Source organism: Phoca vitulina, unplaced genomic scaffold (assembly GCF_004348235.1).
Source record: "Phoca vitulina isolate PV1807 unplaced genomic scaffold, GSC_HSeal_1.0 scaffold4, whole genome shotgun sequence".
Classification (NCBI taxonomy): domain Eukaryota; kingdom Metazoa; phylum Chordata; class Mammalia; order Carnivora; family Phocidae; genus Phoca; species Phoca vitulina.
The window spans coordinates 25,498,344-25,642,522 of record NW_022589707.1 but is presented as its reverse complement, the minus strand read 5'-3'; the positions used below and the strand labels follow the sequence as shown (position 1 = coordinate 25,642,522).

The window sequence follows — 144,179 nt, the reverse complement described above, 5'->3', positions numbered from 1 at the left end:
GAATATATCAGTGGAGGAATGAGAAGTATTTATTCTGGAAAAGATTAGGTTTAGAGGAGATATTGTAACCATTTTAATATTTGAAAGGCTGATGAGAAATAATCATGTTGTTTTGTTATGGAAGGCAAAACCAGTAAGTAATTTTTAGATAAGGATTCATAGAAGAGGGGACAGAATGATAAAAGGCAACTGAAATGTTATAGAAGTTAGACTGAAGAGAAGACAGCTTCAGGTAGCACAGGATTATAGGTTTGTGTTTTTAAAATCTTTTTAATTGAGTTATAAATTACCTATAGTAACATGCACAAATCTGAAGTATAGAGCGGGATGACTTTTTTAAATACACATGTGTTATCACTACCCAGGATCATATAACTTCCCATCATCTCAGAAGGCTGCCTCATGCCCCCTTTTGGCCAATAACTGCCTTCTAACCCAGAAGTAACCATTTTTCTGACCTTTATCATCATATATTACTTTCTGCAAACTTCCTACAACCACTTTGGAGCACTGTTTACCAGTTTAAACATGTATCTACTTTCTGACTCAGCAACTTCATTTCCAATTACATATCTAAGAGAATGGTCACAACAGCTTTATTCATAATAGCCCAAAACTGGGAAACAACCCAAATAGCCATTAGCAAGAGAACAAACATATTGTGGTATATCCACAAAATGAAATACTACTCAGCAATAAAAAAGAATAAAGGCCTCATACATGCTACAGCATGGGATGAATCTCAGAAACATCATGCTGAGTGAAAGAAGCCAGACATGGAAGAGTACATACTCTGTGATACCAATTACATGAAATTCAAGATTGTAGATTTTAATGAAAGATTTTTATGACAATCTGATTTTGAATACCTAAGACAGTTGGAGAAAGTTCTTTCCCTTTCAGAAAAGGAACCTGTATGAAACAAAAGATGGCCGAGAAGTGGAAGGAAATTTAAACTAAAGCCAGGAGTTCAGCTTTGCTAGTGAGAAATACTTATTTAGCATTCCTTGTTTTTGGAATTCTGTGCTATGTCATTATTTCCTTTCTTTTTCTTTCTTTTTTATATTTGAATTATTTGTTTGGTTGTTTGGATTTGTTTTATTCTTCCTGAAGCTTCTTTTTATTTTTCCCCTTAATTCTTTTATAACAGCAAATATCTGTGTCATTATCTAAGAATATTTTTTCTCTTAATCATACTATATATTACATGGCATCTACTTTCTTTTTTAAATCACTCTTCCTGGAGCACTCTAACCTTCAGCTCAAATATGATCCATTTGATCTCTAGGCAAGTTTCACAGCTGTTTTTATAATGACTTCCCTGAACATACTCCTTTGCTAATAACATTATTTTTTGTAGCTAACATTTTTCTCATTCTTGGATTCTTTTTCTTAATTAAAAAAAAATTTAATTCCAGTATAGTTAACATACTGTGTTATATTAGTTTCAGGTATACAGTATAGTGATTCAGTAATTTTTACATTACCCGGTGCTCATCATGATAACTGTACTCCTAATCTCCTTTACCTATTTCATCCATTCCCCCCACCTACCACCCCTGTGGTAACCATCAGTTTGTTCTCTATAGTTAGGAGTCTGTAATTTGGTTTGTCTCTTTTTTTCCTTTGTTTCTTTGTTTTCTAAGTTCCACATGAATGAAACCATATATTTGTCTTTCTTTGACTGACTTATTTCACTTAGCATTATACTCTCTAGATCCATCCATGTTGTTGCAAATGTCAAGATTTTATTCTTTTTTTTATGGCTGAGTAATATTCCATTGTATGTATATACCACATCTTCTTTATCTATTCATCTATCAGTGGACCCTTGGGTTGCTTCCATAATTTGGCTATTGCAAATAGTACTGCAATAAACATAAGGGTGCATCTGTCTTTTCAAATTAGTGTTTTCATATTCTTTGGGTAAATACTCAGTAGGGGATTTACTGAATCATGTGATTATTGTATTTTTAATTTTTTAAGGAACCACCATACTGTTTTTCACAGGGGCTGCATTGTTTTTTTTTTTTTTTTTTTTTTAAAGATTTTATTTATTTATTTGAGAGAGAGAGAATGAGAGAGAGCACATGAGAGGGGGGAGGGTCAGAGGGAGAAGCAGACTCCCTGCCGAGCAGGGAGCCCGATGCGGGACTCGATCCCGGGACTCCAGGATCATGACCTGAGCCGAAGGCAGTCGCTTAACCAACTGAGCCACCCAGGCGCCCCGGGGCTGCATTGTTTTGCGTTCCCACCAACAGTGCATGAAGGTTCGTTTTTCTCCACATGCTTGCCAACACTTGTTTCTTGTGTTTTTGATTTTAGCCATTCTGACAGGTATGGTTTGCATTTCCCTGATGATTAGAATGTTGAGCATCATTTCATGTATCTGTTGGCCATCTGGGTATCTTATTTAGAGAATTGTCTGTTCGTGTATTCTGCCCATTTTTGATTGGATTATTTGGGGCTTTTTGTGTTGTGTAAGTTCTTTATGTATTTTGGATATTAACCCTTTATCTGATATTGTTATTTGCAGATATATCTCCCATTCAGGAAGTTGTCTTTGAGTTTTGTTGATTGTTTCCTTTGCTGTACAGAAGCTTTTTATTCTGATGTAGCCCCAATAGTTTATTTTTGCTTTTTGCTTCCTTTGCCTGAAGAGGCATATCTAGAAGAGTGTTGCTATGGCCAGTGTCCGAGAAATTACTGCCTGTGCTCTCTGTTAGGATTTTTATGGTTTCAGGTCTCATATTTAAGTCCTTAACCCATTTTGAGTTTATATTCATGTATGATGCAAGAAAGTGGTCCATTTTTATTCTTTTGCATGTAGCTGTCCAGTTTTCCCAACACCATTTGTTGAAGAGACTGTCTGGATTCTAATTCTTAGAAGGACTTTTTGGTAATGTAGCTACATGGCATTTACAAAAGACAGGGATTGCATAGTTAGAGCATGTTCATACAAAATTGGACAGAGAATGATTATGAAGTTCCTTCCTCAAAATAAAATTTCTGAATAAATAATAAGCAGTATCAGAAAACAGCTGATATTTTTGTTTTTTCCCTGCTCAAAACCTCTGATACTACTTGTTTTCATCACTACGGTTAGCCACTCTGTTTCCCTTACCATTTTATCCATTTCCCTAGTGGTAAAAGCATAAAATCATGACAGGCAGACAAAACTACGGAGACAGAGAACAGATTAGTGATCACCAGGTGACAGGTATGGGTGGGAAGGGTACAAATAAAGGGGTAACACAAGAGAGTTCCTTTGGAACAGTTGTGTATTTTTTTATTATTATTTAAAGATTTTATTTGAGAGGGGGAGAGAGAGAGCATGAGCAGGGATAGGCGCAGAGGGAGAGGGAAGGGAAAGAATCTCAAACAGACTCTGCACTGAGCATAGAGCCTGACGTGGGGCTCCATCCCAGGACCCTGAGATCACGACCTGAACCAAAACTTGAGTCGGACGCTCAACCAACTGAGCCACCCAGGTGTCCCAGAACAGTTGTGTATTTTAATGGTGGTGGTGGTTGATTGAATCTAGCCATGGGATAAAATTGAATAGAACTAAACACACACATGAAGGCATGTAAAAGAAAGGTGAAACCGGAACAAGGTCTGTAATTTCCTTAATAGTACTTTACCAATGTCAGTTTTTTGGTTTTTGATATACTACAGTTATGTAAGATGTCAGCATTGGGGGAAGCTGAGGGAAGCATTCACAGAACTGTGTACTATTTTCACATCTTTCTGTGAACCTATAATTATTTCAAAATAATAAGTTTCAAACTTATAATAGACAACAACAACCAAGTCAAAGTATTTTTTTTAAAGAAATGAAAGAGGTAGTCTTACGAGCAAGCAGCCCATCATAACGAGCTTTCCCCTAAAGGTAGTATATATGCTATTTCTTAAAAGTGAGCTAAAACATGCAGTTCTTGCCTCTGATTTAAATGTTAGGCAGTTAAAAAAAAATGGTAGCCAGCTACTAGATTAAAATGTGGTTAATGAATGCACACTGCAAAAGGAACACACTAACTTTCATAAGGGTGTGTAAGTATAGGCAGTAGATCTCTGGTCAGACTTCATTTCATGTACGTTCTACCTTTGTCTGTCTGTGCTCTGTCTGGTTCACCAGTGTATTTGCTCATGAACTTGCTTCAAACAGTTTGTAGAACAGAATTCTTCTAGATAGCATCATTGTTATCTTTTAAAAAATCACTTATTACATGTACATCATAGGAAGCTTTGGAAATACAGATAAACAGTAGAAAAAAATTACCTCTAATCCCACCACCCAAAAATACTGTTGATATTTTGTATATATAATTCCAGTCTTATTATTTCTGTGCATATAAATGCTTTTTAAAAAATATATGAGATCATAATTTTGTAAACTTGTTTTACTTACTATGTAGGTACGGCAATGCACCATTTTCCCAGATCATTAAATAACTTTTCGCCCATGTGATTTAATGACTACATAGAATTGTACCCTGTGGATGTACAGCATCTTAACTAAACTTTTGTGATTGGACATTTAGGCTGTTTCCAGTTTTCCACCATTAGAAACAATATTGTCATCAACATCCTTAAGACTAAATCCTCATACACAGTTGTGATTATTTCTCTTAGGAAAAAGTCTCAGAAGTGGAATTGCTGGGGTAGGCAAAATGTCAATGCTTTTGCTTTTATTGTCAAAGATAAGCATCATTTAAAAAAATTTGTTGTAAACAAAAACTTTATGTGAACAACAAGAAGCTTTACCTACAGGGAAACTGAGGATCGATTTCTTTAGAGTGATTCATCACTTCTTAGAGGCAACTGCCATTACCAGATAGATTAATTGTTTTGACAGAATTAAAAGGAAAACATTGAAACTATCTAAATAAACAAATTATGCAAGAATTTTTTTTGCTATTTTTTATTTTTGTTAAACAGTGAGAGCAAAATAATTTACTCGAGTAAAAGAAAACAAATGGAATCAACATGCCACTAGTGGGGAATGAAGTATTTACATTTCTCCCACTTCCCATTTGATATTGATTAAAGTATATTTTTGGTTATTTAGTTTTTAAGCATTACAACTATGCACATATACCACCTTCTTTACATACAGTGAAGCAGTAGGGTTAAAAAAATTTTATGGGAAAAACGCACTACAGTAGTTGTAATGTTGCAGAATTCTGTTGCATTTTTCTAGTTGTGAATATCCTGTTCATGGGCAAGAGGGGGCCTGGTTCTGGATTAAAGATCACTTTTGATTGGACATCTGTAGTATTTTGCAGAACACCTCAGTTGTATGTTTTTCTGCATTTCCAACTGAGTGAATATGTCACTTTGCTTGTTTAGGTAACCATCAAAACACAATCTGATCTTTCTCATTGAGAAGCCAAATCCTTAACAACAGGTTTTCTTTAATTTATCAAGTGAGGCTCCGTCTTGTGTGTTGCCAGCTTCAGATAATTATGTTCATTGTCTTCAGCCTCAACTCCTTTCTTGGACTTTTCATTGGTCCCTACTTTATGGAAAGCTGCTAGGTTGACACAGAAGGAACACAGATCACACCAAGAAGAGTGGAAACAAGCCTTGGATACTTTTTAAATAAAAAGTCTGAACTTTAAAAGAAGGTCTGAACTTTTAAGTAGAATGGTATTATCTGCAGTTTTTATTACCTTCCAATAACAATCAATGAGTGGAACCTAGTAAAGAAGATATTTGATTCTTGGATTAATTTCCCACACCGGGAAGCAGTTAAATGTTTAGATGTTGGAAAAGCAGCAAGACAAATCCATGAGTATTTGACATTCTTTTTTTCTTCTTAGTCATAAGCACATCATTTTACACTATGCATATGGTGGTGAAATTTTGTTTGAATATAATTTATGAGATGAGGGTTACAAAGACCTCTTTCCCTTTCAGTTCTGTGTTGGTATTTTCTATGATTATTTATTTTTTATCAATGGCATTGAAATTTCCTTCAAAGAGAAATTCCTCTTGCTGGGATTGGTGATAAATACTTATTACTGGATTAGGGATTGTTTTTCTTTTATGACCTTATTTTCCTCTGTGGCTGTCTGTTGGCTAGTTATGGGACTTTCCTTTTCATTCTTACTGTAATGTAATTCTTTTTTTTAAGTTTTAATTTAAATTCCAGTTAGTTAACATACAGTGTTATATTAGTTTCAGGTGAACAATATAGTGATTGAACATTTCCATACAACACCCGGTCTCATCATAACAAGTGCACTCCTTAATGCCCATCACCTATTTCCCCAATCCCCCCACCCACCTCCCCTCTGGTAACCATCAGTTGGTTCTCCATAGTTTAGAGTCTGTTTCTTGGTTTGTCTCTCTCTCCTTTTTGCTCCTTTGTTTTGTTTCTTAAATTCCACCGTAATGTAATTCTTTTGAAGTTGAAAATAGCCCTGTGAAGAAACTGGCAGAGCATTCCAGGTGGTAAGAGTTTCTCCAGCCTAGAGTGGATTTTGCTGCCCTGGGAATGGTCTGAATTAAGATGGCATTTCTCTGTCATAGTATATTTGGTTCAGTGTTAAAGAAATACTATCCAGTAGGAAATAGGGTTATAATTTAAACACAAATTTTTCTCCAAAAGAGACTACCCTCTTTGAATTTATCTATTCTCAGTTGTACCCTGTAGTTTTATTTCCCTTTAAACTAATTATCTGAATCTGTTACCCACTCCCACCTCTCCGTGTGAAATTTTCTGTACAGACCGAGAGGAACTGTTTCTCGGAGAAACAAATTAGGCTTTATATGAATGAACAAAAATTGTATAGATTTCTAAAGATTTCACATATATATCCTTATATATAAAGATTTTTCATATATGTTATATATAATAAATGTGTTACCTTTTCAACAAAAAACTGAATATGAACTTATTGAAATTTAATGCAAAGGAAATCTTGTTTAAATCTGACCATTAAAAAATAATTTATTTAGGTGTGGTTTTTTTTTTTTAAAAAAGATCCAGGTAATATTTTTTCTTCACATTAGCATTTCATACGCCTGTTGAGAACTTTTTATGAGAGACATAGAGGTCCTAATCTGCCTTTTATGATATCAAGGGCATTCCTGTAATATTTAAATTTATAGCTATTGTCTGATTAATTAAGCTCAATACATGAAAATCCATGTCTTAAATAGAAGATGATTGCTCAAGAGTCAGGCTGGTGGATTTTAAACGTGAATTATTTACAAAAATATGAATTACCCTTAGTTTCACATACTACCCAGCTACATAAGAAGCAGCTGTGTATTGTATGCATTAAAATATTCTTAATTTATGCTTTGTTAGACTTACATGATTAAAATGCTAGTGGATTAAAAATAATTGCTCTTTATTTCTGCAAACTTCTAAGAGTTTCTACTTTCTTTTTCTCTGACAGATATAAGCTTACCAAAGTCGGCAACAATATGCTATACAGCTGCCTTGCTCAAAGCAAGGGCTGTCTCTGACAAGTAAGTGGAGAATGGCTTGGGCGGTACTAAATGTCTGACCCGACTGAAGGAGGTGTGTTGCCTCTGAGGGCTTTCTCTGGAAGTTTCTCTTAGTCTTTGAGACCCCTGCTTATGAGCATGCATTTTCTAAAACCTGCTGATCTTTTCTTTCACTACTAGAAGGAGGGAATATATATCCCCAGGTTTTGTAAGGGTGTGTGGGTCCCTAAAGAGGGATTTATGTGAAATTCCATACCTCTGAGGTGACTTTTTTTTTTTTTTTTTTTTTGCCAGACAGTAGATACCGAAAGGCCTGCTTGGGACTTACACAAAATGCCTTCCTTTTATTCATTTTTTTGCGTATTCCTCTTCCTTCGGCAGTCCAAGACTGGGTAGTAGTCCTAACAAACACGTGAGATGCAGAGGGGTTGATCATCTCCCATTCTTTGACTCCTCAGTTCCCAATTAACCCCCCACCCAGGGTCCGTTTGCTTTGAGTTGTCATCTCAGCGGGACATTTGCCCCTTTTATTCAGGCAGGTGACTTTGGCATAGAGAATTTCCATACACATCCGAGATGACTGGCAGGTGAAAGAGAACAGTTGGCTTCACTGTTCTTGAGTTCACAAATGCTTACGTTTCCCCGATACAATCCCTCTGAAGCACCGAAAAGCAGATAACAGGAAAAGAAAACAGCCTCTGCTCTGTCAGACAGGTTTGCTGTTAAGTGTGTGTGCACTTCAAGACCGAAGTAATTTTCTTTCATTCTTTTTTATCCTGTAGATCGCCAGTACCTACTGCAACATCTTTTCTCCCTACACAGCGACTCCAGCTTGGGAGGGCAGGGCCAGGGTTGTCACAGCTTCCCCTGTGGTGTCTGCCTGCCAAGCACAGCTCTGGAGTTAGCCCTGGGTGTGAGGTGAGAAAGAGATTGCATGGTCTGGTTTTTTTCATTCACTTGGGCAGGTGTCCCGCCCGCAGTTTGGGCACGCACACCCCCCTGCCGGAACGGCCCCAAGCAGGCTGGCCTGTGGTGGAAGCTGCATCGCAGCACTGACATTGGGTTGGGAGCCTCCTTTAAAATTCTCCCCAGTTCTGTTTTTAACCACGTACGCTCTTCTGTAACCTAGTTTTCTCTTTTTCCTACACTGTCTGCCCTCGTCAGTCCTACCCCCTCCCCTGACCTAAGCAGGTACCTCATAGAAAATTTAGACTAGCTATTTAGACAGAGAGACTTGACAGCTGAATTTAATTCCTGCCAAGATTAGATGCAAGCACGCTTTCTGCTTCTGCTGGGGTTTTTGTTGGCCTCGGTCTGAGGGGTCGCTCAGAGGTTCCGTGTAGTGGAGGTTTGGAGAGCTCATGCCATTGGCTCGCTGTGGTTTTATGGGCCCTTGACGTGTAGACGCCTTTCCGGGTTGATGCCCAAGCAGTGGTCCCAACTGGATGGTGTTTGTCTTTCTGCTTTTCAGATTCTCTCCCGAGGCTGCATCTCGGCGGGGGCTGAGCACAGCAGAGATGAATGCAGTAGAGGCCATTCATAGAGCTGTGGAATTCAATCCTCACGTGCCAAAAGTGAGTCTGTGGAATCCCCACAGGAACTCGTTATGATAGCAGAGAGTTCGGTGACCACAATGTCATGTCTCGAATACACCCAGTATAAAAAAGTGAATTGCAGCCGATGAACATTGAGGCCCTATATAGTCCATGGTTAGCTTCATTTTTAAGCAAAAGCTACATTCAAGAGGCTTTGTGCCGATTTGGGGGCTTTCTGTAATTGGGGTAAATTGATAGACCTGGCTTAGGCAGGTCAGGCCAGGAAGCCTGAAATTGGCAAAATACAGAGATCCCAAGAGTATTGATGCATTTGATAGGAATTTCACACCAGTTACAATCTTACTTAGACCCAACTCGGGAAGTGAACCTAGTTTTGAATATAAATGGTAAAAAAAAAAATACTGATTTAAGACATTCTGAGTGCTTTGTGAGTGCCATTTTAGGAGGAATATGTAGTAGGAAATGTTTGTCTTAATTGTTAACCACATGATTGACCGATTTATAAATACCCAGTATTTCCCATATATTTATTTTCCTGAATTTGATTTTAAAAAGGAGTCAAATCACGATAGAGGATGTTTCTATAATCTTTTATTTAGGAGATGGATGTGTATTTATGATTTACCTATATTTGAGTACCTGCTATGTGATAGGCACCTTGCTGAGTGCTATTTTCAGTTTCTCAGTGTTATAAAGCACATTGTGACCTTTGGGAAACTATTCATACAGGGTACCACAGGCATAGATTGCTTTCAGATTTCTGAGGAAGACTTTCACTGGTGAAAAATGACAAAGGAAGGCTATTTTGTTTTCTTGCAGTACTGTGTAGCAAGAGGGTGGTGCATGTGTGCATGTATGTGTGTATGGGAGGATTTGTGGAGTTACCTACTTTAATTTATTTTGTTGATATTCACAGTGACAGAGGTAGGTGACCTAACATCATTTCTGAGCTTTGACTCGGGTCGTGCTCATTTTCTCACAAAACAGAAATCTGAAGAATGGTGCCCAGTGCCACAGTCAGTGAAGGATATAGTTATCCACTCTAGTTCCAGTGGATAATGACCAACATAGTACTTGTAGACTTAGGTATCATAGATGGGGTGGTATAACATCTCTTTATTTAATGTATTTCTGGCTAAGTTAAAAATGTTCATTCAAATTCGATTAAAATTTAAAGCTAATCATGAAAATATTGTCCTGAATTACAGTCAACTTAGGTCATCAATTAATATTTATTGAATGCTATATTCAATACAGAGTTATTCTATGAGTATAAATAAGCTCTTCTAGAAGTAGCATTGAGCAGTAGAGTCCTAGAAAAAACTTGGGTTCAAGTTCTGGCTCTGTCATTTATTAGCCATGGGAGCTGGGGGCTTAGCATCTCTGAACTCAAAGTTTTCCCTCATTTTTTCAAATGAAGATAAAAATATAAACCTTACCTTCTGTGATAAAGACCAAGTGAGATAATACAGTCAAAGTTCTTTGAAAAATTGAACATCATATGTTCATAAAATATTAAAATTGTTATTGGACTTGTTGGCGGCCCCTCAAATCTGGAAACTGGGTCCTAACTCTTCCAGTTTTAGCAGAGCTTTGTATTCTTAGTGCATGAGATAGGAAACTGGTACTTGCTGGTTAGATATTTTAGTTGAAGCTGTAGTATAATTCTATGATAAGGGTCTTAAATGGTTGACTGAACTTCTAGAAGAGTATTAAAAGCCCTAAGAAATAGTTTAAGGCTACCTAGGAAGAATTTGACTCAGTCAGCTAGCACTCTACCTGCAAAATAGAATTCGTTTTAAAAGTGGGAACATTTGAAATATTTGATTTCACTCTACTCTTTAATTGTTGACTGGAGAAAAGATAGGGTACATAGGTAAACCGATTCTCTACACTTTGCTTTGTTGGTGATTGTGCTGAGGGAAAACTTGTTTCTAGATCGTCTTCATCTATTGACATTTCCATGGGGAAAAGGCCCTGTGAATCACTGTTCAGAATTATGTCCAGAATTAACCACAAACCTCTGGTACGTACGTATACTATTTGCAGGCTGTTATAAACATCCTTTATACATGACCTATTTATTGGGCTGCTTGCTAATACTTTAGTAAACACACACACACACACTGGTGCCTTTTCAGGCAGAAGGTAGGCTTAATTCTAATGAGACATCAGTGAAAGATATAAACTCTTAGACTCTTGGTGTAAGAAGGGACCTCAGAGATCATCTAGGACACCTTCCCATCCTCAGCTTGAATCTCTCCTCATAATGATATCGTGATGATTATTTTTAATATTGGTTTTTATTGCATGTTTACTGTGTGCCAAGCACAGTACTAAGTGAACTACATATGCCTCTCATTTATTTTGCATAACAACACTGTGAGGTGTATCAGACTATTAGCCCTGCTACACAGATGAGGGCACTGCAGGTCTGGAGAGGTGAAGTGACCTGCTCACGGTCACACAGCTAGTAAATGACAGAGCCTGAACTGGTTCTGGGTTCTCAAACCCTTCAATATCACCCTCCACAGCCCCCCCACCATCCCACCAAGTTGCGGACCAGCCTAGACTTGAAGCCTTCAAATGATGGCGGGCACGTGACTTCCCAAGGCACTCGTGGACAATTCATATTTCGTCAAGATACTCTCCTATTTTAAACACTTCCTTGCCTTCTTTTTCTCTATCACAGGAAGTCGTCAGTGGCCTACCACAGGAATTTTCAGCAACTACGTGCCGTTTTACCCAATTATAGTCTGTTAGAAGGAGAAAAAATACCAGATAAAATAGCTGAGAACTGCCTTCCATGAATGTCCAGCTTAGGTCTGTCTGGTATTCTATTAAGCAGAGGTACATAGTTAATATTTCAACATCCAGTGGAAAAATACCAATTATTTACTCCAGAAGGGTTACTCTTAGGAACACTTTTCACCTGCAAATGTGCAGAGTAGGGAGTCTTGCTCCTAAACACACCTCAGGACCAGGAAGTAAATAAAAACTAGTAAAAAGCCATGGGCCTCTATTCTGAAGGGAGCCTTTTAAGTAGTCAGGTATATCTAAAACACAAGGATTTCTGAGGCTTTCGATTGCAGCAGATTATAAGGAGGAAGCAGCCCGTAGGCTCATTATTATAAACTGAATTGTGTGACTCCCCTCCTGAGGAACTGCAGCTGTGTCCCCAACCCTACAAAGGAGGATATAAACTACTTGAAAGGTTCTTCAACATCCTTTAAAATATGACCCAACTTGTTTTTCAGTTTTTCTAGCTACTTCCAACAGTCTGTTTATTGTTCCAGAAATGTTCTCCTCCTCTTCCCTCTTTGCTTCCTCTGAGGATATCCTACTCATCCTTCACCCCCACCATTAAAAGTCACCACCGGGAAACCTGTTCATTCCTCATCCCAGAATCAGTCTCTCCCCTCTGTGATCTCTCACTACCGTGAATTGATTACAGAATTACTCTTTTCCCCTTTTTGAGGATGACTAGTGGTTTTAGGATCTTAATGATGCTGCTGTTTTCTAAGAACTGGGTACATGGTTCAAAAGGATGAAATCTCTAAACCATTAGAGGATGTTTTCCATTTAATGATATTAAAATAAAATTTCACTTAAGTTGCTGGACAAATGAAGGCCATGCTCATCTCTGTTCTATATCTTCATCTGTATATTGTTATAGTTTATTGGATTTTTTTGTTTTAGCTTTTCCTTCTGCTTTCCCTGCAAATATGCTTCCCCACCTACCCTGATCTATTTTGTTTCCTTTGCAGCACAGGAGCCTTTTATTTTGATGTAGTCCCACTTGTTTTTTTTTGCTTTTGGTGTCTATGCTTTTGGTGTCCTAGCCAAGAAATCATTAGCAATGTCGAGATTTACATGGGAGGATGGTGTTTTTCTCTCAGTGATTCATCACTCTGCAAGGATCACTAATGCTACATACTCTTAGTATGCTGTATCTACACTCAAGTCTTTCCCTGTGAAGAGACCCCTTTTTGGTTTAGAGGATGTTTCATTAACTCCTTCAGGGTGCTAAAGATAAATTTCATTTTCTGACACCTTTCCAAAACAAGACTAACTTACTGGTTTGTTACAGACAGTATTAGATTTTGTTTTTTCCCTCTGTAGTGGTGGTATAAAAATAAATTTCTTTCTATATTAGAAGAAAGTATAAAGAAATTTTTCATAGTCCTATCATCTAATCCGATTTAAGACTCTTTCTAGCCTTATTTTCCCATGCATTTTTAATACTTAGGAATCATAGTCACACAGCATATACATTTTTTAAAAATTAACCTGGGGCTCTAAACTTGAATTTTGTGGTTGGGTATTGGGGGGTATATTTATTTTTTTTGGAGGAGGATCATCAGATTTTCATGGTTCTTTGACCTTAAAAAGGCTATCTTCTAGGGCGCCTGGGTGGCTCAGTCGTTAAGCGTCTGCCTTCGGCTCAGGTCATGATCCCGGGGTCCTGGGATCGAGGCCCGCATCAGGCTCCCTGCTCCGCGGGAAGCCTGCTTCTCCCTCTCCCACTCCCCCGGCTTGTGTTCCCTCTCTCGCTATCTCTCTCTCTGTTAAATAAATAAATTTTAAAAATCTTTAAAAAAAAAAAAGGCTATCTTCTAACTTAACATTAAAGTCCAAGTCTTTTAGCCCTGTGCCTTCAAACACTCTAAAATATTCTCAGTAACTGTTTTCTGGATGATTTACTTCCTTATTTTTTATCATAAATAATACATATCATGAAATCTACCTTCTTAATAAATTTTTAAGTATGAAGTATAGTATTGTTAACTGTATGCACGTGGTTGTTAGAACTTTTTCATCTTGCATGTCTGAAACCCCATACTCATTGAACCAGGACCTCTCCATTTCTCCCTCCTCCTCCCAGCCCCGGGTAACCACTGTTCTACTTTCTGCTTCTATGAGTTTGAACACTTTAGATATGTCACACTGGTGGAATCATGCAGTATTTGTCCTGTGACTGGCTTATCTCACCTAGCATAATGTCCTCCAGGTTCATCCGTGTCACAGCACAGGACAGGATTCCTTTCTTTAAGGCTGAATAATATTCCATTTTGTGTGTATATCACATTTTCTTTATCCATTCATCTGTTGATGTAAATTTAGGTTGTTTCTACTTTTTTGGCTATTGTGAATAATGCTGCAATAAACATCAGAGAGCAAATACCTCTTCAAGATCCTGTTTTCAGTTCTTTTGGCTGAATACCCACAGTGGCATTGCTGGATCATGTGGCAGTATTATGTTAATTAATTAATTAATTTTTTTAGACTTTACTTATTTATTTGACAGAGAGTGCGCACAAGCATGGGGAGTGGCAGGCAGAGGGAGAGGGAGAAGCAGGCTCCCCACTGAGCAGAGAGCCCGACATGGGGCTCAATCCCAGGACCCTGGGATCATGACCTGAGCCGAAGGCAGCCACCCAACTAACTGAGCCACCCAGGGACCCCACTATTTTAATTTTTTGAGGAACCTCCATACTGTTTTGTACAGTGGCTGCACCAGTTTGCATTCCCACTAACAGTGCACAGGGGTTCCAATTTCTCCACTTTCTCACTAACACTTGTTATAGTCTTTTTTTTTTTTCTTTTTTTGACAATGGCCTCACACATCCTAACTTGTATGAGATGATATCTATTGTGGTTTTGATTTATACTTCCCTGATAATTTGTGATGTTGAGCATCTTTTTTTTTTTTTTTTGAGAGAGTGAGTGTCAGTGAGTTGGGGGAGGGGCGGGGGGGGGGAGAGAATCTTAAGTAGGCTCCACGCCTAGTGGGGAACCTGATGTGTGGGGCTCCATCTCACAACCCTGAGATCATGATGTGAGCTGAAATCAAGAGTCAGATGCTTAACTGACTGAGCCACCCAGGCACCCCTGAGCATCTTTTCATGTACCTGTTGGCCATCTGTATGTCTTCTTTGGAGAAATGGCTGTTCATGTCTTTTGCCCATTTATTGTTCAAGTTATTTTGTTTTGTTTTGTTTGTTTGCTATTTAAATTGTAGGAGTTTCCTGTATATCTTGGATGTTAACCCCTTATCAAATGTATAGTCTGCAAATATTTTCTCCCATTCCATAGGTTACTTTTCCACTCTGTTGTTTTCTATGCTGCACAGAGGCTCTTTATTTTGATATAGTCCCACTTATCTATTTTTCCTTCTGTTGTCTATGCGATTGGTGTCCTATCCAAGAAATTGTTGCCAAGACCAGTGTTATGAAGCTTCTCCCTATATTTACTTCTAGGGGTTTTATAGTTTCAGGTCTTACATTTAAATCTTTAATGCATTTTGAGTTGGTTTTTGTGTATTGTTTAAGATAAAGGTCCATTTTCATTCTTGTGCATGTGGAATCCAGTTTTCCTCACATTATTTATTGAAGAGAATGATTTAATTCTTGTGTCCTCTGTTGTAGACATCAGGTGGTCAACTATAATAGCAAACCTTTTGGTCATAAAGGTATTTTGCTGTTTACGTTATCTATTTAGGATAGATATACAGAATGAGAATTACTGAGTAACATATAGAAGCACTTCAGGGCTCTTAATGTTTATTGCCAGATGCTTACCAAAAAAAGATTGTAGTAGTTTACACCTCCATCAGCAGGTAATGCCTTCTTTACCATTTTCTCGCACCCTCACCAGCATTGAGCAATCTGTTTAAAACAGAAAAAAGAAAGAAGGAAAACAAAAAAATAATTATGATTTCATTGGGTACAAATGGAATTCTGTTCTTTAGTTGGCGTTTCTTTGCCACTACTAGTAAGGTGGAACATTGTTAGCCATGTGTGTTTATTCTTGTCTGAATTGTCAGGCCCATTATGTAGACGTCCTGTTCTTACCGGGAAAACATATTAACGTAATGATAGAGCAAGAGGTAGCAACATCAGGTAGGCAGACCTGTGAAGTGTCATTAACAGGGTCCAGAAGTATTTGAAACAAGGACTCTCACTACTTCTTGTCCATGGGCCAAAGGGAACCATGGGAAGGGGGAGTTGATTAGCTCCCTGCCTGTTTCCTTTTTGATAAAATGGGGATAAAAATAAAAGCTTCATAGGTCTGAGGAAATGTAAATGGAATTACATTGTGTAACTCATCCAGTACATAGTAGGCACTTGGACATGTGTTGGGCCTTCGTCATCTTTTCCCTGGTACTTTCAGCTCTATTTCTGCTATTGCTGGCTGGGCTACAATAGACCCTGCCTAGAAAAATGCATTAATAAGTACTTTTGAAACATCCTAGTGTAAGAAGGACAACTAGAGAGTTTAACGGTGGCACTGCATTGCCCCTGACCTTGAGTACCCACAGCGTCCCTTTAAGCCTACAGATTTGAGGGGAGGCTCTAGCATGCTCTGGCTTACAGCTGTTGTCTGCCGGAATTCCCAGTTTGTAACTGTCGGTAAGTCCGTTGCTTATGGTTGATTAAAAGTTACCCGTTTCCGACCTCTGTCTCCTATTTTTTTTTTTCTGGAATGCCACCAAAACAACAATGACAAGTAACTAATAATGATTTTTTAGAGCAGTAAACATTTTTTTCCCTCCTAATACAATCTTATATGAAGCCTTAATGAACAAAGCAAGTAGACGTAGAACTGCTATGGTTGAAACTGGGATGAGAAAGCAGGTAGCCCAGCAACCCCAAGGCACCTGTACATACAGTTTAGAAAAGAACAGAAGCCTATGACCAGTCACTATCACCACAGGAAAATCCCAAGCATGTGAGGTCCCACCCATAGAACTGGAGGCTCAACACCCATTCTGATGAGCAGCAGAGGGCTGAGGGAGCCCCAAGGGCTTGAGATGCCTGAGTGTTGTCGGTGGAGACATTGAGGGGGAAAAAATCACCAGCACCAATGCAGGGAAAGCTTTCATCTTCATCTTGCCTAAAATACCAGCACTAGGAAGCCATGGGCTCTTCCTACTGGCCCCACATCGGGGTGCAGTGGGCAGTCCCTGAGTGTGCTGGGGGGAGGGAGCTTGCTGTGTTCCTGAAGCTCCTTTTACCAGCCGGACAGCCCAGGCTTGACATGGTATTGACAGGAGGATCCAGCCAATAGATACATAGTTTTTAAATTCTCAGTCTCAGAGTGTGGAAAGTCATGAGAAAATAGGAAAGAATGAAAAATGTTATGACAGAAATACATTCCCAATAAAAATTTACATTTTTTAAAAAAAGCTCATCTAATGTTAATCTAGAAACTCTTATTTCATGGGGATTTTAAGAGGCTTGTGGGGGAAAACATCCTGGTCATTGTATATGCTAATGGAGTATCCACAGGACCTTGTTAGAGTGATGGAAATTCTATTTCATGCAGACACTAATGCAGTCCTCCCCTTATGTCTTGGTAGAGCTGATTGACAGAGTATAAAATTGCTTTTTAATCCAATTTAGGAAACAAAACGTGTAGTGGGTTTTAGCATTTAAAAATGCTTGAAGCTTGGAAGCAGAAACTCAAAATACTCTGGCAGATTGTCTGTGATATTGTATATCAATGGTACATTTCAGAAATATTATTTCAATATAAGTTTCTTTGAATTGAGTCATATTTTGTTCCAAAGCTTTTTTGGATTAGAGTAAGGAGAATGTATTGTGGAAATATGACCCAGAGGAAAGTGAGCAGAAACCAGTTTTTAGCCACATTTCTCAGGAATAGACAGTTTCTAAAAGATCTCTTTCTTTAACAAAAAGCAGTATAGCTGCTCCCACCAACGCCACTGCCATCATGGCCGGCCTACCTAGGTCATCCGATCCTTTGGCCTCTTGTCAAAGCCCATCCGGTTTCATCTCTCCTCAGTGTTCTGTCCCACTGACCACTTTTTCTACCTCAGGGCCATCTTGGCTCTGTACTGCGTGCTCTCTGGGTCACTCCTGCATTTCGGGGCACTCTCCTCCTACATCGTTTCCTCCCCTGCCCATCCCTGTGATTGGTCCTCTGGGAACATCATTCACTACCCACCGTTTTCTTGCTTGAAGCTCTCCTGGGAGATCTCCTGTGCTCCTGCTGCTTCAGCTTCCGCCTCTCCCTGAACAAACAAATCCCTGTGTCCAGCTTCTCTTCCGGGCTCCAGACCTGCACCCCAGCTGCCTTCAGGCTATCCCTCCAAGCACTTCCGCTGTCCTCTGGTGTCTTATATCAGCTAACTATCTCACATTACTCTAGTTTCCTAAACTAGAAATTTCACAGTCCCCCTTAATGCCTTTTCTTGCCGTCAGATTCTGCCAGGCGCCAAGTCCTGGGGAAGCCCTCCTCGGTTTAGTCACCGCTCACCCAGACCATGACAGAAGCTTTTTAAGACTTTTCTAATTTCAGTCTCTTGTCCACTTGACTTGTCCCTTTCTTTCAAAACCACAGGTGGTACCAGCTCACTTCCTAATTGCCTGCTACAGCAGATTTCAAACCGTCTTCCTAGGAGCCATAAGGATTCCTCGGACCTCTATTAGCTCCCTCCCCCAGGATCCCCCCCCACTTTGTTTTATATCCATTTCACATATTCTGTTTTAAGTTGCTCTTTTTCTTTTGAACATTTTTTTTTCTGTTTCTCAGTTTGAAAACTATGGAATAACTCAGACCGGAGGTCAGACTCTGGAGCACAGGACGGAAGACCTTTTACAGTCTACTTTTCCTGCTTCCCTTGGAGAGTAGCATAAAACCGGAGTTCCAGTGCGGTTTCTGGTACATACCATTTGTGCGACCCTGGTCAAGCTACTTAACTTCCCAAAGCCTTCATTTTTCCATCTGTAAAATAAGAATCCTAATCCCTCACAGAGTTGTTGTAAGGAGTATCTGAGCGAATACTTGACACCTGTTAGTGCTTGGTCAGTGTTGGGACTGCCTATCATGTTAGGACTTAAGCACCTTAAGATTATAAGCACAATATGCCCTTTGATGCTTTGCTGCCACTGCCCAGCCTTGCAGTGGCTTCTGCCTCTCCTCATCTTTGTAGGTGAACTAATTTAATTAATAATAAGACTGACTCATACTTTCCTTTTTCTGTGAAACCTTCTCAGAGAGAGTACCCCTCATTTGCTTCCTCAGTACTTAGTCAAGTTGACCCTTGAACAATGCAGGGGTTAAGCATGCCAACCCCCCCACATAGTTGAAAATCCCATTATAACTTTTGACTCCCTAAAAACTTAACTACTGATAGCCTACTGCTACTAACTGGAAGCCTTACTGATAACATAAAGTTGAATAATAATATATTTTGTATGTTATATATATTATATACTATATTCTTACAATGAAGTAAGCTAGAGAAAAGAATGTTAAGAAAATCGTAAGAGAAGATATGTTTATAGTATTGTACTGCATTTATTGAAAAAAAAAAAAATCCACCGGGCACTTGGGTGGTGCAGTCATTTAAGCATCCGACTCTTGGTTTCAGATCAGGTGCTGATCTCAGGGTCGTGGGATCGAGCCCTGTGTTGGGCTCTGTGCTCAGCGCGGAGTCTGCTTGATATTCATTCTCCCTCTCCGTCTGCGCCTCCTGCTCGCATTCCTCTCTTTCTCTCAAATAAATAAATAAATCTTTTAAAAAATCTGCGTATAAGTGGACCCACACAGTTCATTTCCACATTGTTCAAGGGTCAACTGTATATACCTCTTACTAAGGCAGTCATCATGTTGGATTTTATTGTTTCTTTGTCTCCACATGCACGCTCACACACACACACACGCACGCGCTTCTACAAAGATTAGCGATCATCAGGATAGGGACCTGACCAATTCATGTCCATGCCCTTGGCGTGTCCTTAAGGTAAACTGTGGGTACTGCCATGGTGTGTCATTATACTACACCATGATCTCTCCTAAATCTTTGCTTGGGATGCACTGTGGACACTCCTGTGGTTTTTGAATGAAGCACAGTAACTGACGAATAGAGAAGTGAGCCAGCAAGCAGTGGTTATCTTGTACGGAGGCCCCCTGAGTGGTACCACAGATCACCAGGTGTAACTTGGCAGTTCAGCTTTGCATTGTGCTTGTTTCCAGATTGGTTAGTGACCCCCCAGTAGCCAGTTCTTTTTAGCTGATCTGCCACTATTGTAAAATTGCTGAAGTATTTTACCTAAAAACAGATTCAATTATTTGTGGGACATACATACACAAAAAATATAACTTATCTCCATAGTAATATAAACATTTCATTTTTTTGTTAGTAAAAATAGCTACATTTCATGAACACGTATGTGCTAGGTACTGTGTGAATGCTTTACGTATATTATCCTACATAATCTTCAACAGTTAAAATTGGCAAGATGTGTATTTTTATTATTCTAACAGATGAGCAGGCTGAGGTTGAAGGAAATTAATTTATCCAGGGTCTCAGAGTGGAACAGTAGGGCTGGGATTCAAACAGTGGGTCAAAATGGCCGAGGGTGTATGAGAGCAGGGGAGGCAGGGAACCGTGATACTATGTATTTCAGTCCCATCCCAGCATGCCTCAAGAGAGCCATGGTTACTTGTGGTATTTTTGTCCTATTCCAGCGTGTGTCTTATTGAGTCCAGGGAGTCGGCAACATTGAGACTCAAAATATATAGCTTGTCTTCCAAATAGGACTAATTTTATTCTCTGAACTCTTTACTGATAGATATTTTTAAAGTATCCATTCTGGGCTTTCAGCCTCTTTCATACCCAGTTGTACCAAAGCACTGTAAACATATAAAAATTGCTGTCTCTGGTTATCTTTTTTTTCATTTGTGTGGCTTGTTTTTTTATGTTTTTGTTGCAAGTCTAGAAAATATGTTTGTATTACATGTACACATACACATGCACATATATACATATATATATAGAGAAATAAAAATGACTTATTATAGAAACCTTGGAAAACACCAAAAAAGCACAAAAGAAATTAATCTCCTGTAAAATCAAATATTTAACCACCATTAACATTGTCTGTGACTTTACAGTGTTTTAATGCGCATATCTATTTTTTTTAGTTACCAAAATCATAATCTGTATGGTACCCTTACTTTTTCTTCATTTACTAATTGATCATGAACATTTTCTCATGCTAATATTCTTCCACTACCTGATTTTTGGGAGGAACCTGATAGCCATCATCCAAATGTGCTAAAATTTACCTAAATGTGTTGAATTTACCTAAATTTAGCTAAGTGTGCTAAAATTAACCTGTATTTGCTTATTTTGTTTGTTCCCATTTTTTTCCCTAATGATTTCATATGACTTCTATTGTTGGTATTGTAAAAATCCAAAAAAAGTGGTATGAATTAATTCCTGGACATTAATGTCTATGTGAAGGTTAACTTTGGGATTATTTTCACTCAAATTATTAGAGAATTTTAAGACCTTAACAGAAGAGCATTGAACAGTCACCTGGGGTAGCCTCCTGACAGGTGAGCCAGCCTCTCTTAAATACGTCCATACTACTCAGCTCCTCTTTCTATGTTCTGACTTTGTATGTTCCTATGGACATAAGGAACTAGATTCTGACAAATAGATTTTGAAAGTTGCTTCCGAAACCTTTAGAAGCTGTACTTTAAGATCAATGTGATTTGAGAATCTGGAAGGAAGTTAGAGGCAGGGTAGCAGGCAAGATAGCATGGAATGCTGGCCTAGCTAATAGAAGCCAAATAATTATTACAGACAGGCAGAGAGTGTTCTCTGATTTGCAAGCTACAGTTATTCTAATTGATTTCTGCATACTTGTGGATAGGGATCTGCCCTCTTCCATTTATTTTTCTCTTGACAAGTAAGATGTGAAATGTTGTTCCATGCCTTTCTAATTTAAACATTGCACATGTTGAGAACTGATCTTGCCAGCCATTTTTAAGCCTGGCCCAAAAACATAACAGATTGTTGTTATTAGCCTTCGTCATCTGGTTAGAGCCAACATTTTGTTTGGAACTATACCGGAGTATAAATCTCCTTTATAGGCATAACCTATTTCTGCCATCAAGCAAATTCAATGAGAAGGTAACTGAGTGTCCTTGGTGAGTTGCTCTGGTTAGCATCATGAGGCTGATTAGAGCAAGGATGCTCATTTTGAGAGACTTCTTAGGAAGCGAGATTCATGTTCTTGAGGATCTTATGATTCAGCTGAGGGAAAAGACGCACAAATAACTAATACAAGGCAATGTATGAAAAGTACACGTACACAAAGATCAGAGGCTGCTTAGAGGAAAAACAAAGCATTACCTCACGGCCTGATTTTAGGGCTGTGGACGATGATGTCCTTGAGGCCATATGCAGCACATTGAGCCTGCAAGCTGAGTAAACCATCTGTCTCACACACATGTGTACTATTTTCCAAGTATATTTAGATGCCCTGGTGGCCAGTGATGCTTTTAAATGAATTCCTGTTTTATTACATTTATTGTAGCTTTTTGCCATATTATGTATTTTCAGTCAATACTATAATAATAATTCCTACCATAGGTGTCTATAAAATTTTTTCATGTTAAAAATTATTTTAGTTACTTGAAGATTGGAAACTTCCATTGTCTACAGCAGTGCTTTCCCATAGAACTTTCTGTGCTAACAGAAATGTCTCTGCGTTGTCCAGTATAGTGGTCATTAACTACATGCCTCACTTGAGGACTTGAAATATGGCTGGTGGGACTGAGAAACTGAATTTTTTATTTTATTTGATTTTAATTGATTTAAATTCAGATAGTCACATGTGGTAGAGGTTACCATATTGGATAATGCAGATCTATTATATCTATTCTATTATAATTATAAAATTATATAGGTAATTTTCTACGCCCCATACACACAAGTTTTCTCTGCCCTGCCCCCTCTGTTTCAAGTCTACCCACAAATGTGGGCCTACCCACTTCTTCTCAGAGGCCCCTATTTCTGAAGGTTCCTTAGGCCAAGAGAAGAGTTCTCTTATAGATGCTTAATGAAATGACTTTGAAAGACTTTCCTAATCATAGAAATAAAAGGAATGGTAGTTTATACTTTTCTTTCAGCCACCATCTTATTCTCAGGGACTTGAAGAGGTTTCTGTATACCTGGGACACATGCACTAATGGTTTTCATATTTAGTTGTTTCAGAGTTCATACGGCATGTTCTTTCTTTAAAAATTGACTATTTGGTAGGCAGGGTAGCTATAAATAATTATTAGAAACTCAAAAATAAAGTCTTACTCTAGGGCTCTTATTAGGCAAGAAAATTTCCCTTTCCTTTGTTCTCCTGATGATTATTAAGAGTAACTGAATGATCTTTCTTCTCTTACTCTGAAACAATTAATACAGTTTATAGCACTTAACAGGTTATATGTCTTTCCCATGACTCATTGCCTTGGAGTCTTTTAAGATCATCATGGGTGGTCGGGCGCCTGGGTGGCTCAGTTGGTTAAGCGACTGCCTTCGGCTCAGGTCATGATCCTGGAGTCCCTGGATCGAGTCCCGCATCGGGCTCCCTGCTCGGCAGGGAGCCTGCTTCTCCCTATGACCCTCACCCCTCTCATGTGCTGTCTCTCTCTCTGTCTCAAATAAATAAATAAAATCTTTAAAAAAAAAAAAAAAAAAAAGATCATCATGGGTGGTGGCAACATAGAGTATAATCGCTTCGATTAAGGTAACAAGATCACGAGAGGATAGTCAAATATCTCTGAACGTAAAATTCACCCTTATATTTATATTATGGTTGCTATTCATTATAAATGTAGTGCCGGTTGGATTACTAGGTAACTCAAAATTGTAATTTTTCCCAAAAGGTTTTTGTTCTGCACTGTTTTAAAACAAGATGAAGGAGGAAGGCAGTGACTTGTAGAATTCAAAAAGGGATCTGACCAAAAAGTTCTTTTGGAACTCATCCTTGAGGAGTTCCCATTAGAGTAATCACCACCTTCATGGAATGGTCTGGGAAGAGGCCTTCCCATGGAGGTCTTTCTGTCGACGGAGGGCCCTCTATTCCCACGCTCCCCACCCCCTCACCACCAAGTGTGATGGCTATATCACTCTTCTCTGCTGCACTCTCGATAGGCTCTCTCACTTTTTTGAGGCCTGAGGCTTAGAGATTTTTTTCAGATACCAGACCCAGAGTGAGGAAAGTTTCATTTGCTGAACCAAGAGGCCAGAGTGTGTCCTCCTGGTTCCTGCTAAGCAAGTGCATCCCGATAGCGGATATGCCAACAGGAGAGGAAACTTAAAGGCACCTGCACGCAGTGTGCAAAGCACATAAAGCCACATGAGATAACAGAACACGGAGAGGTGTACCATGATCTCCATTCTGTGTAGCAGGATTCTTCCATTCTTCACCCTCTCATAAATTCCACTGATAGATAAATCTTCAGGCAATTGTTTCTGACATTAAAACTGTTGAACATCTCTTCTCCTAGCACTTCCTTCTGCTGTGTTTGTCCCATTTTAGTTAAACACATCCCTCCATCATCCGCTAATCTCCATTTTAAAGGAGATGCATGGGTTGTTGTGATGGTGGTTGGTGGTGATGGTGTGTATGTATGTGTGGGTGAGGAGTGAAGCCCAGGGAGAAGCCAGCCAGCAAAAAGAAGTTAACATTTGCAAATATAAAATACCACCCTAAATTTGCTTCCCTTTCTATTCAGTAGTAAACACCAAAGAATCCATTCTGGCTCTGTGCTCCCATCTCCTTCATAGAAGATAGGAATGAAGAGGCATAAGCTGAGGACCCTTCAGTCTTTGGGAAAGGATCTAAAAGAACAGTATAGTTTGGGGTCTCTACTGCTCCCCTCCCTGGGGTCTTCCTATGCTCAGGCTGCCACATCTCCTTCCTCCAGCATCTGAACAGCAAGGGGTGGCTCTTTTCACAGGACCAGGTCCTTCTCCTTGGTAAATCTGTATAGAAAAAAATAATGGGCAGCACTAGTCAGTCTCAAGTCTCTCTAGTATAGTAGGTTTAGTCTTATGACTTCTTAACCTTCCTGTGTCCATTTTATGTATTTTTGTTTTTGGTTACAAAATTATACCAACTTTATTGTGTCTTCTAAATTTTCCATTTTGCTGTTTGAGTCTATATATGTTTCGCTGATTAGAGTATCTTACCCTGAAAGCCTCTGATCTCCACTGTAGGAAAGTAGTAGAAGGCTAACTATTAGCAAGCTTTGGGTTGCTGGATATTTTAGTAATTGCCTTCAAATGTACTAACAAGGTTGCAGGTTTGATGAAATGCTTATGAGTGGTGGCTTTAGGGAAACCAACCTCTCTATTCTCAATATTGAATTCCAAATTACTATGTTTTAATGCATCTGTCTCCTGCCTTTTTTTATTTCAGTACCTCCTAGAAATGAAAAGCTTAATCCTCCCCCCAGAACATATCCTGAAGCGAGGGGACAGTGAAGCAATAGCGTATGCGTTCTTTCATCTGGCACACTGGAAGAGGGTGGAAGGGGCTTTGAATCTTTTGCATTGTACGTGGGAAGGCAGTAAGTAATTTTCTTTCTTTGAAACGTTTTTTTTTAAGAGCACGGAAAGATGCTAAAACTGTTTTTATCCTGAGTGTTCATGATGAATAATGATGATTTGCATATCTATAGCTCTTCTTCCCTGAAATGTTCCATCATGAGAGATGATGGTTAATTACTGAGACTCTTCAGTTCCCCAGTGGTGGTGGATGATACTGTGATGCCATCCCTATACCTCCAAAAAGCAAGTTTATGCAGTGGATGGGATGAATCTGGACTGTTCTGGCAGAGGAGCACTCTATAACTGGAAAACCTTCCTTGGGGACCTGGGCACCCTCTCAGCTTCATGGGAATCTTTGGCGTAGGACTTGGCCTCGTGCTAGGCTCTGATGACCACTTCTAGATGGCCTTTCTGGGAGGACTGGCTAAAGAGCCACAGTTATCCTCCACTGGAGCTAGGTTGGCCAAACAAATGAGCAGCAGTTATACTTCAGAACAAGAGCAGTGACCACAGGACCCTAGTGTTGGGTGGCAGGTGTAGCATTTGTGTATTGATGGATAATGCCTGTTTGATGGATGTGGGGATAATCAGTCTGAGCATGTGCCAGGTACTATCCTTCTGTGTAAGGAGAGCAGACTTCAGTTGCGGGTGAGACATGCTCCCTGTCCTGGAGAAGCATCTTGTCTAGTTGGAAGGAGTAACCAACATGCAGCAGCTGCTCAGTGATTTTTCCAAAGGGAGAGGTCAGTGGGGTGTAGCAGTCATGGGTGACTTTATGGGTCATAGGAGATTTGAACCAAGCCATGAAGAACTAGGACAGTGTCATAAGCAAGGACACTGTGCAAAGTGGTGGGGCTGTTTGGAAGAATGTAAATTGATGGAAAAGGCCCAAAACTACAGATTATTGGACAAAATGGGTGTAGACACACTGTTATTAGTTAAGCAAAACAAGTACAACATGTAGTGTGGGGTGTTTTTTTTCCCCTCTCATAGGGAAACAAAACAAGTATTAGTCTTCTGATAATTTTTTCTTAGTTCACTCCTACTCTGATCAGCTTCACAAAGGAATGTCTTTTTAATCCCTTTTACTCTGTTTATCTTTGCTGCTTCCATTTTCATTTTGATAATCTTCTGCTCTTCCCTTTTCCTGCCCTTCCCAAACCCAGCAGGAATCCAAATGGATGCAGGAAGGGGGGTGGGGGCAGCCAAATGGAATGGGGTAAAAGTAAGTTGACAGAGATGGGACTCAAGTTGCTTGCAAGTTTTTTGTTGAGTTTTGAAAATATTTCTTTAGAGAATTTCTAGTGAGTTTACTTAAATAATTTACTATTTATAACTTGAGGGGTGTTGACTTGGTTGATGCTTCCACCCCTACTCCATTCTGTATAATAAGCTACTCCAGGTGCCCTGGTCCTGTTTTGAGACAGCACATTGTACTCAGGGCATGTGTGGGCGCGTGTAAAGTCCCTGTTGGCTTGGTTTATTGTTGCATTTAAGGTGTTCTACCCAAAAAAGACAAAAGGAATTTTTATTTAAACATGAAAAAGAGATCGAAAAAGCCCAGCAAGATTGAACATGAGAGGCCTCACCTAGGGTTAATTGTGGAAAAAAATGACATGGATAGATTGGCTTACCAAATAAAGACATATTTATAGATTAGCATTTTGGAAACCTAACAAAAGAAGCTTACCAGTTGGATCTGATTGATAAGAAAGTTACAGTGATATAGAAAGGATCAAAATAGGGAGGCTAGAAGTTACAAAGACACAGTGTTAGGAATGGCATAGCCATAAAAAAAAAATCCCATGAGGAATAATTAGAAATTTTATTTGGAAATTAGTTACCCATATAATCAGATACCAATGGGGGGGGGGATGCTCTGGATCAACTGGGAAGAACAATGGGATTTGAACAAATATGAAGTGACTTAGTGAGCTCCAAAATCTACCAGGGTGGTAATGTTGGGGGAATATAATTAATTACCTCAGATTAGATGGGCAGAATGAAGAGAGGAGGTGAATTTTTAGACATAAACCAGTATAGCAAGACAGTCAGGGACCTCAAGGAAAGGGAAATTCTGCATTTGAAACTTACAGATAAATAGAGACCACTCCAAGGAAGTTATACTACTATTCAGTTTTTGGAAAGAAAGCTATACCTCAATTCTGGACAAGAATAGTGAGAGTGCTTCGTAGGCACTAAGTACCTTGGAGAGTGTGTGTATAAGTGGGTAATTTACCGAGGGTTTGCATGTCCATCATTTCATATACTCTTCCTGACAGCATTCTGATTTAGACAGTTGAGAGGTGGCCGCCTCAGTTGTTTAGGAGAGGAGGAGTCATTGAGACCAGCAGCTTGTTGCAAGTTTTGCAGCCACTGTTGGTAGAGCCAGGATGTAAACTCAAGTTCACTTTCTCTTCAGTCTTCTTTTCTATAATACCAGCTATTTAGACCTTTCCTGAATAGATTAAGCGTAAGAAGATCGCTTATCTCTGAAACATTTGCTTGGAAGCCTTCAGTTTACACTACTACTTATAGGCTCAGGTGTATTTATTCCTCTTCTAGTGTTTAGAAAGTTAGTCTTTCTATATGAAATTATATTTTTGATGGTGAATATTGACTTAAACATTTTAAATATAGAATGAGCCCGATTTTATAAAAAATCAAATAATTCTACATATAAACAAAGGAAAGAGACTGGAAATAAATATACCTTTAAGTGGATTTTAAGAGATTTTCTTTTTTTCCTTCATGTTTGTATTTTTCAAATTTTCTCAACAAGCATACAAATTTTTTCTTTTCTTTTTTTTTTTTTTAAGGTTTTTATTTATTTATTTGACAGAGAGAGAGACGGCGAGAGAGGGAATACAAGCAGGGGGAGTGAGAGGGGGAGAAGCAGGCTTCCCGCCGAGCAGGGAGCCCGATGTGGGGCTCGATCCCAGGACCCTGGGATCATGACCTGAGCCGAAGGCAGACGCTTAACGACTGAGCCACCCATGCGCCCCATGTACATATTTTTCTACAAGCACAAATATGTATGTGTATATCTCTATATACATATATTTATAAAAATGATGTTTCAGTACAAAGTTTTGGTCATTTTTAAAAGCAAAGCTATAAATCTCTCATGCAGTTTAGAAGAAAGAATGACCACTTTAACTTCAAACAATCACGTGCAATCTTTTGACATCACTTCTAGATCTGTGTCCATTCTAGGTTAAATTAAATGGAGGCATCTTAAATTGGAAGACTTGGATTACAATTCTGAGTTGGCTATTTATAGTGGTATTGACCTAACTTACCCAGTTTTTGAAAACTGTGAATCACAGATGATACTGAATGCCATTGCCCCACCCCAGATTGTCGGGCTTCAGGGCCCTTGCGTTGAGACAGCTACAGCGGGTGAAGGGCGCCTTCTCCCTTCAGAGGTCCCCTGGACATCCTGTGCCTGAGCGCAAGAGGCTGCACTTCCTCCAGTGCACCACGTGGTGGCGCCTTTTGACATTGCCAGCCTCATAGTTTAGGTTTTGTCCTTTATATCTTTTTTTGTTCGTTCTGAAATTTAAGGCCATTCCCCAACTCCCTTCCAGCTTCCCCTTTTCATTAGAAAGGAAATTCAGGGAGGAAAGTAACAGTACCTAATTTCACCAGTTCCCATGTTAAAAATGAGTATTCTTTTAGTTAATTGATCTTTCGGAGATTAAAAAACATTCTTCTGTCAAAAGTGTTGGTTTAGGAGTGGCGATAGAGATCTATTTTTCTTTGCTTTTTAATGAGTTTATTATGTTGGAGCGTTAGTCATCTTGTGGAATTAAGTGAGGTTCCCACCAATCAGGCTGAAATAACTCACATTTTTGATAAAACCCCAAAGTCCAGCTGATGCATGGCAGAGATTGTTTGGGTTTGAAACATATGGTGGTTAAAAAAAAAAAAAAACAAAAACTTAGTCCTCAACCACAAATACATCAGCATTTCAAAGGTTTCTAAAATGTTTGATTCATCACTGTCCCAGCCCCTGAAATTGCACAATATGTTCCTCAAAGTCAAGATAATCAAGAAAGGGGAAAAGTTTTAATTACAAGATTAAAAAATACATTTCTTAGTTCATTATACAGCTGCCACCTTATCTGAATTACACTTATTTTAAACACTGTAGGTTCTGGTTATCCTCACACACACACACACACACACACACACATTACTGCAAGTATGAGTTGAATATACAAAACCTATATAAATGAGCAATCCCATTTGTACTGGGTCTATCTACAACAGTGTTGCGCCTTATGGGGCTCTATTTTAAATGGCACATCTTCTGTTATACCTATATTAAATACTGATGTGGCCTCATCTCCCTCCTACCTCGATCTTTTCAAGGCTCATTTTGGCTGTATTTATTTTATAAAGCAGGGTAGTCTGCTGACCGCAGCTGTGAACTTTAAGATTTAATTTTCTAGTTCTATATATCAGAAGACAAGTATGCCATGGGGTAAATCACTTAGCCTTTCTTTGTTTCCATTTTTTTCCTCTTGACCAAGTAAGACTCTTTATTTTCTTTTTGGAGTTTTTTCCCCAAAGAATTCACTAAATAATGTATAAGAGTTGAAGATGGTGTGTTTTCGGGGGACGAAGGCAGAGTATTTCCTTTGAGAGGAGAAAATGGCCCATTGTTGAAGCATAGGATGAAATTCTGATTCTAATTTATTCTCTTTGAACCCGATGGCAAATGTTCCTTGCTGTAAGATGTGGTCCTTGGGGCATTTCCACTAACCAGACCTTTCCTCCGAAGGACTGGCACCTTTTGGACTGCTAAAGAGAGATTCCCCCACCCCTCACCCCATAGATCTAATGCTAAATTTTATAATTTGGGAGAAAGCAATGGTCTGCTAAAGTTCCTGGTCATAGCTAACTTACACTAAAAGCCAGGCTCCAGGTATTGTGTAGTGCCTCCCCACCTACTGCCCAGTAGGACCAGCTTGTCCCTTTCATTATTCCGCCGTGGTGACTGACCATAATTTGGATCCACTTGAGTTTTTAAAAGTTGTCTCTTCCTGATTGTGCATTAATTCATGTATTCCTTTATTCGGTGAACACATATTGAGTCCCTCCTTTGTACCAAGCATTATGTTGGAGATAAAAGGATGAATAGTACTCTGAAATGCTTTGAGATAAACATTAAAATGTGTGTGCATATACACGCACACATCTGTTCATATATACTCACATATATGTATATTAGCACACACATCTATATGATGTGTAGTGTGCATACAAGCAATGCTATCACGCAAGTAGGAACAGAGTGTTAGAGCGTTGAGGGTCGACAACAAGTTAGTGAATCTGCTATAATGCTCCAGAATTTCTCTTCAGAATTGGAATGGTAGATCATTGAACCAAGGGAAAGTGATTATCCCAAGACCACAGAACTAGATAGTGCAAGAGCGTGGATCAGCACCCCGGGCTTTTGACTTTAGAATTTTTTATTATGGTGCTCAAATGCCTCATGAAGGACAAATAGCACTTATGGCCAGTTACCTACTTTACAGTCAAAGGTGAAAATGTAAAATTTGTTTTGATGATAATTTTCTGTTCTATCGTTTGCACTTCTGGTTGTTTATAAACAAGCAGCATTTTTACTTAATAAGCAAGAGTAGGACCTGATCGAGAAAGTAGGAACTGTGGGTTTAGTAGAATGGGAATATAAGGAGAAAACTAACTTTTATTGAGCCATCAGGCCCCGTGTTTAACACCTTAACATCTGCCACACTTAGTTCCTTTAAGCTTCTCAGGGTCTGTAGTATTCTCATTTTTACAGACAAAGAGATGGGACACAGACTAATGACCCATCCAGTCATGCAGTTTTTAGCTTGGTCAAGTTCAGCTCATTGTTAGCTGTCACCTCCACTGCTCCTCCATTAGATACACACAGCACAGAGGTGCTATGGCAGGGAAATCTTCCACACAGATTTTCATGATTATTGGATCATCCGTCTCCTGCAGTAGGCCGTGAGCTCCGTCAGTGCAGGGACAATGTGTGGCTGTGCCTGGTGCATGAGGAAGGCACTCGCATTTTGATGAGGTGGAGCTGGGATTCAAATGCAGTTCTTGCTATTACAAGTAATCTATCTATGTAAAGTTCTCTGAGATCCTCTTTGAAAAGGCAACATAGACAAAATATCAAATATTATCTTCTATCCTTGTCTATATAGTGGGTAGGCTGAGAGGTCATTAGAAATCACTGGGAAAGTAGGGAATTAGTTTGTTCCTGTATCCATCCTTCTGTCTCTTCTTTGATTCTCTTGATTTTTTTCTCCAGTGTTAGTTTAGGGTCTCTGGTGAGCCCAGCACTGACAGGTGTGGAGCCTAGAAAACGTGTCTGGTCAGGGAAAAGAGATGGCAGTGCAGTGCCTCAGACTTCACTGTGGGGGTCCTCTGTGGTCATAACTGACTCCCAGTTTCATTTTGCCCCTTCCTCAGCGGTACAGCAGAAGTCAAGGTAAGGGAGGTGACGGCACACAGAGGAAAATGCAGAAACGCCGTTCGTGTCCCATGCATTCACTCGGAGCGGCCCAGCTTTTTTGTTTTGTTTTTAACCAAGTGCATGTATATTTTTAATTCTTCTGAAATGTATGTTTTTCCAGACAAAGATTTTTAGGAGGTCTGTAGTCATTCATGAAATAGATGAAATTCATAAAACAGATGCCCTTTTTCCCCTTCTCATTTGCACCATCAAACCCATGTGTTACTACTTGCGCTTGCAAAATTTCTGGACATTCAGCTAAAGCCGTGAGGTTCTTGTGGAGCAGCTACATGTCTTTTCAGTGAGAGGGATCAGGAGGTGGGAGGTGAAGCTGGCAAGGTTTCGGCAGTGTTCTTCCTGTTCCCTCCAGCCCTCCACCGCTTATCTCCCCCTCTGCTGGACCCTGCACAGCAGGGTGGGTAAAGGATAGAATTGCAAACAGAAATTGCATTTGCTTTTGTTTAGTGAAGCCAAAAAGCTTAATCTTATTTTATGAACTCAATGTAAATGACAGCTGACATGAGAAAGAGATTTTAAGAGCACCATAAGCATCTTTTTACAGTCATGGAGGTTGCCATGGGGGGCCGGGGGAGGACAGTGCAGGAAGACTCTGTGTGTGTGTGTGTGTGTGTGTGTGTGTGTGTGTGTGTTTAAGTTGTATATAATCACTGTCTCCACCCTCTCCAGAAAGACCAGAACTGATTAGAAGAAAAAGACTAACTTGATGCACGGAATTCTGTATGCATGCCAAATACTGCTGCAAAAAAGATTTGGCATCTGAGTGAAAAGACACCAACCGACCATTAGATTTCTATGGTTGAACACTCTTAAGATCTTACTCTCCTATATTTCATTTAAAAAATTGCTCCCTGAAGTGCAAACTGACTTCAATTCTGAATAAAATTTAGCATTCAAATTTATAGCCACTTTGAAAACTGAGGGTTTATTTCGATCATGTGAACCTGAACAGATTCTTAATTATAGCAGCCCTGTTGCACATAGGGAATCTGGGTTAAAAACAAAACAAAACAAAACTTCCACGTAGGTTTTTCCACATTTCTGGGATGCTTTCATAGCAGCCTTCATTTATGGGAAATGGTATTAAAATCCTGCCATATTGCAGTTTAAATTTAAACACACTGCTTCCCAGAAGAGATTTTAGTGTATCCTATAAAGACACTAAAAAGGGTTTTGGGGTTTTTTTTGTTATGTAATTTTTTTTCCTTGTCTTGCAAACCTATCGAGAGAAACTGGTTCCTTCCGTGATCTATGTGCGTTAACAACCTGTGCCGAGAGCATCCCTTGCTCTTGTTGCAGCGGGCAAAAGTCATCTTTGTTTGCATGAAAGAAAAGTCTGATTGAACTAGGGTGAGCCTTTCATTTTAAGAAGAGTTAAAGTCTGGGGTGTTTTTAATGTTTTAATCTCTGTTTAAGAGGTTTCTGTTACAAGAGGAAAATTGATAACATTTTTACCTCAGCAAACTGCCAGCAAACTGGCTCTGCTCTAATCCCACGTTGATAGTGATTTATATTCTCCATGGCAATGTGCTCTAACGTCAGAGTGAGACCACTGTGCTGTGGACGGACTGCATTCCAAATGCTGGAATCACATACATAATGTTTTTACTTTTAAATAATATTCAGACACCAGAATAAATACCATATGTGCACTGATGCTGGTTACAATGGAACCTTGTCATGTCTTGTGAGGGAGAACATTCTTTGTTTCTGATTCCTGTTTGAAGTAAGTATGCAAAAGATAAATATGTGCATTGACGGCATTTTGAGAAGGCGTAGGTAATTACCCAGCTGAGGATGTAGCTCTGATTCCTTGAAATACAGCATTTAAGACTAAAGAGACTGTTGTGTGCGCCCCCCCAACCCCTCTTTGACACACACGAAGGCAAGGATCGTTACCTGATGTTGCCAGTGTAGGGTGCAGTTTTTATATTTTCTATCCACAGCGGGCTGTAGTTACAGGACATCTGTTGAAGAAAAATTACTTCGTGAGCACTGTGTTCATAGCAACAGTGAGACTAACATGCTCATGACATCGTAACAGGGGGAGTAACACATGTGATAATGGAGAGGGATGGATTGATTGGAAAACCATAATTCAGTGTGAGACCTAATGTTATCTGAAGCCACAAAAGCAGAATTTAGGTGGCCTGACATCATCAAAACACAGATAATCAATCTCTCCAGATCCATTTTTTCCCCCCACATGATATTGAAGGTTGGAAAGTTTCATATAAAGTTTAGAAATACCTCCCGAGTCCTGCATTTTTAGATTTTTGTTTTTGTCCATCTTGGTTGGAATTCTCATCCACCTAGACATATTTTTTAAATAGACATGGCAGAATGCCTTTCATATTTGTACATCTGTAACAGGCTTCAACAAGTCAGTCCACATTTGCTTCTTGGGGAAGCATTTCAATCCAGGTTTGTGTTCTTACCATCAGTTGAGCTATATTGAATTTCTGCTCATGACATTTTAATAATACTTTATAGATGAGGAAATCCTGGGCATTGAACTGATGGCTTCCCTCCTCCTCTGCACCCCATCCCCACCCAGTTTTGTGAGGTTTGCCCAGAATATATAGTGTGAGATTAACGTGTGAGTCATACATCATAACGCATCTCCGACAGTTTATCTGCACATAACTCAGAGTTTGGGTAACTCTTGCATCCTTTCTGGGAGTTCCTTGCAGAACTGTTTACCATTATAAAAATGCTCTCAAGCCTGTTTTTGAAACTGAGAAGTTATGAGACAAATATTGAACCTCTAACATATTGTCTCTCATTTTCAGCTTTTCGGATGATCCCTTATCCCTTGGAAAAGGGGCATCTGTTTTATCCTTACCCAATCTGTACAGAAACAGCAGATCGAGAGCTGCTTCCGTGTAAGTCTCACTTCTGTATTCCTCTCTTTGTGCCTGAACGTGGGGATGGGAAGAGGTGGGAATGATAAATGCTTGTAATGTTCCTTGTCTTTTATTACTCTTCTCCCAAACCCTGTCCTTATTTGCTAGCATGTGCATTAAAGTGAGTTATGTAGTGGGTCTGGCATCCTGCTCCTCCAGGTCTCTGCAGATTCCTCACAGGGAAAGACCTCCAAGCCCTGAAATTTAGATGAAGAGGCACCGTGCGCTGGTTGGCCTGAGCGCAGAGACCACTAGTTTGGGGTGGATGTTCGAGGGCTGGTCCACTGTGCGTGGTTCTGCCTGAGTTGCCCAGCTGCTCGGATGCGCTCCGCACAGACTGGAGTGTGAAGCGGAAGTGCTGACGCCAGAGGGGCTGCAGATGAGTCAAGGATGGGAGGGCAGCACCAGGACAGGGGCGTCATTGCCAGAGGCAGAGGTGTGGGGCCGGGTGGGCGTGCTCTCAGCGGTGGCCGGAGGGGTTTCCCGGGAGCCTCTCGTGGTCGCACGTCATGAGCTGGGGTGGCATGAGCAGAGCACACGTGCAGCCTCAGCACTGTATGCGGCAGAAAGAGGGGGAGCCCTGCCCTCGAGAACCTGACGAGCTAGCAGTCTGATGGCCCATGCCGCGCGTGCAAAGTATGATTCGGTTTGCTGTAATACAACATTGTTTTGACAAGTCCTGCTAAGTAGCTATTATCAAATCATACTGTATGCAGGGATCATGTCCAGGCTCTTCATGTGGCCCTGACTTATGACATATTTTTCTCTCTCAGATAATAAGCTCCAAAATTTGGCTAGTCTCTCTTCCTTGTCCTCTCTCCCGCCACCTCCTCTCTTTGACCGGCCCCAGTTAAATCCTGTCTCGTAGCCCCAAGGGATAGGGTAAGTCTGGAGCCCTGGGTGCATAGTAAATCGTCCAGTGCCAACATTATTGAGCCTGTCCTGTCTCCAGCGTGGTGGGATCTGGGTGCGGCACGAATTGCTGTCTCAGATTGAAGCAGCAGGAGGTCGCTGCCTTGTTTCCTCGCTAGCCAGAGGCCATGTCCTATTTGTTACTTAGGGGTCTGGGAGAGCTCAGGGATGTGTTGTTGCTCCTTGCCTGAGTTTTATTGTGAAAAAGGGTCTGGTGCCTCACACTGCGTTAGATTTGATTTCAGAAATTCCTGTTATGGGCCCACACTTTACCTGTGGACTCCCGCTTCAAGGAGATCCTTGTTAAAATTTCTGTTTCTGGTAAGAAAGGCAGTTTGCTGAAAAGCACAGTTTTAAAATGTTTTAATTGAGTCCAATTAAGTTTCCATGGGAATAGATTCACTTTTAGAACAAGATTACAGCTCTTAAAAGAAACTTTATAGGAATAATCTTTATGAACCCGAAGTTGAAAATTATGACTCTCATTTATTTAATTGAATGCAGTGGTCCAAAATCTGATCTCCCCTCACAATCTTTCGGGGGTTGGGCGTTGACAGCGAGGATGGCGTGGATACCAAGAGGGCCGACTGTTTGGAATGCTCCCCACATTTTGCACATTCAGAGTCCCCTCGTCGGACATTAGGGCCAGAGTGTGCCTCCACCCTTCCTTCGAATCCCAGCAGGTAGCCGCCCGGATTCACGTGTGCGGGCTTGTCTCTGCTTTGTCCCTCCCTGCCCCTCTGCCCTCAATCTCAGGCCCAGCCAATTATTGTTTAGGGCTGTAAATAATGGGAGCTGAACAGTCGAGGAAAGGCCTTTAGATCTGGATTTCCACTTGGACCCTTTCGGTTCGAGAGGCAGTTTCACAGTCTCTCCGCACGGGCCAGCCCCAGCTCCCCTGGTAAGCACCCCACCCCCCCGGGGGGTGGGGCGGCTCACAGCCAGCCAGCAAGCAGCAAGCGGGGAGTCCGCTCTCTTGGCATTGGTGCCACCTGCTTTTTGGTTTCCCTAAGCCCAGCAGTTGAAATTTTAAAGTTATGAAAGGTGTTCTGAAGAGCACCAGTTATTTATTTTTCTGGTGATTTGAGATTGTTGGAAGTATGTTTATCATCAAGAGTCTCCCACAGTGGTGCCAGATGACCCCCGCAGCCTTGATCTCCAACCTTTGCAGGTTGAATTGGCCAGCATGTGAGGTCCTTGCTGAATGTCTATCAGGGTGGCTCCCTCCACCGACATACTTGGAGTGGGCCAGGAAAAAATACAAGATAAACAAATATCACCTCATTATAATGATTAAAAAATTACAGGAAGGTCAAAATCTAGAGAAAGGATTTTTTCCCCCCAGTATATTTAATTCTGGATTTTCTGGGTTTTGCACTGTGAACACGTATTTTATAATGTGAATAAGGTTTTGTTTTATTTGTGTTTCCTTTTGAGAAAGCAGGACTATATATTAGGCAGAGATGGTGTTACTGTTCCCCCACAGATGTGTGACATCCTCAGATCAGCCCTATCGTGCTTCCCCCGTGGGGCACTAAAGCTCGACCGTGGCCTCGGGAGAAGCAGATAGGCAAGCCAGAGGCCGGCTCAGAAGGTGGCGCTGGTTCATTCAGGTGCCCTGCCCTTTGTGTTCCCTAGAGGCTTCAGTCACAGCTCTGCAGAGACCGTCCCACAGACAGAAATGCCCTGAGAACGCATTTCACTCTGACACTCCTGTTTCCCTCTGGATCTTCTCCACAGCTTTCCATGAAGTCTCAGTTTACCCAAAGAAGGAGCTTCCCTTCTTCATTCTCTTTACTGCTGGATTGTGTTCCTTCACAGCCATGCTGGCCCTCCTGACACATCAGTTCCCGGAACTTATGGGGGTCTTCGCAAAAGCTGTGAGTATTTGCCAAGAGGAAGCCTGAGGCCAGGGGCCAGGGAAGCCAAGGGAAGCAGCGGGAGAGAAACGAAGGAGTGTCGTGTAGGAAAGGATATGCCTGTATTGATCATTTGCTCACTGTTTAATTTTCGTCTTCATTGGTGGAATCCAAAAGTTGAAGGCCAGTGAGAAAGTGTAGGTAGTTTGTTAATGCATGCCTTGCCTCATTTCACACACAAAAAATCCCAGATTTCAAACAGGTATGAAGTCTGAAAGTATTAAATAAATAATTAAGGGAATCCTAGCAAATGAAAAATGTGTGGGAAATTGCTCCATTTTCTGTAAGTTGAACGACATTATTTCTAATCTTCAGATATTGTGGGTCTTTCCTTTAATAAAGACAAGATTTACATTTTCAGAGATTTAAATAAAAAATATTTTCATGGCTTCAAACTTTTGGCTTGTTTGGGGAATGAGCTGAGAGGTTGTGGAGGGCTTGTAGTGAACAAGTAGATTAAGAACTTGTGTTAAGTATACGGACATGACATTTAGAATATGGAAGTCCAGTGAGAGCCTTTCAGGAGGGTTGAGGAATGGAGCTTTAATAAGAAAAGCCGTCTGCATTAACAATTGACAAGCAAGAACCGCTGTTTCCTGGTTGAAAACCAACCGTTTTCACCGGCACGTGCAGGGAGGGTGAGCTTACTGATTTTGCCATTTGCCACAGATGAGTTTCAAACAGAAGGAATAAGGAAAAGAGTGTCAGTTGTTTCCCTGGAACTCCATTCTGATTTCAAGGCGAGTGGAGTCAGAAAGGATGATTTCTAACTTGGCTGGGTTGATTTAATCCCTTTCCAGATGATTGACATTTTCTGCTCGGCAGAGCTCAGGGACTGGAATTGCCAGAGTATTTTCATGCGTGTTGAAGATGAACTGGAAATCCCACCGGCACCTCAATCTCAACATTTCCAAAACTGAACTCATCACCCTCCTTTCCCACCACCAAAACCACTCCTCCTGTATTCCTGACCTCCGCCCATGGCACTGCCATCCGCCCGGTTACTCAAGCCAGAAACGCAGCAGCCCTCCTGAGCTCCTCTCTCTCACTCCCCACATCCTACCTGTCTCGGCCTCCACAGCGTGTTGGGTCTAACCTCCTAAGCCACTGGGCGTTCAGTAAATGTAATTCACCCCTTCTTCCCCGCCTTCCCTCCCCATGGCCTCCTTCTCTTCATTTAGGTCTTTTTTCTTGCTTGGACTCCTCTGCAAGAGTCTTAACTGGTCTCCTGGCTTCCAGGTTCATCCCCTGCCAGGCTTTCTCTCATACTGACACAAGAATGATCTTTCCAAATTGCAAGTCTGAGCATGTCACTTCCCTGCTTGAATTTCTCCAGAGGTTTCCCACAGACTTCAGGATAAAGTCTCAGCTCCTTAGCATGGTATGCAAGGCCCTTCATGATCTGGCCTTGCTTGCCTCTGCAGCCTCATCTCTCCCAACTCTTGCACAGACACTGCTCTTAGGCCATAGTGAATTACTCACCACTCCCAGATGCATAGGCTCTTGTACACCCCAGTGCCTTTGCACGTGCTGTTTGCTGTGCATGGAATGCCCTTCCCCGTCACCACCCCAGCTTGTCCACTCTACTAACTCCTCTTCCTTCTTTTATACTCAGCTTTCTTTCTGAGTTTCTCCTAAGCTGAGTTAGAGGTCTCTCCTCTGTGATTCCACAGTATTCCATGAATACCAACATTATCACATTTATTGTACTATATTATAATTGTTGAAAACTTGTCTGTCCCCCTTTTAGAATGTGAGCTCCTTGAGAGCAGGACTGTGTCTTCCTCATCTCTGTATCCCCAAAGCTTTGCACAGCACCTTGCACATAGTAGGTTTTCAATAAATGATTATTAAATAAATAAATGGTAGTGGTTTCTGCAGAAAGAATCAATGTAAAAATCAGGTACAGTTTAGCATTTCTCCTCCTCTTTTGTAATTATAGTCATGGACTCTTAGAGTTGAAAAGGACCTTAAACAAATTGCCTTCAGCAGTAATGTGATGGAGGTCATCTAGACTCTTCTTGAATACTCTCAATGATGGGGAACTCACCTACTTAACATCAAAGCCCATTTCATTGTCCACTCTACTTCTTGCTTGGACTCCTCTGCAAGAGTCTTAACTGGTCTCCTGGCTCAGACGTCTTCTTTACACAATAAAATCTGCCTCTCTCTAATATGCACCTGTTGTTCCTGTTCTGCCCTCCAAAACTATACTCAACAAGTCTCCTCCTTCTTGTAAATTCTTATGACAACTAATATATTCATGGCCACCTCTAACCTCTGACTATTGGTAGAACATCTCAAATTTCCTTAAGTCTTCTGTACATACCGTGATTTTTAAACCCAGGATGCTCTCTAGTTTATGGACCTCTACTATTCATTATTATACCCCCAAGCCAACCTCTGAGTAAAAATAGTTGCCAAAATTCTGAATAGATTAGAGTTTAACTTAGTAAAATTTAAAACAGGAATATATTTACAACATTAGGCAATTATTCTTCCTCCTTTAAGTGTTCCTCTCTCAAACATTTTTTAAAGCATTTTTATCCAAGTATGTCATTTTTCCAGTATTCTTCATTAAACAAGCAATTAACACTTGGTGGGAGTTTCGGATCAGAACAGACCTTTACATAAAATTCATTTGGCCCCACCACCAGAAATTCAGAATCTTGAGTGTTAGCACCCAGAAATCTGTGTTTTTAACAAGGATTCCAGCAGGTTCTGAGGATAGGGGTTGAGGACTGTATGTGCTGCTAAGGACCTGGTCTGGAGCAAGCCGAGTGTTTGAGCGGCCGCTTGCCGGAACGGGGCGCACTGCCGGAGCTGTTGAGGCGAACACTTTCTAGGCATCAGAGATTTCCCCCTGGCTGCACCTTGGAATGCTCTTAGGGGGCCTCCAAGTGACTGGTGGCTGCCCCCCTTCCCCCTTGGGGGATGCTGACTTCCGCGGCCTGGGGTGCAGCCTGGGCATCCGAGTTTTCAGGCGATTCAGGTGTGCCAGGGCTGCGACCACCACATTGAATGGAAGGACGAATTGCCCGATTGGGTCTTCTCTCGGAAAGGCTCCACTGCCTCCAGAATTTCAGAGCGATGTGTCCATTAGGGATCATGTCATGTTTCCAAAGCTTTGGTTTTGAGTCTAGATCAGCTGATTGAATAAAATAATCAATTTGCCTTACGGCCCTCATTGCTTCTACTCTGCCAGGGTGTGGTTGTTTGGTCAGCTACTCATAATTTCCAAATATAGTTTAGATAAATTTGCTTTTAAACCTCTGTCTGGAAGATCACATTCATCTTGCCCTTCCTGAAGGTTTAACAGTTTTCAAAATGTCTAGAGAGCCTTCGTGGGGAAGGAAGATGGATGGCCTGAAGGAGACAGGCCCCATCCCTCTCCTGCCCACCCTGTCCCCAGAGTCTTCCCCAAGTTTTCACCCCTGTCACTGCCGCAGGCCTTTCGAGAAGCCCCCTGCAGGTTATCACCGCCACCCTATAGGCTGCCCACAGCCATTTGCAGCTTGTGAAAATGACTTTCTCAGGCCTCGCGGAGATAATGTCCCTGGGATAATGACTCGTAGGAGATGCAGAGAGATTGCACTGCCACCCCCCAGGCTGCATGCAGCTTGGGAACTCTCCAGTCTGTTTATATGTTGATACGCAGCCAGTAAGGAAGCCCACAGCTAAGCGTGAGCCACTGGAGAATAGTAAAATGAGCAGCTTCAACTGGCTTCTCCCCCCCACTAATCTAATCTACCTCCATGACTTAAGACTAACTCTTCCTCGAATGTTTGGCTACCAAGATAAGGTTGCTCATATAAAGAAGTTATCGTTTCAAACCCAGCCCCTCGCAGAATGTGGGAAGGTCAGCATTCTGACCCCGTCAGCTTTGAAGGGCTCTGTCTTTCCTCCTCTGATCTCTCTCCTTCACGGAGACTGAGCCCCCTGACTTCTGACTCTCGTCTTCACTTATAGGCCTTGACCTCTTTGAAGTCTGATATTGATTACAGTGAAATGTCAATTGTCTGATTGCAATAGGGCACCTGGAACTTATTCAGATAAGCAGAGGCATTTTGAATGTTAACGAAGCATGTTGGAAGCCATGACCTTCTCCTAAATAATGGTGTTTCAGGAAAAGGAGGACCAGGCGATTGAAGTGTCACTCTCTCTTTTTTATTAGTCCAGTTGCCTTTTCTCACCCTAAGACACTGATTGAATCACGGTGCGTCTTGGACCGTGTATCTCTGCCCTCTGGACAGAAGTTGTGGACATTGAGATAGATGAGCTGTTCCTGGGCTGCCTGGTCTTGCTCATTCAGACTTCATTTTTCAGGCAATAAATTTCCCAGGTCTGTGAGTGAAACTGCTGTTTCTCTGTGCATTGGTTGAGTCTCCGGCCCAAAAGTATTGACTGATTTTCAAACATGCAAAGAAGTATAAATGAACATCCTAAGCAAGGCACATTCCACCAAACATTTTTTTTTTTTTTTAATACCTTCTGATGAAAGCCACTAACCTTTATCTGGTTACTAAATGAGAGGGCTTATGGGCTTCAGATGCCTCATTGCATTGTCTGCTTCTTCCCTGTGGGTGAGGGATGAGGAAGAGGATGCAGGGAGGGGTGCTAAGGAGGAAGGTAGCTTACTAATAAAAGGTGCATATCTCAACTCGGGTGCTGCAAGAGAATTAGGATCTTTAGGAAAAGTTTCTGGGGATTCTTTTCTCGATTCTCCCAAGGACAAAACACTCTAGATGTGAGGGAGAACAGTACATCGTCGCATTTATTGGAGGTGTTAGGACTTACTTCCTTTGTGGAACCTTATTGAGAAGTGCACGTGAAGTCCAAGGAGGCAGGGCCCGCTGTGACTTGTTGGGCAATATGGGAAGAGGGGCAACTGCAGACATCAAACAGGGCTAGAGATTCCCCTCTTGATTTTCAGAGGCCTCGCTTTTGTTCTTTTTATGCAAGTCAGGTCAGTGCCCAAAACAAAGCAAACAAACAGGCCTTATTTTGAACCAACTTTGTAACGACCTCTCCATTCATTCTGCTTCCCAAGTTGAGGCTCCCTGATGTCCCCACATGTAGTGAATGAAATTGCACAGAATACAGACTTGGAGCGATGCCTTTCATCTAACTGCAGGGGCTCAGGCTAATTCGGTCGTTCCTTACCCACTCCATCACAACTGCGATGGTTCTGAATCTGTTTTAGGTCAAGTCTTTAGGATATAATAACTCCACCAGCAATATCGCCTTGTTCAGTGAGCCCAATCTGACAACCCCTGTCAGAATCTCTGATTTATCCAGACTACTATAGCACCTAACTTCTCTTTATAGAACTAGGCAAATGCTGTGTTTTATGGAGCCTTGGTAGTCTCTGATTACAAACAAACAAAATCTCATAACTAGGATTTTAATAAACAAGCAATCTTCTCACAACTAGGATTTTACAAACTTTCTCAATAAGCAGCTTGGGCAGTAATTATTCATTTCTGGGTGATAGGGTGAGCATCCCATGTGGTTCTGTGCACACAACAAAGGACAATTTCAGGTTACCAGAAATTGACACATATCTAACACCCACTTGACGAAAGAGCCATCCACATTTGCTCAAGTACTAACATGGCTGCCTACTTCTTAACTCCAAACCCAACTTGGCATTCAGGGCCCTCCCCAGAGTTCTTCTGGTCACTTTTGAACTATTAACTATTCCAGCTAAGCTGAATTACTTACTGCCTTCTGATCATACCAGTTACTTTCCCACTTCTGTTCCAGCTGTTTATTGAGCCCGGAGGGCTCACCTCCTCATATTTCTTTCCTTCCCATCCTTACCCCATCTGTATGTTTTGATATCCCAACCGTCCATTGTGGTCTATTTCACTTGCCTCATTTTAAGTTTTTCTTGCTCCTTTCAACAGAATGGATTCTCTCCCTTTTCTGAGCCCTCCTGGTGCTTTCTTTGGGCTTTTATCTTCCATTCTATGATGGTCTATCTGGTATCATTACTTCGCTGTGTGGAGGCCTTAGTGGCCACCTATCCCTTCCCCTTGACCCTGGGCTTTGAGCTTCCTGACAATGGGAGTTTTGTCCTAGACTCCTTTATATCTCATCCAACACTTAGGTGCCTTACAGAGTAAATATATTTAATTTATGTGAAAGATACAACATGGGGAAGGATTCCAAATATTATACTATCTTGAGTTTCCTTACACTAATGTCACACTTATTGGTCCAGCTATAATGTGTCGCAGATCTTACAATTAGTATTCTACTGGTTCTTTTTTTTTTTTTTAAGGTTTTTATTTATTTGTTTGACAGAGCACGCACACGGATGAGCAGGGGGAGGGGCAGAGGGAGAAGGAGAAGCAGGTTCCTCACTGAGCAGGGAGCCCCATGCAGGACTCCATCCCAGAACCCCGGGATCATGACCTGAGCTGAAGGCAGATGCTCAACCGACTGAGCCACCCAGGCGCCCCAGTATTCTACTGGTACTTAAAAACAACAAAGAAGGAAAGATTCTGAGGTCAAGTGAATTTTGAAACTTGCCTAGCATACCCCTTGAAGATCTGACATCCACAGAACATACGGAGGAACCTCTCTTAACTTCATTAAATATACTATTACTTTGACCTCAGAACCATGCCCCCCCCTCCACCTATGTATTTACATACTACACTATACTCCTCTGGGAAATTCTTGGTGGTGTAGACAATGTTTTGTTGAGAACAAGGGATTAGGACAAGACTCCATAGTGTAAGGACCAGGTATGGAACCCTAGCAAGATAATACCTTGGTTCTGAACTGACAGAGAGCAAGGAAACCACCCAAACATCTCTCTCTCATGTGGAGCTCTGTTAGGGGACCTCTTCTGCCAGATGCTGGATGATTTGTGGAATGAAGCTAATTCTTCACGAGAACATAATCAGAACAAATTTGAGATGATGTTAAATGAGTCTCAGGTGAGGTACTTGGCTTTCTTAAAAGGCACAGTTAATGAGCATTTTTCTCTATATGAGAAGCAGAAAGGAGTTTAGAAACCAAATGAAAGAGATCCCAAAGATCTCCTCAGAGCAGCCCTTCTTCAACAAGGACATGCTATCCACGGACTGGCCAGTTTGCTGTCCTCCCCTGGGCTCCCATGATGCACTCCACTAAGCAGGTAGTTCAGACATGAGCATGGGCGACAGAGGCGTTTGGGACACAATAGAATCCCAAAGCAATTCACAACCATATAACAAACTTGACTTTTTAAAATTGCCTTTTCCCCTTAAAGTGAGTTCTGTACCCAGCTAGGCAGGCAGGTGGTCTGAAGTGTCACAATTTTTTAGCTCTTCTGCCTACTTGTCGCCCAACTGTCAGTCCCTTTTGATGGCACTAGTCATCTGCATGCACAGCCAGCAGATGCTGAAGACGGATCTGAAGGCCTGGGCACCGTGGGCCTGCTGTCAGGAATGAAGGGGGCAGTGTGCAGCCCCTTCTCCCGCTTATCTATCACAGCTGGGGGGCGGGGGCTGGAATGCAGGTGTGATCATCAACCTGTTTCCTATAACATAAATACAGAATTGTAGCCTTTGAGACTTTTATAATGCCAAGACTTATAGGTTGGAAAGGTTCGTTCTGTAGTCTTGAAAGATCTCTCCTGACTCTGTGCCTCTCTGTTTCTTTGCAGTTCCTCAGCACTTTGTTTGCCCCCTTAAACTTTGTCATGGAGAAAGTGGAAAGCATCCTTCCATCCAGCCTGTGGCACCAGCTGACGCGGATCTAGGAAAGCCCACCTGTCCTTCCACTCCCCTCACCCAGTGGGCTGCCACCATCTCTTCGTGCCAACTCCTCGTGGACTGCAAGAAAGCATGACTCTGAAAAAGGGAAGCCATTCCGAGATTTTAAATTGTTTATGGACCGTCTGTTCCATATTAAAAGCTGTTTTTGTTGTACAAAATTCATTGATGTTCAGTTCTATTATATTTTGCCTTCAGAAAAGAAAAAAAAATCAAAAATAAACTTTTGTGTATTGCAGCAACCAGTGTGTCTTCTTATGTCTCCCAACCTTAAAAGTGTGGGTGTCCCAAATAAATCTGTGGGTTTACATTTAATTTATTAAGGACCCAGATCTTCTGAATGTCCCACAGTGGTTTTCTTTGCTGATGGAACTCATCTCAGCAGGCCCTTTGGACCCCTACAGTCAGTGGCTTGGAAAATAGAATGTCTTTGGCTCAAAAGTACCACCTTTTTCAGCCCCAAACTGTTGGTCCTTGTAGGCCAAATGCACAGAAAGAGCTTTCCACAAAGAAGGACAGGAGGCATGAATGAAACAAAATGTATATGCCGTGACAAGTTGTTCCAGTTCAGAGATTCTACTCATTGAATAGAACTCAGTACTATAGTTTGGTTTTGTTTTATGAAAATTTGTTGTGAGAAGAAAACTTTTGATGAGAATCTACAGACCCAACAGTCTGTTGTAAACCTGACAACTTTTCAGAATTGCCATTTTTAAAATGTTCTCTCATAGGGGTACTTTTTTAAAAACAATTTTTGTATCCTTGATGCTTAACTATAAGCGTTCTTTGAGTATTTTCGTGATCTGAACCAGAATGGTCATTTGTCCTTACCACCTTTGAAAGCCTACGATTCACACCTGCTGAACATCTGGCTTTACTTAAGCAAAAGAAGAAAAATAAATAACATTGAATCCTCCATCTGAAGTGAAAAGTACCTCTATTTAAAATCTCAATTCAGTGTTTAAAAAAAAGGACTCCTTTACAGTTTGTTTTCCATTTTATTTAGAATCCTGAAACTTTTCCCATGAGCGTTAAAATAGGCAGTGTGCGGGGAAGGCACCACCACCACATCTTCCCAGCTGGACTTCCTGCTGGCTCCCGTCCTTCATCCAAGAGCAAAGTAAGTGGCCAGGTAATGTTTAGGCGCACAAGGGCTTCTCATTCTTATGGCAAGTTTCTCTTTTCTTTTTTTAAAAGATTTTATTTATTCATGAGAGACAGAGAGAGAGAGGGAAGCAAAGACAGAGGGAGAAGCAAGGAGGCCGATGCAGGACTCGATCCCAGGACCCTGGGATCATGACCTGAGCCGAAGGCAGACGCTTAACGACTGAGCCACCCAGGTGCCCGGCAAGTGTTTCTTTCTACTGTATTTGTGCAAAGCCCTGATATGCAGCTGGCTCCTGCTCTGAGGAAATTATCTTGGAAGAGGTTGAACTCCTATATCCACACCAGTAGTGCTGCTCTCGGGGGCAGTGACTGTGTCTGCTTTGTTTGCCTCTTTGCTTCTTCCCCCAACAGAAATCTTGAGCTGAAGTGGGTGTTCAAATGATATGTTGAACAAATTGATGCAATTCATGATAGGCGCAAATAAAACTTGATTCACAGTCTGAGGAAAGGGGTTGGTTCCAGCAGAGAAGGACCAAGGAAGGCTTAGAATTGTAAATTTGGGCTGGAAGAAAATGTAGTAATTATCTAATACAATTATTTGATTTAACAGATGGGAAAACCAAAGTCCAAAGAGATTTCGACCTGAGTTGGGACTCTAGACTGCAATAAGCTTTAAGTGAAAGTTTCCAGAGCCTGTAGGCAATAGCAAGTGGAAATGGCCTAGTGTGAATTGTTGTTAGAAACCCCGGTTGCAGGAGATTCAGCTAAGAAATGTAACACACGGATTTAGAAGCACCTTGTGAATTTAATAATTAGGACTTTAAAGCAGTTTCTTGGAAAGGGGAGGCAAAAATTAGACTTTGAGGGGGAAAGGGAGTGAATGGGAGAGGTAAAGGTGGAGAAAAGATGGGGACAGAATGAAGACACAGGGATAATAGAGATTGCTGAAGGAAATGAGTCCATGGTCCATGAGAGGAGCTAATCAGGTGAGGAGGAGGAAGGCTTCGCTAAACTTCTGCCAACTTAATAGACCTTTCCCCTTATAACCCAGAGTCACTCTTCAGACAGGCTGTGACCCCAATTGCTCTCTTTCCTCCACATCTCTGTTCAACTACTCTGCTCAACTCTTGAGAGCAACCAGGACTCATTCTTGCTGTTCTGGTCTCCCGGGCCTGGATACCACAGAGGTTGCTGTCTTTTTAGCTCTTGCCTTGTTTTGCTGCCCCTGAGGACAAGCGTTCAGGCCTTGCTAAGGGTTTCATGGAAATTTATGGGGAGGCGGGGCCAGAGCAGCCAATATGGCAGAAGAGTTTTTAAGATGATTACTTTTACATGATTCTTACACTTTTTGCCCAAGGTCCATGGTTCCTGTCTTCTTGCTGAGATGGCAGCTGGAATCCAAGTTGCATTCCTGCCTTCTCCTTTTATTTCTAGATGAGGGGACATCAAAATCCATTCTGATGGGCTTTCCTCTATGAGGATCCTTCCTCCCAGCAGAACAATAAGTGTCCCTTAGCCTCAACTTGTATGTGTTTATTGGAATACAAACGCAAACCTTCTAAGTTAAATACTCACAAATTGAATCTAGCAATGTATATAGGAAATAATACAATATGACCAAATGGGAATGCTCTTTAGGGTTTTTTTTTAAACTTCTTTTATCAGTACTTAGTATCAAAGTCATTTTGCCTTTAAGAATTGGGGAGCTTTCCATATTTTTATATGGCCCAAAATGATTAAGCATTGACATTACTTGCTTTTCAAGAATTAGATAAAACTCAGGGGCACCTGGGTGGCTCAGTCGTTAAACGTCTGCCTTTGGCTCAGGTCATGATCCCAGGGTCCTGGGATCGAGCCCCTCATCGGGCTCCCTGCTCTGCGGGAAGCCTGCTTCTCCCTCTCCTACTCCCCCTCTGCTTGTGTTCCCTGTCTCGCTGTGTTTCTCTCTGTCAAATAAATAAAATCTTTAAAAAAAAAAAAGAATTAGATAAAACTCAGATGTGAAATATCTGATTTTAGTGCTTTGTTAATGATAGATCTTTGATCACCGTTTTATTATCTGCAGTGGTGATTGGTCTGTGCAAATATTCCACTTCTTAAGTTTAGTTGATATTTTTCTAGGAAATTACCATTTTCTCTAGGCATTCAAATGTGTTACCACAGAGTAACACATACACACATATAATTATATTATTTAATTATACATTTAATATCCTCTGTATCTGTGATTATTTCTCTTTCTTCCTTTCTAATTTTATATGTCTGTTCTCCTTTTTCCCTCTTTATTAAGCCTCACAAAAGCTTATCTAATTAATTCTTTCAAAGAAACAAGTTTTAGATATATTCAACCATACTTTTTGCCTTGTATTTTAATATTTTAAGCTTTTATCTTTATTTGCTCTTCTTGATTTCCCTTGTGTAGAAGAATTAGAGTTTTTCTAATTTCCTCTGACAAATACTTGGTTTATTTTTATTTTAAGAAAAAGGTATTTAAGTCTATAAATTTTTCTCTAAGTGTAGCTTTCTTGTCCGTTAGATTTTGCTGTGAAGTGTTTTTTGTTCTTTTCTAGAAATTTCTGTTTGGGTTCCTTCTTGTCCAGGAATGATCACACTTGGGCATTCCCTAATAATTGGTTCTCCATTATGGCCTTCAACGAATTTATTTTTAATGTTACTCTGCAATATCTAATGAGAACAGCAAAGATATTCAACCACATGCTCCCAAATAGAGTAAACCCTAACACCTTACACCCATGGACTACTAAGTAAACTTTGATCTTTCTTTCCATTATTTTTTTTAATTACATCTTTCTTCGATATGAAACTTCAGAGGCTATGTTAATATGTTTAAGACATGTTTATGTTCCTTCCACTGTTTTCTACTGTTCCTCTCCTCGCCCCGTGACCATGCACTTCACCAACCTAAAACAAATCTGTGCTGAGTCACAGACTACTTGAAATTTAAAAGGGGAGGGGACTTGAAGGAACTAGTCATGCTGTTCTGGCTTTTGAGGATCAAAGACGGTTAGGCTGAACAGACAGGAATTGGCTGCAATGGAAATGTCCGGCAGAGGTGGTGGCTCCCTATCCAGAATGCTCTGGAGAGCTGCAGGAGCTTGGGGGACAGATGACCTTCAGGTAGTGTCTGTGTCTCCTCCAGGGTACTGTCTATAATTCTCTGGCAGGTGCAGAGAGGGCAGAAAGGAAGCAGGTTCTCTTCCCCTCCTTTTCCAGCTTGTCTCCTGTTATGTCCAGCCCAAGTCAATGTCATCCTCCCTTGGGTCCTCAGCCTAGAAGCTTGTGTGTGACCAACCTTAGGAAGAAACCCTTTGGAACTGAAAACTTCAACTGACCCTCATCAAAAGGCAAGCAAACCTCAAGTTGGTGTGTGTTTTTCCAGGGAAGGGGGCAGAGGTTACAATTTGAGAGGGCATGGAATGAGTATAATTTTTTTTTTAAAGATTTTATTTATTTGACAGATAGAGAGAGACAGCGAGAGAGAGAACATAAGCAGGGGGAGTGGGAGAGGGAGAAGCAGGCTTCCCGCGGAGCAGGGAGCCTGATGCGGGGCTTGATCCGAGGACCGTGGGATCGACCTAAGCCGAAGGCAGACGCTTAATGACTGAGCCACCCAGGCGCCCCTGGAATGAGTATAATTAAGGGGGAAAAAAAACCCCACCAAACTCTTTTAACCACTTGCTTCCTGCTCTGAGCCCCCAGATCACGAAAACTTCATTCCAAAGTCCTATGTCCTAGGGCCTCTGACAGTATCATTTTCCAAGCCCTCAGCGTCCCTAGAGTCTGGTGGCACACAGGAGCAGCCACAGGACCTGAGGCCCCAGCCCGTGCCCGGCCTCCCGCATGCGTCTCCCTGCTGCCCCTGCTGCTCGTGGGCCCACAGGCCACCCCTTTACGCCTCTCAGCTTCTCCCCCTCCCCCCGGGACACCCAGGACAGTCTCTGAAGGAGGGAGCAGGCCCCTCCAAACACTGGCTCTTTCAGGCAGCTTCTCCGGTAGTTTGCTGGGGCAAAGAACTACAAAATCTGGACTTCTCCTTGAAATAACAAAAAAGGGAGAATGCAGGGAGAAAATAGGAGTTAACATCTCAAAGATATTCTGCCCCTCAAATCAAAGATGACCTCCTTCACCTCCAGTATAAATTATATCCATTTGTTCACTTGTTCCTTTAGGCAACGGACATTTACTGAGGACCTACTGTGTGCTGGGGGTATCATCACATTCTCCCAGTTGCACCTCGAATTGCAGCTTTTTCCCCACTGGTGTATTTGTTCTGTACATTGTACTTGTCTGTCCTGCCCACTGGACCACGAGGAATCAGAGTTCCGGATTATGGCATTCATCTTCACATTCTCGTTATCTAGAACTGGATGTTCCACAGTTTCTGCTCTAGAACATAGAGGCTGACAAAGGTTGGTAGGAAGGGAGGAAAGACAGAAGATGATGCTAAACCAGAAGAGAGTGTCATTTTCTTGAAGTCCAGAGAAAGAAATTATTAAAATGAAATAAAATATATGTATTCCATTCTTGGAACACCAGCTTGATAAGGAACTTCTGTGAAACCTTTGCCAAATTACCACTTCATTTGGGACACATTATTTCTTCTTATCCCATGTTCCCCAAATGACCATTATTTATATTTCTTGTGTACCAGATGCCATGCCGGGTACCTGACCTGCGCGACCTCTTTCAGTTGTCCCGACCACTCCGTGGGGAGGTGCTGCATCGCCCCCATGACAGCAGCTACCGAGTCCAGGAGCTGGGGTTGAACGCCCCCCCACCGCGTGGTGGCCTCAGTGCAGCCGATCCCCGGGCCGCCGGCTCTCGTGGCCACTGCCCCCTGCCCACCCTGGCTCCCGGAGCTGGACGCACACCGCCCGTCAGCGGCCTTTCTGGCCTCGGGAAGGTGCCCTCGGGGCCACTGCCTCTCAAACACGCCGGAAAGAGCCTGAGTGGATCTCAGAAGACAAGGCGGACTCCACATTTTTCTTACTTTGCAGCCTATGTGTTATGGCGGTCGACAGGGGACTAAAATTCCTGATTAGATGATAGCCCCATAAACACAAGGACGCCGTGTATGGACTTGAAACGGGAAGAGGAACCCTGTCATAAATACAGACCGGTGTGCCCCATGACGGGTTCTGAGAAATCTTAGTCCAGCCAAACGCTGTTCTGGAATACCTTGCCGCCTTGACCTTTCTCGTGGAAATTCCCAATGTCCAAAGTCCTGAGACCTCCCATCATAATGAAGCCGGCTTAACCCAGTGCTCCTCCTCCCCCTTTGTAAAGAATACTTATGAATGTCCTGCAACATTTACTTTGGAAAACAATGGACAAGACCAGTATCAAATCAGAAGGAGGATCCCATGAACAAGGCGCATGGTCCTTCAGAGTGTTTCCATCCTTCCTTACCAGGCAGGGGCCTGCCAGACGGGATGTGCAGAGGAACCCAGGCGCCCTGCAACTATGAAGTGCTGCCAGGCTCCCTAACTGGGGGGCATGTGCTCTGCACCCTCTCTTCAGTCCCCCTTGGTGCTGGCCACGGCGCTTAGTCATGCCCCGCCACCCCCCAGAAGGGTCCTGGGGTCCTTTAACCGTCCATGGATGCCAACACAGCTGAACAAAGTAGAGAAGTGAAGGTCTGGGGCAGTGGTCATAATTCAAGTGTTGTATTTTCTCTCCAGTCATCCAAGAAAAACCCAGTGACGGTACCTGAGAGAGCCTGTTTGAGCTGGTTTTTCGGCCACGGTGACCAGTCAGTAACTATCACTCTCCTGGGAGCCCCACCAAGTGGGCTTTTTCATCAACCCTAAGGCCTGTGGGCCTTATATCTAACAAATTATATTTTACTTTTTTTTTTTTTAAGCTGGTTAGTGACAACCAAGCTGATCCCTCTGCAATTAGAATCTGATGTCAGAGTGAGAAAATCCCCTGTTCGCTGGGAACTCCCACGTCACTCATTCTGTATTAATGATATTTATTCTCCCTCGTTGTTTTATTCTTAAAAAATGGATCCCCTGGTTGCAGTGTTATGTTAAGCATATTACATGTTACTCCAAAGTCAGTTCATATATTATAGCTCGCTGCACTCCCGGGGATACATTTCTGAATAGCTCTCACTCCGCAGTTACAGTTCCATGTTAAATATGGGCTGCCAGGGGTAGAGCCTGAGAGAGTTGTCTGTTCATTTTTGGCTCCTTCTTTCTCCTGGAAATTTTCTTCCCTCTCTATATTATACTCTTCAAGGAAGATGTGCCCTCCAATAAGAAAAGTCTACCTGGAGAAGGTGAAAAGTACTTTTCTCTAGAGTTTTCTAGAAAGGAGGTTTGAAAGTGGCCGCTATTTGGGACAGAGCGCTTGGTTCCTACTGGGGAGGTCAGAAATGGTTTGGAACATGCGTCGCCACACTAATTACAGGAGGTAGGAGATGGGGGTGCCAGAATGCATCAAGACTGTTGACAAAAAGCCACAACATCCTTCCTTCTGCAACAAGAATATCAGAATGAGTTTTTAATCCTCTTGAGTCTTCGGGGTGTTTTTTTTTTATTAACATATAATGTATTATTTCTTTCAGAGTTACAGGTCTGTGATTCATCAGTCTTACACAATTCACAGCACTTACCATAGTACATACCCTCCCCAATGTCCATCACCCAGCCACCCCATCCCTCTCACCCCCCTCCACTCCAGCAACCTTCAGTTTGTTTCCTGAGATTAAGAGTCTCTTATGGTTTGTCTCCCTCCCTGGTTTCGTCTTGTTTCATTTTTCCCTCCCTTCCCCTATGGTCCTCTGTCTTGTTTCTCAAATTCCTCATATCAGTGAGATCATATGATAATTGTCTTTCTCTGACTGACTTATTTCGCTTAGCTTAATACCCTCTAGTTCTATCCACGTCATTGCAAATGGCAAGATTTCATTTTTTTAATGGCTTCATAATATTCCATTGTGTGTGTGTGTGTGTGTGTGTGTGTGTGTGTGTATACACATACCACATCTTCTTTATCCATTTATCTGTTGATGGACATCTGGGCTCTTTCCATAGTTTGGCTACTGTGGACATTGCTGCTATAAACATCGGGGTGCATGTACCCCTTCGGATCCCTACATTTGTATCTTTGGGGTAAATACCCAGTAGTGCAATTGCTAGGTCATAGGGTAGCTCTATTTTTAACTTTTTGAGGAACCTCCATACGGTTTTCCAGAGCGGCTGCACCAGCTTGCATTCCCACCAACAGTGTAGGAGGGTTCCCCTTTCTCCGCATCCTCGCCAACATCTGTCGTTTCCTGACATGTTAATTTTAGCCATTCTGACTGGTGTGAAGTGGTATCTCATTGAGGTTTTGATTTGTATTTCCCTGATGCTGAGTTCCCTGATTGAGCACTTTTTCATGTGTCTGTTGGCTATTTGGATGTCTTCTTTGCAGAAATGTCTGTTCATGTCTTCTGCCCATTTCTTGATTGGATTATTTGTTCTTTGGGTGTTGAGTTTGATAAGTTCTTTATCAGTTTTCGGGTTTTTGTTTTCTATGGCTAGCCTGCTCTTAAGCATCTGTCATAGCATCATTAATAGGCAGTTTTAGAGATTTCACAGGATATAGTCTTTTTAGTCGCTTCAGTAAAATTCACAAGGACAACATATTTTTGTTTCTGTTTGCTTTGGGACCCAAGCACAAAGCTCTAATGAGGCACTGTCTTCTTTCTTTGCTTCATTCATTCATTCATTCAATATATATTGTGCATTGAATTCCATCAACAAACAAAAATTCAATATGCCCATGCTTGTGGCCTGTGGCAAGGGCCACAGTCCTCTGGGGAAAATATCCTCACGTGCAGTCCCTGGGTTGGGGTTCTCACCTGCACCTGATGCCAAGTAACACCTGTAACTCTCTCCCCTGGTGTGGCTTTTCTAGGTGGGAAACCAACAAAATTGGACAGCTAGGATATCATACCAGGCTTATGAAATTGTTCTCAGTGGGCCCCGAAGGCTCTCAAAAGGTGAACAAGTCAAGAGCCACTTTTCTCCTACACAACTTTGCCAGTTCTGATTTCCCCACATGCCTTCTTTCAACTATCTTAGTCACTGCCCAGCACAGTGTGACGAGCGCCAGGCACCTCTCCTCTTTGAGATAAGGGGGAATCTTCAGAGGGAAAGTGACTGCCATGGGGCCAGGGCACGAGAGCCTCTGGAGCCCACTGCCGTCTCCCTCAGCTGCAAAGATGAGGGCCTGAGACCCTTGAGAAATAAGGATCAGATTGTGTCCAAAATACATCTCAATCTCTTGGGGCTGCCTCTAGCCATAAAAGGAGCTGGTCAAGGGCTATTTATCAGAAAGGTTCTTGAGGGCAAAGAGAACCTGCAGGGCACTTCAATTAGCCGAGCAGTCGCTCAGCTCTGATGAGCCTACAGCTGTCACCAGGAAGGGTATCGGCTATTCGAATGGCACTGTGATTGCAATTTCATATGCAGGGATGCAAAGAGCCCTTTCCTTTGTACTCAGGTCCTTTGGGCATCTTTGCCCATATTTGCACAGGGTCTTGGATTCTGGAAAATGTTAGAATCTAAAAATAGCCAAACTATAAGCAAGTAGGTATTTTATTTTATTTTATTTTATTTTAAAGATTTTATTTATTTATTTGAGAGAGAATGAGCAAGCAAGAGAGAGAGAGAGAGCACGATAGGGGGAGGGAGCAGAGGCAGAGGGAGAATCAGACTTCCCACTGAGCAGGGAGACTGATGTGGGACTTGATCCCCAGACTCCGGGATCATGACTTGAGCTGAAGGTAGGCACTTAACTGACTGAGCCACCCAGGCACCTGGCAAGTAGGTATTTTAATCATCTACTTTAGTGTCAAATGAGATTGCCCAACAATGGCTGGTCACCATAGCCAAAGACATGTCTTAAAAGGATCTTTCAGGTAATCCACCTGCTTTTTCTACATGATCCACATAAGAACAGAGAATGTGAGTCATGACAGCTGCCCCAGGCCCTAATTTCTCTGTCTTGTTCCACTGCAGTTATATCTACTGACAGCTGGAAACTCAAGGGGCCCGATAGCATCCACAGCAAGACTCTCACAAGTTACATTTAAATTTCAGCAAGAAATGTTTTATACACATAGATTTTCAGGACTCAAATATGTATTTCCCTTAAAAAATATCTCTAGATTCTTTTAGTTTAGAAAGGTCTCAGCAGACACTTGAAAAGCACATTGGACTTTCAAAAAATTAGGAGCTCTACATATCCCACAGCCAGTTTTCTGCTACAGAAAGATTGGGCCAAGCTTTGAGGTACTTGTTTCAATTTTATGTCTCTCCTGTGACATAGCTGAATCCTGATTTGATTTTCCCTGTCATGTATAGGAAGCTTTTTAAAAAACTCTCCCTCTGTTGATAGCATCATGACAGCACTCAGAACTTCATATTGTAATTTGTCTATCCTATCAAATTATTAACTTATTTATCTTTGTGTTCCCAATATTTAGCATATTGTTAGCATTGGTTGTGGTCAGTAAATGCTGAGCAGAAGGCAGGAGGAAGCAGCGGGGGAGAGAGAGGTGGCTAGAGTCCTAGAAGTGTTTTTCTCCCAAGCTGTATCATGTGAGAACTTAAGCTCTCAGAGTTCATGGCTTGGACACTGGCACTCTTTGTACAATGTAGTGTGGTAATCAGAATTGAAATTTTTCTTTGGTTGTGTTCAGAGCCAACTCACAGTAGTCACCTGAAAATTCTCTGCATATGTGAGAGCTCAAGTTCAAGACCAGCCTACAGGTGTGAGGCTGGGACTCCTGAGAAACCCCAGATCCTCTGCTTGTTCCCCACACCTCATCCATAGCCCATATCCTACTGTAAACCACAGACTTCAGGAACCAGAGGACATATAAATAGTCTGGGAGGCTAACAATGAACTATCAAAAAAGAAATTAAGAAAATAATCCCACTTACCAAAAATAATAAAATATTTAAGAATAAACTTAACCAAGGAGATTAAAGACTTGTGATTTCAAAATACAAAACATTGATGAAAAAAATCAGAGAAGACACAAATAAATGGAAAGACATACCATGTTCGTAAATTGGAAGATTTAATATTGTTAAAATGTTCACACTACCCAAAATGACCGACAGATTTAGTGCAATCCCTATCAAAATACCAATGGTATTTTTTTACAGAAATAGAAAAAACAATCCTAAAATTCATATGGAACAACAAAGAACCCAAATACCAAATACAATCTTGAGAAAGAAGAATAAAGCTGGAAGCATCATACTTCCTGGTATCAAAATATATTACAAAGCCACAGTAATTAAAACAGTATGGTACTGGGGCACCTGCGTGGCTCAGTTGGTGGTTAAGCATTTGCCTTTGGCTTGGGTCATGATCTCAGGGCCCTGGGATTGAGTCCCGCATCAGGCTCCCTGCTCAACAGGACATCTGCTTCTTCCTCTCCCTCTGCCCCTCCCCTACACTTGTGCGCACTCTCTCTCTCTCAAATAAATAAAATCTTTAAAAAAAAAAATAGTATGGTACCAGCATAAAGACATATAGACCAATTAAACTGGATAAAGAGCCCAGAAATCAACCCATGCATACATAGTCAACTGAAATTCTACAGGATGCGAAGAATACACAATGGAAAAAGGACAGTCTCCTCAATGAATAGTGTTAAGAAAACTGGATATGTACATACAAATGAATAAAATTGGACCCTTGTCTTATAGCCATATACAATAACCAACCCAAGATGCATCAAAGACTTAAAAGTAGGACTTGAAACTGCAAAACTCCTAGAAGGAAACACGGAGGGAAAGCTTCGTGACATCAGTCTTAGCAACGACTTCTTGAAAAGGACACCAAAACCATAAGCAACAGATGCAAAAATAGACAAGTGGGATGATACCAAACTGAAAAGTTTCTGGTCTGCAAAGGAAACCATCAACAAAGTGAGCAGACAACCTACAGAATGAGAGAAAATACTTGCACACCATGTGATAGATAAGGGGTTAATATCCAAAGTATATAAAGAACCCATACAAGTCAATAGCAAAAGAACAAATAATTTGATTTAAAAATGAGCAAAAGATTTGAATAGACGTTTCTCTAAAGAAGACATACAGATGGCCAACAGGTATATGAGAAAATGTTCAATATCACTAATCATCAGGGAAATGCAATTCAAAATTAATGAGACAAAATGCAAAACAAAATAAAAACCCCACAGAAATATTCTCTCTTTTAGGATGGTTATTATAAAAAAACCCAAAGATAAAAACTGTTGGTAAGGATGGAGAGAAATCAGAACCTTGTACATTGTTAGTGGGAATGTAAAATGGTGCAGCTGCTATGGAAAACAGTATGGAGGCTCCTGAAAAAATTAAAAATAGAACTACTATATGACCCAGCAAGTCCACTTCTGGGTATTTATTCAAAAGAATTAAAATTAGGATCTCGAAGAGATGTCTGCACTCTCAGGTCCATTGTAGCATTTTCACAATGGCCTAGAGGTGGAAACAACTTAAATGTCTATCAGTGGATGAATGGATAAAGAAAATGTGGTCTATATATATAATGAGATTATATTCAGCCTTAAATAGGAAAGAAATCTTGGCTTATGTGACAATATGGATGAACCTTGGGGACATTATGCTAAGTGAAGTAAGCTGGTCAGAGTATGATTCCATTATATGAGGTAGCTAAAGGAGTCCAACTCAGAAGCAGAAAGTAGAAGGGTAGTTGTCAGGGGATAGGGAAAGGGGGAAATGGGGAGTTGCTGTTTTTAAAGGGTATAAAGTTTTGGTTATGCAAGATGAATACATTCTAGAGATATGCTCTACAACATAGTGCTTATAGTTAGCAGTACCGTACTGTACACCAAAAAATTTGTCAAGAGAGTAGATTTCATGTTATCTTTTCTTACCACAATGAAAAAAACAGTCCAGAAGGATTTGTGGAATGCCTCCTCCTTCCAACTCCTGTTCTTACCCTGACAGTGTGAGTATTCTTTGTAGAACAAAAAAGGAAGTTGTTCCCATTGAAGGGGGTTTCTTAACCTTATCACTATTGACATTGTGGGCCAGATAATTCTTTGTGGTGAGGGACTGTCCTGTGCTTTATAAAATATTTAGCCACATCCTTCAGCCTCTATCCACCGGATGCCAGTAGCAACCCCCATCCCACAATTAGGACAACCAAAAATGTGTTCAGAAATTGTCACATGTCCCTTGAGGGCCAAAACCGCTCTGGGTTGAGAACCACTGCCTTTGGAAGAATCCCAACAAGCTAGAACTTTGGCACCCAACGTGTCCATGGTGAAGGTCAGATGCAGTATTTGGTGGTGTTATGACCTGGAAAGTCATTTTTCTCAGGAGCGCAGCATTCCCCATGGAGAGGGTGAATGTCCATCTGGCTTTTGTAGTCTAAATAGGTAAAGACATCCAAAACACATCTTGCTTTCAGTCTTTCCCTAGTTTTCTATTTCCAACAAAATAAAAGGAGAAAAGTGTTCTGTATTCGTTTCCTAGGGCTGGTAACAAATTACCACCAACTGGGTGGCTTAAAACAATAGAAATGTATTTTCTCTGGTTCTGGAGGCCAGGAGTCTGAAATCAAGGTGTCAGCGGGGCTGTGTTCCCCTGGAGGTTCTAGGGGAGAATCCTTGTGTGCTTTTCCCATTTGTGGGAAAAGTAGCTCCGGGGGTACCTTGGCTTGTGGCTGCACCGCTCCAATCTGTGCCTCCATCTTCACATGGTCTCACCTCTGTGTGTCCTTTGTAAGGACGCTTGTCATTGCATTAAGGCCCACTCGGATAGTCCAGGATGCTCTCATTCGAGATCCTTAACTGCATCTGCAAAGACTCTTTTTCTAAATAAGATCAGGCCTACAGGTTCTGGGATGTGGATATACTTCTTTGGGGGCCCCCACCCAACCCATTGCATACCCTAAAGCAAAGCTCCTTTTTAAAAAACCACTGAGACTGATTTGTTTAAGCATTTGAAACAAAAGTTTATAGAGAAGTTGGAAGTGTAGTCCAAAAGCCCTTTTCTGAAACTTAGTTGCTGACATGATGCCCCCCCTCACCCTCAAATACTTCAATGTGCATTTCCTACAAACAAGGACCTTCCTCTACTTAACCGCAGCGTGACTATCAAAACCAGAAAACTGACATTGACCCAGTACATCACTCTCCACATCAACGATCCATTCAAGTTCCTCCAATTGTCCTAATACTTTTTTTTTTTATAGCTAAAGGCTCTACTTTAGAATCATACACACATTTAGTTATCCCTTTAGTTTTCTTCAGTCTGAAACAGATCCTCAGAATTTCTTTGATTTTCAAATCCTTAACACTTTTGAAGATTGAGGGCCAGTTACTCGGTAGAATGTCCTTCAGTTTGGGCTTTTCTGATATTTCCTCATGAGTGGGTTTCTCAGGACCACTCCAAAGTAAGGCTGTGTTCTTGTCAGTGCATTAGAAGCACATGTTTTCCATTTGTACAATTGCTGGCGGTGAAGATGTCCATCACTTGAGGAAGGTCTATCTGCCAGGTGCCTCTTCTCCCTCCCTACCCCCTGTCATTAATAAGTATTTTGTGGGGAGGACTTTGACACTATATAAATATCCTATTCTTCACTAACTTTCAATTTATTGGTGGGTTTATTTGTATCTAAAGGACTGGTGAATTCCCATTTTATCAATAGGTTATAATCTGTGAGGATCACTATTTATTTGTATGTCCAAATGGCGCCACATTTGGCTAGAAGGAGCCCATGCGGTCTGGCTGTGTCTTTTTGACATGTCCCCATCGTTCTTTGGTCACTTCCTTGCTTTCTGGCACAAGACATTCTAAGCTTGTTTTGTACTTTCTCTGCCCCTAAAAGGAGTTCTGGGTTCCTTTTAGTGGAAAATGGAACGTGTTTTGAGAATAAGCGTCTTTGCTGGTGTGCGTTTTCCAGACTGTTGTTGTGACAGTTTCTCTCAGCTGCTTCCCTCCTCATTCCTTCCACATGGCCGTGGCTTTCCCACCCGCGTGGCCCCCTCCCTCGCTCTCCTTGCTCCACAGGGCCCACGCTGTTTCTCTGTTGACATCTGGAAGCCCTAACTCTGGGGAGCCAGCAGCCACACAACGGCAGCCCGTGTCCTGAGAAAGGCTGGCCTGCTGTTGGCAGGCATGCTGGACAACCCACTAGCCATGGTTGGAGAAACCTGGCTCGGCGAGCACTTCTGGATACATGACCTCAGTGAGCTTAAACATCCGAATGTGTGTGAGTCATTCCCCAGCCCCAATGGCTGACTTCCCCTTTTACATTGTGAGGACAACTGCCTTCCTGTTCTGCCTTAGTTCAGCTTTGCCCGGGATTGATTTCCTAAACTCTTCGAATTTTGAGGGTTGTTACCACGTCTCCTACCTGGCATCCTTTCTCCTCTAAGAAGGAAAATGTGAAAGGCCTGACTAATCCAGCCCTCCTAGGTCCTGCTCAGCCTGAGGACTTTCAGCCCGACTAGCCCACGGGGCGGGGCCGCTGGTTCCCTCACGCTTGTGAATGGAGGCTGGGGGCTGACCCGGGCTGGCCTCCCACGCCGCGCTCCCACGCACTGCACGCTGGCTTCCGGTCTGTGTCCCAGCTCCTGCCTCCTTGGTCTGCCATGACAGCCAAGATGTAACCATTCAGATACTTTCATCCCCTTCCTTGGGCTCTCTGTCCTCTGCCAACCTTCCTCTACGCCCTTTTTGCTGTGGACTTTTTAAGCGTGACTTTCCACACTCCCTCCCTCCCTGGGTTTAGTGAAGTCTTGAGCTACACATGACCAACACTTCTGTCCTTTACTCCTGCACCTCCTAAGTGGACTTGAACCCTAGGTAGCTACCCAGGAGGGGAGTCACCTGACCTCTGGGCAACTAATCCAGAGGCCAGCAAGAGACCCTTGACATGCCTGGGGAGAAGGCTCAGTTTCTTTCTTTCACTGAACTAGGGGCGAGAGGGAGAGACAGGCTGTGGGGTTGTGAGGTTGTGATGAAGAGATGGAGCTAGCAGTCATGTGGGGCCATGTGCAATTTTAACAAGTGAGGAAAAAGACTAAGAAAGAGGAAGAGGAAGCTGAATTACAGAGAGAATAAGAGAGGCCATCACTCGAATGAAAAGTGGAGAGGAAGCTTCCTTGGTCTCCAACATCTTTCTGGAAATAAATGTCAGTTCATTCAAAGACTAGCTGCACGTTGCTTCCTGTTCAGGGTTCTGTCAGATCTCTATGTTCTTAGAATAAGCTGCCCATTTTTGGTGTTATTTTGAGTGGATTTCTGTTTGTTGCCATCAGAAGAGCCTTGCTTGAACGTTCCTGAGGGCTGCATTGCCTTCAGTTTCTCCCCAGTGGAGCCGGTTCTCCCATGCCCTGGGAGAGGGTCAGTGTCCCTCTCACCCCACAGTGCTGCTTCCCAGGTGTTCCTGCAGTACTTTTTAAAACAAACTGTCTTTTTAGGTCCATGTCCAGCATGAGGATGTACTATCCTCTTCCCTGTCATCCACTCATATCCAGACACTTTTCTAGGTTCCCTAATAAATGTCAAAAGTTCCGTTCTCCTTCTTTCTTCCCTTGCCATTATCCTGGGCAACTTCAGCATCCACATGGACGATTCATGCACTAGGTTATCCCTATATTCTGTACCCTATCCATTCCCAAAGTAATGAAAACAACATATTAAAAAATGGTACCTATCTTATAGCTTAGGAAATACTTTCCCAGTCATAATTTCATTCTGTTTTGATTTTTGAACTCTGCTGCCAAAGCCACACCACAGACTCATCCCCGTATACCTGCCTCACTCCCAAAACCTGGGTGTCTCCATTCTCCTTTAATGAAGACAATCTCCTGGGCTCCATTATTTTCCTTTAGTTTCTCCCAAAAGCCTTCTCTTGGGTTTCATCAGAGCCTGTGTCTCTACTCTTCCCGAATCTCATAGGCTCCCAGCTCCCTTCTGTTTCCTGCCCGCTCAGCCAGGATCTGAGGCTTGGCCTCTGCAGCACTGCCAGGAAGCTGGAGCCAGCATCGCTCATCCTGGCAGACCTCCTCTGCGCTCACCTGGTCCATCTTGCTTATCCCCAACCCCTGCTCCTGATGGTCAGCCCCTTACCACGCAGGCGTGTCATTCTCTCCATTTCCCCCTCTCTGCCCTCTCCCTTTCTCATTTCAGCTATGTCCTAAATGCCATTTAAAAATATTTTATTAATTCTTCGTTAACTCCCAGTCTCTATTGTCTTCTTCTTGGTCCCAGTCCTCCTTCTTCCTGCCCTCTTACTCACCATGCTCCAGTCTCCTCCAGGATATGACCACATCCATTTTTCCTCTTTCTCTACCGTCTCAGTGTCAGATCCCCTTCTCACTGATTTAAATGAATGGTGAAATATTTCTATAGAAACCAACCCTTCTTCAATCTCGCTTCTCCCTGAAGCTACCATTCACTATCTTCTCACCCCCTTCTTTAGAGTTTCTACTCAACACTCTGTCACACATTCCTTCTTCAACCCTCCAAATTCTGTCCTGACAGAACCTCCTTTTTCAAAGGAAAACAATGACTGTCCGATTTCCTAATTCCAACTTGACCACAAAACTCTGGGAAGTCTCCTCTTTTGGCCTTCATGACACTCTTTCTCCAGATTCTCCTTGAAGCTCTCTGACCCAAGTTTTCCTTTGTCATTCTTTAAATGTGGGCCTCTCCCAAAGTTCTCATCTTGGTCCTGGAAGGCCTTCTTGCTTTGCTTCCCTCCCAGCACCATGTCATTCTCTCCCACAGCTTCACCCACATGCTGGTCACTTTCCCCACCCACTTTGACTCCACCCCATCTCTTCTGAGCTCCTGACCTACATTTCCAACTGCCAATGGGACATCTCACTTCAAACTTGGCATGTCTCCCACTGAGCTCAGAGTCTTTACCCTACAAGTCACCCATCTTGTGTACATGCCACCAACAGCCAGCCACATACATAGAAACCTTGGAGGGTGACTTCTCACAGTTCACCAGTAGCTCATGCTGCCAGGTGGCCGCGCAGTTTGTGACCGTTCTGGAATTCAGGGCCTCCCTCCCTCTCCCTGCTCAACTGCCATTACCATCTTCCTGGTTCACCTCCCTCCATACTCCTCTCTTTCCAACCTTAAAAACAGCGATTTAATCATCCTATTTCCGCCTCAGAGACAGCACTGATTCCTCACTGTGTACAGGGAAAGGCTCAGACTCCTTGGAAGGGCAGTCGAAGCCCCCCATGGTATTGCTGGCACGTTTCCCACCACACACTCCATGCCCCTCGGTCCTGCCACGTGGGCCTCCCCGTAGTTCCCCGAACCTGCTTTTCTTTATCCCATGGCTCCACTTGCTATTCCTCCTGTCAGGAAGATATTTCTCTTCATTTTCTGCCAACCCAAATGGTCCCATAAGTCAAAATTCAGGTCAATGGTCATTTTTTCTGTGAAGCCTTCTTTGATCCTCCCTGGACAGTAGTTGCTTCTCCCGTTTCCCTTGCTGGGTTACGTCTCACACTTAGTTGACTATGCCTTGAATTACGAGTTAGTTTTGTTTCTGTCTGTGAATTCTTCAACAACTGTTTATTGAATAACATGTATTCTTTGTTCTTATCCTGTCATTTAATATTTACCACAGCTCTTCGATGTGGAATCAGTATCGCCCTTTGCCAAGGAAGAAACTGGGGCTCAAAGGTGCCACATTTCTTCCTGAGGTCACATGGCTGTTAAGTGGAAGAACCAGAACCTGAGCCCAGGGCTGCTTTACCCCAAAGCTCAGTCTCTTTTCGCTAGACCAGTTGTTTCCAATCTTCATTGTGCATTGAAATCACCAGAGGGAATCTTTCAAAACTATTGATTTACCCGATGGTATTGGTATGGAGCCCACCCCAGGCATCAGGGTATGTGGTTTTATTTTTCCAGTTGCCCAGGTAACCCTAATACACAGCAAAGTCTGGGAGGCACAGCTCTAGGCTCTTTGGCAACCAGCACACAGTGTGTTTAATATAGATTGGCCCTAAATACTTTCCCCAAATGCTTTTCTGCTCCTCTGGACACTTTATCCCTAAATCCTAAGGTTGGCAAAAATTCAAAAGCAAAAACAAGCAGAGAAAGAAATTAATTATCTGGCTAACATGAGCCCCAAATTCATTTCCAATGAAATTTTCCAAATCAGTATAAAGAAATTAGCACAGGCCAAAGTTGTTTAAACTAATTGATCCTCAATTGCCTTGCTTTGGGGAGAGACACGCCTCCTCCTCGGCACCCTCCCACCCCTCTTGTTTGTCATCACTCAGCCGCCGTGTGTTGTCACCACTTGTCTCCACAGATGGACCCCAAGGCCGAGCCTACCTTCTTTGGAAGAGAAGTTGAGACGTGGCAGGGAAAGCGTGGATAGAAGATATGGACCATGGCAATGATCAGGTCACACTCCCTAGTCCTCGCAGGCTGTCACAGCCATGCGCTGCCCCAGAAGTTGCTGGAAAAAATCTCACTGGGTCAGTCACTCCCCATATTGCAATGACTATCCTCTATGCATAATTTAAGGTTATTTTATTACAGCCAAATTTATGGAAATAATTTGAAAACTGTGCTTTAAAATGCTTTGTCCTAAGACTTATTTATAACTTTTAGTATTAGAGTCCATCAATGAGGAAACATCACCTAATAAAACTGTGGTGTGAATTTATGTGAACATCCTATCTAACTAGTAGGATGTGCCTTCTCATCCAATCCCATTAGAGCTTCTGTTCTGCTGCATAGAGGGAGCAAACTACAGACCTTCCAGCGTCCGTGAAGGCCAGAACACTCTTCTCCGATGTTTGTTGGATTCAGACGGTGATCATTGCTAGCAATAGTCTAGAACACATGAGAGCTATAGACATCACTTGTGCTCAAAGTTTGGGGTAAATGAAATAATTCATTCACTGAACTTTATTTAGAGTCCTCCCTCTGTGCCCACGCACACATACAGGGTCTGTAATACAGAGCTAAGTACTTTTGGAGCCCAGGGACTCACACAGGAGGGCTCCTTTATCCAGATGCCTAACGCTAAGTTAAAGGGTCTCAGTTAAATGATATGCTAAGGCGGTCATTCGGAAGAGGCTGCAGGGCCTCAAATGATTGAAAGCTAAGCAAATGGCACCTGTGGGCCCTTTGTCCCCGAGAGCAGGCAAGAGAACCAGGCGCAGGTCCTGCCTTTAACTTTTGACCTCAGCTTCTCGGTGGTAAGACAAGACAGTCACATCAGAAATTTATTTCCAAGGGCATCCCATCTCTCCTCCGTGGTGAGTCTGGGGATCTGTGAGAGTTCACGGCATGGGGAGGCCTTCTGGCAATGAGGTGTGTATTCAACTTGGAGGGGTGAAGTGTTGGGAAGAATATCAGCCGGGGGCCCGCTCGGAAACGCACGCCATACCAGTTAGGTTAACAGAGACAGTTTAATATGAAGAATTAGTAACCAGGTTCTGGAGGACATAGAGGACACTCTGAGGTAGTTCAGCGACAGGAAGAGCCGGAAACAGCCACCGGCCCACAGGGGTAAGGAACAAAGAGAAAAGGTTGGATTAGAAATGAGAAACTTGGAGAAGAGGTCCCAGAGCTGGTACAGGGGTCCTGCCCAGATGGCGACCGTGCCTCTTAGAGCCCCAGTGAGGCTGGTCTGGGGGTGTGGGGGAAAACCTGCAAAAGGCCGGGCTGCTGCTGCTGCAGGAAGAACTGTTGCTGGAAGGACCCCCACAGGAATGTCCAACGGGACGAAAGGCCTGTCGTCTCCCCGTAGCGCCTCCTTCTGGAAGAGCTGCCGAGGACCAGCAAAGCGGAACCGGTTTGCAGCCTCAGCCCTTGGCCCCTAGCCAAACCCGGAGGGGCGGGTTTGAGACTGAGAGCCAACAGTCTAATAACCGGTCCAGAAGCAATGGGAACAGGGCCCACTACAAGCCGGGAAATAGTTTAAGCGAAGTGGTAACAATATCTGCCATGTCCACGCGTCCGCTTTGTATCGTTTTACTCATTCGCATTAATCCTCACGGTGACCTGAGGAAATCAGTTCTGTTCCTCACCTGAGGCCAAGGCGCAGCAGGGTAGCTTGGGGTAGACAACCGCCGCGCACGTACCCGGCCCCCGAGGGCAGAACGGGGGTCTGCTCGCAGGACTGTCCGGCTGCAGAACTCTGGCCTCACGGGGGGCACGGTGCTTGCCGAAAATGGGCTCGGTGCGCCCGAGCGGCCGGGTGAGGGGTTTGACTGGAAAGGTGGACAATGATTCGGAAAGGTGATTTTTGGCTCATTTGTGGAGGGGCAAGGGATTTGGGCCTTTTAGGCAATGGGAACCAGTGACAATTTTGGAATACGGCAATGAAATGGTGGAAACTTTATTTAGAGAGATTTATTTGGAGTGAGCAAGATGATTTGAAGAGAGAGGAATCTGGGCCAGTGAGGCTCATTATGAATTATAGTAATTTAGAAAGGAGGTGATATGGGCCTTGGTTTGGGTGGTGGCAATGAGAAAGGAAAGGGAGAAATGTGTGGAAGAAAGAAAGAATGAGAATGGAGAGACACATATATTGCACGAAAAGTAGAACTCAAAGATAATTCTGAAGTTTTTGGGTGTAGATAACTAGCAGAATGATACTGCCTTTCAAAACAAATTCTGGGGATTCTGGAATGCCTTTTCTTTAAGAATGTGGCCTCTGCCTGGGCGCACTGCCCATCCCCCAGCAACCATGATAGCATGGGGCCCCCAGCGCTCTGCTGAATCCTCCTGGATTATCATCAGCAAAGTTGATAATTTAGAATTGAGAGGTAACTACTTATTGCGTAGTCAGGGAAAATATTTGACTGGAGATGAGGAACTGGATTCTGTCATCCTGTTATTGCTGTGTATTTTACTTTTTTTTTTTAAATATGAAATGCTTCATGAATTTGCATGTGATCTGTGCGCAGGGACTATGCTAATCTTCTCTGTATGGTTACAGTTTTAGTATACGTGCTCCAAAGCGAGCACGCTGTGTATTATACTTTGTCCGAATTAGTTAACAGTGTGGCTAAGAGAGTTTATTGGGATAATGGATATCAGTGGCTCTCTAACTCGTTTTCATCATAATCACCGGTAGAAGTTTTAAATAATACAACACCTGGACCCATCTTCAGGGTATCTGATCTCAATTCATCTAGGACAGGACCTAATTTTTATTTTTTTGCAGAGGGTGGGGCCCATGTGGGGTGGGGCCAATGGGGGGTGGTGTCCTGGAGGCAGGGTGGGTTGTGGTGGAGGGTGTGGTCAGGACCTAGTTGTTTTTCTTTTTTTTTTTTTTAATTAGCATCTCTAGTTATCTGTTTGAATGCCCCCTCACATACATTCTCTACTGACCTCAGAGTTTCACTAATGCAAGCCCCAGGCCCAAGGGTTGTCAGTGCAAGAGAACTCACCCAGAACAGTTGACCCCATTAAGGAAGGTGGTGAGCATCTTGCAAGATAAAGTGGCCAGAGAAGAAAAGATCTCTGTTTACCAGTAAAGGCACAGTCTAGTAGGCATTTTAGATTTGCATGGCCTCAACCAATAAAAACACATTTAAGTTATGTAAGAAGAGTTACATAAGAAGAGTAAGGATATGCTGCTCTCTTTTTAATTTTGTGTGGGTACTGTGGGGATCTCTGAGAGGGATAGATTCTGCATATGACTGCAATTCTTAGAAGAGTGGCACATTATATTTCAGTGCTCCCCAGCTCACGCAGATGGTAGGTACTAAAGTCAGCACTTAAGGCAAAGGATAACCCTTGAAATTCCCTTATAAAGATAGGAAGGTAGTGGAGCTCTGCTCCCAGTTCAACACAGTTTTTCTCTAGTGTTAAAACAGATTGCTTCTTGTCTGGGCCCTTACGAGATGGTTGGTTTGTATTTAAAAAGGGCCATTTGTACCTAAAAACAATATCTTTAATCAAACTTCACACCCAGAGGGCTGAGAAGCTCAAATTGAGAGAAGCTCTGGCTGAGTAGCAAGGAGGATACGTGAAGGAGGTTGTCACAGTAGGAGGGTTGGCCCGCTCCAGGCTATTGTATCCTACCTGAGAGCAGAGGGCCCAGATGGGCTGTTCGGGCTGGTGTATCTGGGTATCATAACTAGTGGGTACAGGAACGAAGACACACGTCCGTCTGGAGCAGACTCCTTCCATTATGAGAGCAATCATTTGTGTGGCTAGTCTTAGTTATGGGAATGCCAAGGCACTAGACTCTCCTTGCCTAGGAAATAGATGTAACAGAATTTTTAAAAAATTTTCTGTGGCTTATCAGTTTGCAAAAAGAGCCCTGGAGGCTTCTGTACGGAAATGAATGCAAGACCTCATGCTCTTCTTCCGGAGCTGAAATTAGAAAAACCTGCTTTTAAGAGCATGGCACTGGGGAACCTGGGTAGCTCAGTCGTTAAGCGTCTGCCTTTGGCTCAGGTCATGACCCCGGGGTCCTGGGATCGAGCCCCACATTGGGCTCCTTGCTCAGCAGGGAATACCTGCTTCTCCCTCTCCCACTCCCCCTGCTTGTGTTCCCTCTCTCACTGTCTCTCTCTCTCTGTCAAAAAATAAATAAAAATCTTTAAAAAAAAAAAGAGTTTTGTTGACTTTAGGAAGTATTTAGAAAGTAATGAGTAATGGTCTTCTACTCTTATATTTTAATTAATGTGGGTTATTTTCATTAGATTAACCCTAAGAAGTCAATATTGTCATCTATTTGTGTCTCTCAGGAACACTTCTACAGTGATTTTCGAATTGTAATCAACTCACAAAGCATCCTTGGCAAAGGGTTAGCTTGCATACTTATGCAGAGATTCAAAGTTAGATATTACCTTGATGTGTACTGTGTATCATGCTTGATGGGACTTTTTCTGAGAATGTAAATCAGAAATTCCTTGCAGATCAGTGGAATCATTCACTTATTCTTTTATTTTAATAGAATACTGATTTATTGAATATTTGCTACATGCCTGGTGCTCTATAGTTGAATCAAGAGTGAGAAGTAAAAGGGGATTGGTGCAGGAAAAGGGAGGGAGGGAGGGAAAGGAAACAATCCTAATCATCCTTGGCTGGTCTTGTATTAGAATTGTAGCTTTATAAATTAATTTTAGTAAAAAGTTGACAGTTTACAATATTAGGTCTTTCTATTATAATCTCTCCATTCAAAGTATTCCTTATTTCCATTACTAAGGTTTTTTAGATTTTTTTTCTTATAATTCTACACAATCATTATTGTTTATATCCAGATATTTATATTGCTACTATGAGCAACAGAATCCTAACCAGTTTCCCTACTTTTAGTCTAAGTCCTCCTGCATCCACACCTACAAATCTATTCTCCTTTTAGATTGATTGAAGAGTTTTAAAATTATTTTTATCTCCTTACTAAAGAGGAAATTGTACATTTTTGCCTTCATAGTTATCTTTAAAATTGTGACATGCTTACCTAACAATGCCTAAAGTTTATAATATTTCTTCCCTCCTTCCCAACAATATAAACAAATTTAAAATGCTTAATTTTGGGGGCTCCTCGGTGGCTCAGTCATTAAGCGTCTGCCTTCAACTCAGGTCATGATCCCAGGGTCCTAGGATCGAGCCCTGCATTGGTCTCCCTGCTCGGCGGGAAATCTGCTTCTTCCACTCCCACTCTCCTTGCTTGTGTTCCTGCTCTTGCTATCTCTCTGTCAAATAAATAAATAAAATCTTTAAAAAATGCTTAATTTTGGTCACTTCCTTTCCATCTTGATACGTTACCAACACTTTATTTCACCTTGTTCTGTTACCAGAAATGAGTAATTCCTAGTTATTATTGTAAATTTCACTGCACGTATACAAATTTATTTACTCAAGTTTTCCTCTTGCATTTCTTTTGGAAAATATTTGTTCTGAAGTTCCTATAGATGAGATCTGTTCTTGGTAGATTTTGTTTGTCTGAAATGTCTTTATTTTACTCTTGTTCTTTAATGATAGTTCAGCTGGATATAAAGTTATAGATTGATTTTTTTTTCCCAGTGTTTTGAAAATATGATTCCAGTGCCTTCTTGTTTTCCATCACTGCTCTGGAAATGTCTACTTTCGGCCTGATTTTCTTTTCTAGGTAACTTGTCTTTTCTCCTTGGTAGCTTTTGAAATTTCTTTTTCTTCTACTCTCTGCATTTTTGCAGCAATATATTTTTGTGTGGATTTATTTTGTTTTGGAACTACTTGGAACTTGTGCTTCTTGACATTGAAGATTTATATCTTTCATCCATTCTGGAAATTGCTCATCTTTCTCACTTTCTCTCTTCTTCTTCTTTTTTTTTTAAGGATTTTATTTATTTATTTATTTATTTATTTATTTATTTATTAAAGAGAGAGAGAGAGCGAGAGCATGCACAAGCAGGGGAGGGGCAGAGGGAGAGGGAGATGGAGACTCCCCATTGAGCAGGGAGCCCAACTCAGGGCTCAATCCCAGGACCCCGAGATCACGACCTGAGCCGAAGGCAGACACTTAACCAACAGAGCCACCCAGGCGGCCCATCTCTTTTCTTTCTTTCTGGAATTCCTGTTATAAGACATATGTTGGACCTATTAATTCTACTTTCCCTGTCCCTCAACTCCTTTCATATTTCCCCCCCCCCCTTTTTTTTTTGTATCTTGGGCAGAATTCTAGGTAATTTCCTAAATCTATCTTCCACTTCACTAATTCTCTTTTTAGCTGTATCTACTTTTCTGTTTACCATATCCAGTGAATTCTTTTTTTTTAAGATTTTATTTATTTATTTGACAGAGAGAGACACAGTGAGAGAGGGAACACAAGCAGGGGGAGTGGGAGAGGGAGAAGAGGCTTCCCGCGGAGCAGGGAGCCTGATGAGGGGCTCAATCCCAGGACCCTGGGATCATGACCTGAGCTGAAGGCAGATGCTTAACGACTGAGCCACCCAGGCACCCCACATCCAGTGAATTTTTTTTAAAGATACATTTAATCAGCATCATGATCAGACTATTACAGTTATCAATTAACAACATGTGAACAACAACAAAAAACTACATTAAAACCTTTCATTGGAATGCTTTTCACTTTTTAGAGAACAGAAACTAAAATACCTGTTATATAATTAGTCACAAATACCATCCTTATTTTTTTTTTTTTTCTTGTAGCAGTTAGGCTCTGCTGCTGTGATTGGCTGAGTTCACAAACCTATTGTAACCCATAACTTTTCTGTCACTTCTCTGGCTCTCCTATCTTTTTTCTTGGCAGTAATTAAAATCTCTGCCGCTCCCATAACTACTAGGGTTGCTTAGACACCCATAACCACTTTGGGTTTTGTGGTTTGACAAAGTACTGGCCTTCACCACCACGAGAACCAGAGAAGTTCCTTTCTTCATGGGTCCAGAATCTGAAGATTGATTGTTGTAATTGCCAAAGTTATTGTAGCTTCTACCACCTCCCACACTGCTTCTGTTATTACCAAATCCATTCCTGCCATCATATCCACCACCACCAAAGCCATAACAACCCTTGAAGTTTCCTCCATGACCAAAGTTGTCGTTCCCTCTAAAATAACCTCCACAACCACTACCAACATTTTAAGAACTACTTTGACCTAGATGAGACACTGGCCATCTCTTGCTTAAGCAGGGCTCTCATTACTTCACAGTTCTAGCTAGTCATGGTATGGTATATCCGAACAACAGTCTTATCCATGGGGTTATGGTTACCAAAGTTTACAAAAGCAAAACCTCTCTTCTTGTCACTATCCTAGTCAGTAATGATTTCAGTCATCTCAGTCTTCCCATATTGCTCAAAATAATCTCTTGCATGATGTTCTTCAGTGTCTTCTTTAATGCCACTAACAAAGGTCTTTTTCATAGGTAACTGTGCACCTAGTCTTGAAAATCCTTCTCTTGGGACACCTTCTTTGGTTCTATGACACTTCCATCCATCTTGTGTGGCCTTGCATTCATGACTGCATATGCTTGCACCACAATGGCTTATGTGACAAGCCCAAAGCTTCTAGAGTGCTTGGTGGTTAGATCTTTCATTGCCATACAATCTGTGAGTGTTACTCATACTTTTCAGTCTATCATTGGTTATACTGAAGTTCAAACCTTTAATGAAGAGCTTCTACAGTTCTTTGGGCTCTTTGAGAGAGATTCTGAATTATATATGGTGGTGGCCATAGGAAAGAGTTTAATAATGCTTCCTCAGCGGCGACCATAGTCAGAAAAATCACTGTTTTAATATCAGTGGTTATGTTTTTAATTACTGCATGTTCTTTTTAGTTCTTTTTCAAATATTTTTTAGCTTATTCTTTTTTTCCTTTAAGTATTATGTACTTTATTCATATTTATTATTCATTTTGCTTTTTAAAGTCATTCCTAAACAGATTTGTTTTATAGTCTGTGTATAGTAATTTTATTATCTGATATTCTTGGGAATCTAAGTGTATTTTTTTTTTCTTCTGTGATTCTCAATCATGGTCGCTTATTTTGTGGTGTGTTTTGTAATTTTAAATTATCAACTCAGATTTGGTGAAGTATTATATGTGAGAATCCTCTGCAGCCTGGTTGAAAATGTGACCCTCAAAGAGTTTTTGTTCTTGTATCTGCTAAGCACCTCAATCTAGAACTATTTTGTTTTTGTTTTAGGCTAATTCATTGGCTAGGCAGCTTCTAAAATGTACAGTTTACGTTCATCCTAATATCAAACTAAACAGAGGCTAGTAGCTGTAAATGGTCAGGGCTATATATTTATTTTAATTAATTTTTTCCTACTCTGATGCCATTTCAGAGCAAACTTGTTCCCAGTTGATTCCCTGTGCTGGTGGTCAAATTTTTCCATAATTGACTGTATTGCCCTCTGAAGGTTCTGACTTCATGTGGTAAGAGATGGGATTCTGTATCCTAATTCCAACTCCTCACTTCAAGAAGGCCCAAAACCCTGTCTCCTGCCCTGTCCTGGCCTTTAATTTAAAACCTAATCTTCTAGGGGTACCTGGGTGGCTCAGTCAGCTAAGTGTCTGACCCTTGGTTTCGTCTCAGGTCATGATATCCAGATCATGAGATCAAGCCCTGCGTCGGGCTCTGTGCTCATTGTAGAGCCTGCTTGAGCTTCTCACTCTCTCCCTCTCCCTCTGCCCCTTCCCCACTGCTCACAGGCTCTCGCACTCGCTTGCTCTCTCTCTCTCACATACATACATACATACATACCCAATCTTCTAGAGAGACAGATTAATAAACCTCCACTGGGGGCACTAAGGCTTGAGTTTTCAGCATCTTCTTCATTTTTAACCTTTGGAGCTTTCCTGTATTTGAAGGTGGGAATGGAGAGAGTTTACTTATATATTTTAAAGGACGCTTATTTTACCTATGTCAAATTTCTAAGCATTTTGCTTCAGAAGGCTTCTTTTTGGGATATTTAGTCTGCCATATTACCAGAAATAGAAGTCTCATTTACTTCATTTACTTTATTCAATGCTGTTTCCCTGACACTGGGGAAAATATTTGGTAGATTGTGCCAGGTATTTGTCGAATAAATAATTGTTAAATTAAGGAAGAGAGCTGAATAACATTTATACATTTTAAAAGAAAAATTTTGAAAGATAAGTTCTTAACCCCCAGGCAGAGTTGTTAAGGGTGAGAATTTTAGGCCCAATTTAAGGTTGATGAAAGGAAAATGGCATTTGGGGATGAGTTGTTTCCCCTCATGGTTGTCGATATAATCTACATAGGGAACTGATTCTGCTATAGTTGTTATAAGGAAAAATGCTTACATGTCCAAGAAATAGGGAAATTGCTTTTGGACATCATCTCACTCTATTTATTGGTCCAAAAGAATGAATCACATTCTAGGCGGGATTACACTCCCTGGATTTTATTTATTTATTTATTTATTTATTTATTTATATTTTAAGGACCACCTTCTCCATGATCTCACATTTCTTAGCAGCCTTCTCACAAATTAAAATGCATGTCTGGGGACTTTTTTTTCCACCATAAATAAATGTGTGTAAATTTATTCCATACACTTCTAGAATAATTATGATAAATGCTCCACCCCCTCCCCTGACCTATCATTTAAGATTCCATTTAGGCAAAAATTCTTTCTCGCTCTCCTACACTCCTCAGATATTCATATAAGTTCTTGTCCTTGGTTCCCTTACACTCTGAAGAGACCTTTCTTTTGCTAATTTGGCCACCACCAGAAAAAAATCCCAACTACAAGGTTGGATTAAGTGAAGAGTTGATTCAAGAGGTGCCTGGTGGCTCAGTCGGTTAAGCATCTGCCTTTGGCTCAGGTCATGATCTCAGGGTCCTGGGATTGAGCCCCATGTCAGGCTCTCTGCTCAGCACGGAGTCTGCTTCTCGCTCTCCCTCTGTGCTCATTCTCTCTCTCTCTCAAATAAATAAATAAATAAATAAGAGTTGATTCAAGATCAATTATACGTCAGTGCCAGCAACATATATTACTCCAGCCCTGCTGGATTGTTTTCACATTAGAAGGTAGAGGAAAGATCACCTGTTGTTTCTAGAGACATTATCTAATAATCTAGGATTATACAAACCTCTCCAACTTTTTTTTTTTTTTTTTAAGATTTTATTTATTTATTTGACAGAGAGAGACACAGTGAGAGAGGGAACACAAGCAGGGGGAGCGGGAGAGGGAGAAGCAGGCCTCCAGTGGAGCAGGGAGCCTGATGCGGGGACTCATTCAATCCCAGCACCCTGGGATCATGACCTGAGCCAAAGGCAGACGCTTAACAATTGAGCCACCCAGGTGCCCCCCTCCCCAACTTGTTTTATGGAGAGAAAGACCACCTATACTTTATATTAAATAAGGTGAAAATATTATTATTCCTAATAGATGCTAATATCATATTTATATGCACTTTGTACCTTTAAAACTATTTTAAAATACATTGTTACATTTAATACAATTCTGAAAAATTTTTCTTGGGCATTGTTGCTAAGGAAATTTTCACTGTCTTCCTCAGTGTAAGAGGACAAGACTATTATGAAAACTATTTTTAAAAATTATTGAGGGCGCCTGGGTGGCTCAGTTGGTTAAGCGAGTGCCTTCGGCTCAGGTCATGATCCTGGAGTCCCGGGATCGAGTCCCGCATCGGGCTCCCTGCTCGGCAGGGAGTCTGCTTCTCCCTCTGACCCTCCTCCCTCTCATGCTCTCTGTCTCTCATTCTCTCTCTCTCAAATAAATAAATAAAATCTTTAAAAAAAAAAAATTATTGACATGTTGGGGCGCCTGGGTGGCTCAGTCGGTTAAGCGTCTGCCTTCGGCTCAGGTCATGATCCCAGGGTCCTGGGATCGAGCCCCGCATCGTGCTCCCTGCTCGGTGGGGAGCCTGCTTCTCCCTCTCTCTCTGCCTGGCACTCTGCCTACTTGTGTTCTCTCTCTCTGTCAAATAAATAAATAAAATCTTTTTAAAAAAAATTATTGACATGTTAATTCAGCCTGAGTAATCAAGCATTAGGTAGGGGTTTGAGGAAAACTTAAGTCATGATTTATACCATGTTTGAGTTGGTCCATGATATTTTTAACCATATTCAACTGTGGGTTGAATCTCCATATGACAAGGAAAGTCGATTTCTTATGACCAGAAATCCCAGATTTTCTAGGAAGATTTAGAAGATTTATACATTTGTTAAATGTATAACTAAAAGTCACTTACATTCTGGTAGAGCTTTGTTAAATGTGTATCTACATATGATTTGTTTTCCGGATTGCATATAAATTTAATCAGAAATCATAGAAATATTTTGACAGTCCACACATCCTAACTTTTGTTTGGAAAATGTGGTCATTGAACCAACCGAGTCATTTTCAATAGCTCATTGGACAGAATACTTCTGAATTTCAATCAGAGGATGCTCTGATATAATGGAAAGGACACTGGAATGAGAATTAGAAGACAAATATCTGAGTCCAGATCCTGCCTCTTATACATCTTTTTATGATCTTGGGCCAATTACCAAATCTCTCTGAAATTTGTCTCATCTTAAAAAAGAGGATAATCGTATCTATATCTAAGGGTAGTTGTAAGGACTAAATCCAAGCATGCACGTGAAAGTGCTTGTAAGGTAAGAAGTAAGGTACCCGTGTTCCGTGTGAGCCCTCCCCGGAGGCTCCGAGCAAGGGCACGTTTGTCTGAGTCACTGCCGCGTTTCTAGTACTGGATATAGCATTGCAGCTGACTCACGGGAGATGCTCAGTACAGACTGATTGAATGAACAATAACTGTTCTTCCCTGAAGATGATTCAGTGTCTTGCTTATATCACAGTCTGAACCATGAAATCTCTTTTGTCTTCCCATGATTAAGATGTGGCGGTTAGAATAAATTATGTGCATTGTTCCTTCCAAATGTGACATTCTATGATTCCACGAATCCTCACTCTCAGACTCTTGGAAGTGTCATGTAACCTCATTGCTCTGTTGAAGTCTTGTATCCATAGGACAGAATAACATAATTCTCAGATACCATTTCATTGTATCTCTATAATATACAAACAAGAGAGATCATCCTGACCCAATCATTCAGTCAGTTCAGAAAAAATTAAAGAAAATCACCAGTGAATGAATGGTTAATAGCCAGAAGCATTCGAATTCATTTGTCTGTACAGTATACTGAGTAATTCTTACTTCAGTTACTAAGCCCTGTAGAAGAGGGAAATTTCTCATCTGTGAATCATGATTCTAATAAAATCTCCAAGGGCTGGTGTAAATACCCATAAAACACTGGTGCTTATTATTTCCTGAGAGTTGCTGAGAAGATAAGGCATTGTTTATAGTTACAGCAATATATAAGAAAATTAAACCCGTTCTCCCTTCTTCTCATTGTACTCTTAGGCTGGGAATATTTGTCTTGATTAAGCATGAGTCCACAATGACGACTCAGAGTTCAAGGCCTTTCATGAAGTCTTCATTACTATTGGAGAATAATGATCAAGGGGCAGATGCCAAAGTTTATTTGGGCATGTAGACTTTTGGAGACTTCAATTCAGATTTCGTTTTCTGTATTTCCTGCTATTTGTTCGGCTGGTGTGTCACCTCCACCTGTAACACGAGGCCCTGAAACATTCACAGATGGGTTTGCCAAGCTCCCCAGCCTCTGCTGAAGTAACCAGTGTGAGCAATCTGGCTGACTGGACATTGGATGCATCTTCGTCATTTAATTATTTGAATTGGGTTTACGGGCAGTAATATGATTCCTCTCATCCGTGGAACTTAGGAAGGCCTGCAGTGCTATTAAAATAAGATTGGGTGGACTGCCTGGGGAAATCCAGAGCCTATGATTCAATTACAGGGGCTTTCACAGGGTCAGTCACTACTCGGAAATTACAAAATCAAGTTAAGAGCCAAAAGTAGTCTAAATGGTAAACTGATCATGTTGATCAGATTTTAATCATGCTCTGTTATCTACAACTAGATCATAGCATGAGGGAACAGATGGAGAGTCACTTGTTCATCCAAGTGGTTTCGTCTAGTCTTTATTTCCATGGGCAGCCTAAAACGTAAATTCGGTTAGGTCTGTGAAAAATTGTCAAGTAGAAGAAGACTGGCTTTCCAGTTCCTTCTTTCAGCCAGTTGTCATTGGCCCCAAGTCCTCTATCCAGCTCGGGTTATCCTTTGTTTTATCTGCCATCCAGGCTTGTTTCTTTCTCCACTCAGCCCCATGTTGCATCCGGCATGTGCTCTCCCTCTTCCCACTCTTCGCTGGCACACATTGGACAGCACTTGGATTGCTTCACTCTCCTACAATTCCACTCATACGAGGCTGAGGTTACCTGCAGTAGGGACAACTGGCAGTGTGTGTCTGTGTGTGTGTTTTGGGGGGGGGGAGGTGTTCAATGATCAACCCACAAATGATATTCCCCCCCCTGCCTTTAACTGGGGGTTTTTTTTTTTTTTTTTTTTTTGCCTGAAACTCAGTCTTTCTCCACGTTTTGGTGCCTCCTCTTTCTTATGACCCTCCTCTCTGTCCTGAGAAACTCAAAATTACTCAACTATTTTATGCAGATCTATAAAGTCTCACTCTTCCACCTTCCAGGCCTTATCTTGGGGCTTTTCTTTCCCACTGAATGTTGTGAAACTGAGGAGTTCCTAAGAAGATTTGTGTCTCCAGCTTCTGAAACCACACTATTGTTTTTCCTTGCTTAGCTTCCATCCTTCCTTTGATTTCCTACAGTTAATGCCCATCTGTAGAAACCCAGGAGCCTGGTGCTTTCTACCCTCCCAGGACACACAGTGAACTTCAGGTCTCAGCCTGTCTTATTCTGCCCCAGGCTGCTGAGGGGTTCTATGATACACCCATTCCAAAAGATTCCTTCCCAGTTAGTCTGATGCATTAATACCAAGATTTAATCCCATTAAACTATCACTCCCAGCGAAGTGTGCCTAACTGAAAATGGCAGAAATGTATATGGATTGCATTTCGATAGAGGACTTGACCCAAAGTGTTAACATCAGTGGTTCTCAGCTGGGAATGGTTTTGTCTTACACCTTGCTTCCTCCACCCCCTCACCGAGAACATCTGGCAATATCTGGGACACTTTTGGTTGTCAGGGCTGGGAAGCAGGAGAGTACCTCCAACATCTAGTGTGTAGAGACAGGCTTGCTTCTAAAGATTATACAATGTGTAGGACAGTCCTCTCACCCAAAGGGTTAGCGAATAGGGCAGTTTCATTGATAATGATTGGGCAAATATATTTGGGGAAAATGGTCTTTGAAAAACACATGTAGACACACGTATCATCACCTCTTCTGCAGATCATCCTAGAGGGACAGCAAGCAGCCTGACAGTCAGGCCACCTTGGGGTACTTGATGTGCAGAGTCAGCACCTTGCTTAGTCAGGTTACCCCAAAACAGTTTATCAGGGAAGAGCAAATGTTGGGTGGATTTCCTTTGCTGGGGGAGAGTTTATTTCCATTTTCCGAGCTTTCCCTACCAGTGTATAAGTAGCACCCACAATCAGGATACACAGATCTCAATAAAGGGGCAAGGGATCTTGTATGTTTCTATTCAAGCTGAAAAAATACCATTTTAGCCAAAAGCAAGCACTATACATGGAAAGTAATAATTTGGAGTGGTCAATGGGGGTGGGTCTAGCTGCTGTGGAGAGACACTGAATTTATAAACACAGCCAAAGCATGCTGGCACCTAGAGGGGGTAAGCACTTAAATGGCAACACAGGGTGAAAATGTGGAATAATTTCTCAATCACTTACCCGTGAGCTCACAAGAGTATTTTTTAGTAAGGTAAGCCAACTGTCTTCCCTGAAAATCTTTACAAACTTGAAAGCCACCTCTTGATAAGGTTGTGTAAGAAGTGTATTCCTGAGAAAAGACAAGGGAATAATTCCCATAACCTGCAGGGATTTCTTTCCACTAGAGGGTTTGGCAAGACTATCACAAGTTTAAAATAACAAAGTCAACACTGGAAATTCACTTTATTATGTTTTGATTTCACAGAAAATGTAGACTTGTAAATAACAATAGTTCTTTGTAACAATCTGCATGACACTTTTATTAGCTCATGGAAGTGGGAGGTTTGGTTAAACAGGAATCATGTGAATATCAGGGAAAAAAAACTAGAGTTGGAACAACTATGATTTAGAAAAATAATAATCATGTTGGGCTTTGCAAACCACCTGTCACCTTGCTGATCCCCTGAAAAATGTAAAGAACATTCTCATGGATGAGTGAAAATTTTCTCTGCCTAGGTAAGGAGAAGGTCAAAATAAGCACGCCTTTGTGAGCTTATTTATACCAGTGGATTGTTTTTCAGAAGGTCAGCACAGACCTGACAAAAGCAATTTACCAGCTTTGGAACTGGCGAGGTTTATTTGTTAAGAGTACGCTTCTTGCTCTTAAGACAAGGAAACCCAGGTTGAAGTACAGTAAATAGACACAAAAGAATGGTTCTGGTCGATTGGACACCACTCTGAGCCTTTATTTGGAGAGCAGGCAAGGGGGGAGATGAATGTTCTTCAGCTGAGCGAGACCACACCAGCCCCAGGCCAGCCTTTAATAAATGAGAAGTAATAACAATATCTTGGCCTGAAAATGCCATCAAGGACAAGTGCATGCACCATCATGTTGGCTGCCTCTGAGGGAGCCCTGCTTTAGGTTTTGTAGAGCTGATGTAAGATTCCTTAATAAATTAATCAGGCTGAGAAATGTTAATGTGCAGCTAGATTTTCTGACTTTAAAGCTACTTTCTTTGAAAAAGAAACGTGATACCTGATGTTTTCGAGCTTCGTGATAACTCCGATGGAAAGGAATACGGTTATGACAATCGAGAACGTCTCTTGAAATGAACCTTGGCAGCCTCACGCAGAGCTACGCGACAGGTGCGGAGAATGCGAGCAATGGCCCGAGGCCCTGCACCTCTAGGCCTCCCGATGCCTCGGGGAGAAGGTGCTGGGAGGGGACAGGGGAACAACAGCAGAAGGAGGGGCGGTGGGTACCCACAAGAGCTGAAGAAGCCACTCTGCCCCATCACCAAGCTCAGCCAGTCACTTGGCAACAACTACCTGGCTCTTTCCCTCTCAATCCTTTCCCATCATCCGGCCCCATACGGAATATATTGCCATTTGATAGATCCTTCAGGGATGCTCCTTTCAGTCTGGTGATATCCGTATTATGCCAGGGCCTCCATCCTGGAGGGGCAAGGAGCCCCGGCTGGTCGTGGTCACCGCACTTGGGGCTTTTGTGCTGGAGCTTGGATGGGAGAGGCTGTCTGAGGTGTAACCGGGATACACCCTGACAAAGCATGCTCACAGAATACAAGTCAGTCCGGTCCAGCCTTCCGAAGTGCAGACCAATGTGGGGAGGCACATTTATTGAAGACAACTCATTTGCTAAGACTCAGAGTCATGTGCAGATGGCATCTTTAGAAAGATATGTAGATATGTAGAAAACCCCACTGAGTCATCAAGATCTCCTATTGTGTTGGAACTTTTTCAGACATTGCCGAACATTAATGGGCATCCTCTCGGGCCTAGAAAACTTGGTTTTATCATAAGATTTTCACTGAGAGGGAACTTGTAAGGGATCCGAACTGAATGGGTTCTTTTACTTTGTTTTGGGTAATTTGTGCCGTACATTCCCTTAAAAGCCTCAGGTAATCCAGAGTTCAGTCTATCTTAGAATCATGGCATATTGATCTTCCCCCAAACCCTAAAGAAAATGAGTTTGAATTTATCTTCAACTGTTTTTTAATTTTTTTTCCAATAGTGGAGATTTCCTCTTTCAGAAGTAAAAGCAGATAAAAATACTTCATTCTCTTATTACTCCCTCTATCATGGCCACACCCACTGCCACTTGAGAGGGCTGTCACAGTCTGCCTTACAGATTTGGAAAATGTAGGCAGGTTTCTATATGGATATGCCTTATGCCCTTGCTCCTTATCAAGAAGGATGCATCTCAGCATGAAATGAAAGTCAGATCAAAACATCCCAGCAATTAAAAGAAATCATGACCATCCACTTTGGATGCTAAAATGACTTAGAATCCACTTGGGTTAATTCTGAGACAAACTAGATAAAGTGCTTGACTTTCCTGACTCCTCTGTTTGCAGTGGAGATTGGGGGCAATGGCAGATAAGTGCACAGAGGCCTTCACCCCTCTTGGTCTCAGCTTTCTCAGATACAAACTGGAGGGAGCCAAGATGTCCTTTTAGATCCTTTCCATTTCTAAATACACCCATGGATTTATGATTTCGTAGTTCATCCAGCAGGGAGAAGGGCTGATGGCTGTGGGACCACCGTGCAAGTCCCCTCATCCCCGCCAGAAAAGCGTCCACAGGCAGCTGAATGTAACTAAGACAGCCCACCTGCCCAGCCTTCCCACTCGCCCTCGAAGGCCCATGCTGAGCTCAGAGCAACTCTGCCCTGCTCCACTCTTCCCATCCTCTGAATCCATAGAATAAAAAGAGGACAGTTACTTTGGAAAATCAGATGACAAATTTGGGGGTTTGGGAGTGAAGGAAAGGAGATGAATTCTGTCATTTTGATGAGGGCTGGGAGGCAAGCATCAATTCTGACAAAGTACTGCAGCAGGTTGTTGTCCATGAGCTTCAGTCTAGACGTCCTGCTGCAGAGCAAGGACCAAGAAACTGAAGGCCAGGCTGTCAATGAATGAGTGAGCCTCGATCAGTGGACACCAGATGCATAGAATGGAACATCCTGTTAGTAAATGTGAAGAGACCACACTGAGAACCAGAACCTACCTGTACCAAGGGGATGAGAAGTATCTTCAGATATTTCGCCTTTCTTTCACCTAACATACAAAATGGGGCAGCAGCCTCTCTATTTTCCCTGGATGTCATCTTCTGGCTCATGGCTGAAGCCAGCCACAATCTGCACGTTGATGTTCCCAAATTACACCTGGCCCCTTAAATATAGTCTCCAAATGACGATTTGTTTGCAATATAATACACTAGGGTTGCCAACTTTATAAGCAAGGCTATGTGTCATTTGCTCTAGGCTATGATGTCTTGTCATCTTGTCAGCGTCAGATGAACACAGTTCAGTATGACAGCTCTTTCAAACGTGCTTGAAGGGTGATGGGTATAAGCTGATGCTCCTCGGCACACGTGGCCCACTCATTCTGGGCATCTGTTTTTGGTGAAGGCTGTCCAGGCATGACTTAGCTCTGGAAACCTCTCTGTCAGCATGCTGATTCCCTGGTCTTGTCATCCCCAAAGTTTTCTTTCTCAAAGCCATTTCAACTACAAAATTCCATGGGTCACGTGCATCATACCAGATAGGAATTTTATTCCCCCTTTTTTCCTTATCTGTCAAGACACATTTTCTGATATTCCATTCACTAAGTTATTTTCCTCCATCTTCCCCCAATAGGCACAGAATACTGCCAGATCATCAATCTTCTTTTAAATTCCTTTCAGATCCTAAGTAAGAAGGAAGTCTCATTCCTTAAAGCTTCTTTATATCAAGGGGACAGTAATGCAAAGCAATTCCTTTCTGAGGCTCTTGCTATTGTAAAGATTCCAAACTATACCAAGGACAACGGTTCCATCTGGTCACATCAAACTTTAATATGGCAATAAACGTCTTGAAAAATACGCATTTTAAACCTAAAGTTCATTAAAAGCCATCCTTCTCCAAGCAATTACCAATTACCCCTGGAGGGGGTGGCTGTGAAAATCACTTGATCAGGCAAAAGCCTTGCTTGGTCTTTTCAAGATTTAAAGTTAATTCAGTGGCAGTTGGTCCTGCTGTCTTTACCCTCCAGAGAGAAGTATAGAATTTTGTAACTGTGAGCATTTATTGTGAGACCACAAAACAAGCTCCTTTGGGACACTCTTTTCCCCTCTGGCTAAGTGCTCCTGAAAGAGGAAACATCTAGGTGGGTGGAGACGGGATCAGCCTCCCACCCCCCATCCCCCTTCCCCTCTTAGCAATCTGTCCTGATCAGGAAGAGATGGGCCCCCAGAATGCTGGAAGTCGGGGAGGATAAGGCATGCTTTATGTGCAGCATGTGGCCCCCGTCCTGAGGCCCCTGCGGAGCGAGAAGGGGCTTCTGTTGAGACAAAGGTCACATGCCTTAGGAAATATCTCCCCGAGGAAGCCAGGAGGCCCAGGGTCCTGGCAGATCCCACGGAGTCCCCGCAGGAGGGCAGGTGGGCGGAGCCTTCCACCGACGTCATGTGGGAGCCGCCCAGTCAGCGCTCTTGGGGGCCTTGCACGTGTGCACGTCCAGGGCCTCCACACAGTCCTGACAGCGCACGGCACAGCACCAGTGGAACTTACACTCGCACTTGGTCATCCGGGTGACGCGCGAGGTGTCGTAGCCTCTCCCGCAGCACATGACTTCGCAGCTGTCCATGCCGCGGGAAGTCAGGTTGCACACGCGGCCTGCTGTCCCCGGGGAGCCTGGAAGACAAGCGGGGGGGGGGGGCACTGAGAAGGTGTGGGCCGAATACAGTGGGCCTCAGGAGGGCGCCCGGCCCCTCGTCACCACGGCCTGGGGCTGAGCCACCTGTTCTGGGGCCCAGGCAGTGTCTGTCGGCCCCAGGCGCCGGCCCCAGCGAGTGTAGCCGTGCCCACAGGGCCAAGTCACGGAAAGATGGATGCGAAACTTTGGACCTGCCGTGGGCAACTTAACTCTAGTGCTCCCACTTCTGAGCTGGATAAACGTTTCCGTTTATCCCTACCCAGCCTTGAATTAGTGGATCACTGAGTGGGCAAGGCCAGCTCAGAACGAAAGAAGGGTCTGTCCTAGCTCCCTCTCACCGGCCCTCAAACCACATCAAGGAAGCAGTGACCCAGGTTAGGGCTCTCAGAATTTGTCAGGGTGTGGAGCCCTCAAAGGGAGGGGATTCTGTCTCCCCAGACCTGACTAGGGGGCCTTACTAGAAAGAGGCGAGAACTCTGGTGGCTGAAGGGGAGGTGTGGGCATCGTTTGTGTAAGACCTGGAGGAGCGAGCGCCGCCCAGCCTGCTTTACCTCAAGCGCTGCGGTCCAGTGGGCCATCTAGATGTGTGTGGGGCTCCTGGTCGAAGCCAGGATGCTAAGCCTTCGGTGAACAGAACTGGCGTAAAAACCTGTTAGGAACTAGCAGTGGAACATTGTCTTAGTTATTTAAGGTGAGGTTTCCTAAATGGCAATTCATTTTTATGTATTTGTGTCTGAAAAAGACTCTCAAAGATAGGATGTCTCTTCATGTGTCCTATTCCTGGGGAAGCACCCAGAATTCTTTTATAAGAGCATTATCAGACGATTGCTCAACTCACAAGGATCCTTTCTGCTTCTTTCTGCCCCAAAGAAATGGGCATTTGGCTGCCATGTTGAACAACATCACCTGCTCTGCTGGTGGCAGGTGACTGGGCCAAGCGTGGGGACATGGCTTGTGCTGGCCAATCAGGTAGATTTCCCTGGGGACTGGCGGGTTTGCTGGAGCTCGGCGGTCGTGCCAAACACACATTCAGTAGCCAGCCACGGGCAGCCGTGTACCATGATGATGTATGGGGGCCGGTGGTCTACAGAGAGATGAGAATGAGGCAGATGTACAGAGACAGAGAGGACAAGGCATGGAAAGAGGATGCTGCCCAGATCCTGGACTATCTTCCTGGAGCTGCTTCCATTTCTCCCTGAGGCCTGGCTACATTCCAAACTTTGAGTTCCTAGAGGTTCTGTATCCTTATGATAAATTTCTCCTTTCAGCTTAAACCACTCCCATCTTCTATTGCTTGCAATCAACAATTCTAAATAATTGACAAACCGAGAGAAGCTAAGCTCCTTATTAAAAAAAAAAAGTATGTCAGGATGAAAAAGAAAGTGACTTAATTCATTTTCAGTTCCTCTATCATTTAACAAGGAATTTCTCCTGCTTCATAACTCCTGGCCTGCCTCGTGACTCTCTCTTTGTTTATCACAATCCAACTGTGTTCCAATTATCTACATAAATGTCATGTTGCCCTGCCTGTCAAGAATGACCCGGGAAGCAGCCAGGTTCCAGCAGGGCGTTGGGTGGAGAAGAGGAGAGGGGTGGGCAGAACTCGTTCTGCGTGATCAGGCCGCTGACAGCAGGAAGGCAGGCAGGGGATTTCATGATGACAGGAAGGATGGCAAAGGGCTGGGGTCAGGGGGGACAGGGGGGCCAGCCAGGGATGGCCAGGAGCCTCTCTCGTGCTGAAGAAGCACCCAGCTAGAAGAGGCAGCAGCTGGGGCTAGGTTCGGGGCGACGGTCAGGACAGTGCTCAGAATTGCTGACTGGACAAGAAGGACGCACTGCCGAATGCCGCCTCTGAACAGCACGCCCGTTATTTCATTCGGCAAACATCTAATGAACACAAACGTGTAAGACACCATGCCGGCTGCATAGAATTTTGGGTAGTGGTGGTGGAGAAATAAAATAATTAGAATTCACTTCCTATTCTCTGAGCACTCATACTATAATGAAGAGATTAATATGTAAAGAGATACCTCCACTACTTCTAGGTAACTGTTCCATTTGCTGAAGACCTGCTGTAACCTCCAGGAGAGATTTTGCAAAGCACCACTGCAGACAAAGCTCACGATGGTAGAATGAGGTTATTTAGAGCTTGGACACATCAGGGTTCAAGTCCTAGCTTTTGCCATCTATCAGCTGGGTGACGTTGGGCATGCCATTAGGTCTCATTAATCTCATTAGGCGTCAGTTTCTTCCCTTGCCGAACTGGGATAAAAACGGAGTTCCTTCCTTACAGGGCTGCGGTGAGGTGGGAATGAGATCCTGCATGAAAAGCACCTGGCAAATAAGGGCTCAGTTAATGTTACCCTTCCATTCACTTAGCGTGTGTTTATTGAGTGCCTAGATGTGTTAGGCACAGTTGTGGGAGCTTGGGATATATCAGAACAAAATAAAGATCCTGCCCTGAGGAGCTTATGTTCTAGAGGGAGTAAGCCAAATATATAGTAATGATAATGAGTGCTATTAATACCGATTGCAGCAAACAGGATCAGAAAGGAGCTGCTAACAGCCCAGTTTTACAGAGGTGGCTTCGGAGATAGGACAGAGAGGATAAGTAGACCTGGAGGGAGAAGGGGGCAAAGGGAGTCCTAGGTGAGAGAGAACCTCCCAGCAGACCCCCGGGGCGCGTTCACGGGACCGCAGCCAGTGTGGCCACTGCGCAGGCGCGGGGCGGGCCAAGAGCCCGGAAAGGGGGCCGGGCGCAGGTTTAGGGCCTTCCTGCCTTGCTACAGTTTGGGTTTTATCCCGTGGGGAGTGGTGAGCCTGTCCAGATTTGTTAGCAGCGGAAACCTTGTCGGAATGAGGCAGGGAGGTATCCTTGAGGCAGCTGGATTCGTCCAGGCAGGAGATACTGAGCGGAGGACAAATATGTGACAGGCGAAAGGGGGAGAATCACTAGGACTTGGGGACTCACTGAATTGGGGGTAGGGGGTCAAGGAGGAAAAGATTGAAAACCGTGCACTTGGCTCAACACGAAGGAGGTAAGGGGCGCCCTCTGATGAGAGCTGCTTCAGCAGAACCCCAGGACGGAGCCGCGATCGCGGAGTGAATGGGGGGCGAGGGCAGACGGACATGGAGTGTAGCCGGTTTTCAAGAAACTTGGTGGCAAAGCGGACGAAAGAGCATGGCTGCAAGGAGTGATGAGCCCGAGGTGGGACTTTAAGGTTATTTTAAGCTGTGAAGTTTTTGGGTGGTTTGTTACACAGTAGTAGACACCTGACACAATTCGGAAGGTTCTAATTACATCAAGTACAAAAGTGGGAAAACCCAGTCTATGTTATTAGAAGTCAGGGTAGTGATTTCCCTTGGTGAATAGTGAAAAGGGGCATGAGAGAGGCTTCTGGAATACCAGTCCTCTTCAGGTCTTGGTCTGGGCCTAGATTATATGGGTGTGTTCATTTTGAGACCATTCCCTGAGCTATACATGTGGCGTGCGATTTTCTGTATGTGTTTTATGTTCCAGTAACGAGAAGAAGAAGGAGGAGGCCAGATACGCAAAGCCAGGAAACCAGCAAAACTCTAATATGTGAGCAGCAGAAAGAAAGGTGTGTAACCTGGCTGGAATGCAGCATTCAAAGGGGAGCGTGGCAGGAGGTGAGGCGGGAGAGGTGGGCAGAAGCCAAGACGTGGAAGGCCTTGTGGGACAGGTGAGGGCATTGAAACTTTAACCCAAGGACAATGGAGTGCTCCTGAGAGTTTTTACCCAAAGTGGGGCATGATGGATTTACATTCAGAAGGCTTGCTGTGGGTGCTGGGGTCAGATGGATTGAAGGGGGCCAGGGTAAAGGCAAGGAGCCAAGTTAGAGAGCAGTGAAGTGCCCTGTGCAGGGCACAGGGTGATGGGGACAAGGACAGTGGTGGTGGGGGTGGGAGAGGTTAAAGGGTTCAGGGGATGTGGAGGAGGCAGGACGGGCAGGACATGGAGGGTGAGGGTCAGGAAGTACTCCCAGGCTTCTGGCTTGAGTGACTGGATTTATGCTGGTGAACTTCCTTGGGGTGGGACACCTGGGGAGGGGCAGGCTTTGAGCCAAGATCCTGAGTTTTGTTTTCAACATGTTGACTTTGTTGTGACAGTGGGTCATCCAGGTAGAAATGTTCACTGAAAATACTCTTTGGGACTCAGGAGAGAGGTCAGCAGGGAGATGCAGAGTGGGAAATCTTTATCTCAGAGGTGGCCCCTGGAGCCATGGTGCAAAGGAGACCCCCGGGGTGTGAAAAGCACTGTCACCTGCCACGCTAGAGGCCGCTCTGAATTTTCACCTTGTGTTTTGTCCATAAGCCCTGCACACCCATAAACATTCTTCACTTCCACCAATATGCATTCATTAAAATATGAATACATGCAATTGGAATTTTCTCTCCCCCTTGGTGCTGTGAGGTGGAGGGAGGGTGTCGCCAGGACAGGGAGGTGAGGAGTGTCATTCCCGAATCACCCTGTGGGCTTTTTACCGACATCGAACTTGGTGACCTTTCCCCAGTGGCCTGACCCTAAGGAGGGTCTGAGCTGGTGGTCTGACTCAGCTGCAGCCATGGTTGGGGTGTTTTTGTCCCTCAGATGCAAAAAATTGAACCGGACTCTGAATACGAGGAGGGCTCAGTGAAGTGACCTCAGCTCCATCAAAACTCTTAGAGAAGTGGTCAAAGTGATGGCCATTGACAAGAGCTTAACTCAGAAGTGGTTTCAGTCAAGGAAACAAAGTCAGCCCGAGAACACCACAGAATGCCCGAGAACACCACTCATCTGAACATACCACTCTCCACTGGCCAACCAAACGGGGTGTAATGAGGGCCCAGAAGAAGGAAGATGCGAGGGGTTTTTGAAGGTTGAGAGCCACTGATGTGAGAACGGTGGTGAGGTCACAGCCTGGAGGAGGAATGACCCCCCCTCCGAGGACCCCAGGCTCCCAGGAATGCGCCAGCCGAGAGGTGCACGGCAGACTCTGTCATCTGGGGAGAGGATGAGGCTACCGGACGATGGACTATAAATTGGCCCTTACTTTGGAGTTTGGATCTAATTAGATTTAATGACAGACTGTCGAGCAGGAGAGCAATTTTGACACTTGCTGCCATTTGAGCAGAATATAGAGCCATTTCATCAAAACCCTGAAAAGAACATTTCTAGGGTGCAGAATCTATACAAAATTTGCTCACATTGCTTTCCTTTACTGGAATTATAATAAGGCCCCATTATTAATGACAGCAGAAGGGCTCTACTGTCTTAGGGGCCTCCCACTGTCCTTTCCAAAACAGAAGGCGTCACCATTATCCTTAAAATAAGAGATAAGAATCAAGACTATAAATGTGTGTGTGTGTGTGAGTGAGCACTTTGTGAAAGGGACCCTCTGATCTTCCTTCTTGTTTAGTTCTAAATATTTGAGATATACACTTTTAGATCTTTTATTCCCCCCAATACTATACCAATTCATTAACTAATGAGTTACTCCTCCCTGCCTGGGCCACAGCAGGAACCACCAGGTTAATAAAGCCAGCCCACCTGTCATCCCGAAGCCCCTGCCTCCTTGCCTTTTCCCTCGCTTCCCCTTATTCTTCTTGCTTCCTTCCCCTCTGCCTTCTTTTCCATCCTCTATCTTTTCTTTTTGTTCATAATTGGGGCCAATATTTATGGGGCACCGACATGGGGTAGGCCCTGTGAGAAGCATTTTGCCTGTATTATCTCATTTAATTCTTGTAAGCTTAGAAAGTAGGTTCTGTTGTCACCAGTTTGGAAATGAGGGAATGGATGTGGGTGAGTAACCTGCTCATGATCACACAGCTAGCAGGTGGCAGGTCAGGATTTGAAGCCAGGCTTGTGTGAGTCCAGAGCTCAAGCTCTTGACCATTGTGACATCTGGCAGAGAGCTCCATCCCGCAGCCCTGCCAGATCCCAGGGAGCAGAGAGTTAGCATCCTTCGTGCTCTCTCCTTCACTATTTTATCAAGTGAAGAACTTGCAAAGGTCCTGACGTGTAACCGTTTTGGAAGGGACTTTTTCTCCAGCATATGCTATGCTATAGACAACGAGGACACCTACAGTTACACGAGAATGTGAAGGCTGGTTAGCATGGTATTAGCAGCTTACACTGCTCTGTTCCTGTATTGATGGTCCCCTTGAACTCCTGTTCAACTACTTTCTTTGCAACACCAACATGCACACCTCCAAAACCGTTACGTGTCCTCAAGGTGGTTTTAATTTATGTCACCGATGGGGCCCTGGCTGAAAACATTGGGAAGAACTCATGCAAAGCAGAACTTTCTGATTCAGGAAAGCCAATAGCACCAATTTGCATCTCACCCAAAATAGCATGTCTTAGCCTGATCACTCACCTAAGTCTCCCCCGGACTTTTCTTTAAGATTCGCTGAGATATTTCCAAAACCCAAATTCATCTTTATAGGTCAAATATTTGCATCATACAGTATCTACAAAAGCATGTGTGGCTGGCTTTAAAATACTCCAAAGGAAATCTTAAAAATATTTTGAGTAATGGTTTTATCATTGGTTTCCCAAAGTGATATGGTAAGAGGATAAACACTTATTTAGATATTTCACATTTATTTATTTTAAAAATCCTTAATAGTGATTTATAATGTTATCTCCTACTGCACTTTGATTTACTCAGTTTACTTAAGATAAGTTGCAAGTCAGAAGCTCTTTTCCCTGACTTCCCTTAGGTTTAGGTTTGTGAAATGTGGCCTGATGTGTGGCGTGCCAGGGTACGGATCCCAGTTCCCGGACAGAGTGTGGCAGACTCGGGCTCAGGGAGCCCAGCCTTCTTCTGTCACGTTCACACCACACTGTTAGGAGATTATCTGCCGAGACTCAGCGTCCATAAGATCCAGGCAGTCAGTGAGGCCTGTGCCGTGGGAATATGTGAGTTCCTGCCAGATCCTCCTTTCTCCTCCCCGCAATGTTGTCCTCACCCTTCGCAGAGCTCACATATGCATGGGGAAAAAGGAGGATGAAGAATCGGAATTTCTAAATCACGTAAGTTGCGACCATCGAACACTTTTGGTGGGGCAGTGCCGCGGGAACTTTACGGAATCGAGCATCCCTCCCCTAGAGCTATCAAATGAATAATGGAGTCAGGGTTCCCAGTGCAAAAACATTTCTGTCTCCACCGACATGCATCTTCCTGACAGCAGAGGAGGACAAAGAGCTTTTGCTAATAGTTCCCAGACCCACACCTCTGGGACCTTGGAGGAAGGGCGCTTTCTTGTGCACTCTTTCTCTGTGGATGGGCCTGTGTCTTTGGAAATTCCTGCCACTCTAGGCTGACAGAAGCCCATATGTTGACCATTAGGACATAAAGCAAGATTCACTTAAGCCCGTCATCCAATCGGCTGTTTCTCCTCTGGTTGACTTACATGTTGTCATTAACGGCACAGATTTATCGAGGGAAGAAAAGAATGTTAGAGCAAATGTTAGAGACGGCACATTCATCTACTCGCACGGCTTGCCCCTCGCGCAGTAAGGATTGCAAACCTAAACCTAGGAAAGACAGGATCTTCACTTCTCTCAGATGATTTTATTCAGCGTTTTTATAATAACGAAGAAAAACTTGACTGGCACGAGACAGCATGTCCTGTTAAATTAGCAAATCCTGTCGTGGAATTAAAGTTAAGGTCAGACTCTTCAAGGCTTTCCATGTCTGGCACACCTAGTCTACCCAAGTTTATCTCCCGTGGCCCCCTACCTGTACCCCTTATGATCAGGCCAACTCCTCACTGTCCCATTGAAGTGACTAGCTGTGTAGACTGTTTCCTTACAAGAGCTACTCTCATCTGCTGTCCTGGCCTTTCCTCACTCCACTGGATCAGAGGTCTTCACATTCTTCCAGATTCGGGCCTACTTCAGCACCTTCCCCAGAGCAATCCCTGTTTCTGCTCCTCGCCCACCTGACCCCCTCCCCAAGTCCTATAATGCATGTCACGCAATAGAGCTCATACGCTGTTTCGAAATGTTTGATGATTTCTCATGCATCTTGTCTCCCCAAGGACAGAGGTTAGATCTTATATTTCTTCTATACACTGCATGGTGCTCAGCTGTCAACATATAAATTCCTGATTCATTAAATATTAAATTAAAAACAATTTTTTAAAAACGAAGATCCTTTCCTTGCCAAAGGAGAGCGCACTTCCCCAGGGAGCGGTCACCGAGTCCTCAGGCACTGCGGTCAGGGTTTCTACTCAAATGATCTCACTTGATATATAGAGAACACATGCAGAAAATGCAGCACATTTTTAAAAGATAGAGATTGAAAATAACAACCTAAGGGAGTCTGTGGCATCAAGTTCAGGTTCTGTGATTGCAAACTTCGAGTGAAATTAATTAAAAGTTCACTAATTCATTTATGGAATCATAGGAACCTTGGGAATTTCTGGGTAAAACACACATCTTAAGACACCCAGAGAAGTTAATTTGTCCATGGCTCCCCAATCAGTAATCACTAAAAATAGTAATAGGTAGCAACGGGTAGCAACAAAGTCTGCTGATCCCTGGTGTCAGGAGTTATTAGGAATACAGGATTTGCATAGATTTAAGGAAGAGATTACCACACCAGCACGAAATAGGTTTCATGGGGAAAGCTTACATGAAGTAAGCAAATACATTATGTTAAAATACATTAACATCATTCTTTTGTTTGTAACATATTAATTAATTTTTTCTGTTGCAAAAAAGAAGGACATCAATTTGGTAAATTTTTTGTTGGTGCAAATTATGTCAAAGACTTCAAAAATAGGAAAATGAAAATTTTGTTTCCTTTTTTCTGAAATTTTCTTTTTTTCTGAAAAAAAAGTTTTGTTTTGTTTTTTCAATTTTCACAAATTCAACCTGATTGCCACTGTCAATTCAAATTAGGGCCCTTTTCAGTGTATCCTAAAAGTTGAATAATTTTAGTACATCTACCTTCTGATAGGTAAGGCAGACTTACAGATCACGCCTTTAACATAAAGTAGTATTAGAAGTATTTTGCTTGCATTAGCAACAAAATCAGATGAACTAATAAGTAGTCCCACACAGAGTAAAAGAACTGAGTATTTGGTGGCAACTAAAAGCCATTGATATAGTCTCCTGCTGCATATGAGAGCTTTCTCTCTTCCAGGGAAATGGGCAGCCAGCAACATCTTAAGCTCTTTAAATGGTCCACTAATGCACTTGAACATGAGGGAAAATTCCATTTAACATTTCAGTTTAAATGGGAATTTTCATGGGTCGCGTATTATCATCAGTGATGAGTGAAGACATGCTTAATAATCACCTGTCAAAGAAACCAAATTATCTTTAAGTTATGACACTGCACCAACATAACTAAGAATTCAGCTCATACGATGAGCATATTTTACGTTGTTTTCCAACTTGCCATTCAATTCAATTCAGCACATTTATATGCTGGGTGCTGGGAATCCAGTGGTGAACAGACATAGTTCCTGCCATCATGGAATCAGAGTCCAGTGGGACAGACAGAGACCAAACAAATATGTAAATACACTAACTAAAACTCATGGTATCTGCTGTGAGTCAAGGAACAAGGGAGGCTTTCTGAGCTAGATCCCTCATGCATTTTAGGAGGACCTGGTGATGGGCCAATACGCAAGTGAGAAAGAATGTAGCAAATGACCTGCAGGTTTATGGCTGCCCAATGAAGTGGATGGGTCTGCTGTTTTCTGAGAAGAGGAAGCTTGGGGAAAACAGGTTTCCGGAGTGGGACAAATCAAGAGTTCAGTTTTAACAGAAGCAGACTGATAATGATGTGAACAATGGAGAGGAGCTGTTAAGCAGCAGGTAGGACCCAGATGAGGCCAGAGAAGCAGTTAAAAGCCATCATGAAGGAGGAGGCGTCCCAGGGAGAAGGTGCAGAAGCAGAAGGGAAGGGGGCCCGGCTGGGCCCTGAAGATCTTCAAGATTTACAAGGAGAAGAAGAGAAACTAGCAACTGAAACTGGGGAAGACCAGCTAGCAGGGCAGGAGGAAAATGGGAAGTTTGTGTTGCAGGACGGAGGGGCAGGCTAATTGTATTACCTGCCACTGAGAGTTTGAAAAGAGGGTCCTCTGGATAGTAACTAATATTAATTAGACAATGTAATCAACAATTGCCTGTGAGAATGGTGATTTACAGACCTCACCAATACATTTTTCATTTCATTCTCTCCTGGTCTAGCTGTCTTGGTGCTTTTCAGATATCAATTCATGAATTTCTAAAATAAATCTCAATGCAGAAAGGGATGAATAACCTATTCTTTAATTTTCCAAGTGACGCATGTACGGTAAGACCCTGTAATAGAGCGACAGAGTGAGGACCAAAGCCCAGAAAGCGCCCCCTTCCTGTCCGGGCCTGAGGACCTCCCCAGCACCTGGCCTGCATCGCATTGCCTGCCAACCACCAGGCTCATGTCCAGAGACTGGGAGGCCTTGGGAAGGCTGAGGGCAAGGACGGAGTCTGGCTTCCTCATCTTTGCATTCCAGAGGCTTATCTTTATGGTCTGACATACAGAAGGAGCTCAATAAATATTTGACCCATGAAGCAATGAGGGACCTCGGAGGTACTGTGAGAATTGTGCATTTAGTCTCAAAATAAGGTCCATCCATTCCTATTGACTGACAAGCTGTTCCCTTGCTTTCAATCAGGTCACAATCACAGAGCTTCAGCAAACCGGGCCACACCATGGGGCATGTCTAGATTGGTGAATCTCTGTAAACCGTGGTTGGGGAATTGTGCTCCCAAGGGTTCCAAGCTGTTTGCCAAGTATGCTTTGTGTAGAGAAAACAGTGAGACCTTAGCGTATCCCCCACTCACAGCCGGCAGCCACGTGGCGGGCTTACAGCAAACAACAGGTTCAGCAACTGTGGAACTCTGTTTTTTGAACTTGACTTCAAAAAGAGGTGGAGGGTCACCTGTTTCCTACAGTTGGAGAGGAGACCTCAGGATGACCCCTGGCCCAGGTCAGGGTTTTACATCATAACGGGGGAAAGTGGCCTGTGATGAGGTGCATTCAGTCTCTGGAGAGGTCAGCGGCATGGCATTCCTTGAAGATGGACTATCTCTAACTGGAGGGCTTCTTTGATTTCCAGACGCCTGGGGCAATAACCGGAGTAGATAACCACTCGACCACTAGAATATCCGTCTCAGAAAGCCCGGCTTACCGGATGGAGCCTCCAGTGTGGCCTGCATAATGTCACATGCACAGCGTCACACTGCTGTGTGGACTTTTGGAATCGGAGGGGAGTCTTTATCGTCGAACACTCATTTTCCTCAACTGAAGCCTGGTGGAGAATGTCTGTTGTTGTTGTTGCCATAAGAATATCTTTCTTAATCGTTTTCGAGCTTGGGATTTTTTTTAGCAAGAGTGAAGGACATTAACACTCTTGCAGACTTGAAGGGCTTGTCATTGGAAGGGGCCTCAAGGCAGCCTGAGCCAAACAGGAGGGAAGCTTGGGTCTGACCAATTTCCACCTCCCCACTCTGTGGGCCCCTCCGCCCACTCTGTTCCCGTGTCCTCACGCTGCCTCTTTAGGACGCAGGTCTCCCCTCCCCAAATTTCAGGAAGTAAAGTGATATAGTGAGAAAAGTATGGACTTTTGTTTTGATTTTTATTTATTTTGTTTTATTTACCACTTACAGGCCACACAGTCTCGGGAAAGTTAAGCTTTTCTGAGCCTCAATTCCCTACTCTATTAATGGGCGTAACTGCTGTGCAGATTAAGAGAAAATGCCCAGAAGTTGTGTAGCAGGGGCCAGACTCTCGGAGGAACTCACCCAACCTTCCTCCCACCCTTCTCCCCCTGGGGTCTGGGTCTGTCCTCACCCCGGAGTACCCCAGGGTCTTGACCCAGCCTTCTGCCTTTCTTGTCGAAATTCGCTCGCTATGCCTTTATCATTCTCTCAGGACTTCACTGAAGGCCTGGCTTGATCATGTCGTCAAGCTAATTCCACTGAAAGCTTGGATGGCTGAGATCTACTGCACTTACAGTGCAAGAGGGTCCCTGAAAATGCAGGGCTTCCACATGGAGGAACATCCCTCTTGTACTGGGCAAGCCAGGGAGGGGAATATTTTTGGGTGCCACTTGTCTAGAACTCCTTAAATAAAAAAATTTTTTTTCCTTCATAAGAGATCAGGTATTCCAAAGAATATGTCTCCCGGGATGTCTTCTTACCCAATACTTATGAAAAAATACTTACGAAAAACAATGTTGTAGGTCAGGGACTGCCTAAAACATCGATTTTCCACTTTAATGTGCTCAAGTTTGAAATGCAGACAGAATCTCAGCAATGATCCCCTGAGATTCTGATTTAATAGTTTTCTGAAGAGGCCCTCCCTTTGGAAAATAGTGGACTAGACCTGTCGCCTTCATCCGTTTCATAAACCAGACTGACAAAACAAGCAGGCTCACTTCCGTCACATAATGAGTTACCTTGAACAAGAAGCAGGAGCTGGCTAGCAAGAGTGAAGTCCATCAGCTACAGGTATCTATTACTTGGCAAGATTCAGTGTGCTCACTACCATTGCTTTTCCAGTGCTGACAAGTAGAAGGTACCCAATCAGTTAAGTAGGAAATGTGTATGATATTTCTAAAAAGCGAAGCAGAACAATATGGCCACAATAAAGCAGATTGGGTGGTGTGAGATGTCATTTAGGGAAAGGTTAGTGCCCATTTTAATAGAGAAAAGGAAGGAAAAATTATTTGCTTTAAATTTTACTGCCACATTCGGACCTACTTTAGAGCCTGGATACCTTTGAAGGTAACCCATTTCAAACATGTGGGAGTTCCATTTAGCAGAAAACAGGCCCTTCCTAAGGTTAGGCGTGGTTCCAGTGAGGGGAAGAGAGTCTCTTCGTGACCTGCTCACTCAGTGACGTGCACATGCTGGGGGCTTCTTTAATGTAGATTGATAGGACGCTAGCCCTGCAACCCCCAACACCTTCCTTTCAGGACAAGGGAGCAGAGCTCAGAGAAGGAATGCCATTGGGAGTTACAGGCAGGAGTCTCCCCATTCTTGATGGCCTCAGATTCTGTCACATCTCCCTGCCTCGGCAAACAGAGGTTAGAGGCTACTCCAGAATGATTCGGAACCACCCACTTCTACGACTGTTTTGGCCAACTTTCCAGAGTGCACGCTGCAGGAGTTTCTAGTAGAAAATGGCCAGGATAAACCTTCATCTTTAGAAGACCATAGGTCACACAGGCAAGCGCAAGGCTCTTGGCCGCTGGGTGAGTTGAAGCAGGCTTTCTCAGGGAATATCTGCATCTCATACGTGTGGCTAGGTATACATGAATTCAAGTATGAACAATGAAAACTCTACTCTTTCAATAATTGGAAATTTTGCCTACATGATAGCAAATACCCTGGATCATATTTTCACTAAAATAGTCACCTGATGGTCAACAGAATGAAAAAGAAAAGTTTATATGGATGACTTTGGCATTTTCTTAGGCTCAGCTATAAAAAGGACATGAAGGATAGCTCAAGCAAGTTATGAATAATCTAGGAATCTTAATGGATTCTAATCCATTGATCTGATCTAATACATTGCAACCAGACATTTAAAAAAAAAAAAAGAATAACAGGGTGGCTCCTGGTTAATCAACACCAACAAGAACCAAGTTTACATCTTTTTAAGCTAAAAATGAGATAAACTAAAATGAGCCTAAAATAGAACAGAAATAAACTGAGAGTGAATAAATTATAAAACTTCCCTCAGAAAGTCAGCACCTGCCACAGGGTGCCTTGTAGCTGGTGCATCTGGAGACAGAGTAAAATGTTTAAAAGAATGGACGGTTCAAGTCCCTGCTCTGCCTCTTAATCAACTGGGAGTTTTTAAGCAAATTCCATAACCTGTTTGTCAGAGCCTCATTTTTCCCTCCCATAAAATGGGATAATAACATACCCCTTTATAGATTCTTCGTGAGAGTCAATGACAGAATGCAGATCAAGTGCTAATGAATGGCAGGTACTGCAGATGTGTTTACTATTTTAGGATCAAGAAACAGAATCGTGTTCTAATACCGGCAGGAGCAAAAGCAAAGTGTGGAAGAATAACTTAGTATCCGGTTGAGGCGTCAGGGAATAGATTGAGAATCTCCTCCGTGGGGAGGACAAAGCAAGGTCTTTATTTAATTGGATACCTATGAGGCAATTCAATGGTCATCAAGCATCATAACTGTTCACTTCACTGTGTGAACTGCTTCAATCCAAAAACCCAGGAAAGACGAGCTGGGGAAGCAGGTCCTCTTACATTTGAAATGAGCGTTTGGCTTCACGGAGTCTTTTCAGAGCTAGCTAGTGACAAGTTGTGGTGTCAGGGTCAGGTGTATGGGCCATGGGGTCAGATAACCAGACATCCATCCTCTCCAAGACCAGGGAGACCTTGAGCTAGTCGTTTACTTTTCTCATCCAGGTAATTGGGATGATGATGTCCAGGGCTGCTTATCTGATCTCAAAAGCTAAGATGGGAATTTGGTTCGTCATTGGTGTTGATCAACCAGGAGCCACCCTCTCCCCAACCCCCTGACCCCTCCAGGAACTGGTTCCAATGCGCTGATGTCATTGGGTGGCTCTGAGGATTAAATAAGACCATGTGTGCGATGATCTGAGCCCAGTACCTGGCACACAGGAGTCAATCCATTGTAATTCCTAAAGTGACCACGATGTCATCATCCCATGTCCTATCTGAGGAGCCTGAGGTTAAACGGCTAGTTAATGGCAGAGGGGAGCCAGGCCTCTGGGACAATCCTGTATCAGAGTATAGGTTTCATGGTGATTTGGCTGAAACTTTGGCCTGACAGTTGGGATGACTTGTTAGAAGTCCCGAAGCACGTCAGGAATGCAGCAGGGCACAGCATCTGGTCCTTGAGCTCAGTCCTTATTAATCCATAGGCTGCATGTACAAACCCGCCCAATGCTGTAAAGAACTCGCTCATCAAACCAGGAAGGAAATTCAACCACTCAGGGACAAAGGAGAGGCTCTGGACTTCTTGTGACTGACATTCCCTGGTAATTGTCCCTCTTGGTCAATCTAGTGTTAGGAGCTGGCTGCCATCTGCACTGTCTTACTAGTTTATTTGCAATTACTTTAGAACCAAAAACAAATTTAGAATTTAAATTCAAGGACGTTTTTCCTGATAATGAATTCCCTTGCTTTCTACTAAGTCTGGGAAGTTGGCTCGAGCCAGAGTTGGCTGTGGGCTTTCCATCTCCTCCCATCCACTGAGACTTGTACTCATTCTTATTTTGTATGAGTCTTTGCAAAGACTGTGCTAAGCCTGGAGCTCAGTGCTGCCCAGGAGAGGTGAGAGGTGGAGAAGAGCAGGTGCCTAAAGCCATACTGGTAGAAACAGCTATGTTGAGGCTGATGGAGCCGCTCTTTGGGTGAGTTCAAGACAGATGAAGTGCTGTCTGCAAGGGAAGGGTGTGGCTTTAATAAACAAAATGCCTCTTACACAGCTCTCATCCACTGCCCACCAACGGCCAAGCCAGTGGGGATAAATTTTTGCTTTCTAGTATTTGGCAACTTCTCAGCCTACTGGAAAGAACGAGGGAGTGAGAAGTATGGCAGATCTCAAAACTGGCTAACTTTCAAGCCCGGGGCCCCTCCTCCATAGTCACAGAGGTGGGATTGGTACCGGGGAAGGCGCATTGCATAGCTCTACTCCTCTTGGCTTCAGGATCACAGGAGAGATGCTGGGTTGCTGTACGGAGTGTACATGAGCCCACTAATTCGAGTTTCGTCCAGCCCGAAGAATTTGGCTAATCTGCCTATTCTGATGCTTTGCCATGTACCTTCTTGGGTTCACCTTTCTCCAGAACCTGCACATTATCAACCCATTTCTCCAGTTGCTTAGGAAAGCTCTCGGCACACTTCAAATATGAATGATAAGAACATGAACGTTGAACCTGAAGGCAGCTGGCTGCACTTACAGAATTGTCAGGCTGGGGGCCCCTGGGTGGCTCAGTCAGTTAAGCATCTGCCTTCGGCTCAGGTCATCGATCCCGGGGTTCCGGGATCGAGCCCCGCATCGGGCTCCGTGTTCAGCAGGTAGTCTGCTTTCTCCCTCTGCCCCTCACCCCGCTCGTGTTCTCTCTCTCTCTTTCTCACTCTCTGTCTCTCTCTCAAATAAATAAATAAATAAACTCTTTAAAAAGAAAGAAAGAATTGTCAGGCTGAAAGCACAGGACTGCGTTGAAGCTGTGGAGTACTGACCGGTGAAAGAATGAGATACTGTGAATAAAGTGTTTCGAACTTACCTGCCTCTCGGTCCCTGATACAATAGTCTGGAGAATTCTCAAAATACACGAGGTCATTTTTTGTTGGCTTCTTAAACCTCTTGTTAGCCACAGTGAAACCAGTGCCATCCTGGTTCATGACGACCTGGATGGCCCCGTTGTACTTCCTCCAGAGGTAATCGCCAGTCTTTCTGAAGTCGGCCATGGCCAGCCAGCATGTCCGCAGAGTACATGAGCCGCTTACGCCGTGACACTTGCATTCCTGTTTCAGGAACCGCTTTACCGCCTGCCAGGAGAGACGGGCAGGTTCAGTGCGGGCCACGCAAGCCCCGCACCAGGGCTACCACTCCCCTTCCCGCTGAGCGATCGGGAAGTGACTGATGACAGAGGATCCTGGGGTTGAGGACTGGGAGATGCTGGGGGTCCCTTCTGCCACACTGCACTACCACAGTAGGTGGGGTCCCAGGGAGAATCAGGGATTGTGAACGCTATTTGGCTATTGGTATAACAAAATCCTCACTAATTTGAATGGAATAGGGCACAGGGCCAGTCTGAAGAGTGACAGAATAAATTAGAGGGTTTTTTCCTAAGTAAATATGGCTTTATTATATTAAAAATGTACAGTAATATTCAGGAATTGCTAAGCCTGCTTCTTTTGATAAGCCAACAATAGTGACTCTTACTATTTCCATGTTCCAGGCATTGTGCTAATGCTTCCTATGCTCTATCTCGATGACCTTAATCTTCACAACAATACTGTGCCACCGTATTTATTTTGCAGATGATGGGGGAGCAAGTTTGAGGGAGGTTAAAGCACTTGCCCCAAGGGACATGGCTGGTATAGGACAGAGCCAGGGTATGCTGGAAGTCAGTTGATGACCCTGAGAATGCCATTCAGTTTGGGAGATTATCACTCAACTCTGGCCAAATTATTCAGCTCAGATGACAGGGCTGAGCTTGCTCTTTTTGTGGGGAGGAAGCAAAGGTAAATGGGACCAGCCCATCTCAGCTGGCTCCCAGCACGGGCACCCCCTTCGTGTAGGCTATGAGTCTGGGGACAGGGAAGGGCTCCAGTGGGCCCTGGAACTGTCCAGGGACATTTCTGATTTGGTCTTGGGATTAGCCAGCACACCTGTGCCCACCCCAACGCAATTTTGTGAGGGTTACGTGGACCAGGGCCCATTTCTCCCGAGCTCAGCTAAGTGATGAGAGTCCTCAGCACCCATGGTCCCCAGAGCCATCCGGAGCTACTGTTCTTCCCACTTCACAAGTGAGGAAACTAGGGATCAGGGAAGTAAGATGACTGGCCCAACCTCCTAGGCCAAGATGTGGAATGGCAGATGCAAACCCAGACTCTAGAGTCTTTCCAACTCATAGGATGGATGAATAAATGGATTTCCTCACAATATTTTCTAAGAGCATGTTTTGTGATTACAAGCCTTCCTGTGTTCCCTTTTCTCATATGATTTACCACTTTAACAATTGTCATCCCCTCGCCAACAGTTAGAACTAATTTCTTGTTCAGTCAATTTTCCAAATTATTATAATACTGAAAGAGCTTTTTGTTGCTCATGAGAGATCACAACTGATGATTAGGGGCTTTCTCCATCAGATATCCTAAGTGACACACAGAAGGGCCGTGGGGGTGACCAGCCTTGGAGGTCTCACCAAAACCATGCCTTTGGTCCCTGGCTCAGCTGCGGATCAGAGGAGGAGAAACCACCTGCCTGCCGACGGCTTCCACCCTCTCTGCTTGTATCCCCAAGACAGCACCTATCTGGGGTGGAAGACATAGGCAGAGGGGACAGTGAACCCCCTTGATGACGTTATCCAAGGTGGGACTTTGAACAAAATTCTTAGGGTAACACATTGAGAGAACTATTTCTATTTGCCCAAACCTGGTTTTGCCTCTTTACAGATTGTTTCTTTTCTAACCAAGCGTGCAGAAAGGTTCTTCATTCCAGAAAGTCAGTCCCAAACAAGTATTCTAGAGCCGAAGGATCCAAGACATCATGGTGGCTCTCCAGTTGTGAATCACTCATACCCTTCCCAGGGTGGGCCTCAGCACCCTACGTTTCCTGTTCCGCCCCTCATGGTGGACGGTGCCCTGTTAGCATTTGAAACCTGTGCTCTTCAGCATAAGCCAGCCTTGAAGGGCAAGGACAGAGACGTGAGCAGGGGGAATGTCATTAGTTTGGTCCTCCAGGTCACAGGGATCTGGGGATATTTAAGGGATGTCTTAGAATGAACTCTTTTTCTGGAACTACACTCCCCCATGTGCCTTCCTCCCCCCGTATCTTTATATTCCAGGTGTTTGGTATGAGGTTCCCTGGGTGACCTGGACAGCAGGCCTCCACCACAGACACAGCCCTAGAAGGAACACCTTGGCTCCCTTACTGCCCCATTTGGGTCCCACCTGTCCAGTTTTCTATCCTAAATTCACAATAGAGCCACACAGAACTCACTCCATGCCAAGTGCTTGGGAAATGAATGCTCATTCTTCACGACTTACTCCTTTTAAAGCTGGGTTATTTACTCATAAACAATACTCTTAGCTTTACAAATGACAGGAAATATTACTGCCCTCCCTTTGTAATGCTAAGTTTCCAGGTTGCAAACTTCAAAGTTGGTAAATATTTTAGATGACTAACGGAAGCATTTGCATAATAAAATCGGATCTTAAAAATATATCTTATGACTCCTTATAAATACACATGGCATTGGGCCACACTGCTGATCATTATCATCACTGGCAACAGCCATTCCCCTCTTCCTTCCTTGGTTTTGCTCGGGTGTCGGGCAGCCACGTGCTTCAGAACTGGCCGGGCCTCTCTCTGGCCCAGAGCAGCCCAAATCAGCAATAGTAATCTCATTGTCCTGCTCCTGGTTCAGCTGGGGCCAATATGATGTTAGGAGCAATGTGCAGGGGGACTTGTGAGAAAGATTTCTTCACGCTTTAAAAGAGACACACGAGGAGAAGCTTCTTTTCTCTGTCTCTGGCTGTGGTTTTTCTGCAGGAGCTCCCCCAGGACACGGGGCCCCCAACTCCGGACCACCAACAAGCTGCTGATGGCTGGATCGAAGGATGGGAAGGACTTGGTTCTGGAGGATGTTGCTGAACTGCTTGAGTGAATCCACCATGGCCTGGCCCTGCCTCTGTACCTCTTGGGGTCCAAGATATTAAGTTTGTGCCCCCAGGGTCTATGACTTATAACTGCAACTATTTCAACTGGAACAATGGTCAGTTGTTGATTGTGGGTTAATCACAGGCTCCATCTGACAGCTAACCTTGGGAGAAAGTGAGACCTTCCCTGATGCTGGGTTTGCTCACAGCTCCAGGCCCCACTCTTAACACACAGCCTGTTCGGGGCTCCATCACAGCGCGTGGCCACCTCCGTCTCTGGGTCTGCAGACTTGAAATTGAAACTCTTAACTTTGAAGGGGACAACACCCTGCTCAGTCAGAGAGGCAGAGGGAAGGGGCGTGATTTAGAGAGTAGCTAACACTAATGTAAGAATAAGGAAGGGGACTGAGAAACTCCTGGTGAGTTTAGGAACTTCCTAGTTTAGAAGAATTCCCATGATCGAATGTTATAATAACAATGTAACAATAACAACGACTTATCCAGCACCTCACTGCGTGACAGGCTCCATGACGTGGTTCACACACATTATCTTGTCTAATTACCACAATTAGGCAAAAGAGGTTATTAATCCCATTCTATAATTATGAAAGCCAGGGCTCAGAGAGGAAAGTAAAATCCCCAGAGTTACCTAGATAGATGGAGGCAGAAATAAGGTGTGAGTCCGTGTCTCACTCCCAGATCTGTGCTTTTTCTAAAAACATTTAGAATCCTATATAAATTGCATTGTGCTTTTCTCAAGTTTTTAATTACACATACTATTTCCCTCTCTTCTTTTGAATAAGTCAGAAATTGACCAGATAAGATGGCCTGCATAATGGAGAAAAAAGAGGCAGAGAGATTAAGTAGGGGGGACTATATTGCATCTTCCAAACTAATCGTCATCAAAAATCCATTCAGGCAATTCACAGAAAAAATATAAAGTCCTAACAAAAGTACAAAAAGATGTTCAACTTCACTAGTATCATGAAATGCAAACTAAAAGAATGCAACACTTGTTTTTTGCCTAGCAGATTAACAAATAGTAAAAAGGCTGATAATATTTGATATTGGTTAGGAGTATCAAGGAAGGAATCCTTTAACAAACTGTCCGTGGAAGAGTAAATTGATACACCATTTAAAAATGGAGAGCATTTTTGCAACATGTGTCAAAATGTTAAATATATGTATCCTTTGACCTCAGTGATTCCACTCTGGAAATATTTGCACAAGCTTTGAAGGATACACACCCACATGGATGTTCATTGCAGCATACTCAGCAATAGCAAAATATTAGGAAAAAAGCCCAAATGACATCAACAGGAAAATGGTTAAGCAAATTATGGTATATGCTTAATAATGGAATATTATGTGGGCTTTGAATAATGAGGTAGATCAGTATGACAGAATGAAAGGAAGCCAAGTGACAAAAACAAATTGCAGAACAATATATGCAGTATGGTCCACTTTTTAAAGGCCTGCGTATGGGTGTAGACCCAGAGAAAGAAGGGAAAGCATGCTCTTCTACAATCTGGCTGCAGTCTGAGGGGTTGCATGGTCTGGAAAGAGAGGGCAAAACAGAGTCAAACCCTTTGATAGGTAAAGGGGATTAAGAGGTACAAACTTCCAGTTAGAAGTCAAAAGTACGAGACAAAAGCACGGCGTAGGGAGTATACTCAATAACACTAATAACGTTGTATGGCTGACTGCACTTCTGTGGTGAGCTCTGAGTAACGTATTGCATTGTCGCATCGATATGTTGTACACCTGAAGCTAATAGAACATTGTATGTTAATTATACTTTCACTAAAAAAAAGGGGGTCAAGCTCTGTACGGAACAGAGTAAAACAACAGGAATCTGGGGATTGTTCCCTGGCATCTGGACAGAGCGGAACAGTGATTCTCATTCTGGCCACACATTAAAATCACCTGGGGACGGCTTCCGGCACCCAGGCCAGCCTCTCCCTCGGCAGAGTAGATCAGAACCTAGGCTGGGGGTGGGCCTGGCCTCGAGGCTACGACAGGTCTCAGGTGCCTCTAATAGGCAGCCAGGCAGAGGATCCCAAATCCCGAATGGCGTCCAAAGCCGGGAGTGCCCTGCAGGAGGAAAGAAGCGGCTGCACCCCACCCCACCCCGGGAGTCCCAGCCCACCAGGGGCGGAGCAGGTGAGACGCTCCCATGGCAGACAGCCACATTACATTTCTAGGAACTGGGGTAGCTGATTATTGATTAGAATTTGTGTCCTACCCTATGTCTCCGAAACATCCTCGTATCCAGGAAGAAATGGCTACAAGCAACAATTTGTGCTCATGCTGTTTTGGAGGGACTCAAAGAGGGGGATGGAGTAAAAGCCAAGTGCTTTTCGAGGACCCAGCTGCAGTGGAGGGGCCTGCCCAGGGGGATGCGTCCCCGGGGGTCCCGGGAGGAGAGGGGGGAGGGGCTGCTGGGCTTCCCATGCAGGCTGCTGGAGGGGAGCAGCCACAGGCTTACCTGCGGGCAAAGGAAGGGGTGAGCCACGCCGAGGACCTGGGGGCATCCCAGGGGCTGCCAGACAGTCTGGGCTTTTTGTGTTTGTTTTTCACAATTACTTCCAGAATTTTTAATTAAAGAAATGTGCCCCTGGTTTAAAAAGATCAGATAGGACAGGCAGGATCAGTGTGAAAAGCTGAAACCTTCTGTTGTACCCTCCTCCTCTCTCCCCCTTCTTCCAACTGCACCGCACAACCCCAGACGTGGCCACTCAAAAGGAATTCTGCTTGTAGCCTTTCTGGTGGTTACCTAAATGCTTGTGCGAACGGTTCTGTGCTAGCGGACCCCTGACTTTGGGACGAATAGGGAAAGGCATCCCAAGGCGCCTCTGCCAGAAAATTGTCATAATTAAACCAATCCGCAGTAACCACGAGGTGAGTGGAGCCCTCTGGAGGGTGCAGCGCCAGGTTAGAACAACCGAAGGTGGCAGCCCTGTGTGTCACTGTTGACCTACTAATCTACAGAGGGCATTTCCTAAGAGACTTCTTACAGAGGTTGAGAATTTATCCCGGCCCTTACTTTCCTCGCCCCGCCTCTCAACAATTCTGGGGATCTAGGCAACGTCAAGGCCCAAAGTTGATTCTTGTTCCAAAAGTCTTGGGTGCTGTCTCATATGAAGACATTGCAGTCCCTCTTCCCTCCTCCCCTTCTGCTTCCCAGTCTCCATCAGCAGCACTTGTCCTTTTATAGGGACAAAGATGAGGCATGCACGTCCTATTCTGTGACTATAGGTGTCTCCCACAGTGTGTCTAGACATTGGCTCTAAAAATTGAAAACAATCAATATGGAGGTAGTCGTGTTAACTGTGCAAGCAAGGCCCATGCCAGGACTGCAGCTCATAACCTCTGATCCAGCATCACAGCCTCTGTGCCAAAGAAGAATGTTATTGGAATGAAGTCTGGGGTTTTCCCATTTTCCTCGCTACCAAGTGCATTTACTATAACCTGATCTTTTGCACCCTCACCATCCTTCCATCTGTCTGGAGCCTCCACGATCCTCCACTTTCTTCCGACCTGGACTGCCTACACAGCTGAGAGCCAACATCATGCCCTCCCAGTTTGGACATGCTACTCTGCTAGATGCCAAGTTTGCTCTTTTTTGGTTTATTCTTTCTCTTTGCAGCAACTTCTTAACTCCTTCAAGGTGCACGGGGGATACGTTGTCTGAATTCTTATGCATCTAAAGTGTCTTTATTCAGCCTTCATACTTGACTAATAGTTCGGCTGGGTATAGAATTCTGGGTTGAAAACAATTTTTCCTCAAAACTGAAGGTGTTGCTCCACAGGCTTTGGCTCCTAGTGGTTCAGAGGGGAAGTCTGATGTCTGGCTGATTCTTTGGCTTTTGTTTTCATTTCACTTTGTATTTTTTTCTACATGGAAGTCTCCAGAAACTTCCCTTTATCCTGGGTGTTCTGGAATATCAGCATGATACTTAGGATTTTAAGGGAAAAAAAATTAATCCTGCTCAGCTCTCAGTGGGCTCCTTCAATCTGGAAACTCCTTCAGCACAGAGACATTCTCTTAATATTTTTCTCCTCTCAATTTTTTTAGTTTCTTCATGGCATTCTAATTAGTCAGTCGCTGAGCCTTCTCAATTGATCCTTTATGTCTTTTATATTTTCCCTCTTATATTTTTAATACTTTCTTTCTGGTTTCTTGAGGAAGAAATTCCATTAAAGTAACACTCCTGGATCTCACCATTCCCTTACTCATTTCTCTCCAGGGGAGGAGAAATGACTGTCCAACTGATGAGTTTAGAGGAAGGACAGAGCTTGTGTGCCTGGGTTCCTTCTTGTTGGGCATCTGCCAACCTGTGGAGAAGATGAGTTATGATCAGTTCCTTCCCTCCAGCAAGGGGCTCCCTGCAGGGGCTCTAAAGTACAGCCTGTGACAGGGTGAGTAAGTCTGACCAGTTCAGGGGTGGAGTGCTAGGAAGTGCTTCGAGGTTTGAAGCTACATGCTCCAGTGCAGCTTTTTTTCAGCAGAGCAACAGACATTTTTATTCTAGCCATCCATCTCCTTTATCCACTTTTCAGTTGGTTTCAAATTCAAGAGGGAAAGATGGGTATTGTTTATGGATCTCCTTAAACTCCACTTGTCTTTTGGGCTGCTTTTTTCTTTTTCTTTTTTCCTTTTATTTATTTTTGAAGCAAACTTGGTATATAACATTGTACAAGTTCCAGATGTACAACATTATAACTTGGCGTCTCTATACATTACAAAGTGATCACCACCAAAAGTCTAGTTACCATCCATCCTACAATTGACCCCCTTTACCCGTTTCACCCACTGCTTCACTCCCTTCCCCTCTGGTAACCATCAACCTGTTCTCTAGGAATTTATTTTTGTATTGCTTTGCTTGTTCATTTTGTTTTTTTAGATTCCACATATGAATGAAATCATACGGCATTTGTCTTTCTCAGTCTGACTTATTTCACTTCGCATAATACCCTTAAGATCTGTGCTGTCACAAATGGCAAGATTTCATTTTTTATGGCTGAGTAGTTTTCCACTGTGTATATATACCACATACTATTTCTCCATTCATCCACTGGTGGTCACTTCAGCTGCTTCTGTATCTTGGCTATTGTAAATAATACTGCAGTGAACATGGGGTGGAGAAACTTTTCAAATTAGTCTTTTAGTATTCTTCAGGTAAATACTCATACATGAAATAGCTGGATCATATGATAGATAGATCTATTCTTAGTTTCCTGAGGAATCTCCATACTGTTTTCCTGGGCTTCTCGTTATGCTTTCTGGGAGGTTTCTTTGGCTTTCTCCTCCAAGTTCTTTCCTACTCTCTAGCTGTCACTTTTTCAAAGCATCCATTCTTATAGTTTATGGATGTTAACATCTTCTGAAATTTCTATGAGGAGACTAATTAGGCTCTTAAAAAATTCTCTTCTCATCCCTGTGTTATTGTTTTTTCTTCCTGGGGTCATTTTTTTCCTACAATTTTTGGTCTTTTTCTCTCTTGCTGATGAATTTAGTCAAATATATGGTAATTCTTGGACAGTCTCTTCATATTTAAGAATGAAGTCACAAAAAAGTATTTAGGAATGTAGGTTATATGGGTGGGGCTTATGGGCCAGAGAGGTTTGCTTTCTGGTGAGTAGGTACGACATTGGCTGTTATGTTGGAGACTCTAACTCCAGAAAGCCTGGGAGGTTATGCTAGACTTCGAGGAGTTCTGCTCATGGGGGGAGGGGAGTGGAGTGGATGGGGTTCATTATTCCATCTATGGGTTTTTAAGTTGGTCCCAGTTTTCAGGCCTATGCTTCTCTCCAATGATGCTCCAATTGAGCATCTTGGTTGCCACTTTAGCTATTATCCCATCTGCTTTTTCCTTCCCCATCCCCCCATCTGCTTTTACTCTCCTAGACTGTGGCTTCTTCATCCTTCTTTATCAGTTACAATTTCTTCATTTACTTCCCACTTCCCAGAAATTTGTTGGGCTCTCTCATTTCTTTGACCATTCTCCTTATGGTTGATTTAAACCATTTTTTATCCCATTGCTATAATTTTAATGAGGTTTTGGGAGGAAGATGTGAAATGCTGTATGTCTTGTCCACAGCCTTGGATCTGTTTGCACTCAAATGTCTGGAAGGGGATGAGGACCGTGGGGTGGAGGGTGGGGTGGGGTGGGGGGTAACTTCCCCATTTTCCAATGACACTTCTGCACTGCTCAATTTACTTGTGTTTGGGCAAGTCTTGTTTTACAGCAGGAAGAAAGAACACTAGAAAGATTTGATGATAGCAACTTGCTGTCTCTCTTCAGTGTGTGATGTTGAAAGCTTCTTCCAAAAACAGGTCCATGACACAGGTCCTGTTTTCTCTTTTGTCTCAGATCTTTCCTAAAGGGTCTCTTCTGTTTCATTCTTTGATTCTTAATGGCTGCTCCTTCAAGGTTGCTGTCAAGATTCCATTTCTAGCCTTCCCTACCTCCCCTCTCACATTCTCATGGCCTCTGTGGCTTTTCATATCACCAAACTGGCCAGCACGGTTGGCATCAACCCTTTGCCCCTCGCCGTTCACTTAATCCCCTCTCATTTTTATTCTGTGGCGTCCAGTGAGTAAATACTTGCTCATTTGACATGACTACTTAAAAAAAAATAGATATGACTCCTAAGGACAGCAGTACCCTTTTGGTATTCAGCCTCATGGAAATCATTTTTAGCTTGCCAGATAACTTCTCTCAAAAAATCTTTGATAGGCTCATAATTGCTTCAGTGCTAAAATCGTACTTAGCAGATTCTTTACGTGGCCCTTAAATCTCTAATTTTGAGCATTTTAAGCCATTGGTCTTCAGAGGCTATTTTCTAGACTTAGGATTTAAGAAACTTCTACATATTAGCCTTCTATACCAAAGAGACAATAGTCTGAAGGTTTAAAAAAAAAAAGCTCTAGAAGAAGGTAATACATGCATTGAGCAGGCTAGAACAACTCTATATTTATCTGTCCAACTTACTGTCAGAGCATAATAATGAAGCATAACATTCATTAGGGTCTTACCATATGTCAAACCACACTAAGCACTTTATACTCACTACTTATTAACCCACCCAAGCCCTTCATATTCACTGTCTTCTATAAGCCACACAAACATATAAAATATATCATATTTTTATCCCCATTTCACAGATGAGGACATTGAGATACCTAGAAGCTGAGGATCTTGCCCTAGGTCTCACAGGCAGTGTGGCTGAGGCAGGATGTAACCCAAACATGACTGGCAGCAAGTCTACACCTCAAATCACTCTACCAGCGTTTGCCATACTGGGGTTTGCCACTCTACCTTCCCCAGGGGTTCATGTTCTCTGGGTTCAGTGAGTTTTATGAAAGTTTCTACATGTAGCATTGGCATATCTAATTATAGTCTACAAAGAATTATTTGCCAGTTAGAAAGACTTCTCCTAAGGAGAACGAAATTTTGGTTTCTTAAGTCAGCTTTGCTGAAAATGGCGCCCAAGCTACCCCAGGGTATCTTTGTAAGACTTCTTTACAGGGCATCTCTTCCTATCAGAACAAGGGCAATCCACCTAACCTTGCCTTAGAAGTTCAGTTTAGAATTTATTTTAGGTCCTTATATGCTATGTTTTAACTAAATTACTTAATTAAACGTGGGCATTCAAAGAAGTGTTAGTACTTCACTTTTTTAGTTGAGTGTATGCCACAAAGCGACTCATATAATTCTGGTCTTTTATCAGTTTTCCTGAGGGAAACACACATTAAAAACATATTTAATTTTCAGATGTTGGCTTAAAGCCAAGTACATTTATTAACAATTAAATCCTTTTGACAGGTCCACATCTCTAAGAAAAGAGTTACTGAAAATCAAATCAACTTCTGTCTTTCAAACATACAAGCTCTGGAACGAGGAAAACAAGGGACATCTATTAACCACCTGTGCAGTTGATTTGCGTACTGTCTTGAGCACTGTCATTCTTCAAAAACAGTGACTGCTGTTTTTGGAATTTAAAATCAGACCCGCCACAGGGTGGGCTTAGCTAGGAAATATAAGGTGTGGAATTTATATTTGTGGAATTCAAGAACATTACCGTTGACTAGCCATATATATAATAATTCTTATTGACTAACGAGGCCAGTCTAAAAACATTTTCTATGAATAATAGAACTTTACATGGAACTGTAACAATTTTGTTAAAAATTATTCTCTGCTTTGGGACTTTGATTCTGGTTAATTTTTGATTCATATGCTCTATAAAGATCTATAGTGTCAAGCACATACTATGTTTAGGTACAAGACATGGGTGAGGTTGGCAGAACTGATCTACCTTTTCAAAATGCATTTAATTCTACAAACTAAGGAGACCAATTAGAAAGCAAATACCTATGAAGTGAGATTTGTGCCTCATAAGGATACTCCACATTATTTAAAGGAGGGTTTAGACGAATAGGAGGTTAAAGCCATCTGGCTCTGTAATTCAGTTTGATTTTATCATTTTCTATCGATATTCCTTACTTTTTGAGAATGTGATTTCTTTTTAATCATGCCCAGTTCTCTTGGTTCAGAACCATTAATAATTATTTATCTTAAGGGGCATCTTGGAAGTTTTTATTAGGCCCAAGATTACTCGCCTGTAATAAGTCTGTGCTTATGTCTTGGACAATATCCATTTCTGTTGGACTTTGGACATGTTTCCTATAGACAGAAGTATCTTCTTTGTCCCAGTGCCCCAGTGGGCCAACCTCAGGGGCAGGCCCCAGTGCTCCATGGCACTGGCCTTGAGTGACCCTGGTTTGGGCAGCGCGTGGAACTAGAAACTCTGAATCCCTTGACCCTCCAAACTTCTCCCATATATAATATGGGAAGCCAAGTTAAGTCTGAATTTCAGATGATTTCAGCTAGCAAGTCAATTCAATTTGTTTGCTAATTCCAGCCACCCTCTTAGACCTTAGTCTCTTCATAGTCAAAATACGGACAGTAATGGTACCTGCCTTTTAGTCCTGCTTAAAACCCAGTGTATACATTTTATTTGATGGGGAAATCCTCTTTGGGTAACCTGTCTAAAGTCATGCTCAGGTATTAGAGCCAATATTCTGATTGTAGAGCCCCAGCCTCCGTACTGCCTCGGTCAAGAGGCCTTCACTAGCTAAGAACCCCTAATGAATAAAGTAGCCAATAATAATGTAAACATTATGTTAAAAATATAAATTTCAACACAGTTTCCATATGCTAATTTTTTGTTAGTATACATCAGAAAGCCTAATATCTACATCAGCCCTTATATGTATATTTAAGGCTGAAAATAAAATTCGGGGAAGTAAACATTTCTTACAATTTTCCTACTCTATTTAAGGCATTAATTCAAACACATTGTAGAACATCTGAACTTTGAAATCTATCACTCTTTCAAAGGGGACTCCAGAGGAATTAAGAATGCGTAAGAGTGGAACTTAAATATTTCATTTCTCCCGCATTGCTCAGTGCCTTCCTGTTGTTTCCCAGCGACATCCAAATCTCTCTGCACGGCATTCGAGGCTGAGATCTGGCAGATTCCAATTTGCAGCCTCAGCCCCTATTAAGTCTCAGTTATGAACTCCACCCTAGAGCCCTCGTCATTCCTCAACTTTGATGTTCTTTCTGCTCCAGTATCTTTCTTGGCCTTGCAGTTTCTTCATCCTGGAAAGAATTTTCCCTATCTCAATCATGGGAAATCTTTATCTCCAGCTCCAACACCCAGTTCTGTTGGGACACAACCTTTCTCTCCTCAGCTCCAACACCCAGTTCTGTTGGGACACAACCTTTCTCCCCTCGGCTGACTGGCCCTGTGGCTGGTTTCTCTGTTAATACCCGCAGCCTGGAGCTGGCCTGGCGATTGTGTCTCATTCGTCCCCTGACGGACACGTCAAAAGTTTCTCGTGGTCAGGAGCCTCTTTGTCTTATGCTTTCCCACCTACGGCTTTATTGCCCCAAACCGTGCCTTTCCTAGGGCAAGGCTTTAATTATCTGTCGACCTAGATTTAGTCCCGTGGTGCGCAGGACTCTCAGACTGGCAGCACGCCATTAGTTGGAACTTTCTGAATCCACCCAGTAAGGCCAAGTTGCTTCAGGAACGCTCACAGTGACTAGCCGTTATGTTTTGGCTTTTAAAAGAATGGTCCCCCTGTTGTTAAAAAGTCCTACAAATTCGTTGTAGGGTGCTTGTGAAAGAACGACCTACCTCAAGGGGGGCCGTCCGGGTGGCTCAGTCGGTTAAGCGTCTGCCTTGGGCTCAGGTCATGATCTCAGGGTCCTGGTATCGAGCCCCGCATTGGGCTCCCTTACTAACCCTCTCCCACTCCCCCTGCCTGTGTTCCCGCTCTCACTATCTCTCTCTCTCTCTCAAAAAAATAAATAAAATCTTAAAAAAAAAAAAAAAACCCTACACCAAGGGAAAAAGGTCATCATTAAACTGCCTTCCAAGGGCAACTGCTGCTTTTTGTAAAATACGGAAACACTGTGTTTTCCTCAGAAATGCTCAACAGAGACCCCATGGAAGGTCCACGAGCACAGAAGGGTGAGCACTGCCTGGCTTGAGCCCCAAGCCCAGCACGTCACAACTGTGTGACTCTTTAGTCACTGCATCCAGCCCAGTCTGCCCAGTCCGCGGCTTGCCGGCCGAAAAGTAGGAATACTCATGCTGGTTTATATCCTACAGGGTTTCTTGGAAGATCAAATTACAAAACGTTGGATAGGATTTTGTAGACTAGAAAATATTACATGCCTATTAATTAGTGTGTTTAACTGTACCGAAGATGAGTCTATGGATACCTGGAGCAATCGGACTGAATCCTAAGTAATAGGTCCCACTGGGTTTGTGTCTAGATCTATTGCTAAAGTCACAGATGACCTTCACTTCACTAAAGAGAAAGGAATGAACTTTTATTGAGCACCATTGCATGTCAGGTTCTGTGCTATTTGCCTTATTCTTGTCTTCCCACAGCACCACGGAATACCCTTTACACAGGAGAAAAACGGAATTTCGGTGAGCAAAGCCGCTGGTATTGCAAGATTAAAACTAAGGTGGGTCTGATTTTAAATTCCATATTCTTTGTATTTTCGCTACAGTAAGAGAACTTCGGGGGAAAGAGTTTTTGTGGAATTCTTATCATGCACCTTTCCAGTGACTGGAGGGCAGTATTTGGTTGGATCACAGATTATTTTGATTCTCTTAGAAAAGACTCTCTTAGAAAAGGCCAAAGAAGCTGTGACTATTTCAACAAGTTGTGATTACTTGTGACTATTTCTAAAGAGTAGACTAATGTTAAAGCCATTTTCAAGCTTATGAAAGGGTACAAATGGTGGATATCTACCAAGTAACTTTGTCTTGTAATTTGTATATCTTAAAAAATCATTGAGAAGTTTTCATGGCATGGCATCTTTAGACTTAAAGAGAACTGTTGAGAGAAACTGGAATTTCTTTCTGGATAGAATGCTGGTTTTGAAGAAGGTAGATTTATCTTTTTAGACCTTAACAATCTGATTTGGAGGTGGAAAATTAGACTCAATCAAGGATGAATTTTCAAGTATACATGAAGGAAAAAAGCTATTACAAATTCTGAGGCTGTGATTAAAATAAAAAGATGTAACAGCACAGAGGATCTGAAATGATATTACAGTACAGAGACACATGAGGGTGCTCTAACCAGCTGCTATAATAAATGAATTAAACTGTTCAAATATTAGGGGAAAATGAAGGTCCATTGTGAATGGCAGTATTGAATTCGCTTTGTAGTGTCGACTAAACATAATCTCGGAATCGATGTTTTTTTCTTTTAAATAAAACGGTCCCCCGACCCGCATTTTAAAAAGTAGAGGATGTTCGTATTGGACAATCTGGGAAACACTGAAAAGCACGAAGAAGAAAATAAGAAGGAATGGACAGTGCTCTCCGCTGTGGGAGGCTGGGGCTTTCTAGAGCCAGGTCAGTTGGAGGCTTAGCTCAGGAGGCCTGCCTTCAAACACAAGCCCAGCCTGTTCTCATTTTGATTCCACAGACCTTCTGCTGGTAAGAAGGGGGAGCAGAGACTGGGGGTCTAATGACCGCAAGAAGAGAATTAGAGACGCATGTTTATCTCAATACATTTACTCTCATTAAAGTTCATATTCACTGACATCATGCATCTCCTTGAAAAAGTCTGCCCACCCACCATTAATTAAAGCCACATTTTAAAAAGCCAGTGTGTGCACTTTTATTCCAATCAAAAGTAGCCTCCTAAGTTTTGCAGACTAGGCAGGAGAATATCTGAGGCCTGACGGCCGCTCACCTCTACACAGTGAAGAACCATGTGATTTGTATTAAAAGTCATGTTAAATCAGGGCCTTCAATATGATAGCTAAGCTCTATTGTCTTGAAGAGGTGAAACATTCAAAACCTAATGGCCTATTAAGCAAAAGTAACATTTCTTTTGATAAATCGACATTCTTTTGGTTACAATGTAGGACCACATGCCTTTACCTTTACAAATAGTCTCCTAGATCTAACTACACACCCTGCTTGAATAATTAAGCAGCACGCTCCTATCAAAGACACCACACTTTATAACTTATACATGTGGTATCAATGTCAAAACAAAGGTCAATGTAAATTTCTTTTAATCTAAACCATTGCACAAACAGTAATTACCAATAGTTGTAGGATTACACAACCATAGTCTATATTCTTGGCAGTAGTCACTGTAGGTTCATAAATTCATGAAAATAAGGAATGTTGATTTTTAAAGTTCAAGAAAGGTACTATTTGTAAACAGCTCAGGTCACACTCATTTTATCCCATGTGTTAAGCAAGACTTTCCTTCCAATTTCCTTTCAATGAGATTTGTTCTTTCCATGAGCCAGTAAAAGGGTTTTCATCCAAACAGATCTGCATTCTTTTCAATTCTTTTTTCTATTAAAGCCCTCCTGGGGGCCTTTCAATTTTATGCTGATCTTTCTTTATATATTAATGTCAAGCACATTTGTGTTTCGTGTTGATAAAAGAGAAATTATGGTTATCTCTTCTCATTGGCAATTCGATTATTCTAGAATGGTTCTGACCAAATATTTGATTAGCCAGTTAATGTTTTTTTACACAAAGAGATAATGTGCGGCATCCAGATTCTCTAGTTATTCTGGTCCTGTCACCATGCAGAAAGAAATGGCACATCAACACATCTGAATACTAGCTCTGAAATGGTTTAATCCTGGGCCAAAGCACCCCCGGGCCAGGAGCTGAACCTGAGTGCTAGTACTGACTTTTCTACTGACTCTCCCCGTGACCTTGAGCACCTTAGGGCCTGTTGCTTCATCCAACAAATGGGGGCGAGGAGGTGAATAATGACCTGGTACAGCCCAGGAAGTTAGTCAGGACTAGTGGATAAGGGGCCAGAGCACCCCTCTGGGACATGTCTTCCCTTGGTCCACTTACTCATCCAGTCCCAGAAACCACAAGGTGGGGCTTTTATGCGTGAGAGTTGGGTTGGGTTCTAAAAAGAGCATCTCTAAATCTAAAAGTCAACAAGCCGTGCCTGGTGGGTTGCTTTCCTGATGAGTTTGAGAGAAGACGCTCGGGTCCTGATCCCCTCAGATACAAGCATTCAGTGTCCCATTGGTACGTGGGATGAAGCCCTACCCTCACCCACAGATGATATCTTCTGTCTAGATGATACAGTATCCAGAGGGACCATAAAACACTTGACTCTACACAATGCCAAAAGCAGTGGGTGGACTCCAGCTCAGCTGTGGGAAGGAAGGTGGAGTGCGGGTGGAGACATATCAACCCAGTCCATGGTATTCTTTAGAATCGAAAGACTGTGGGGTGGGGGGGTGGGGGAGGGGTAGGGGGGTGGGCTGGGCACTGGGCAGTTGGGACTGTATAGCATTTTATCCGCTCTAGGAAAGCTTAAGATAAGCTTGGCTTAAGTGATTGACCAAGCCATGCAGTCTATAAAACGAGCGCCGCAGCCGTTCATACCTTCCTGCCGGCTCTGTTGTTGTGAAGGTTCATCAGGGCTCTGGCGTCCTTTCCCTTCCTTTCCTTGGCATCCACAAAGGCTCGGGCAAACTTGATCCCGTAGTCAATGTTATCACTGCAGCCACCCCAGTCGAAATTGCCCTTGCTGTCCTTGGCGGTCCCCTTCTTCTTTGGATCACAGGAACAGGATTTTAGTTCTCCTTGGCTACAGGCCCTGGTGATGGCAAACACAACTCCAGCTGAGGAGACGGCGTAAACAAAGGCAGATTCCCGACTACCTGCAACAGAAATGCTTTTCTTAAACGGGGTCTGGAATTGCTGGTTGTGAACAGCATTCACTCTGCGGCTGTGGCCTACCCGCTCCGCCTCTGGCGTACTTCGCCACGGGGCAGGAAGGTTCTGGTGTTCCTGAAGGGTTCTCTTCTAGAGCCAGGGCTCGCTTTTGAATAGGAATTGTGTCCATGTCATAAAAGATTTTGTCAGATTAGGCATCTGTGTGACAACCATCCTTCACGTCAGCTAAGCGTATAAAGGAAAACGGAGCAAAAGCCTGTCTCGCCCCCCTCCTGGCTTCAGTTTGCCTCCTGTCCTGGAGGAGCGGAGCGCGGCCTCGGAGGCCTTCCTTCCGTCTGTGACGGAGTCTGTCACGCCACAACACCGTTTGGGATTCGTGCTACGGCAGCTCTCCTTGAAAGCCCCTTCCAAGCTTGCAGGCCTCAGGGAGGACACCTGTCACATAAACAGCCGAGGCCCAAAGCCTGAATTCAAAGACCCCCTAGAGCGGCGCCTGGGGGGCTCAGTTTAAGCGGCTGCCTTCGGCTCAAGTCATGATCCCAGGGTCCTGGGATCGAGCCCCACATCGGGCTCCCTGCTCCGCGGGAAGCCTGCTTCTCCCTCACCCACTCCCCCTGCTTGTGTTCCCTCTCTCGCTATGTCCCTCTCTGTCAAATAAATAAAATCTTTAAAAAACAAAAAACAAAGACCCCCAGGGGCTGAGGCCGGGAGGAGAACTCAGGCAGTAACCAGCTCTGTGCCTTCAGCCCGGGGAGCTCTGGCTCAGCATCAACTTTCACAAGTAATTGAGAGATTGTTGAAGGCAATATGCAATATCCTTGAGTTACATACTACGTCTGACTATTAAGGTGAATTTACTTTCTTCTGGAACACCTGCACTAATCACTGGTATTGGGTAAAAGACAGTGAAAAGCTTTTCTTTGGTTTTTCTGGAAGGAAACAAATTTACCGCCTATAATTAGACTTGGGCAAGAACCCTTTGGGGTGCTTTCTTAGAATTGTTCTTTATTAGAGCACAAGCTACTTTCCCTTACAGGCTGAAAGGTACATATTTCAGTGCAATAACTACATTAAATTATTTTAATAATCTGTAGTAACTCATAACACGGTGTTGCGGTATAGTGACAGATATAAGGCTCTTTAGGGTCCGTGTGCACCTCATTTTTCAAGTGGAGCTGTATTTCATTGTTATTAGCATGCCCTTTTATTAATGGGTGCCGCGGCAAATATATTAACAATCAAAATAGAAGCTCAACAGCCTAATGCCAATGCAAGGCAGAAAATGGAGGGCCATTCAGTGATTCAATATGTCAAGACGAGTGTGACTTTTTGAACCACACAGCTGGGAGAACAAACCACCTTCTCGCCTTGAAGCCCGGCATGTTTCCGTTTGTCATTCAGTGCTAGGATTTATTATATGTCCCTTGCAATATTTGCTCTGCTAGTCTCATTATTAAAAATCAGGAAAACATATCTACACCATATTAAATGGCACTTACCTCAGCCTTCAAAAAATATCTCCCCTGAAACCTCTAACCATCAAAAAAGGAATCCATCATGCCCTGTATTTAGGTAAAATCAATTATATGAATATTTGCCATAGGTAGCAGGTAGCACTCTCCAGGGAGAAATGGGATGGTCATAGAGCTCTTTTAAAGAGTCCCAGGTCATATTACAAGGATCATAGATTTTCTAAGTGAATTGAGATGTTTTGTAAAAGAGGGGAGAGGGGGAGGATGGGTTAGCCTGGTGATGGGTATTGAGGAGGGCACGTTCTGCATGGAGCACTGGGTGTTATGCACAAACAATGAATCATGGAACACTACATCTAAAACTAATGATGTAATGTATGGGGATTAACATAACAATAAAAAATTTAAAAAAAGGTGATTAATAGATACTAATGTAGCTTAACCTCAGGTAGTGGCTTTCAGATAAATAAAATTTTTATTACACCCATTTTATAGTTTAGGAAAATGCCTTGTCCGTAGTTACCCCTTGATCTGCTAACACCTGGTATTGTATTTGGAGTGTAAGTGCCTACATTTGGAGATGCCACGGAGGGGAGAGATTCCAAAGGCTTACTGTATTTAGCACTAGTCTTATTTCTTAAGGAGACAGAAGAGCAATTTTATGAGGTGGTCTTTTAGGGGAAAGGTATGGAAGATGTGGATAATACAATGCCAGTGACCAGACAGTATTTTGAAAGCAGTAGAGGAGTAAATTGCCTAGGTGAATTCATCCTGGCATAACTTGCAAACAGTTATATTGATTTGTTGGCTGAAAGAAGGAAGAAAAGTCACTGAAAATGTACTGTGCTTCTGAAGTAATTTCCAAAGCAAAAATATCACCTTTCTAAATATTTGTCATTTATTATTCAAACACATTACTAAATACCTAGGTGTCTATATATTTAAATACAAAACTTAGCACACTGACTGACTTTTCATTTTACCTCCAGATGTTTTGGTATCATGTAGATACGGCCTTAAGATGTTTTCAGTTAAGTGTCTTAGATGAATCACTAAAATGCTATGTGTGAAATAGTAGCACATTTCAAGAGCTGGCTTTGTAACAAAACAAATTTTGATCTTGGGCCTCTTAGAAAAACGGATTCTTTTTAAAGCCATCACAATATGAAACAAAATCCAAATCTAAACGGTGGTACTTAACTTCCTGATGTGGTTGAAGTTTCACTAATTTGGGGGTTGAGAGGGACACCTGGGTGGTTCAGTCAGTTGAGCGTCTGCCTTCGGCTCAGGTCACGATCCCAGGGTCCTGGGATCGAGTCTTACACTGGGCACTTGCTCAGCGGGGAGCCTGCTTCTCCCTCTGCCTACCATCCCCCTGCTTGTGCATGTTCTCTCTCTCTCCCTGACAAATAAATAAATAAAATATTAAAAAAAATAATTTGGGGGTTGAGATAAGTCAAGAAATGTCTATCAAGTGCATAGGCATCATTTTTTCTGGGGCAGGGGATGGTTACCTGGGAGGGCAAAACACTAGAAGCTCCACATTCTGGAAAGTTATGGGTCATTCAGCTCTCTCTTTAAATGCTTGCTTTTTTTTTTTTTTTTCTTTTGATAACATTTACAAGGATGAGACCTACTCACCTTTTTGTTTTTTAAGGCTTATTCTAGAATTCTGGAGGTGTATTCTTGCAGGAATGTTTTTGGGTTTATTAGTTTGGTCTTTTAAGTCTCTCTGCCTATGGCTGGTGACAGTCTGTGGAATGAATGAATTGCAAATGTTTCCAGAAATTGTATTGTCCTTCTCTAGCTCTCTGAAGCAAAAGAGGCAAGTAAATGTTCTCTTTTTCTCTACGACCATGGGATATGTTAGTAACTCTTATGTTCTCCGCATCAGTGGTGTTGGCCTTTGCCTTTCCTATTCATCTATAAGGACATTTAGGTTTCCAAAAGAGAGTCCTTCACAACTTGAGATGTGAATTTCCCTCCAAGCAATTAATTGTAAAAATCTTTGGATAGCTTCATTGGAATTTCTTGATTATTTCCAGGATAAACTACGTTAGGCCAAATGCAGCCCTCCCATAACCAACACAGAATCATCCCCGACAGTCACAGGAGTTTATATAAATGTCCAGGAAGAAATTTGGCCTTCTGTGAAGAATGGAAAGAAATCGTGTAGCATGAGTGTTTTAAGTTTTGAGTACTTTGGCAAAGCATTCAGCTTCATCTGAAAGAACTCTGAAGGAAGTACAGCTTAGACTCTCTTATTTACCTGAGGCCGGACACTAAGTCAAACGACCACCGCTTCCTCCTGTTCTAACCTCTTTCCTCTCAGCAACCCTACAGCCAAGATGAAAGGATTTTACAGTTGAATCCCCAGCTTTGCTGGACATGCTATCTTTAGGTTCTGTGGACAAAACTGCTTCCTCTGATTGGTGATCTAAAGGTTTTTATTCAAAACGGAGACATCTGAACGGATTTTTGCAGACAGAATTTGGAGGTGAACATTTTGTAAATGAGAAGGATATTTAATTTGTAACGATTGAAAAATGATTGTGAGTACTTTGGAAAGGAAAGTCCTCATACAGCCTCAAACACTGAGAGCCTGTCCATAACATGCCCAAAGATCACTGGTGTTAGATATTTGTAAACTGTCTCTGACAAGGTCCAGCACTTTAATTGATTCACTGGTGAGCTAATCTAGGTGAAGTCTTAAAATTCCATGTAGCTGAAATTTACTATTAACCTTTCAAAAATTTGCGATGTCATATTGAAACTCCAAAAGGAATGCACGAGGATATAGTTCTTAAACTAGAGAATAAAATTGCAGAATATCGCAGTAAATTAACTTTAGGGATACACTGAGTGAGAGTACTACGCCCTTGGGGGATTTTAGAGACATTCAGTTATGCATTTGGCCTCATAAAACCCTAGGGCTGTGATGATTACATGATAGAAACACCCTCTGTTAAGCATTACCAAGTGTACAGCCGGGACGATTTTCTTAGGAATGGGGTGGGCAAAAACAAGTGTAGTTTCCTCTTTCTGGGATTCACACATAAACTGTTGTGTTTTCAGTCGGATTTCCCGATAGCAAATGGGCCGTGCTGCTTCTTGAAGAATGCTAGCAGTGCCAGGTTAAGGGATGGGTATTTTTGACAATGAAATCTGATTTTCAGTTAATTTGCTCTGATTGTATACCAGCTTCTTCCTGTATTCAGAACTTTTAAGAAATTCATTATGTAATTAGATAGTGTTTAATGCTCCTTCTAAGTAAAACAGAAACAAAACAAACATGTATGTTTGAAAATTATATATTCATGGTTCTCACACAAATCCTCCATAAATATTCTTCTTCCTAAAATGTGCCCGAAAAACAACAGGTGCTCACTACAAGTTCATCCATTCATTCAACTCTTCAATGAGTGAATGGTGCCTGCCCCAGAAGGCATCACGCGAGTGCAGGGAAGAGAGGCTAGTTCCTACCTTGCAGAATTTACAATCTACTGGAGAAAAAAATGTTGAATTTAGACACAGAGTGACCCAAAGCTGAGTAGCTGAATGGGAGGTGAAAGGTGCTGAGCAGAGATTTGTCTCTGCTTCTTAATAAACACACAGTTTGTTTTGTTTTGTTTTGTTTTTTTGAAATACTTTTTGGTCAGTAAAAGATTTGAGTATTCCACCCTGATCTGCTCAAATCCTCTGGAAGGTTCAAGTCCCAGAAAGAAAAAAAAAAAATCAAGAGAGCCATGTGACTGCTTCCTCCTTTCTCCTGAAGACAAAATCTGATCCTGGCAAGGTTGTGACAGGACACAGACAGACAGAGCAAAGAGCAAAGAGACACTTCATCCTAAACTACGCCCGGCCTCCTTCAAAACTCGAGGCGAGTTCCTTGGTTTGTCTAGTCGTCATCTGCAAAACAGGGACAATGCCATGCGACAGAGGAGCTTCTGACTTATAAAATGCAAGAAAGGGTGAGCAGGGTCTTCGAAGACCCAGTCAGGGGACAGCCCCGCGGAGCTCCGCGAGGGCAGGGGACTTACTTCGGAGCAGGACCCTGCCAAAGAGGCTGTGATCCCGGTCCAGCGTGTTGCAATTCCAGCGGTGCTGGCGGAACTGGTGCTGGCACTCTGCTGTCCACTCGGCCACTCCCAGGCCAATGGCCCGCATCACGTCCGGGTGCCGGTGGCACAGCTGCCGCTGGCGGCTCACCAGGCCTGGCACGTTGTCACACATCACCCTGGAGGAGCCGCCTGTAGCTCTCATGTACCTGAAAGGGACCAACACGGACGTGAAAACACCACGGACGGCCGGGGCTGGTGCCGTGTTGCCCGGGAAACTAAAGAGCTCGGAGCGTGGTTCAAATAGCAATTCCTTATCCTTTGGGGGATACTGGAACGCAAGAAGCAGCCCAGCAGGCAGGGGAATGATCTGGGAGAAGCCACCCCAAAGGGAGCAATGACTGTGTGTCTCGGACAGGAAGCCAGGGCCACCACCTGATGATGCTCCAGCCGGGGTGGAAGAGTCAAGGTCAGGAGTAAGGGAGAGGGGCAATGGGTTTGGGGAAGAAGGCTTCACAGACTTCCCCCCCCCCCCCAAGAAAGCTCTGATCTCCATGACACAGTCTGTCTGGGCTTCGCTTTGGGGGAAGTCAACCTTTAGAAGCTGCCTGCTCCCATTTATTTGGCCCAATGTTTAAGTGTCTTTAGAAACTATCTCTATCTGTCTAATCAACACCTGCTGGTGGTATCTGATGTTACACCATCCTCACAGACATGCCCTTCTTTCCTTACCAAAGAATCCTTTAAATATTTCCATTTTTCCAGCTCTCTTTGGCTTTTATAGAGAACCTTTGAAAAAAAAAATTCTTTCTATTGTTATTAAGGACACTAAATGTTTGGAAGAATCAAACCGTGTTATAGCTCCATAAAGTACTTTTGAAAAGAAACTTTAACAAAAAATTACATCATCATCTCTACCCAGATGTTCTCTATTAGTTGTGAAATGTTTAGAAAGGTACCTTTTATATAACCCAAGCTGCCATAGGTGTCTTTTGAAGCGATCAAACAAGGAGAATGTCTTTTTCTTGTATTTTCATTATTTTATATGATCATAAAATCGTTACAGCTGTGACTTCCAAAAAATATATTTAAGTGACAGCTGAGAGACAATGTGACAAAAAGCCTGGACAATAAATAATGTTTATACACCCATGGAAACAGAAATAGTCATTTTATTGAAAAATGGTCACTCTGATAAATCAGTCTTTGATCCTGTGTCTGCAGTGTCAAGGCTAAACGCCTTCCTGTTCAAAGCGGCTTAGGAAGGAATTGAACCCTTCTTCCCATCAACGCTTTGCCTTGCTCCTTTGAAGAGCTCCAGGGTCTTCCTAAAATTCCCTGCTCTAGCCTTTAATTTGGCTGAGACTCCTTACTTTTGCCAGATCCTTTTATTAAAAAAAAAAAAAAAAAAACAGCCCACGATAACTGGTCTTTCTGAATCAGTATTTTAGTATCTGTTCCGAAACTTGCAGGTTCAAGGACATTACAGAGCTTACAACTCCACCTCTTTTCAAGATCAGAAGGAAGGGAGATGGAGTGGGGAGAGAATCTCCCTTTGGAACTTTTAACCACGCTAAGACCTGTTACATTTCAACATTCTGCCACTCCTTCACTGTGCAAAATAAATCTCAGACCAGCATACAAAGGACAGCAAAGTTACTCTTTGGGGGGACTGTGATTTTGAACAGGGTAGCATCTTCGAGCCCCCTGGGGCTGGATCTTCCTGTTAAGGTGGTAATCTCTACCTGGAGGCAGCAAGAGGTCCTTCCGTCCCACGGGGTGAAGCATTAGGAATGTGGAAGGAGGAGAAATAATGCAAAATCATACACTTTGCGTTGTGCAGCTCTCGACTGCCAGAATTGGCCCGTCGGTTTATCTCGAGGGAGTTTTGTGTGGGGTATTTAGGTGGGGGAAGAGGGTTGTAGTTTTCAAGGTGAATTTTCACACACACACACACACACACACACACACACACACACACACGCCTGTGCTACAGAGCTAGAGACCCGGCTAGCGTGTCTCTCAACGGGATAAGAAATTGGCTGATTTTGCTGTCGCTCATCTGGATCCAAATCAACCAAACATCCGAGCTCTCATTTGAGGGAGACGGGGGGGTTTTTTGGAGTTGTCAAAGCTGGAATGGTCTTCTGTGCAAAAGCAAAGGGGCTGAGGCTGAGGCGGCAGGAGAGGACAGCTGCTGGGGGTTCCGACAGGAATTTCGATTGCCGTGGCCGCGGAGGAGCGCCCCTGGGAAAGGTCTATGTGGCTAGTGCGTTCCCCACTCCCATCTCCAAAATCCCCCTGCTCCCGCGAGCGTGGACTTACCACCATGAAGAGCTGACCTCAGGGGTGAGCCAGGTCAAGAGCAGAGGGAGCCAGAGCCAGATTCCACCGAGAGGGGCGTTCATATTAACCCCCTTGCGTCCGCATCAGGTCAGACTCCGTGTGCGGGCGCCATGCGTGCCCCGAGCAGAAGCGCTCAGCGCCGGGAGCGCCTCGTCACGGCCGCCGGCGCCTCGCCGCGCCCCCGCCCCCCGCTCGCGTCTGCGGCGAGTGGCGAGACTCGCTGATAAAGTTTCAAACCACCAGCGGGGCGAGCGATAAAGGCCAGCCCTGGCCGCCTCGCCCACAGCCCAATTCCCCAGGCGCGGCGAGCGCGGGCAGCCCGAGAGCTCTGCGCGCCTCCTGCGCGCCCCTGTCCGTTCAGCTCCCCGCCTGCCGGGAGCAGCCGAGGGAGGGGGTGCGGCGCCGGGTGGGGCGGGGGGCGCGGGTTTTATACAAGGGTGGATGAAATGATGGCAAGAGCTGTCTGGCGATGAGGTGAGGCGGGGACGGAGGAACACCTCCGCTTGGCCTCGAGCACCCGCGGAGGTAGTAGGCACCTTTCGGGAAGCTCCCGGTCAGAGAGCATCAGTGGGGCTCCTGCCACAGGACCCGTGTGGCGGAAAGACGAGGCTACCCTCCGGCAAACAGAAGTCTCCGAGCGTGCAATGTGGGGAAAATGAAGGAGAGGATGAGGAGATTACTGTGTACAGGATGCAAGAATCCAGAGATGATTTTCAACTCATTGCTCCGCTTCTCTCCCAACGCCAAGAGGAAGAGCGAGTGGAGATTTGGGGCTGCCGAGGCGAAGCCGGGCAAGGTTGGGGAGGGAGGGGCCAGGCCTCAGGGAAATGAAGACCTGTGGCCTTGATTCCTTGGAGCTGGGCTTATATACAGAGCTCGCAGGGTGGGGAGCCGGGAGTCCATGACCCTCCGGACCTCACCCAGGCACCCTCAGCCAAAGTGTCTGGGGAAGATGCGGTTTTTACGCACCCTCAGCTCCTCCCCGGCGCTGTGGAGCGCAAAAGATCACAGAGGGAGGAACCGAGGCAGCGGGGAGCTGCCGGGGGTCTGTGCTCCAACACGGGTCACGCCTTTGCGCCTCGCGGGGGTAAAAGGACCCTGGGTCCTGGATCTGGGCCCCCCCCCCGCACAGAGCCAAGAGAGGCTCAGGCTCACGGGTGGAGCATCTTAAGCAGCAACTGGCTTGCAGCCCCGCCGTTTATCACCGGAAAGGAAGGAAGACCAGGAACTCGTGGCGGCCGTGAACTGTTCCATTGCTCTTTTCCTGGGGTGGAGGGACCCGCCGCCCGCCAGGGGAGCGTGCCTTGGGGAATGGGGAATGTGTGTGCGTGTTGAGGGTGGGGGTGGGCGCCGCATTGTTCGCACGGTGAGGAGGGGTGGCTGTCCAGATAGAAAGGACAGGCTCTTCCCCCACCCACTCCCAGGGCCTGGACTAGCCGGAGCATCAGCCCTTGCTGGGCGCGAGCGCGGTGAGAGGCTGGACGGGGCCAAGCTCAGAAACGCCAAAAACCTGAAAGATGCTGTCATCGCCACCCCCATCCCCCCCGCCGATCCCTGGCAGGTCCAGCCCCTCCCAGGCTGACCCAGATACATCCCTGTTTGGGTCCGGAAAGGGAGGGGAGGGAAACAAGCACCGCGCCACCCACGACTCGGGAAGAGCAGGGCTGTGCGCCAGGGCCGCTCCATATCGCTGGGCCGCGACCCAAGGGAAGTTCTGGTCGGTCTGTGCCGGTCGGGAGGGAGGGGTGAGGAGGGCGCGGGGCAGGAGTGGGTGGGGGTTGCTTTTCTGCTCACAGTGTGTGCACACGCTGGTGGCGGCGTGGGAGGCGGGGTGAGCGATGTGATAGGCACCGAACAGCAAGAAATAATCTCATTTACCTCTTTGCTTATGCACATAAACCTCTTTCCTGGATGAAAGATAGGAAGAATAAGCTACGGTTTACTTCCACTCTACTTTGTCCAGTCTCTTGCAGTAAATCCAGACACTTGGGATATGTGGAAGAAATGAGTGGCCCCAGAGGAACCGTAAGTTGCCAAAATTTCACTTCTACCAGCAAATAACGTAGGGGTGTGTATGTGTATGTTGGGAAAGGTAGGCAGCTGTATGCTTCTCTTATGGACTACGAGACCTGAAACTACCTAAAAAACTCCTCAACTCCAAGTTCCACCCACCTCAGCACCTCCTGTCCTCACAGCTAACCGGAGTTAGAAATACAAGGAGTGTGACCATCAGCTTAGAGGCCCTTCCTCTCCGCCCAGGGAATTATTGAGTGGCCAGGACATCTGCCCTTCAGTTGTTGGTGAGGCCAATGGAATGACCTAAACCTGAAACAGACCTTCTGGAAAAAGAACGGACCATCCCCAAAGCTAATTAAATCCACTCCAAAGGACTTCATCCTGGGGCAGAAGTACCACATGACTTGCAGAGAAGAAATCAGCCTTGGTAAAAGGCAAAAAGCTGAAAAGTTCAAGAGAAGCTAAATCCAGATGTGAAAATAGGCCCACCCAAACACCCCTTCCTGACCTGTCTAGAGGCAGTCTGGACCAGATGACTTGTCTCTTCCAGATCTGTGATTACATTTCCCTTTATTCTCCACCCCTATTCACTTATGAGCCATTATGAGCCCTGTACAACTCCTCTTCCTGCTAACAGGTCTGACTTTCCTCCCTCCTCATCTGTACCTGTTCTTCAGATGAACCCTTCACTTTGAAGATAGTATGTTCACTACTAGAAGAAGTTGGGAAATGCTCAAGAAAATTCAGAGAAAGGGAAGTTATTACAATCCTCACTTCTCTTGCAATAAAAACTACCACCCTAAAGAAGAGTTAATAAATAATGAAGTAAATTGCATATGACTTCAGCTATGCTATAGCAGATGATGAGGTAAGGAAAGGCAGGGTTCAGAGTGCCATTAGGCCTATAGATGTCTGATTTTTTTTTTTTTTAATTTAGTGAGAAATCTCAGAATTGACTGTAAAACTCATTTACAGTATACAGAACCTGATTCCCTTTCTGGAGATTAATGTTAGTTTGCTTATAACTTCGGTATAGCATCATAGCCAAGTGAGTCAGTCTATTTTCTTACTTAGATCCATTGTTTGTCTAATCTCCCAGGGCAGAGAGAGAACTAATTTACTACCAAACCATCTCCACCCTTTAAAAATGGAGAGTTACTTCTTCAACCAAATAGTCATTTGTCTTTCAGTCTGAACTGGCTTCTTCCTAAGGCAGTGACTCCTAATTTAGCTACTCACTAACCAATGATTCAAAGGTCTAGTATCTCCAACTTAGATTCAGTGACCTTAAGTGAAAACATTTTGTATTAACAGGATGGGTCAAAATAGGAAAGAAAAATATATCTTTTTATTTTCTAAATCTATGAGTATCATATACATTACAATATAGGTTATATATCAAATAACAACAGTATAATTATAATTTTTTTACTTGCTAAGTTTATCCAACTTAGAGTATCGTATACATAACATAGGTTAATTTTGAAATTTTAAGTTTGTTTTCAATGCCCTTAAAAACATTGCCCCTTTCCCTCTTTAGTCACTCCTAAAATTTTATTAAGTGCACTCTTACCTATTCTTCGTCAAAAATTCCTCTTAGGAATAGTTAAAAGTATCACTCAAATCTCAGTGTGCATTTAAATGTGTACCAAAGACCTGCTTCTAGCCATGAAAGAGTAATAGGTACCTGACTTGTTCTCCTACTGGGAAGAAACCTCTAAAGCTGCGTGTGACAAATCTTCTCAGGCACTGGGTAATAGGCAGCACACAGCTGTGATCTTTGAGAGAAGGGAAGTACATGAGGTATGCTCCATGACTATCCCATAGTTGTCCTGGTTTTTCTGCTAAAAGGCACCTTTTTTTCCCCTGGGGTGCAAGAAAGTGGAATCCATACAGAGTAGTCTCATTTAAGGAGAACTTGGAGTCTTGGACTATTGAAGCAGCTGAAATTGGCAGGGTAGCATATCTGAAAGTAGGTAGCTGTGAAAAAGGGGGCCCTAAGAGTCTACATGGGGATCCACCATGGTTCCTTGGCCAAGAGCTGAGATGAATATGGACATGATAAGACTGCATGGCCTAGCAGGGATCGCCTGCTACATATCATGCAGTGTTGAGAGACAGAATTTTATCTCAGTGGCGGTGGAGAGACCTCATGAAGCACTTCAAGCATTCACTTTAGATGTTAGAAAGGCCATCCCTTTAGGAAGGGCACACCTTTGTGTAAAAATCATGTTTTAGGTCAAATATTCAAAATTTTGTCTCTCCATATCACATTCTCAAAGAATAAAAACAAACCAGACAAGCCAAGGGAAATTTACAAGAATAAAACCAACACTCATTAAAGGAAGACCATATTGTATAATTTACAGTGTTGAACATACAATAACAAAAATTAATAGGCAAGTGAAAAACCAGAAAAATGTGACTCAGACTCAAGAAAAAGCAGTCAAAAGAAACTGACTCTGAGATGGCCTAGATGTAGGAACTGGTGGGAAAAAAAATTTTTTTTAATAACTTGTAATTATGTTCAAGTATTTAAGGGAAAATATGATCACAATGAACAAGTAGATGGAGAATCTCAGTAGAGAAATGAAAGCCATAAGAAACAAATGAAAATCTAAGACCAAAAAGTATAATGTCTGAAATGAAAACTTCACTGAATGGGTATAACAATGGAATGGGGTTGGAAGGAGAAAAGGATGATAAACTTAAAGATAGAAGTTATCTCATCTGAAGAACAGAGAGAAAAGATACTGAAAATTAAAGAAATGTAACCTCAGATATATTTGGTACAATGCCAAGTAGTCTAATATATGTGCAAATGGAATTCCAAAAATAAAGGAGAGAGAAAATGTGAGATTATATATATGTATATGAAAAAACACTGCACCATATTTGTCCAATATAAGAGAACACATTCATTTATAGACCCAAGAGGGTCAGAAAACCCCAAGCAGAATAAATACAAAGCATATCACACCTACATACATCATAATCAAACTGTTTAAAACCAAAGATGAGAAAAATCTCTAAAGCAGCCAAAGGGAAGAGATACATTAAATACAGGTGAACAAGAATATGAATTACAGCTAACTTTTCATTAGCAATAATGGAAGTCAGGAGACAACAAAACAACTTTTAAAAAATGCTTAAAGAAAAAAAGTGGTCCCCACAGAATGCTATAATAAGTGAAAAATATCTTTCAAAATTGAAAGAGGAGCTGTTCTTTGTTTCTTCTTCTTCCCCTTACCTTGAAAATAAGGACTATACTCCATAAGTATGGGCAAAACTGAAACAAAGCAACCCCAATAAAGTCTAAAGCCAGCTCTTGACAGGATCAAAGTGAGCCACAAGAAAACTCAACTCTCCCTGAAAAGAACATATCATTCAAGGTCTCTATAAATTTTCATCCATTATATCCAGCACCTAAAAATTAAAACAAAACAAAACCCAGCAAGCAAATCAACAGAAAAGAGAGCCAGAAGTAATTTAGAGTTTTGATTTGAGTTACCAAAATAACTTTTAAAAGTTCAAAAAATAACAGATAATTTTAACAGAGAACTGGAACTCATACAGAAGACTTAAATAAGAATCCTAGAACCGAGGGAGGGGAAAGGGCAGTTGTGACTGAAATTAAGAATTAGATAGATGGTTTGAGGTACTATCTAGAATCAGCAGAACAGTGGACTAATAAACAAGAAGAGAGGTCAATAAAAAGTACCCACATAATACACAGAGAGAATTAAAAGGATATAAAATATAGAAAGGAAAATAAGAGATCGAGTGAAAATGTCTAGAGGAGAGAGAGAATGGGACTAAAGAAATATTTCTGAGAATTTTCCAAAATGATGAAAGAAAGAAATGCACATACTCAAGAAATCTACAGACTTGAAACAGAACAAATACAGGGAAAACCATTCTTAGGCACATCACACTTAAATTGCTGACAAAGACAAGGAGAAAATATTAAAGCTGCATGAAAAGACAGGCACAGTAGCTTTGTGGGAGAAACCATAAGCTAGGGCTGGCTTTTCAACGGAAACTGTTGAAATCAGAAGACAGTAGAATGACATCTTTAAAAAAAGAGGGTGGTAGGTGGGAGTGCTAAACAGGAATTCTGTAATCATTGTAAAGATCCTTCAAAAATGAAGACAAAACAAAGATGCTTTCAAACAAAAGCTAAGAAAATAAATATTAATTCTTTAGATTGAAGGAAAATTATACCAGATAGTATTATGGAATTGCAGGAAATAATGAACCCTGGGAAGGGTAAATTTGTGGGAAGATATAAAATGGTATTAATGTTAAAACAGTTATTAAGTGATTATAATATCTTGTGAGGTTTAAAACATGTAAAAGGAAAATATATGACATCACTAGCACAAAAAGCAGGAAGGGTACTCTGATTCCAGGTTAGATGGAGTAAGTAATACCTTGTCTCTCCCACTGAATACAGAGGTACAACTTGGAAAGAATGCATAGAGAAGCTATTTGAAGACTATGAAAAGGAAATGGTAGTGGGTGGATTGAAGAAAACGGAAATTCTAAGTACTAATAAGTTATGATGAGTTTCTTATTTTGTACCTCCTCTGGTATCTTGCAGCCTGGACCCAAGGTAGCCAAACCCTTGAAGTGGGTACCTTGTATGAATAGAGGGACCTACAAGAGAAGTCTCCAGAGAAGCCCTCTGGTTTTGATTCAAGGAGCAGGAAAGGGACTCCTGATATACCAGAGAGAGTGGGAGAAATCCCCTCAGTGCTATCCCTCCACCCCATATCTCTTACACCTGGGTCTCCTGAAAAGTCCTATGTTGCTGTTGGCAGTAGTGACAGTACCAACAGTGAGAGCCCACATGTGCCTAAAACTCTGACAGATGGGAAAACTCCTTTCCAAAAAGGGGAGCTGTGGTCTCAAGAAAGCAGGACAAAATTCCATTGTCTTTTTTTCCTCTTTTCATTTCTCTTCTGTTGTGTGGCTCCAGAAATGGGTAGAATCACAGAAAGTAAATGGCAGAGTGAGATAACTAAAGCCACAGTTTCTGGCCATAGGACCAAGAAGGGGAGTCCTTGAGAACCAGAAAATATCTGGGAAGTCAGAGAGAATGAGGAACTTGGAAAAGAGACCCCATAACATTGTATGTGAACTCTTGTGCCTATTCCCAAGCTGTACACCTGTGGATCTGACTCTAAATATCATACCAAAGACTTTGAGAAGAGAACTATGAGAGAGACCACCTCCCAGGTACCAGACAAACCACTGTGTCTTATATGTGTGAGGCAGGCATGAATAGCATTGCAAAGGCTTTGAAAATTGAAATAACATCAGAACATGAAGCCACAGAATGTTGGTCAGAATTTTTAGCCTGAACCCAACTAGGTTGATTGTATGCTAAAACAAGACTATCAGCAATCTCCATAGGACTTAATCTAGACCCAGAGTCTTCTCATGATCTATTCAAAATGTCCAGCATATGATAAAAATTACTTGGAATGCAAAGAACCACGAAAAATCCAAATCATATAGGAAAAGATAATCTACAGACACTAATTTCTAGATGACACAGGTGTTGAAATTATCAAAGACTTTTAAAGCAGTTGTTATGAAAATGTGCCAAGAAGTAAGGATGAATACTTTTTTTAAAAAATGATTTTATTTATTTGAGAGAGAGCATGAGCAGAAAGAGGGGCATAGGCAGACTCCCCAGTGAGCAGGGAGCCTGGACCTGGGGCTCAGTCCCAGGACCCTGAGATCATGACCTGAGCTGAAGGCAGACACTTAACCGACTGAGCCCCCAGGAGCCCCAGGATGAATACTCTTGAAACAAATGGATAATAGAAAATACCGCAAAGAAACAGAAAGAGTAACAACACAGAAGTTTCAGAACCAAAAATGTACACATTGTCTTTCACAGTGATAAAATGAAGTATCTATCTCACTAGCCAAGACCAAAGAGCAAAATGGAGATGAAAGTGTGAGTGAATGTGAAGACAGATCAGCAGAAATTATCCAGCCCTAAAAACAGAGATTGAAAGGAAACGAATAAAGCCTCAGGGAACTGTGGAACAATTCTACAAAGTGTAATATGTCATGGAGTCCTAGAAGGAGATGAGAAATATCCCATTGCAACAAAAAATATTTGCAAAAATAATGGCTAAAAACTTCCTAAACTTTGTCAAAGGTATAAACCTAGAGATTTTAAAAGCTCAGCAAACCCCAAACAGGGTAAACTCAAAGAGATCCATGCCAAGACACATCAGAATAAAACTGCTGGAAGCTAAGAGCCAAGATAAAATCTTATAAGATGACAGAAACAGATGATGCATTACTTATGAAGAGCAAAGGAAAATGATGATTTAAATGACTATAGATTTCTCATCAGAAATTATGAAAGCAGAAGGAAATTAAACAATATTTTTATTTTTATTTTTATTTATTTTTTAAAGATTTTATTTAGAGAGAGAGCATGAATATGCATGCAGAAGCGGGGGGGGGGCAGAGGGAGAGAGAGAATCCCAAGCTGAGTGGGGAGCCCCACTCAGGTCCAGGCTGGAATTTAGGACCCTGACATCATGACCTGAGGTGAAATCAAGAGTCTGATACTTAACCGACTGAGCCACCCAGGTGCCCTAAACAATATTTTTTAAAGCTCTGAATGAAAAGAACCCTCAGCCCAGAATTCTATATACAATGAAAATATCCTTCATTAATGAAAGTGAAATAAAGACTCTCAGATGAAGGAAGATGAAGAATTTACTGTCAGCAGACCTGTTTAAAATAAATGCTAAGAGAATTTCTTTTTTTTAAGATTTTATTTATTTATTTGAGAGAGAGAATGAGAGAGAGAGAAAGAGCACAAGACGGGGGAGTGGGAGAGGGAGAAGCAGACTCCCCGCTGAGCAGGGAGCCCGATGCGGGACTCGATCCCGGGACTCCAGGATCATGACCTGAGCCGAAGTTAGTCATTCAACCCACTGAGCCACCCAGGCACCCGCTAAGAGAATTTCTTAAGACAAAAGGGAAATGATATAAGGAAACTTGAAAAACCTAGAATGAAGGAAAGGCAAGAGAAATGGTAAATAGCTGGGTAAATATTATAAACTTCTACTTCTCTCCAGCTATTTAAAATATGTTTGATGGTTGAAGGCAAAAAAGGGAACAGTCTGATAGTGTTTTCAATGTGTGTAGATTTAATACATAAGAAACTACAGTATCAAGTTGGGAGGGTAAAGGGACTTTATATGGTGATAACTTTCTACATTCCACCTGAAGTTGTAAAATGTTTATTTTAGAATCAACTGTAAAAAGTTACACATATATAATATAATCCCAATAACAAAGACTATACAGAGATATAGCAAAGAACACAAAAATTAAAATCTTCAAATAATCAAAAGAAGGTAAGAAAGTAGACCAGAGCAATGAAAAACAAAACTAGTAGACAAATAATTAAATGGTAGCTACAAATCAAGACATATCAATAATTATATAAAATATATATGGTCTCAACACAAATATATATATTTTTTTTCACGTTAACATTCTTAGTTTATTGATCCTCTCATGAAAAATCTGCACAACCAGATAAAGCCACTGCAGCATCTTTACTCCTTCTGTTGTCCAATCTCCAGCTCACTTTTTGCCAGCACCAACATTGGCTTTTGCAGTCCCCCTGACTTTCTTCATTCTGTTCTTGCGTTCCTTTCGCTGTTTTCTTGATGTCTTTTTCTTCTCATACAGGCCATGTCTTGCAAGTCTGTGTTTGGGTTCATTTTTCTTTGCATAATCCAAGGAATCATATATCATGCCAAAGCCGGTTGTCTTGCCACCACCAAAATGGGTTCTGAATCCAAACACAAATATGACATCTGGTGTGGTCTTGTACATTTTGGCTAGTTTTTCCTGAATTTCTGTCTTAGGTACTGTTGCCTTTCCGGGGTGAAGAACATCAATGACCATCTGTTTCCGCTGAAGTAGTCGGTTAGTCATAAACTTCCTGGTCCGGATAGTTACTGTGTCGTTCATGATGGCGGCCTCAACACAAATATTTAAAAATAAAGGTTGAATAAATAAAAACACAAGACCCAACTCTATGCTGTCTATAAGAAACTCACTTCAAATGTAATAATACAAGTAGGTAAAAAGGAGAAGGATAGAAGATACATCATGCCAACACTAATTAAAAGAAAGATGAAGTAGCTATGTCAGTATCAAAGTAGGTATCTGAGCAAAGATATTTACCTGGGATAATGAGGGCCATGACATAATTATAAAAGGGTCAATTTACCAAGAAGACATACAGTACTAAATGTGTATGCACCAAACAATACGCTTGCAAAATGTATGAAGCAAAAATTGACCAAACTGAAAGAAAAAGCAGACAAATTAACAATCATAGTTGATATCAACATTCCACTCTCAGTAGTTGGCAGAATGAGCAGACAGAAAATTAGCAAGATATAGAACTCAACACCATCAACCAACTGAATTTAGTTATTTATAGAATGTCACTCTACAACAGCAGAATATACATTCTTTTCAAGTGAACATGAAACATTCACTAAGATAGATGGTATGCTGGGTAATAAACATTAACAAATTAAAAGAAGTGAAATTATACAAAATATGTTCCCTGATTGAAATGGAATGAAATGGAAAATCAGTGAGGGAAAGAAATCAACGAAATCTACAAATTTTTGGAAATTAAGCAACATACATCTAAATAACCTATGGGTCAAAGAAGTCTCAAAGGATATTAGAAAATATTAGAATAAAAATGCATGATTATGAAACCATGTTTAATACATATTCTAAGTCAAGAATAAATATTGTAATCTCTAGGTTAACCAATAAAGAAATAATACATTGAATAACTTTTCCAGTTATCTATTGCTACATAACAAACTGGCTGTCCCCCAAATTACTGCTTTTTAAAAATGTTATCTATTTTTTTATAAATTCAAGTATAATTAATATACAGTGTTTTATTAGTTCCAGGTGTTCAATATAATGATTCAACAATTCTACAAATTACTCAGTGCTTATCACGATATGTACTCTTAATTTCCTTCACCTATTTCACACATCCCTCACCCACCTCCCTTCTGGCAACCACCGGCTTGTTCTCTATACTTGTCTGTTTTTTTTTGTCTTTTTGTTTGTTTGTTTTTGTTTGTTTTGTTTCTTAAATTCCATGGATGAGTGAAATCATACGATATTTGTCTTTCTCTGACTTCTTTCACTTAGGATTATACCCTCTAGGTCCATCCATGTTGTTTCAAATGGCAGGATTTCGTTCTTTTTTTATGACTAATATTCCATCTAAATTCCTGCTTTTAAAAATTGAGATAGAATTAACATATAACTAATTTTAAGTATACAACTTAATGATTTGATATATGTATATATTGTGGAATGATTACAATAAATTTAGTTAATGTCCATCACCACACGTTAAAATTATTTTTTTCTTGTGATGAGAACATTTAAGCTTTACTGTGTAACAACTTTTAAATATACAGTACAATATGGTTCACTATAGTCTCCATTCTGTATGCTATATCCCTAGGACTTCTTTATCTTATTACTAGAAGTTTGCCCTTACCCATTTTATCTGCTCCTCATCCCATCACTGGCAACCACCATTCTGTTTGCTGTATCTATAAGTCATTTAAAAAAACGTTTAGATTTCACATATACATAATGATACAGTATTTTCTTTGACTTATTTCACTTAGCATAATGATCTCAAGGTCCATCCATGTTGTTGCTAAAGACTAGATTTCCTTATTTTTAATGGCTGTATAATACTACACACACACACACACACACACTTTCTTTATTTATCTCTTAATGGACACTTAGGTTGTTTCCATGTCTTGGGTATTGTGAATAATGTTGCAATGAACATGGTGGTACAGATATCTTTTTGAGAGAGTGATTTAATTTCCTTCAGGTAAATGCCCAGAAGTGAAATTCCTGGATCATATGGTAGTTCCATTTTTATTTTTTTGAGGAACATCCATACTGTTTTCCATAGTGGCTGTACCAGTTTACATTCCCACAAATAGTGTACAAGGGTCCCTTTTCTTCACATCCTCGTCAACACTTATTTCTTGTTTTTATTTGATAATAGCTATTATAATAGGTGTAAGGTAATATATCACTGTGGTTTTGATTTGCATTTCCCTGATTAGTGATGCTGAGCACCTTTTCCTGTACCTGTTGGCCATCTGTATGTCTTCTTTGGAATAATGTCTATTAAGATATACTTTTCTCATTTATTAATTGGATTTTTTTCCTATTGAGTTGCATAAGTTCTTTATGTTGGATATTAATCCCTTATTAGATAAGTCACGTGCAAATATTTTCTCTCATTCTATAAATTGTCTTTTCACTTTGTTGACTGTTTCCTTTGCTGTACAAAACCTTTTTAGTCTGATGTAGTCCCACTTATTTATTTTTGCTTTTGTTGTCTTTGCTTTTGTTGTCAAATCTAGAAAATCATCACCAAGACTGATGTCCAAGAGTTTACCACCTATGTTTTCTTCTAGGAGTTCTATGGTTTCACGTCTTACATTCATGTCTTTAATCCATTTTGAGTTGAATTTTGTGAAAATTATAAGATAGTGGTTCAGTTTCATTCTTTTGTATGTGGCAGTCCAGTTTTTCCAATACCATTTATTGAAGAGACCATTCTTTCCCCTTTGTATGTCCCTGGCTCCTTTGTTGTAAATTAATTGACCAAATATGTGTGGGTTTATTTCTGGGCCCTATATTTTGTTCCATTGGTCTATGTGCTTGTTTTTATGCCAAAATCATTGTTTTGGTTACTATAGCTTTGTAATATAGTTTGAAATCAGTAAATATGATGCCTCCAGCTTTGTTCTTTCTCAAGATTGTTTTGGCTACATAGGGTCTTTGTGGTGCCATACAAATTTTAGGATTGTTCTATTTCTGTGAAAATGCCATTAGATTTTTTATAGGGATTGCTCTGAATCTATAGATTGTTTTAGTTTGTATGGACATTTTAACAGTGTTAATTCTTCTAAATCCATGAGCATGAAATAGCTTTCCATTTACTATGCCCTCTTCAATTTCTTTCATCATTGTCTTAGTTTTTGATGTACATATCTTTAACCTCCTTGGTTAAATTTATTCCTAGGCATTTTATTCTTTTTGATGTGATTGTTAATGTGTTGTTTTCATAATCCTCTTCCTGGTAGTTCATTACTAGTGTATAGAAATACTACTGACTTTTAGATATTGATTTTGTATCCTGAAATTTTACTGAATTAATTTATTCTAACAGTGTTTTGGTGGAGTCTGTAGGGTATTCTATGTATAATATCAAGTCATCTGCAAAAAGAGACAGTTACAATTCTTTCTTTTTGATTTGGATGACTTTTTTTCCCCTCTTGCCTAATTGCACTGGCTAGGACTTCCAGTACTCTGTTGAATAAAAGTGGCAAGAGTGGGCATCCTTGTCTTACTCCTGGTCTTAGAAGAAAACCCTTCATTTTTTCACTGTTGAGTACAGTGTTAGCTTGGGCTTGTCATATATGGCCTTTATTGTGTTGAGGTACATTCCCTCTATACCCACTTTTTTGAGAATTTTTATCAGGAGTGGATGTTGAATTTTGTCAAATGCTTTTCCTTGTCTATTGAGATATAATTATATGATTTTTTTTATCCTTCATCTTGTTAATGTGGTGTATCACATTGATTTGTCCATGTTGAAACATCCTTGCATCCTGGAATGAATCCCAATTGGTCATCATGTAAGATCCTTTTAATATATTATTATATTCGGTTAGCTAATATTTTGTTGAGAATTTTTGCACCTTTGTTCATCAGGGATATTGGCCTGTAATTTCTTTTCTTGTAGTGACCTTGTCCAGTTTTGGCATCAGGGTAGTGCTGGCCTCATAAGTTTAGAAGTGTTCCCTCCTCCTCTAATTTTTGGAAGAATTTGAGTAGGATTGGTATTAATCTTTAAATGTTTGATAGAATTCCCTGGTGAAGCCATATGGTCCTGACTTTTGTTTGTTGGGAAGTTTTTGATTAGTGATTTAATCTCCTACCTAGTATTAGGTCTGAGCAGATTTTCTCTTTCTTCATGATTCAGTCTTAGTATGATGTATGTTTCTAGGAATTCATCTACTTCTTCTAGGTTTTCCAATTTGTTGGTGCATAATTATTCATGGAACTGTCATGATCCTTTGTATCTCTACGGTATCAGTTGTAACATCTTCTCCTTCATTTCTAATTTTGGGTCCTCTCTCTTTTTTTTCTTGGTGAGTAAAGGTTAATTTTGTTTCTTTTCAAAGAACCAGCTCTTAGTTTCATTGATCTTTTCTACTGTCTTTTTAGTTTCTATGTCATTTATTTCCTGATTTTTGTTATTTTCTTCCTTTTACTAACTTTGGGCTTTGTTCTTCTTTTTCTAGTTCCTTGAGGTATAAAATTTCTTGTTTCTTAATGTAGGCATTATCACTGTGAATTTCTCTTCAGCTGCTTTTGCTGCATCCTATAAGTTTGGTATGTTCTATTTCTAATGTTATCTGTCTCAAGATATTTTCTATTTTCTGATTTCTCTTTTGATTTCTTCTTTGACCTATCATTTGTTCAGTAGGATGATGTTTAGTATCCATGTATTTGTGGATTTTCCAGTTTTCTTATAGTAATTGATTTCTACTTTCATACCATTTGTGGTTGGAAAAAAATGCTTGATATGATTTCAGTCTTCTTAAATTTATGAAGACTTGTTTTGTGGACTAACATATGATCTATCCTGGAGAATGTTCCATGTGCACTGAAGAAGAATGTGTATTCTGCTGAATTTAGATAGAATATTCTGTAAATGTTGTTTAAGTCCATCACTAGTAATCAGAAAAGTTCAAGATAAAACAGAAACAATCAACTTTATTGAATCCATCATATAGGAAGGAGTGTAATTCAGTTAATATTAAGTGTTGGTATGGCTGTGGTGTAGGTAATGAACACTCACTCATACGCTGCTGATAGGTCTAAATTAATATAGGCTCCTTGAAGAGCAGTGTAGGAGTGATACAGTAAGGCTCTCACCTGGAAACACATGGTGGGATAATTCAAGGAGGTTTGATTTACAAAGAGACTATTTTTGAAGGTGTAGGCAAAGGAGCTGTTACCACCCTCAGACTGGAAGGAAAAGGAAGTGAAGGTTCCTGGAACCCAGAAGGAGTGAATCTTGTAGAGGTGCAAGTCCCCTTCAGTTGAGGGTCACAGATGGCAGTCTTGCAGGGAGGAGAGACAGGTGAAGAAATATATGAACCCTACCCTACCTCAGATATTCTGCTGGGGTTCTCCACTGGATAAACCCAATCAAGAGTGTAAAGGTCCTTTGATGTGGTTCATCGATTCAGCTTCCCAGGTTGATGAGAAGATCTGGAGGGGCAAACAGAAACACCTGGCGACATCAATAGTTAATGATGTTGAAAATATTTGTGCCCGATAACTAGCTATTCCACTGCTAAATATAGCTAAAGAAACGTTGTCACGTGTATATAAGGACACATGTACAAGCATGTACAGTAATACTGTTGAGAATAAATCAAAAATAACTCAAAATTGTATCAGTGGGGGGACAGGATGGTAGGATGGACATATGATGAAATATTATACAGCAGTTCAAAGGAATTAATTATATCTTTGCTTTTTTTTTTTTTTTTAAGATTTTATTTTATTTATTTGACAGAGAGAGAGAGAGACAGCTAGAGAGGGAACACAAGCAGGCGGAGTGGGAGAGGGAGAAGCAGGCTCCTGGCCGAGCAGGGAGCCCGATGCGGGGCTCGATCCCAGGACCCTGGGATCATGACCTGAGCCGAAGGCAGACGCTTAACGACTGAGCCACCCAGGCGCCCCTATATCTTTGCTTTTTAACATGGATGTATTGGAAAACAATGTTGAGGGAAGAAGCAAATTGCAGAATGAGGCAACATAAGTATAACTCTGTATTAGTTTGGAATACTTTTGGCACCATTAACAGAAAACCCAACCACAGTGGTTTAATCAAAGAGGAGCTTATTTTTCTCACATTGAAGAGTTAGACTATCCAGAGCTGGTGCAGCTGCTCTGGGATATGTACAAGGAGGGTTCTTTCACTGTTCTTAGTGTATGGCTCCCTTTTATGGCTTCTAGGTGTTTGGTAGCAGCCCCCTATCTGTGCTTAAAATTATATCACTTCAGATTATTTAGCACATCAGTTAACTTGGATTTTTCCACGTCTTTAGTATTAGTTTTCAAGTAGACATGAAATGAGTGAATATTTTTCAAGTCAGGTGAATTTAATGAATAAAAACCTGAGAAAATGTGTACCTTTCTGGTGGACAAACTCTGTCACCCCCTGTGGTGTGTAAAATGAGAGGAGATGAGGTCCTCTGTGACTTGGGAAGGTAAAAGTGTATTAGGGCAGGTATCAAGCTGACAGTCTGACCACAACTGAGTCACACACCTCCTTACACCACCCAGTCTTCATCTATGGAACAGTAAGAATGCAAACTCCAGCTCTCTCCACTATCACAAGAGGGTTTAATAAGCTTGGCTTTATAGACAAATGGCTTCTACTTCTGACTTGTGGCTGCTTGTACCTCTCTGTATTTGAGTATGGTACAATCTGTTAAAAAGGGCAAGGGGAAATAAAGGGAGTCCTATCAGATAATTTATCATCTGCAAGACCTATTAACTGCTGTCTTATGGATTGTGAATACATCTGTCAGTTTAGACAATTTAAGTATTTTTAGTTATGTATCACTACATGACAGAAAATATTTCTCTCAAAAATACGGTCCTGGCAATTAGAAAAATCTGACTTTTTTTCTCATGTAGAGTATCATTTTTGAGTATGTGAGGCACTGTAATAAATGCTTTAGATGAGTAATAACAGAAATTATACTGGCTACCATTTATTTAATGTATGGCATATATTAGACATTGTAGAAAACCCTTTATAAGCCTTAGTTCACTAATCCTTGTAACAACCTTATAGGTTTAACTCAATAGGTTTATTAAAAAATAGATTTTGTTAAATTAGCTAAATGACTGGCATACAGTAAATGCCCAATTAAAGGTAATTTTTAAGTATGATTATTATTGTTATGTTCATGTCACAGATGAAGAAGCAGAGACTTGGAGGGCTTAGCCAGCTTTCTAAAAGCTGCACAGCTAGTAAGGGGTAGAGCTGAAACCAGAATTCAGGTCTGCCTGGCCACAGATCTGCATTAATTATAAAACTCTACAACCCCTTCTATGTCACGGTATTTAACACTCTTAACAACAACCCTAGCTCAGGATAATCTTTATTTTTCAAATTAGGAAACTAAGTTTCAGAGAAAATAATTATTAATAATAATGTATTTCATGACTTATGCAAGGCACTGCTGGTGACAGCTGGGGTCCTTAGGAAGCAGATACTCAGGTGATTAGCATACTGGACATTTCTTAGGGAGTGCTCTGGAGAGTAACACCTGTGCAAGGGAAGGGAGGAAGCAGGAGTGGGCCGAGAGGGGAGAGGGGCTGTGACACAGCCTCAGTGAAGACCTCAGCCAGGCCCACCGGGAGCTCTGAAGCAGGGGAGTCCTTTAGGGTTATCTTGAGTTGGGACGAGGTCCCCTGAAGGACCCCTAGGTTGATTAGCCATCCCTGGAGATAGCTTGGGGAAGCTGTTTTAGGGAAGGCAACTTTGCTTTAATGGAGAAAACTCTCAAAGAGGCCGGTCTGCTCCCTGCACTCACAGCAGCTGGGCTAGGAAGTCCTTTACTCCTAAAGGGAGAAGATCTAGGAGCCACATCACAGAAGGCACTTCAGGAAACAAAACCTTACTAAGAACAAAATTTGCAGGTTTTTTTTTTTTTTCATGCTATGATGCTATTCCTATTTTATCTAGAAGCTGATTTAGGGACTTTGCATAATAACTTTAATTTTCATTTCCCCATTTTAAGTCCAGTCTTGGTTAACCACAGCTAACCATGAGTATATTATAATACTGCCACTAATATGAAAATTAATTATATTACTCCTGGCTAGAGAGTTACAGTATTACTACTGAAGATTCGAGGGGTCTCACTTTAATACCTTACA

At 42.5% G+C, this 144,179-nt stretch overlaps 3 protein-coding genes and 1 non-coding gene across 11 annotated transcripts in view; 1 reads left to right on the top strand and 3 right to left on the bottom strand.

The window, feature by feature from the left end:
* Nucleotides 1-46,585, top strand: part of ST7 (suppression of tumorigenicity 7) — a 235,422-nt gene extending 188,837 nt beyond the window's left edge. For 4 of the 8 annotated variants that reach the window (XM_032401714.1, XM_032401716.1, XM_032401719.1 and 1 more), the window contains 6 exons: nt 7,413-7,485; nt 8,936-9,038; nt 25,262-25,412; nt 34,723-34,815; nt 37,489-37,628; nt 38,468-40,866. In XM_032401714.1, the coding sequence (XP_032257605.1) occupies nt 7,413-7,485; nt 8,936-9,038; nt 25,262-25,412; nt 34,723-34,815; nt 37,489-37,628; nt 38,468-38,587 (680 nt within the window). In that variant the 3' untranslated portion in view covers nt 38,588-40,866. Of the gene's footprint in view, nt 1-7,412; nt 7,486-8,246; nt 8,383-8,935; nt 9,039-25,261; nt 25,413-34,722; nt 34,816-37,488; nt 37,629-38,467; nt 40,867-45,327 lie in introns of those variants that run through there. The other 4 variants (XM_032401717.1, XM_032401715.1, XM_032401720.1 and 1 more) reach the window with 3 other exon arrangements.
* A 20,884-nt stretch (nt 46,586-67,469) lies between these two features.
* LOC116631210 lies at nt 67,470-67,575 on the bottom strand. The gene has a single exon (XR_004299140.1). It is a non-coding gene; the product is annotated as a U6 spliceosomal RNA (small nuclear RNA).
* Nucleotides 67,576-79,601: 12,026 nt separating this feature from the next.
* On the bottom strand, nt 79,602-126,320 carry WNT2 (Wnt family member 2). The gene is made up of 5 exons (XM_032401713.1): nt 126,030-126,320; nt 123,687-123,913; nt 117,881-118,158; nt 100,792-101,056; nt 79,602-84,472 (listed from the first exon to the last, which is right to left on the bottom strand). Exons 1-5 carry the CDS (start codon nt 126,110-126,112, stop codon nt 84,243-84,245), a joined length of 1,083 nt encoding a protein of 360 aa, XP_032257604.1. The 5' UTR covers nt 126,113-126,320; the 3' UTR covers nt 79,602-84,242.
* A 9,266-nt stretch (nt 126,321-135,586) lies between these two features.
* Nucleotides 135,587-136,092, bottom strand: LOC116630460 (40S ribosomal protein S24-like). The gene has a single exon (XM_032401188.1). It carries the CDS (start codon nt 136,086-136,088, stop codon nt 135,696-135,698), a length of 393 nt encoding a protein of 130 aa, XP_032257079.1. The 5' UTR covers nt 136,089-136,092; the 3' UTR covers nt 135,587-135,695.
* Nucleotides 136,093-144,179: the final 8,087 nt, after the last annotated feature.

Excerpts from the sequence above, each read along its gene's own strand:
- WNT2 (XM_032401713.1), bottom strand. The coding sequence starts at position 126,112 with ATGAACGCCCCTCTCGGTGGAATCTGGCTCTGGCTCCCTCTGCTCTTG. Across the intron at positions 123,914-126,029 it reads GAGGTCAGCTCTTCATGGTG|GTACATGAGAGCTACAGGCG; the intron begins GTAAGTCCACGC and ends GGTCCCTTTCAG. Across the intron at positions 101,057-117,880 it reads ACAACAGAGCCGGCAGGAAG|GCGGTAAAGCGGTTCCTGAA; the intron begins GTATGAACGGCT and ends CTCTCCTGGCAG.
- LOC116630460 (XM_032401188.1), bottom strand. The coding sequence starts at position 136,088 with ATGAACGACACAGTAACTATCCGGACCAGGAAGTTTATGACTAACCGA.